This window comes from Leptodactylus fuscus, chromosome 9, assembly GCF_031893055.1.
Source record: "Leptodactylus fuscus isolate aLepFus1 chromosome 9, aLepFus1.hap2, whole genome shotgun sequence".
NCBI lineage: Eukaryota > Metazoa > Chordata > Amphibia > Anura > Leptodactylidae > Leptodactylus > Leptodactylus fuscus.
In genome coordinates, this window is record NC_134273.1 from 69125763 (window position 1) to 69269941 (window position 144179).

Consider the following 144179-nt stretch of genomic DNA (forward strand, 5'->3'; position numbering starts at 1 on the left):
AACTCTATACTTGTTCAACTGCATGTATTCTGGATATCTGTCCTGTAAGGATTGATATCTTGTCACAGTCTCCAACAAGCCAGTGGAAATCTCATTTGCATGCTATGTTATTTATAGTATATCACACAATATAAATGGATGAAATTGGGTTTAATCAACACAACATATTGGACTGACCTTGAGCCTTTTCGAGGCCACAGAAAGGCAAGGTTTTTAACTTATCTCCATAGGAGTCCAATTTGCAACTCTAAATCATGTAATTTTCTCTATTACCAAAGGGGATACTTTATCAGAAAATTAAAAGTAATATTTAGTTTCCATGTGGCATCCTCTATCTCACGGTAATGTTTCATGAACTGTAAATTGCGATTCTAATGCTGGTGTAGAAGAATGGTTTGTCAGTAGGATGTCAATTCCTGATAAATATATTCCATTTGCTCTTAATTCTCTATATGTTGGCCTCTGAAAAGATAAAAATGAACCTGTTAAAAGGAAATGATCAGAAATGATTACATGTATTTAATAGAAATGCAACAATGTGTGACATTGACGATATAAGGATTGTGCCTGTTTTTTTCCCCAAAAAAAATGTAGATTAGACTTTGTTTTTTCTGGTGTGAAATATTTCTTTTACTCATTTAGTAGCTGTTGTATGATAATAAAAGCTACAGAACTTAATACATGAAGGTGTCTACCCTTCCCTTTCTCTAGATTTCATTGAAAACTCAAATTTCTCACAAATACAAATTCAATACATTATCTTGATATTCTAGCAAAATCATTGACATCTGCAATACACATCATGAGCACTAGGTGGCCACATAGAGACCACCAGGAGAAACAACTCCCAACAGAATATCGCAAAATCATGTTTTTTATTATTATTGTTTATTTATATAGCACCATTAATTCCATGGTGCTTTACATTTGGGGGTTACATATAGAGATGAGCAAGTAGTACTTGATCGAGTAGGTATTCGATCGAATACTACGGTATTCAAAATACTCGTACTCGATCGAGTACCACTCGCTATTCAAATGGAAAAGTTCGATGCAGAACCAGCATTGATTGGCCGAATGCTATACAGTCGGCCAATCAACGCTGGTTCTTCTCCTACCTTTAGAAGTCTTCTCCGTGCAGCTTCCCCACGGCGTCTTCCGGCTCTGAATTCACTCTGCCAGGCATCGGACCTGGGCAGAGCCGACTGCGCATGTCCGCTTGTAGTGCGGGCATACACAGTCAGCTCTGCCCAGGCCCGATGCCTGACAGAGTGAATTCAGAGCCGGAAGATGCCGCGGGTACGCTGCACGGAGAAGACTTCTTGGAGGATCCAGCCCGACCCTCACTCGTGGACTTGGTAAGTATAATTTGATCGAACGTTGCCTACCCCTGAAATGAGAATTTTCCCCCCATAGACTATAATAGGGTTCGATATTCGATTTGAGCAGTCGAATATTGAGGGGCTACTCGAAACGAATATCGAACCTCGAACATTTTACTGTTTGCTCATCTCTAGTTACATACAATACACAAATTATAGAGGTAGATATAATGCTAACAATGACCGACTGGCACAGTGAGGTCGAGGGCCCTGCCCCCGAGGACTTACAATGTTTTCTTCAAAACTGGTTATGATGCACCACTCATCGTAGAATATGTCAAACCGAGAAGAAAGATGAGGAAGGTCACATCTGTATATTAGGAATCTGTATGATGCGCAATTCTCTAGTATATCATTACTTACTGGTTCTGCAACCACCATGTTAAGTATAAGTGGAGAAAACAAATAGAGCTTTATAGTACAGTAGGGCTCATTAATAGTAATAGATATGGCAGAAGCCAGGTGAAAGGTAATGTGCTCACCTAGTTGGGTTTTGTTAGAGAGTGACAGCTTCTGCTTCTTTCTTGTGCCAAAGGCAGGATAGGCAAATGGAGAAACAATGGTAGCTGCTGACCAGGACCAAGAGAATGCCAGGAGTCACAAAAAGATTGATCTATGAAGGAGTCATTAAGAGTTTTCCAAACATCTTAGGTTTGGTTGAATCCAACATTTTTGGGGTTCACCATCCACAAATCACCATTATACCCCAGAGTCTCTTTAGACCATGGAGTATAACAAGGAAAGGTTGATGTGGTAAAAAATAAACACCTATACTTACCTTCCCCCACCTATACTGGGCACAATTGTGGTATCCGGTGTGTGTTCCCAAGTCTTTAGTCACTGATGGCCTCTTCTGTGATGTTATGGGCCTTGCATCATGTAGGGAATGTCAGTGTCATGACTTGTGGTCCCCGGGGGCTTGTACTATCAGGCTAGGAGAAGCTCAAGAAAAAAATATCATAGGACTCTCACTGGACACTGCAAGGGAGCCCAGAAGAGGTGAAGGAAAGTGAAAAGTCATGTTTAAAGGGATTCTATGATTAGAATCCCTTTTTTAAGTAATACCACGTAGGAATGTCCTTAAGAAAGGCTATTCTCCTCCTACCTTTAGAATCCTTTTCTACACCACCATTACGTAGATATTCCGGTATGTCTGAGTATGAGTCTCCAGACAGCACAGGGGACATTCCACCATCCTGTAACAGCACTATGGGTGTATCCATGCTGCTTGAAAACTCTCGAGTGCTGCCTCCATCTTCTACAGCCACACCTTTCCGCAGAATCCTCTGCATTGTCTTCTTCTGGTGATCCTGTCTTCAGGATGTAAATATGGCACCGGACTTTGGGCAGAGTCGACTGTGCATGTCTGTTCAGCAATTTTACTGTGGCCAAGTGTACTGTTCCTGTAAGCAGCCACGGGAAAAGGGGTCTGCACGAAGCCTGATGGCAGAGCCGATTTACATCTCGAAGACAGGATAGCAAGAAGAAGACTAGACAGTTGTAGAAGATGGAGGCACTCTAGAGAGTTTTCAAGCAGCACAGAGGACACCCATAGTGCTGTTTGAGCGAGGGGAATGCCCCCCTGTGCTTTCTCAAGACTCAATAGCAAATCAAGAAAAAACGGGATATCTACGGAACGGCGGTGCGGAGAAGAATTTTAAAGTTAGGGGAAGAATAGCCTTTCTTAAGGCTATTCCTACATGGTATTAGTTAAAAAAGGGATTCTAGTAATAGACTGCGTTTGGCTCCTCCTCAATATTGTATACAATCAGGTACACATAAACATGTACTATGTATGGTTTTATTTCCTATGTTATTTCATTATTATATGCTATATACAAATTTTTGATATGCTACAACATCTTTGAATTCCAAATAGATTTCACCCACTTCACCCACTTGTTGCACCATGTCTCTTCCTAACCCAGCCCAGCCCTTGGACTATAGAGCATTTCAGCCATTTCTCCCTTGTAAAAATGTCTTGTATAATCATTGCGAAAGCTTGTACAATACCCGGAGCATTTCTAATGCTGCTTGTTAGTGCTTATTTTGGACGGTGTTAACATCATTTCAAATATTCAGGCTGAATGAGACCTGATTTAAGTCCTTAGGAGAAGCTAAAAAGACTATTAACAAGCCTGGTCCATGGAAAACATCTGTTCAAGTCACACTGCTGTTTTTTTTATTAGTTCTCCAAATCTGTAACAAAGACGTTCTCCCGAGAGTTGGGAAAATAACCCCACAATGATGCACTGCGGTCCAATTTCCTATATCTTGGTTAACCTGCAGATACGCAGTCATACATATTTATGAAAAGAGCACTGACTCGGAATACCACAAAATACAACCCATATTATATATTTGCTTCATTTAAGTTTTCTTGTAATGTAATTTGGTGTAAAAGCCCTAAAACCTAACTGCTTAATAACATATGAAATACACTGCCTTTTTCTTTCCCAGTCCCCCTTGTGCGATTATTCCCAGCATGTGAAAGACTGAATTGTAAACAATTTGTGTTCTCCGCACTTAATAAGTGATTTGACTTTAAGAAATGTTTTCCTGGAGATTATGTTGTAGAATATTCAATTTTTCATGCACTGATTGTGCTATCTGCTTGTTATAGAAACATTTTCTCTAGTGCCTTCCTGAAATGCCTCGCAATACAACATGTAAAAAAAAATATATTGTGCACTAGGACTTTATTCCATATAAAGTCTCCTATGGAGATGGCTTTGAAAATGTACACTTAAATTACCATATTTACCCATTACTTACTCTTGTTTTTTTGCATTCTTGAACATCCATTAGTAGAATGGGTTGTTATTTTGAAGTCCTATTAGTCATGACTTTGGTAGAGAACTGCACAGATAGTAATAGCCTAAAATAATGTTCATGGCAGAATAACTTCCTCAAAAAGAGTTGGTTCGTTTTAAAGAAATATTGCAATTTCAGAACATAACCTTTAGAAAATATTCTTAATAATGGCAATGCATATAAATCTTTCAGTGAACACTAAAAATAAGGGGCCAGGGCTTGTTTGTCTTTGGGGTTGTTGGTCTTATGATCACTGTTACTGTATCATTAACTGCCTCAGACAAGCCCAGACCCTTCACATGTAGAGGGTGTGATATGGTCAAGAAGCTTTTACAAATATACTGGCTACTTTGCTTTCCTACTGATGCCCTTTCAAGAGTGATGTCTAAAGTAACACTACTTGATTTGCTTATTTTGGCTGGATTATCTTCTTAAGAATACAGTGTCCCTGCCTGATTTTAGTGTTCAACATGTATAGTTCTATGCCAATAAATTTAGCAAGGCTCTGTTATATATGTATACCATTTGAGTACAGTACAGCTTCTGCTGTGTTCTCAGTAAAATAAGAAAACTTGAAACTAAGGTTACTTCTACCACTTTATAACCTCCAAGAACTCACTAATCCATCCTGCTCCATCCTAAGCAATTGTTCTTATCTCTAAGGTTGAACCTAGGGTTCCTTCTCTAACTTTAAAATCTCAATCCTGAACAATCGCTCCTATCTCTGTCCATGAAGAAGGAGAACAACATGGATTTTTGAGGGGGTTATCTAATAGTTGCTCCCCTCACTGCTTGCAGTCTATAAGCAATAGGAAACCTTCATTGTCTTCAACATGTCATATTTTTTGGAATTGAGAATACAGCAGAAGCTGTGCTGTATTCTAATGCTCATGCATATCTAACAGCCTCACCAGAATGTGGTGCAGAGACCTGTATGTTTTTGACCACCAGTGGGCTGTTGAAAGCAGTTAATTGAGATAATTTTGAATCTTTTTAAAATAACAGTAGTGCAAAGTTATTTTTTATTTTATTTTATGCTTACTTGTATAGCGCCATCATATTCCGCAGCACTTCACAGACATTGACAGTCACTGTCCCACATAGGGCTCACCTTTGCCGCACCTCAGGCGGCGCTATGCCAGGGCCCCGGGGAGGGCGGCATTTTTCCTCCTAAGCCAGTCCAGGACAAGCTGTCCTGGACTGGCTTAGCGTCACCGAGCAATGGATTGGGGAGGCCGCTGGAGCAGCGCTGCTCCAGCGGCCTCTCCTCACACTCAGACAGAGAGCAGATCCTCTCCGTGCCTGCTTTCTGCCTGCTAACGCCGCTCTGCCACGCCCCCCTTTGCCCTGCCCCCTCCTCCCGGGGGGGGGGGGGGCGGCTTTCTGTCGTCCACCTAGGGCGGCAAAACAGGCAGGTTCACCCGTGGGGCTCACAATCTACATTCCCTATCGGTATGTCTTTGGGATGAATCCCACAGAAACACTGGGAGAATATACAAACTCCTAGCAGATGTTGTCCTTGGCTGGATTTGAACACAGGACTTCAGCACCGCAAGGCAACAGTGCTAACCACTGAGCCACCCTTACTTTAACATACATTTTGAATGTACTTATTCCCTTTTGAATTGATGGAAGAACCCCTGTCATTTCTTCCATACCTTACTAAAATCAGAAAACTACACGTTAATAAAGGGTTAAAGGATTTAAAGAAATTCTTCATCTTTCCAAAAACAGAGCCATTTGATGATCATAGGATTTTTCTGGTACTGCAGCTCAGCTGTATTCAGGTGAACGGGGCTGAGCTACTATCAAAGAAGAAAAAAAAAAAGAAATGACAATTGTTTTTTCTTATCTTAGACTCTCCGTGTAAATCTGGAAACTTTCTTAAAAATTTGCATAACAGCAGCAAATTAGTACAATTATTTTGGACCCTTCCAAGTCAAACGCTACCTATATAAAGAAAAAGTTTCCCAACTTTTCCACAAACTTCGTCACTGTCAAAAACAGAAGATTGAACTCTGCGAAAATAAATATTTTTAACACGTGGTACAAGTTGTGAAGTAAATATGTCCCGCTGCTCTGATCCTACATCCTGTCACATTAATGTTTCAGAGCACTCAATATAAATATTAAAACTAATAGCTTCACTCTTCAGCTATTACTCCATCATTCCCTGAAATCATCATAAAACATTCAAAACCTTTTAGAACATTTACACACTTGAATCTGATGGCGGAGAAAGGAGACTAACAGTGCTCGGCTCGCGAGCTTAAATAATAGTGGAAAGCTGTTTATGGAGGAGGCTTTATTTATTCATCATTTCAAGTAAGTTTCCGTTTTGATTGAGGGGAAAAAAAATCAAAGTCTAGTTGTCAGGGGAGAAGTCCAAAGTATTGCTTCTCTAAGATGTGCCAAGGAAGAGAGAAAGAGAGAGAAAAAAAAACTAAGTCCACGAGAATCTCAGTCCAAGGTCAATCAATCCTAGGACTCTAGGTACGTAAACAGCTAATGGATTGTAAAGACACATACTGGCGTTATGAATTTTTAAAGAGCAACTCTCCTGCACCATCCCCTATAAATCAATGATGACTTATTAGACGGATCAATTATGCAAACTTTCAAACATTTAATGACAGGTAATGAACAAGCCTCGGGAGTCCCCCACTCAACCCTTCTCCACTTGAAGAGGTAACTATTTGACTGGAAGTCTTTAAGAAGATATTTCGCAGATGTAATTAAAAGCTGCGGTTTTCCTTCTATGCAAAAAGTGGAAACCTGTGATTATATTTCTTAGAAGGTTTGCTTTGATTGATGGTTAGTCTAAAGAATGGGAATTATTTAATTGGTTTGTAATCCCTTTAAAGCTTTAGATGCTTTCACGAGTGCAATACAAGAGTAAGAATTGATACCTTTATTACATACATTTGTCGCAAGCTAGGGGGTGTTCGCACTACCGCCACTGTCCGCCCGCGATGTCTGTCGATATTGGGTCATCCGTCATATTCGTAACCATTAATAAAATATTTTCTACTAAAATTTAAGGGGGCATTCACACTACTGCCACTGTCTGCTCCGGGGGGTTACATCCTAAACCCCGGGGAAACTGGACAGGGGATGGGTAGCTTTAAAACTCATTAATTTGAATGGGTTTTTAAAGGTAACCGCCAGTGTTGGTATGCAGCCTCTCTGTCTGGAAACCATTTTTTTTGGCACAGACACAAAGTCATTCCAGGCAGAGAGGTTGCATATGAACACTGGCGGTTACCTTTAAAAACCCATTCAAATGAATGGCTTTTAAAGCTGACCGCCCACAAGCCATCCCCTGTCCAGTTTGTCTTGGGTATAGGACGGACACACTGGATCGGACAGCGGTGGTATTGTGAATGCCCCCTTAAATTTTAGTAGAAATATTCTATTAACGGTTACAAAAATTATGGATGACCCAATATCGATAGATAATTGATTAAAAAACTTTTTACGCCAAAGTAAAGGCAAGTAGTTTTGTTATTATGCACATTTGATAAGTTGGTCAGAATATGATCACAATAGGAACGCACAATGTTCATAATAGTTTTGCTAGTTTTTAGTTTGTACTAATCTACTTCTTCATTTCTGAAGTCCATGATATAGTTCTATGATCTTTATTGTGGTGAATGTACACTGTGTTCAGCTTCTTCTTCTTTGGAAGAAGGCCACATGAACTGGTTATTGGGTTCCACTAGGGTTGAGTCGATCTTGAGATTTCAGGATTGTTTTTAAAATCCGATTTCTGATCATTTTCCATTCGAACCCGATCCCAATTCCGATCCCAATGCAAGTCAATAGGATTTTTTAAATAATCAAAGATTGGATTTTAAAAACAATCCTATTCACTACACAGCGTAGAGTCAAAAAATGGAACGCTTTAATTGTTAGACTTCACGCTGTGTAGTGATTAAAAAAAAAATCCTCTGGCTACTTAGTCCCCCCTGGTGTCAACTTACATGCACAGAAGCGCTGTCGCTGGTTCGGTCCCTGCTGTTCTCGCTCCTGTTCTCACCTCGCTGCCCCCGCCTCCCAGGTTAGTGTTACAAACCTAGGAAGAAGACGGGGCTTGTGGCTTAGGAGAGTGTGAGTGGGTGCAGGGCGGGGAGACGTGAGTGCTCCCGTCCCAGTACCCACCCACACTCTCCTAAGCCACAAGCCCCGCCTTCTTCCTAGGTCTGTAACACTAACCTGGGAGGCGGGGGCAGTGAGGTGAGAACAGGAGCAAGAACAGTGGGGACTGGACCAGCGGCAGCACTTCTGTGCAGGTAAGTGTTATGCCCGGTTCACACATGCTGATGTGTTCCATCTGTAAGGGTAAATATTCACAGGGGATGCGTGTTACAATTAGAAGATCATCAGATAGGCATAACAGTTTATTAGGTAGATCCCTCCTGCTCAACTTTTAATTTTTATAGATTCCAGACGAAGGCTCTAATGGTAGTGAACAGCGTGTTATGGCTTACTTGTGGCAAATGCAATGGACACTATGTCAGCTGTTTGGACCTTCTAATATCAATATCTATGTCCAGTTCTATCATTTGATTTTTTTTATCACTATTCAGCACCCTCATATATGTACACATTGGATTTAATATTATGTCATTTATACTCCTGGGTAGAACTATATTTTTTTGACCAGTAACTTTCCTTGCCATAACTGTGATAGTACGCAACACTTATACTCTGTCTACTAATAAGTAATAATAAGTAGTAATAAGTAATAAGTAGAATAGAAAAACAATATTTCTTCATATCCAATAGTTGGTAGACCCCAGCAGATGCTTCTTTATAGATGGTATTGATCGATACGATACTCCCGGATGCCTGGTGAATCTCCTGGTGTATGTCAGCCATCGGTTGGGGGCGGTTTCTCTGGACAGCACTCGTCGGTCTCTATCTCCCAGTTTCGGGGGTCTGCCGACTTGGGGCACATTCTGACAATCACTGTTCACCTTCCACTTTGTAATCACATAGGCCACTGTCGGTTTTGGGTAATCGAGTTTGCTTGCTATGTCCCTTAAGGATCTACTATTTCTGTGGTTCCCCTCAATTACCCCTTTCTCGAAATCAGACAACTCTGCACTTCATAGCCTCTTGCAGGTGACTAATGCCAATGCTGTTTCCTATTTAACGGTGGAAGGCGTCACATACATACGACCGCAGATATCTTCATTTGCATGAGTGTCCAAATACTTATTGGTAGACAGTGTACATATATATATAATTTTATATATTAATTTATATTATTCATACAAATTTAATTTAATTCAGATTTACTTATCCAGTTTCTGCCCATAGGTTGCTTTTTTAGCCTATTCTGTATTATCTATCACTGTTTCTGTTTAAAATGTAAATAAGGAGCTTTTGCTCATTAAGGGCCCCTTCACACGGAGTAAACACGCGTGTATTTTAGCAAAATACACGTGTAAAAATAAGACTCCCATTGACTTCAACGACATTTTACACGTGTATTTTAACATGTATTTTGACGTGTATTTTTACACGTGTAAAAAAATGCCATTGAAGTCAATGGGAGTCTGATTTTTACAGATTTTTACAGATATTAACTCATATTTTTTAGTAAACAATAATGAAATTTTATATTGATTTATTTTAGCGCAGTCGGATGCCTTCATTCTTTAATTGTAGATTTCCAGTTTAGTTTCAGGTGTTTACATGGAATATTTGAAGGATTTTTGTTGGTTTTGAATCAATTTGAAAAACAAACAAACCTGTCATTGTTACTCTAAATAATGACATAGTTCCTTCATCTTGAAAAGAATCAATTACGATATGAATTACCCATTGAACACAGTGAAACACGAGCATAAGTAAAATATATTTTTCCATGTCTTTGCTTTTGGTATTATTTCAGTGGTGCTTTTCCCCAGTCTTGGCTCTTTTCTCGTGATGCACTGCTAGGTAATGGCATTAATTGGCTTCAAATCTTTTGGGCAAAGCAAATCAAATGACTAAACTCTGTCCAGATGTTTTATTTTGCCTTCAGGTTCTTTTCCGCATCCGACTGTACTCGTTTACCGTACATCTTATGCTCACAAAGTATCTCGACATGATTAATTCAAGATTTATATTTATTCCCTTGCATTAGATTTATATTTATAAACAATTTGCAAACACAACACATGGAGTGAATTCTAAAAGCTTAAAATTATGGTACAAATAAGCTGGCAAATGAGTTTAATATCACAACCCAACAGCTTGGCGAGCCTTCTCCTACAACAGGCAACACTAAACAAAAACATATTTTTACACATCACGACATGTGAACCAAATATTTCATTCTTTTTTTCAATCGATGTCTTCATTTGCCATCTTTACATCCAATGCAACTGCATGTCTATCTTACAGTATGGCATCTTCTCCTTGCATATTAATAGTAGGCATTCTGTTCATTCATTACTGTATTAACTCAAGATTACATTGATTCCTATTAATACTGCGGAATGAGGAGATGTGCTGTTGTTCTACAAGAGACTTCCACACTTGGGAGTCAATGAATATCTATTGGCAGAGGGTAAAGTGGTCTTGTATAAGATGTTATATGTCATCTCACCTAACAACTCAACGATGGACTGACCATTTGGATGTAGGGCAATGCCACATGGGATTACTGCCTCTTATTGTTGCAATTTAACTTAAAATGTAATTGCAAGGCTTCCAAAGCATAGAGATAAGAGTCAGCAAACTGCAGACCAAGATTCTGTAAACCCATACCAGTCTTGATTCTCCATAAGGGTTTACTTATGGTCCATTACTGCCATCCATCATAGGCCATCAATAGATATTAAATGTAGTAGAGTAATGGACACTGACGGATCCCCCTGTATCTGTGTTTGTACTTGTGTCTTTTAATGCCCATTACTCTCATCCTGCAATAGATGGAAGCAATAGACATTAACAGTAGTGTAAACCCAACATGACGGAAACAAATATGATGGAAGAAAGCTTCCGCCATGTTTTTCTCATGAAGTAAATGCAGATGGCTGCCTACAGAGGGGCCCCATCTATATCTGTCTTTTAATAACCCTTACCCTCATCCTGCTATGGATGAAAGCAACAGACACTAACTGTAGTGTAAAGAAAAGTGAACAAATATTACAGAAGAAAGTTTCTGCCATGTTTTTACATTAGAGAGAATGGGAAGGAACGTGTATGCAGGGTGCTCAGTCTGCAACAGACTATACCCTTGCTATAGTACTATACTATACAATACTATACTACCCATACTGCAGTACTATACTATACAATACTATACTACCCTTACTGCAGTACTATACTATACTATACAATACTATACTACCCTTACTGCAGTACTATACTATACAATACTATACTACCCTTACTGCAGTACTATACTATACAATACTATACTACCCTTACTGCAGTACTATACTATACAATACTATACTACCCATACTGCAGTACTATACTATACAATACTATACTACCCTTACTGCAGTACTATACTATACAATACTATACTACCCTTACTGCAGTACTATACTATACAATACTATACTACCCTTACTGTAGTACTATACTATACAATACTATACTACCCTTACTGTAGTACTATACTATAGTCTCGGCATCCCGCTCCTGATTAGACCCGAATGAATGGAGATTGCCTTGAGCTGCGGATGCCATGGCTGACTCAACCGCGGAACCCGCGGCAAGATAGGGCATCTCACTTCTTTTTTCCGTTACTATCTAGTGGAAAAAAAAGCGAGCGGCTCACATTGAAGTCAATAGGAGCCATTTTTACAAGTGGATTTCTGAGGCAGATTCCGTGTCAAAATCCGCCTGCAAAAAAACTCTGTGTGAACTAGCCCTTAGGTTTCATATATGTATTGTGGTACATTACACTTGGATATAATCTTCTTACAACATCCTTGGCTATTCTGCAATTCTAACAAAATAAAGAGGTTGTAGTATTGTATAATTGCATGAATGCATTATTTGGCTTTACTTTTCCATTTAACTATCAATGTTCTTTCACATATAAGCATTTTTTCAAGTAGCTTGTGAGCTCTATATACACTATGTGACACCTGGCTGAAAATGACTTACAAGTTAGTGGCGCCCTCCATCGGTAATGCTGGATACAATATGGTGTTGGCCCACCCTTAGCCTTGATGACAGCCTCCACTCTCGCAGGCATACGTTCAATCAGGTGCTGGAAGGTTTCTTGGGGAATGGCCTCCCATTCTTCACAGAGTGCTGCACTGAGGAGAGGTATCGCTGTAGGTCGGTGAGGCCTGGCACCAAGTCGGCGTTCCAAAACATCCCAAAGGTGTTCTATAGGATTCAAGTCAGGACTCTGTGCAGGCCAGTCCATTACAGAGATGTGATTGTGGTGTAACCACTCCGCCATAGGCTGTGCGGTATGAACAGGTGCTCGATCATGTTGTAAGATGCAATCGCCATCCCCAAATTGCTCTTCAACAGTGGGAAGCAAGAAGGTGTTTAAAACATCAATGTAGGCCTGTGTTGTGATAGTGCCACGCAAAACCACAAGGGGTGCAAGCCCCCTCCATGAAAAACACAACCACACCATAACACTACCGCCTCCGAATTTTACTTTTGGCACTACACACGCTGGCAGATGATGTTCACCGGGCATTCACCATACCCACCCCCTGCCATCGGATCGCCACATTGTGTACCGTGATTCGTCACTCCACACAACGTTTTTCCACTGTTCAGTCGTCCAATGTTTATGCCTCTTACACCAAGCGAGGCGTTGTTTGGCGTTGACCTGTGTGATGTGTGGCACCCAATCACCTGACCACGTTCGAAGTCCTTGAGTTCCACGGAGCGCCCCATTCTGCTCTCTCACGATGTTTAATGTCTACTGAGGTCGCTGATATGGAGTACCTGGCAGTAGGTGCCAGCACAATGCACCTAATATGAAAAACGTATATTTTTGGGGGTGTCTGGATACTTTTCATCACATAGTGTAGGTCTCACAATTTACATTTTTCCCCTATCAGTATGTTTTTGGCATATGGGAGGAATTCCACACAAACACAGAGAGAACATACATACTCCTTGCAGATGTTGTCCTTGTCAGGACTCGAACCCAGAACTCCAGTTCTGCATGGCTGCAGTGCTAACCACTGAGGCACTATGCACCCCATATATAAGCATAGTTTGTACTTTCTTACTTCATCTTTAGGGTATCTTGGTATTTTTTAGATTACACATAGTATTTTATTGCCTATCTTGTATATATAGAGTACATGCAACATTTTTGAATCTATTGTCTCATACCATTGTGATAGGTGTGGATCCTGCCATGACTTGTTTGCTGCAATGTGTATTTTGCTGCCGTGTTACATGACTTTTTTAGAACTACAGTTTTACTGTAAAAACCGTCACCATATACATATACTATGTATATCCTTTTAATAGATTATTCTTTTGCCGAGCAATTTATAAAACAATTCATAATTGTGGACAATAGAAAAAAATGACATGTTATATTACCTTACTGATCTGTTTTGGTCCTGATGATTCTTGGGTTCCCCTCCGGTCTTGTCTTCTTAGACGTTCCGACACACAGACGTGATCGCTACGCAGGTAACCACATCAACTATCGGACTATCAGTCTGGATCACCTGTTGGCTAGAAAAGTTATATTGATATTGAAGGATATGCTTGAGATGAGTGTATTGTATGTACTGTATGACTCGTTGACTATACAGTACTATACCTATGTAAAGGACTCAATAAGTGACTGCATATGTATAAATATAAGTTCTGAAGCCACAAAAGTGTAGGGTTAATAGGAATGTCTACTACTGGGCTTGATATCTGGGTGTCAGGGGAGTGCTTCAGTGAGAATAGAGCTGTAAATTATGCATTGCTAGGATTATCTGCCCAGAGGTAGCGTACCATCTGTTATATAAAGCCTGGATACAATTAGATTATATCTCCTAGTAGTAGTGCGGCAACTACAAGTGATCCAAGAGTAGCAAACCAAACATCCCCACCAGCCGCCATTGCTACTTAGATATCAAACCTATTAATGCTCTTTTCACCCTTTTAGTCAGTGCCATCATTTTCCCACCAGTCCAGTTGTATGAGCAATTTTTTTGGTTGGAAAAGTTCTAGAGTTTAAGGGTACCATTTTGGGGTAGATGATGAACTTTTATGAACTGTATCTGGAAAAAAAAATGAATAAAACCAGCAATTCCACCATTATCTTTCTATGCTGTTCATTTGGTGCAGAATCAATAACTTGATACATTTATTGATTGGATGTCTAGGTCTAGGTATGTTTTATTGCATTACTTTTATTTAGCATAATAAAAACACTTTTTGCAATACATAATACTTGTTTTTGCATTGGCACTTTGCAAGTTTTTTTTTTTTCATGTTATTGCAAACAAACTTTTTGGGCAGTAAGACCTGACCTTTTCATTTGTGCCATTTTGGGAAATACAAGACTTTTTCATCACTTTATGTAATTTTGCTCGGTAGGAGATGGACAAAAGACAGCAGGTCTGGCATTGCAGGTTTATCCCTTATCGGATATTATGTGAATGTTAAAAACCTTCTCATTGGTTTTAATATACAAAATATTTTGGAAGAAATCTTTTTTTTTAAATAATACATGCTTTTTTTTTTTTTTTTTTTTTTTTTTTTTTTAAACTATTCTATGTTCTCATAGGAGCTTTAATATTCAATGATTTAATCACATCTCAGGTTATTTTATAGCTAATAATGCAGTCTTGGGAATCTCAGCTATTGTGATAACAGAAACATTTTTCTAGGTGGCAGAAACCAAAGATTCAACCATTTGAATTGACTATCCTCCCAAATGCTCTACATACTGCATAGAGTATAGAGGTACTGTTAGGATATTGCTAGGACAGCAATTCCCCAGTAGCTGTTGAACCCTGGGACGGGACACAAGAGACAGTGAGCCCTAAGCTGAAGCACCAAACTGTCCCTTCCTATTGCCAGGCCCTATCCTACATAATAGGTGGCAACCACGAAGGCGGACCCTTCCTGTATATGTGAAACACAAAACGCAGACAAGACAGACAACAACAAAGGGAGATCAGCTAGCCAAGGGTCAGTAACAGTCAAGCGATGCAGTGCCAAATCAGATTCCAAAGAATAGTCAGTAGGGAAAGCCAAAGGTCAAGGATAGAATGCAAGCAAAACTAGTGACAGCGAGGAGCAAGTATGCACAAGGCAATAGCAAGCACTGGTGTGAATGAGAGCCAAGACTAAATAGGGAGGTAAAACCCGCCCCTGGAGTTGACAGGAAGGCAGGATGTCAATCACATGAATTAACACTTCATGAACAGAGGCAAACAAGGGCAGAAGATGGGTGTGGTGGAAATTCAATCACAGAACTAGAGCCGTGTTCACATAGTGCGACCAAAAGCTTTAAGCCAAGAACCAAACTGCACACATCGCATGCGAGCAGTGGGTTGTGCAGTGACTCGAACAGGCAGAGATGTTACAAGTACGAGATAGACTCTCCTTGGCAATTCTTAGAGCATTGCTAATGGTAACTTTACAGCCTGTTTTCAATTAATGGAAAGTTAGATAGGTTATGAAGTATATTACTGCAATGTTTGCCAACTTAAAAAAAAAAAAAGAAAAGAAAATGGGAGTTACATTTTAATTATCCAAGTAACTTGGTTTTCTGGTAGCAATCGACTCCTGTAATTTTCCTCCACAATCAAACCCTTCATCGTACCACCGGCGGTAGATTATGAGATCTTAGAAGTTTTCCTTCCTTAAATGTCATCCACAGACTAAAGCAATAAGACGGCCCTAGCATATCCACATTAATTAGCTGCCCTAAGTCATAGTGCCATGTGAAATATGTTGTGCTTCTCATCAACATGAAATGTGGGAAACAAGCAGAATGCAGTTTGCCTTGCCAGTGACCAAAAGGAGATAGTAATTTATCTCCATTCAAAGGGGAAAGATATACGCGCTCGGCAGTAGGCTAAAGGCATTCTTGTCGGGCCGTAGATTATATTTGGGCAGTAAGTGATGCAAACTGGTTTTCATATCTGCACAGTACCTGTTCATCGGGGAGCAATTGTGTCTTCATGGTCTGGACGTTCTTTCATTGTATGTACAAGACGATATAATGACATAAATTTATGGTTTCAAATTCAACATGGACATGAAAAATCTCAGCTGCTCCAAGCTTTTTAGGAAGTGAGGCTATAAATCACACTGCACTTCCACTTTGAAACAGAATATAGATCAGTAATGCTGTGCCTGGTGATGTTCTTCACCCTCCATAGAGTTCTTAGTATTATACAATACTTCCTTGATGGACAACTGACTGCAGTGGTAGCCAAAGGCAGAAAATAAGAATGTCCGGGGAATTTATTGATTTGTGAAGTCTTGAATTGCAAACAATATTCAAGTCGGGATGACTTAATAATAATTGCAACATAACTAAAAAGGAGATGATATACAACTATATATTATAGAACTGTATGAGTGATTTATATCTTCATTTAGACATAATGTGATACATTGGTTGCTTATGTTAGGCCCAGGATTGGATTTGATGTTGCTTGATGATAGCAATGCATCCTAGCATGTGGAGTATGTCACTATATAGCAGAACCTTAGCCTAAGTGTTACCAATTTCTATATCTAAAAAGCTAAATATATTAAGATTTTTTTTGTAGTTTGTAAATTAAATTTTATTTTTCGTAAGTTGCATAATATTTTTTTGCGTTTTAACACCAAAATATAGGTGAGATTTTGCAGAATGTGGGATAGTCCAAATAGTAGAATTTTGTGCATGAACATAGTTACATAGTTACATAGTAGATGAGGTTGGATAAAGACATTAGTCCATCAAGTCCAACCTATAACCCTACAGTCCCCTACAGTGTTGAACATATGATATAATATGTGGTGACATACACTTGATAGCTTAGGGCGGGTTCACACCTGTACCCGATCTCCACTTTCCAGGTTACCGTCTTCTGCTCCAGAAACTGGACAGGAGACGGAAACCCGGCAGTCAGTTTTCAAACCCGTTCACTTGAATGGATTTTCAAAGTCTCCGCCCGTGAGCGTTTTTTGGCCGCCGCAGCGAAATCATTTTTTTTTTAACTAGACACAAAGTCGGACAAAGTCTATTTTTATGATAGGTCATGAATTGAAGAACAATTTCCTGGACAACCCCTTTAAATTCAGCACATCTCATTTCTGTGTACATTATATTAAGACTGGCTTAGACAATGTTCTTAATAAATTTCACCCTACGTGTTAACCCAAACTTTGTGGTTTCCCTCTTTTGACCCTGTATTGGTTCATATCCCTGTGACATCACTCCCCCCCTACACTTGAAACTGGACTAAAACTGAGCAAATAATATTTTCATAAAGTTAGCTCAATTCAGTTCAGTTTGCTTTATACTAGTGATATCTGTAGACTTTATATATATAGGCAGTCATTGCTGGATGCAGGCCATATGGCCAGTTTTGAGTTACAGGCTAAGAACATTGGATGTGAGCCATGACCCTGGGTGTCCTCATAAGGCATCAGAGAAATATATCACTTGGAATGGCGAAGCAAATATGTTGATTAGAGATGAGCGAGTAGTATTCGATTGAGTAGGTATTTTGCAACACGCTCATCCTTGCTAGTCGGGAGAGCTGGCAGCTTGCTGTTACAAGCGAGCTTACTTTATCTCATAGGAATGCATTGACCAGCATTGATTGGCCAGTGTACAGCATTCGGCCTATCAACTCTGGTTCTGCCGGACACTCGTCTGTGAGGAGGCGGAGTCTAAGATCGGACCACAGCAGTCTCCATTGTGGTCCGAACTTAGACTCCGACTCCTTACAGACGAGCCTCCGGCGGAACCAGCGTTGATTGGCCAAATGCTGTACACTGGCCAATCAACGCTGGTCAATGCATTCCTATGAGATAAAGTAAGCTCCCTCGTAACAACAAGCTGCCAGCTCTCCCGATTAGCAAGGACGAGCCTGCTGCAGAACCAGCATAGATTTGCCACAGGCTCGTCTTTGTTAGTCGGGAGAGCAGCTTGCGGTTACGAGGGAGCTTACTTTTTATCAGCGCAACTGCAAGCGCTGTGCAGTTAAAGCGCATGGACCCCATAGACTATAATGGGGTCCTTGTGCTTTAACTGCACAGTGCTCCTCCTAAACACTCTCCTCCTGCTACTTGTGGACTTGATGACTCTCCATTAGTTGAATAGTGGTTTCCCTGAAATGAGCATTTTTTCCCCATAGACTATAATGGAATTTGATATTCGATCGAGTAGTTGAATATTGAGGCTCTACTCGAAACGAATCTCGAATCTTGAATATTTCACTACTCGCTCATCTCTAATGTTGATGTATGTGATGTAAGATGTTTCCAATGAAGTAGCCAATATGCTAATAATATTTAATAACAAACATAATCATATCCATTATATTACAGGTCAACAACTAAGTCCTGGTTCACATCTGCATTTGGTATTCCATTCGGAGAGTCCGCTTGAGGACCCCCGAACAGAATATCAAGTGCTTTAAAAAGCGGTTAGCAAAGAAAGCACATGGACCCCCATAGACTATAATGAGGTCTGTGTGTTTTCCGCGCGCTGTCCTAGAGAAAAGTGCTGCTTGAAGTATTTTTCTCTCTGCATGAGTCATGCGGAGAGGAAAGTACTTCATGAACTACTTTTCTCCCTGCATGACGGAGGCCTCGCGGAAAACACACAGACCCCATTATAGTCTATGGGGTCTGTGTGCTTTCATAAGCTCACTGCTTGTCAATCTATTCGGTATTCCATGTGGGGGCTTCCTAAACAGAATACTGAACGCAGATATGAACCATGACATGTGCCAGTGGGTGCCCATGGGTAAGCACTTTTTTAAAGGATAGGCTCTCCGTCTTTGGGGCCCCATGTGAACCCCAACATGAACGATACTGTGAACTTAGCATAAGTCAGGAGGTTTATGCCTAGAAAAGTTACTATCATGACAATTCCAGAGCAAGAAGCAAAGTAAACATTAATCCAGGGGAAACATTCTAGATCTTCGGCACAGATACATTTTCAGTGTATTCCTCTGCAGCTTTCTACAAGAAGTATGCCGAGTTCACACAAGCTTATAACAAACTGTACAAATCATAAAAAAACAAGCAGAGCACGATCCATTCAAGAACCTCTGTAAAAATGTAATGGACTGTAGAGAAATTCTAAGTTTGACTGATGTGAGATGTGGGACTTTATCCAGGTAAGAATTCATGCTGCACTGAGCACAGATAAGGCAGATGACCCGGACCAGGGCCAAACTGTTTACCAGCAGATGTGTTTTGGAAAATCTTTCTTAACTGGTCATGGCAGCGGAAAATACCCTGCTGTTAAACGCATCTGCAATCCACTGCTCTCCCAATCCACCAACAAAAATTCTGACCTTTAAAAAAATGATGGAGTAGCTGGTGCTTTATTTTTTTTTTTTTTTTTTTTCCAAAGCACTGAATCTATTTTAGGCTTCAAGGCAATTGCAGCCCTTTTGCTCCCTATTTCTCGTCACTTTTAAGTCTCGTTCTGGCCACTCTGAACCCTTCAGCACTTCTTTGTGTGCAATCACTCGAGTCAAGATCTGTGATTTCTGATTTGCAAATGACATGTACATTTCTTGGCTGATGGCTGTTAAGGCAGTTTGCAAACCCAAGGCGATAAACTGCAGGGATGCAGTCAGTCAGACGGCTGTTACCATAACATTATCATGCAAATGAACAACATATTTGCTATTGTTTTGAGTACTGTCAAAATCACTGGATGCATGTCTGATAGGAGAGCGCCTTGTTAGCTCTATCACAATGTTCTATTTTCATTGGGCATAAACTTGTGCACTCATATAGAAAATTTATTTGACAATATATACCGCGGATTTATGTTAGAGGAGACTATGCTTAGAAATAATTGATAAACATAAACAGGCGATAAAGTAGCCTATGCCAAGTAAAGCGTTGGTCATTCCCCATGGTTTTCTTACGTGTACCCCACTCTTACCTATTTTGGTAATTATGCCATAAACAACCATGGTGATAAACTCAAGACAATCGTCATGTTTTATCCCGAGACACAGCGTTAGTAATGCAAAGCTTCTGTATGGTTTAGAGATGAATGAGACGAAGCAGAAGAACTGGATTCGTCTCGAATTTTCCAAAAGTTTCAGGTTCAGCCCATACCCAACACTTCTGTGGTTTTCCACCTATGAACTATTATTATATTGTGAGGTTTCAGGAGGGATGATAAAAACTTACCCCTCGTTCACATCTGTGTTTGTATTCCATTTGGGGGAGTCCACATGGGGACCCCCAAATGGACTATCAAATGCATCTGCAAGCAGTGTGCAGTGAAAGCTCATGGACCCCATAGACTATAATGGGGTCCGTGTGCTTGCCGCCAGATCTATGCAGGGAACATGCGGACAGGAAAGTAGTTCACTACCTACTTTCCTGTCTGCATGATTCGTGCGGGCAGCGAGCGGCCAGCACACAGACCCCATTATAGTCTATGGCAGGGGTCTCAAACTCGCGGCCCGCGGGCCGCATGCGGCCCCCCGAACAATTTTGTGTGGCCCGCACAAGCCTAGGGACGCCGGATACAAGTTGAATCCGGACGTTTCACCATTTTGCCCACAGGCAGTGTTATATACTGCCGGAAAGCTGACAGTGCGCTGAGTTCAGCGCACTGTCGGCTTTCCCGATGTGGGCCCAGTGTGAAGAGCTTACGGTCCGGTACCGTAGCTCTTCTATGGTCAGAAGAGCGTCTCTGACACTCAGTCAGAGACGTCCTTCTTCACAGCACAGCCAATCGCGCTGTGCTGTGAGAGCCGGGAGGAAATCCCCCTCCCTCCCTGATAATGCTCGTCTATGGACGAGTACTGCGAGCAGAGGGAGGGGGCGTTCCTCCCGGCTCTCACAGCACAGCGCGATTGGCTGTGCTGTGAAGAAGGACGTCTCTGACTGAGTGTCAGAGACGCTCTTCTGACCATAGAAGAGCTACAGTACCGGACCGTAAGCTCTTCACACTGGGCCCACATCGGGAAAGCCGACAGTGCGCTGAACTCAGCGCACTGTCAGCTTTCCGGCAGTATATAGAACTGCCTGTGGGCAAAATGGTGGAAGGTCCTCTTTAAACATTGAGGTGGAATGAAGGGGCTCATGACACTGGGGGCAGACGAAGGGAGGGGGGAGAACGGCATGACACTGGGGCAGAAATGGAGGGACATGAATCTGGGGGCAGAGATGGGGGGGACATGAAACTGGGGGCAGAAATGGAGGGACATGAATCTGGGGGCAGAGATGGGGGGACATGAATCTGGGGACAGAGATGGAGGGACATGAATCTGAGGGCAGAGATGGGGGGACATGAATCTGGGGGCAGATGAAGGGTGTATATGTAACTGGGGGAAAGATGGAGGGGGGACATATAGTTTACGGGTGACTGTAGGAGGATTATACAGTGTGGGGGCACATGAAAAATGAATGGGCGGAGTCAACATAAAAGTGGGTGGAGCTAAATTTGCCGCGGTGCGGCCCGCCGACTGGCTGGGATCTTGCTCTGCGGCCCACATGCTGAGTTGAGTTTGAGACCCCTGGTCTATGGGGTTGTTAAATATTATATATTTACAATATTCTCTAGCAGACACTCTACTGACATCATAGTCTTATATTCTTGGAACATGGGTGCGGTTAGTGTACACTATTTTAAAAATCTCCTTACATAGCTACAAGATGGAAGGTAACACCCACTCTCATGAATATAAATGAGTAAGAAATACACATGTCTGGGTCTGTCTTTGGGAAGACCAGGGGAAGACCAGGAGGTCTGTCTTTGGGAACACCAGGGTGGGTGGTCCAGGCAGATGGACATCCATGGACGTCGTAACCAGCCCAAGTCCACCAACCAGATGACAAGCATGAACCAAGCTGTAACTACAAGATATCCAGATGATTTAACTTCTCTGAAGATGTAAGCTATTGACAATTGACTGATATTTGTGTTATTTGGACATTTTCCCTGTTCCTGTGTTTTCCTTCAAGATATTAATAAACCTCTACACTGATTTATAACAAGCTGACTTCTTCCTATCGTGGACAAGGCCAGGTCCGGATATTTAACAGTGGACACAAGTCTCACCGGCAAATACAAGATATTTAACAGTGGCGAGCCCAGCACGGTCGTTTTTTTTCCTGTTTTTCTCGTTCCGTTCACTTGCAATTAAGGGGGAAGAGAGGAGTATTTTGCAAGTTGTATGAATTGCAAGATTCAGGAAGACTTCGAAAAAGAACTTATATTGGTGAGATACAGATGACTGTTGTACGTGTTATATGATACGGAAGCCTGTGTGAGGAAAGCCTGTGAGGAAATACAGAAGGACCACAAGTGCCAGACGTACTGAGACGTTCTGATGACAGGGACCAACTGTTCCAAGGACAAGCTAAAGGTGAAGCTTTCTACAGTGGTGAGTAAAGATTTTACTTTTAAAGTATGGAAAAATTAGAGTCATTGTCTAAGAAATGTAACGTTGAGTTTAAAATTGTGTTTAGTGACAGTATAGCGAGTATATGGCAAGATTTGTATACACAATGTGAGCAGGCAAATTCTAAGATTGAAAATAGAATTTGTTCTACAAAAGAGAAGCAGGTATTTAGGAATATAGCTTCTTTGGTAAAGATTTTTAATGACATGGTAACAGAAAAGAAATTAAGTAATAGTATGCATAAATCTGTTCAGACAGATGAGAAATCTCAATATGTTGATAAAGAGCACCATGTGGCAGTAATGGCCATAGATGGTGAGGAACAAATGATACAAGAAACTAAATTGAAATTAAAATCTCAGGAATATTTGATCAATCTGAGTAAAGCCATTCCCACATATGATGTAAAGATCCATGTGTGTAGAAACTCAGAAATTTTTGAAAGCCATGCAGAGAAATTTGATCTAAATATTGAACAGAGAAATAAACTGTTTAAATTATGGCTTCCTATTGATTTTACAGAACGTTTGTCTGCAAAAATGTCTTATGATAATGAGTCAAATGAATGGTTAAAAGACAGTGATGTGGAGAGATTAAAGAAACTAATCTGGTGCACTAGAGGTGACAGCATGCCAACACCTGATATACTGAATGAGATAAAGATTGGCAGAAAAGAATGTACATATGCATTCATGTCTAAATTTGAGAGAACATACAAAACTGTCATTCAAAAGGTGAACTCTTCATCTATGGTGAAAAGTTTTGTTAAAAAGTTCAAATTCTTGGATGCAGTCACCCTTGCCAGTGCGTCAGATAAGAAGACTTTATTTGAAGCTGCTAGTTTATTGGACATGGCCAGAAGACATCAGAAACATATGTCAAATGTAAATCGAGTATGTCCAAAGCAAAAAGCAAAGCCTATTAAGAGACATCTGTCAAATCATGTTAAAGTGTCCCCTATTTATAGGAGGGAAAGTGACAAAATCTATGAGAAACGTAGGAAATTACATGTTGCATATAAACCATATGCCATGCAAGAAAATCCACAAATTGAAATTCCATTATTAACTGAAATTAAAGAATTGCAGCCAGCCAAATCTATTGAGTATCTGCAAAAGAATGTATCTGGGAATGTACCAGTTGTCTCCAAAATGTCAGATCTTCCCAGTAACCAAGAGGAATTTGAGCTACCTAATATTTTTAGGAAAAGGGCAAGCTTGGCATTCTCTAATGACCTGGTGGAGTTATTGTGGGATGTGATTGACAGGAAGGTCAGGGGTCGAGTTTAAAAGTATCTCTGAAGGAATGACTGTCTATTGAGTATTTACTTATGTACTATCTGGCTATGTAAAGAGAAATCCCTTTTACATGAGGAGAAGTCCAATGATCAGGTATAACCCACATGATTATGTGATAATGTTTGTAAAATAATCCTAATTATGCTATTGTGAATAATACTATGGATCATATTATTATATATATACACACACATATAGGAGGAGAGCCTGATGTGTGGTGACAGATTTTTGTCATAGTCCACTCTCTGGATGCAGAGAGAGGAGGAACATGTTATGTACATTATATGAATATGATCAAATAGTACTAGGGATCCATAAAGTTATTAAATTTTCCATTGGTTAAAATCATTATTGTATTAATTTGGTTTTTGCTAAAGTTTATCTATTTTTTCTCATCAGATATAGATATATGGAAAAATGGATCAGTTCAATCAGTGATGTCCATTCATTCATCATTCTTTCCTTATAGCCAAAAGAATACATGGAGTGTCTAACTATTAATGAGTAAACTAATTTCACATGGTGTGACTAATAACAATGCATGATAAAGTGATAGAAGTTCTAACTTACCTCAAGCATGTTTTTCAATAGTTTCATGTAAAGTCCATGTTTTTAGGATTTTCAAGTTATAATCCATTATGTATGAAGGCATGCAACTAGGCATGGAGCTCTTACTTACTGTGAGAATAAGTGTTCGTTCATGTGGTCAGTTGATTGACAGCAACACATTGTGACCTGTGACCCTGATGGGCTGGTCAGTATAAGTGTTATGTGTGTTATGTGTCCACTGGTGTATACAACAGATCTGTGACATCACAAATAGGCCTAAAAAAATCAGGATGCATCCAACAAGGAAAAAAGGAAAATATATCCAACAAAGAGACGTCTATTTTCTTTCTATTTTCTATTTCTTTCTATTTTCTATTTCTATTTTCTTTTTCTATTTCTTTCTATTTTTTATCTTATGTGATACTCTATATTAAACTGGGAAATTAGCAAATATATTTGAAATCCATTGAAAGGAACCTCATATGTTTATACCTACAGGAAAACCAAGTGTTTAAGTCACATGAGCTGAGGAAAGGTGACAGATGCAGTAGGGTGAAGGTTATTTTAGTTTGTGAATAGTTTGTTGCAAAAGAAGAAGCTTTTGACTAAGATATAGATAGCTCTTCAATATATTTGTTCAAACCTGACAAACAATAAAGGCTTATTGGGGTAATTGGATCATGGGATAATAAATATATTAGTTATGGCAGAAAATCTAGTTAGTTATAGCCAGTATTGATTTATTGTATTATTGTTTTATTGATTATGTATTCTTACATGTACGCACACACTTGCATACACTTACACACATCAACATCTACAAACATTGGGAAAAATATGTCTTATATGCAAATGAGATAAGCTAATCATCTTCATGAAAGGAAAAGTATAATATCATCAAAGAATATGGGATATCAAGAGTGATAGTCTCTGGTTTATTCTTTAAACTTCTGATTATAGGATGTGACATTTTGAAATGCTTATGTTTTATATACTTATTTAATATATATGGTGTTCATATACAACCAGTACACAAGAATATATACAGTTAAGTGTAAGACAGAGTCAAGTGTCTTAAGTCTTGTCTCTATTCTTGGTATTGGAGGTATCTGAAAGGTTAAGAAGGTCACAGGAATCTGTGAAGAGACGAGGTGTTAAGAGGAAACTTTAGGCACATACGTTTTTATGAATAAAGGTTAATATTGTGTCTCAGATAAAGAACACAATGATATTTAATAAATGAATGTTTAAAATAAAATTATTTCTTATTAAAAAGGAAAATAAAGTGACTAAAATGTATGATTAAGTATGATAACACATTCATATAGGAACATATGTTTAGTATAATTGGTGAAAAGTTCTAACTAAAGAATAAATATTGTGATTGTCTATAGAATGGTAATTAATAATCACATTATATTTCAGAGTTATGTTGCAATTTGTCATCACAAGTAAATTACACATATATATTCATACATATAGATATAAAGATATATATGTTGATATATGATGTTTATATAGATTATTGTATCCAAAGTACTATTATCAGATAGTTTGATAAATGTATTGAATATCAATATTTTATAAGTCAAATATAAATATTGATACAATATAAAGAGAAGTATGATATATAAATGAGTGGTATGGTACACTGTGATATTATAGTTTAGTTAATTGCCTAGTTTGGCTTAGCTATTAGGGAAAGAAAACTTTTCTTCAATCAAGTCCAAGATTATGAGAAAGTTTGATATCAAATGTTAATAAAAAGACTTTAACAGTTACAAGAAGAAGATGTGCGGGAAAAGATAACCTGAAGGTATGATGCTATATGCTTAAGCTTATGCCAAGGACTGTGTTTAAAAATTATTGCTGGAGTTTGGAACCTTTGATCAGCGGATGATTGGACAGATATAAGGACGTCCTCATCAATGTTTGGTGGAATCCTCTCTATTTCAAGACTTCAAGTTGTTTGGTGAGCAAAAGGGTTGTGAATGATAAAACCCGAACACAGATATTGTGTATCCATGAGACTGAGATTCCAGGACTGAACCTTACTGACAAGCAGCAGGGATGATGTCAGAATTCACACTTGCCTTGCTTTTGCAGTATTGCTCCAGAAGTGTCACATTGTTGTTCTACAGTGACAGGTGGTCAAGGGAATTACAGAAGGAAAAACTCCACTACAGTCTATGTTTTGGTAAAGTGAAACATAACATATGGACTTTGTTGATAATATGAACTTTAATGGACAATGTTATAATATCTGCACAACACGGAGGAAATCTAAAGGACTTTAAGTCAAGAACTACATTTGTGGTAATAAGCCTTCTATTATGATGGAAGAAGAGATGACCAGAAGACCAGACGATGAAAGAAGAGCCTTCATCAGGTGTAGGTTAGATAGTGGATCAAATTGGTTTCATCTTTGATCACAGTTTACCATAACATAACATAACATTTATTAATGACAAAATGTATCGCAAATTGATGAAATTATTGTTATATGGACAATTAATGAAAATTAAGTTCCAGTATTCAGCAAAGAAGAAAGAAGATATAATCTAATTGTATGAATATTGTTGTATAGTATATCTTGAGAGTTCAAACAGATATTTCACTCTCAAAAGGGGGAAATGTTAAATATTATATATTTACAATATTCTCTAGCAGACACTCTACTGACATCATAGTCTTATATTCTTGGAACATGGGTGCGGTTAGTGTACACTATTTTAAAAATCTCCTTACATAGCTACAAGATGGAAGGTAACACCCACTCTCATGAATATAAATGAGTAAGAAATACACATGTCTGGGTCTGTCTTTGGGAAGACCAGGGGAAGACCAGGAGGTCTGTCTTTGGGAACACCAGGGTGGGTGGTCCAGGCAGATGGACATCCATGGACGTCGTAACCAGCCCAAGTCCACCAACCAGATGACAAGCATGAACCAAGCTGTAACTACAAGATATCCAGATGATTTAACTTCTCTGAAGATGTAAGCTATTGACAATTGACTGATATTTGTGTTATTTGGACATTTTCCCTGTTCCTGTGTTTTCCTTCAAGATATTAATAAACCTCTACACTGATTTATAACAAGCTGACTTCTTCCTATCGTGGACAAGGCCAGGTCCGGATATTTAACAGTGGACACAAGTCTCACCGGCAAATACAAGATATTTAACAGGGGTCCATGTGCTTTCACTGCACACTGCTTGCAAATGCGTTCGATAGTCCATTTGGGAAGGGGTCCCCATGCGGACTCCCCAAATGGATTACCAAATGCAGATGTGAACAAGGGGTTATACTCACGTTGCCTCATTTATTTTGGGAACACTCACGGCATCTGGAGATCCCTTGGCATCCTCTTCCAGCCTCCTTGGAGACATCACAAGCTCTGGGGACTGTTGCCTCTGGTTGGACCTCAACAGTCACATTGCGCTGTAATGCAACAGGCAGACAAACAAGCAGACGACCCTCACTAGTATTCCCAAAATGAATCTCGCAAGGTGTGCCCATCTCTAGCATTATTCCAAACAAGGGCAACCAAGGAAGAGTGCCAGAACAAGAATTAAAAATATGGAGATGCCCACTCCATAGCATTGTGCCCACAGTACTGAATTAACCTGACACAGTGGTAATATTATAGTTCTTGCCACATAACAGTGTACACTAAATAGTAAATATTACAGTGGGTCCAAATAAATGTGCCAGCTTGAGCAGAAGCTGATGATTTAGAAGTGTACCCACTACTGGCATGTGCCAATGTAATGTTTATGAAAATATGCCAGTCACAAATCCCTTATGATACAACACTAAATCTACCTCTAGGTCTTGCAGAGTAATCCACCCCAATGCACCATTATGTGGTATGTGAGTCCAGATGGGCAAAAAGCATCACAGTTCTGCAGCAATTGGAAAACGTACTGGGAACCCCTGTTTTTTCACTAAATACTTCCCTGCTATTCAGTATTTGGTATCCATATGGTACATCCATGAGCCACATGCATGTAGAACTACTGTATGACCCTAGTGGCTACTTTGTTAGGTACAAGTATGCACATTCCAATGTCATGGACTGCAACAAGTATACAAGCAAAGAAAGGTTCCCTATGTCATCATATTGGTTTCCCACAACAATTTAGTGGCCAGCGGCCTTGCAAAGGATGCCAGGGCTTCCTTTACATCGAGGGAGTAATGTCCTACATGATGTCCTACAGTGTTACTATGTGCTTAGACTATGGGCATAACTAACAGGATAACAAACATAGCAGCTGCTATGGGACCCAACAACTAAGGGCACCCATTGCCACTGAGACTTGGGTGCAAATAGTGGTAATTGTATATGAAAAAAGGGGAAATCTGAAAGAGGACCTTTCACATCCTCGGGGCACATGCGGTGTAATAAACAGCTAGAAAGCTGACAGTGCGCTGAATTCAGCACACTATCGGTTTTCCCGTTCTCTGCCCCTGCTGAAGAGCTATCAGTGCCGTTACCATAGATCTGTCAGTCTGTCATGTCTGTCAGGAAAGCCCTTCCTCATAGTAGTGTCTATTGCGCTGTACTGTGAGAGGGGGCGTTCCTTACTGTCCAGTGATGACGCTAAGCGGTGAGGAACGCACCCCCAGTACTTGTCGATGGGCGAGTACTATCAGGAGTAGGGGAAGCATTCCTCACTGCTTAGCGTCATGGCCAGGCGGTAAGGAACCTCTCACAGTACAGTGCAATAGACACTACTGTGAGGAAGGGCTTTCCTGACTGACATGATAGAAACGCCCTTCTGACAGTGAAGAGCTATGGTAACGGCATTGCTAGCTCTTCACTGGGGGCACAGAACAGGAAAGCCAATAGTGTGCGGAATTCAGCGCACTGTCAGCTTTCTAGAGGTGTATTACACCGCATGTGCCCGAGGAAATGAAAGGTCCTCTTTAAAGGGCCTCCACTACTCTACTGGGACATACTAATGTCTACATGTGATATCATTGTAATTAATTTCTTCACATGCTCTTGTGTCTCTAGTAACATAGAAATATTCTTGTATATGCATTATTCCTGTGCGACCATAGATAAAAAAACAAAGAGCAGTACATCAAAGAATGAAGAAACTAAATAGATAACTCCAAGAAACTAAACGTATACCAGTCACTGCAAAGGAACTACACAATGGCCACCTACCTAGAGAAAATACCTCACCCCAAACAGAGACAGACCCTGAGCCGGTACAGACTGAGAACCCACAATCTAGAAATTGAAACGGGGCAGCACAGGCATAGGAAAACAGACTATGCCAACATTCCGACCAAGGGGCCCTAGAAGACTAGGCCCATTTCCTACTACACTGCACCAACTACTCAGCAATGAGGGCCATCAACTTTGAAAGACTCCCTGCCCACGTCCCAGAGTTCACATCTGCAGACAAGAAGAGGAAACTCTACATCCTAATGGGGGAAAAGGAGTCCACTGTGGAGATCGCTGCCCAATACGTGTCCAACTGCCACCAAACAAGAGGAAGATGAGACCCCAAAGACTATTAAACCCCCCACCCCACCTATCAATCACACACCCAACCTATGCCCAGCCATACTCACACACCCTAAACAAGAACAACGAGACCCCAAGGACACATGTACCCCCACACCACACACCCCACCCCCACCATTCTTTGCTTTGCCAATACCAATTGTGTTTGTTCGGTTATGCTAATAAAGTCCCTTTGTATTGTATTGTATTGTATTGTTAGGGACCACTGACCTATAATATGTATATACTTTAATAAAGAGGAATTGACAGGATGTATTTCAAATGTATGTCTTTATACCTAAATAGTATAGAGTGGGTGATAAAGACAGCGTCTCCACTGGGTAGGATGATATCTAACATTAGCCTAGATTCACACAACCAAATGTCACCCCAGAACCTTGGTCTGGGTGTTTGATGGAATTCCCGGAATGAATAGTGAGCAGAGAGGGGCTCCTAACATTATAGTTATCTATTATACTAATAGTCTCTACCTCCCAGTCACATACTGGCTTCAACTACACTCACCGGCCACTTTATTAGGTACACCTGTCCAACTGCTCGTTAACACTTAATTTCTAATCAGCCAATCACATGGCGGCAACTCAGTGCATTTAGGCATGTAGACATGGTCAAGACAATCTCCTGCAGTTCAAACCGAGCATCAGTATGGGGAAGAAAGGTGATTTGAGTGCCTTTGAATGTGGCATGGTTGTTGGTGCCAGAAGGGCTGGTCTGAGTATTTCAGAAACTGCTGATCTACTGGGATTTTCACGCACAACCATCTCTAGGGTTTACAGAGAATGGTCCGAAAAAGAAAAAACATCCAGTGAGCGGCAGTTCTGTGGGTGGAAATGCGTTGTTAATGCCAGAGGTCAAAGGAGAATGGCCAGACTGGTTCGAGCTGATAGAAAGGCAACAGTGACTCAAATAGCCACCCGTTACAACCAAGGTAGCCAGAAGAGCATCTCTGAACGCACAGTACGTCGAACTTTGAGGCAGATGGGCTACAGCAGCAGAAGACCACACCGGGTGCCTCTCCTTTCAGCTAAGAACAGGAAACTGAGGCTACAATTTGCACAAGCTCATCGAAATTGGACAATTGAAGATTGGAAAAACGTTGCCTTGTCTGATGAGTCTGGATTTCTGCTGCGACATTCAGATGGTAGGGTCAGAATTTGGCGTCAACAACATGAAAGCATGGATCCATCCTGCCTTGTATCAACGGTTCAGGCTGGTGGTGGTGGTGTCATGGTGTGGGGAATATTTTCTTGGCACTCTTTGGGCCCCTTGGTACCAATTGAGCATCGTTGCAACGCCAAAGCCTACCTGAGTATTGTTGCTGACCATGTCCATCCCTTTATGACCACAATGTACCCAACATCTGATGGCTACTTTCAGCAGGATAATGCGCCATGTCATAAAGCTGGAATCATCTCAGACTGGATGATTCCAGTCTACAGTTTCGAATACCTCACTCCATAGGAATGAATGGAAGCTAACACCGGCTGCCGGCGCTTAACCCCTTGCTCTTCACCAGCTCCCATTCATTCCTATGGGAGCAAGGTATTCGAAACAATGTTGAAAGTTCTGACGCCGGCGGCCATTTTTGGGAGGCCGCTCTTGCTCTTGTAGTTCAATACAGGAGCGTACTGCGCAGGCATCAGAAGTTGGACCGAGATGGAAGACAGAAGAGGCGGGGTTGCAGCTGAAGATGGAGACGTCGCTGGAGTGAGCTCTCAGGCAGCAGTATGTCGTTTGAGTGCTTGGGCCCGCCCTCATTGCTGCAGAGAACTCATTTGCATACTGGTTAAAACCGGTATTTCTAAGGAATGACCACATCTAAAGGTAAGAGATGAATATCCTTTTTTAAGGCTATTCCGACGTGGTAATTAGAAAAAATCTTGGTTTTAGTGGTAGAATCCCTTTAAAAAACATCTAAAATATATCTGTGGCTGAACACCAAGATATACGACAATCTGTTCCAATGTGAGAAAAATAATAACTGGTTGGTTTGGTCGATTTATGCCTGATCCCCTATGTTCTTCTATGTGGCAACTCCACGTTTGACTCACATCCAGTGATGTTTTGCCTTCCATTCCCTTCTTCCAGAACACTTTTACATTTCTACTGCAATACAGCAAAAAAGAACAAAAATGAATGTGAAGTCCTACATACCTTCAACGCTAGTAATAAGAATTTAGTGTCAGGTTCGAGTAGGTCATGGAAATTTAATTTAGATCTTCCTTAACATGCAGAGAAATTTCCATAAAGAGAATTTGTAGTCTAGTGTTTTTTGAAGAAAAATTGCTTTCACCGTTAAGTTTCTAAGGAGTAAAAAGAACCAATAATTTAGAAACTTCTATTGTATTCCTACCGCGCGGCTACAGGATGGTATTTGATGTTCTAATCACATCAATATGGGGATGACAGGTCCACTTTAAGACTGCCAATAGACAACACTTAAAGGAAATGATCATCATGTATGAAGACCGTACAGTTCTTTCAAGCCAAGACATTAAAATGTACAGTGAACAAGTGAACATATTTAATCTGAAAGTATCTGAGGATTTTAAAGTTTTTTTTCCTATTTCTTGAAAGATATTCGAAATGACTTTTTGTTATAAATGGATTAATTAGATTTCCTTCTGCCTGATGAAATAGCATCCACCACGATGAAAAATGCATTTCCGACACATTTCATCTTTTCCTGCACCATCAGGAAGTGTTATGAGGTATTGGTGTTTTAGTGATATGCAAATTTCATAAACTTCTTCTCCAAATTCTCTTTAAATGTAACGTTGAAGTGTTTCATCTACGTGATTTTTTTTAAAAAAAACAGCATGCGGAGATCAATGGGTAAAAGGCAAAGAAATAATTGATGTGGGAGCATCTGAATAGAGCACCCATTCCTTTATAACATTACTGTATGCATCAACAATCCATCGACAGACGTATCACTCAGCGCCGAGCCAAGAATTCTATATTATGATGCTTAAGAAAGACTTTTAGGCGGTTACATCAATGTTAAAAGAGGCATTTTAAATGTGCAACTTTTCATCGCATATTAGCGTATAGCTTCCAGCTTGCTCTGAGGGTTTTTGAGAGTAGATAACTACGGCATTTGAAGGTATGGAAATTCCAGGGAGACTTCTAAAAAACAGTACTGAGACTGGCTGAATACGGAAAAACATCAATGTAATATTTGGTAAGCAAGAAAATTGCACACAAAGGACTAAAGTTATAAAAAGCAAATCAAGGAAAAGTGATAATACTTCTTATATACATATATAATATTTCAAATTCTCATCTTCCACCCTTAATAGGGTATTTACTGAATCGGGTCCTAAGAATTGGCCTATTTACCAGGTCCCCTTAGTAAAAGATGCCAATAAGCCCCTTAAAATTTTTGTCCAAAGGCACAGAACGTTAAAAAATAAACTAAGTAGAGCTTTTAGGCCCCCCAGCGTAACTATCTGTGACTAAAATCCCATCAGTAATATCACGTCTATTCAGAAATAAACATACTAACTTTGACTTGTGAGAAACTTCTTTGCAATATTGAAGCTAGGAATACTGCATGGAATCCTCCCACTTCATTCATTGTGTGAAGAAAGTTCAGCCCCTCCCTCTTGCAATCATTGTGAAGTAGTCTTGCTTTTTAATGGTATCTATGGACAAACATTCTCTAGTAGCAGGGAGAGAACACTAAATCAAAGGGAGATATCTAGTGGGAGAAACTTTCAAGAGGTTTTTCAGGCAGAAAACAGCAACATTTGTAATTAAAGTGCATTACATTTTGGTCCAGAATCACCTGCTCTATTAAATGAGACTAAGTTGTCTGAAACATTAGTGGCCATTACACTCACCGGCCACTTTATTAGGTACACCATGCTAGTAACGGGTTGGACCCCCTTTTGCCTTCAGAACTGCCTCAATTCTTCGTGGCATAGATTCAACAAGGTGCTGGAAGCATTCCTCAGAGATTTTGGTCCATATTGACATGATGGCATCACACAGTTGCCGCAGATTTGTCGGCTGCACATCCATGGTGCGAATCTCCCGTTCCACCACATCCCAAAGATGCTCTATTGGATTGAGATCTGGTGACTGTGGAGGCCATTGGAGTACAGTGAACTCATTGTCATGTTCAAGAAACCAGTCTGAGATGATTCCAGCTTTATGACATGGCGCATTATCCTGCTGAAAGTAGCCATCAGATGTTGGGTACATTGTGGTCATAAAGGGATGGACATGGTCAGCAACAATACTCAGGTAGGCTTTGGCGTTGCAACGATGCTCAATTGGTACCAAGGGGCCCAAAGAGTGCCAAGAAAATATTCCCCACACCATGACACCACCACCACCAGCCTGAACCGTTGATACAAGAGCTTGTGCAAATTGTAGCCTCAGTTTCCTGTTCTTAGCTGAAAGGAGAGGCACCCAGTGTGGTCTTCTGCTGCTGTAGCCCATCTGCCTCAAAGTTCGACATACTGTGCGTTCAGAGATGCTCTTCTGGCTACCTTGGTTGTAACGGGTGGCTATTTGAGTCACTGTTGCCTTTCTATCAGCTCGAACCAGTCTGGCCATTCTCCTCTGACCTCTGGCATCAACAATGCATTTCCGCCCACAGAACTGCCGCTCTCTGGATGTTTTTTCTTTTACGGACCATTCTCTGTAAACCCTAGAGATGGTTGTGCGTGAAAATCCCAGTAGATCAGCAGTTTCTGAAATACTCAGACCAGCCCTTCTGGCACCAACAACCATGCCACGTTCAAAGGCACTCAAATCACCTTTCTTCCCCATACTGATGCTCGGTTTGAACTGCAGGAGATTGTCTTGACCATGTCTACATGCCTAAATGCACTGAGTTGCCACCATGTGATTGGCTGATTAGAAATTAAGTGTTAACGAGCAGTTGGACAGGTGTACCTAATAAAGTGGCCGGTGAGTGTATATTATGGTCACCACATCGAGACCACACTATGGTGTTGCTGGACTGGACTTACATCCCCATAGACAACTATCTTTATAGTAATAGTTCTAACACTTAGAATGCCAAATCGCATATAATGAAGTCAAACTCACAAGTTCACACACTATTTTCTACTCTTGCAGACCTGGACGGTACACCTACAGCCAGCTCTAACTTTACTCCAACAGGAGATGTAACATATAATGGTCACAGTGCAAAGATCCAGTCACACAGTGTGGGAACTCAGCATGATGGACAGAGCTTCTCACAGTCTTACAAAAGTAGCCCATGCTGTTTATGGTAGTAGGCATTTTACCCAAACCATACCCATATAAACCTACCTATGTTGGCCTCATCTTCTGACAATTTAACCCACCTATACCATAGGGCCACCTTTAGTTTTGCCCAGGGCCATTTTAAAGGGACTCTATCAGCAAAATTTTGCTGTATGAGCCCCACATTTGCGTGAATAACCTTTAAAAAGGCTATTCAGGCACCGCTAATCTTATTTTAAGCCCCTGTCCAGTTTTAATATAAAACTATAAAAACATATAGGTAAATCGTACCTGAAAGTGGACCCTGGGTGGTGATGCACGATCCGACGTCATCTTCTGGCACGCCTACCTCTTCTTTCTTCTTCTTCCATTGAGAAAAATGGCGCAGTAGCTCCGGAGGGAGCGCTAATGCGCATGCGCCGGATTTTCAACCAATTGGACTTGAACCACTGGAAGAAGATGAAGTTAATGAGTTAACTTCATTCCATAAATTCTCTGTAGTCATGAGCTATACCATTATACCAGATCCGCAGAAAATGTAATATATATCAAAAATAAATATTTGAAAGTTTTTGGATATTTTTGAAGATTTTTACCTAAGAACATATCACAGCAGCTTTCTTGTTCTTTGTATGTTTAATAAGCATAAATTCAGGCGGCCAACATAGCACAAAGTCAACAGGCAATAGCAAAAAAAAAAGAGACTAAGCCAAGTAAAAAGATACAATGATCAGCAGGTAAACCGAATAGTCAAAAAGGAATATTGTCTCAAAAACTGTAAACTATGGTTCCTCTGATTCCAAGTCCTATCTTCATCTCTATGTCTACACGTACATTTTATAGTCTAAAATATACCCCTTCCCATTATGCGGTCCTTCAAAGATGGTGGGGTAGGGGTGTCTCAGACTTCAAAAGTACAGTGCATAAAGTCTGAGAAGCTGGTGGCCATTTCACAGAAGTGAAGGACAGAAATCCCTTGTGGATCCCATATGATTAGCATGATAATACCAGTTTTTGGGTGCTAGATGCACCGCCATGTGCTGTAGCCTAAACAATCATATTTATATTTCAAAATAATGTTTTCCTTGTTTTATGTTTTATGGTTTAACAAAAAGTTCCTTCAGCCTTAAAACAGTGGAACACTTTTGTTTATCCGAAAGCTATTCTTCCCTCTCTCCACCCCCTATACAGAAGCGCATGAAACTTGGCCAAGCTGGAAGAGTTTTCAATGGGTTTTCAATATGTTACTGCCAGACACAACTGGATATGGCTTATCTACCCTAAGAAAAAATGGATTGCATGTTAAAATTTAAGATGTCCACTTAAAATATAACATATACAGAAGCACTTCTGCCCATTCCGACACAACTAGGTTGTTTGTCTGGCATTGTCATGAAAGGTTGGTGCATTAGTGGTTCTTCAGTTCTCTCATTCCATCCAGCTTGGCCAAAGTGCAGAGGCTCGGGTGAGCACTGGGGTCAATCATTGGCCTTAGCAAGTCACATGTTGGGTACCAGGACAGGAGGAAAATAGAACCGCACTCCAAATATGGTTATGCTTTTTAATTTCATTTATTGATGTATATAATACAATGTTTTGGGTATACAACCCTTCATTGGGCAGTTGGGAAAAAAATAGAACAAATTGTATGTGGATGCTCAATTGGTCAATCTGTGGACCTTAGTGGAGACGTGTGGAAGAAACAAGTCATGTGGAAAAGTTCATTTATACTGAATCTAAAGTGGTCAGGCCTTTTGGAAACTTTACCGCAGGGTCAATTAGGACACTTGTTGGAGTCCCCTTGTTGTGTTTGACAGGATAACCAGACCTACTGCTTTGGATTCAATATAAATGGACTATACCACTTGACTTCTTTCTTCCACACCTCTCCACTATGAATACCACATACGAATTGTTCCATGGGGTAGTTTCACAACTGCTTGATGAAGGGTTGTATACCTGAAATGTTGTATTATATACATCAATAAATGAAATTAAGAAGCATAACCACATTTGGAGTGGGTTCTACTTTTTTTCTGTCCTACATTGTCTAGTGGGCAGGTGGTCAGCCCCTCACAGAATGAGCACCCAGCACCCAGCACCCATTTACTACCTGTATGAGGCCTATACACACCCTGTGACATGTTGGGTACTAATGATGTGTCATGAGATACATCAATGGTACCCAACATGTGACCTCTGTGACCACTGAATAGCCAGTGCTGGCACCAGATGGAATTGAGGAAGCAATATGAGAATTGCAGTCTGGGATTCACTTCCAGCCAGGCCAGTCCATATACAAGAGGAAACTAAATGAATTGCCCAAGCAGAAGACCAGGGGTAGGTATCACTTAAATTGTATGCCACCATTGGATCCCAGAAAGTATTCCTTTGATCACAAAAAAAAAAAAAAAAAACACTTTAATGCGTAAATTTAAAACGTCTAAGAAAATAATTACTTTTTTGCCAAATTTTTGCAATTTTTGTAACCCCAAACCAAACGAACACCTCTACCAAAAACAAAGACAAAACGTACACATGGTGAAAGAATTAGAACCCAAACATAAGTGTCTATGGACATTTCTAATAATGATTAAAAAAAAACAAAAAAAAAACCCCATCATTTTTTGATATAACAAACAAAATAAACTTTGATCCTTCTCATTGCAATGCAACTTTTCAGTTGTTTTCTCCTGGAGAAACCTAACACTGTTCATTTCTCATAATCAGCACACGGAGATTTGTCTTGCTTCTCACAAATGTAGTCTATTTAATCTCCTGTAGTGTGGGAAATTATGTTCAAGCTCTCCGCGCAATGGTGTCCATAGTAAGTTATGCATGTAGTGACAAGTACATGCCATAAGGTCTCGGGATTATATCTGCAATGTGTTGCTGCTGACTGTTGATCAAAATAGGCTTGAAGAAAAACATTATTTCAGGTGTGAAAAACTGTCACCTTTATCAAATAATTTTCTTGCATTTCCCCTAAGCCATAGAAGCCTATTTAAACTCAGAAGGTTAAGTTTATAACATTCATTATGCCTGAAAATTCCGTTCACACTCGCATGATGCTCTCTTTATAACGTGTTACATTAAAACTACATTACGACTAGCCTTTTGCAAAATTGCATTGTGCGTAACCATTGATTATGCTTTATATTGTAGTTTAATTATACATGTTCCCGATTTAATTTCTGGCTTGTTAAATGAATTATATGTGCGTCATTATTGGCACGTTACTCGGAGCTCAGCGGCTTCTGTCAAACACGCTCGGCTGCATCAATATGTTTCCCGAATAGCGGCGTAATGAAATAAGTATAGTTAGTGTCTTGCTCAAAAAACATAAGATTTATTCACAAAGAGAGCCGAAAGACCTCCTGGCCATTTACTATGTATAGAGATAAAAGATCGTTATTAAAGTCTTCAGCATCGCTCCCAGAAAGTCACTTAACGAAAATCTCTTAGAGAGGATTGGTTACTTCCAAGCTGGATGTGACCCAAGGAGATGATAGAAATAAGCCAAGCTTCACTTCATTCCCTAACAGTGGCCCATAACAGTAAGTGCCTTAGTGGCATAGGGGAATAGATGCAAAGTATAGTAAAAAAAATACAGCTAATATCTCTTACAAATGCTTTTATGAATCGGGATAAGAGAGTAAAACACAGTAAATGTCACATAAGATGGTGCGGAGAGATGGTAGGGAGGGAATTTAGCGTATTTTATCCTTTAGTTTGTATCATCTGCAAGAAACTTGTGGGGAGAAATCCCCACTTTGATGAAATGCAACTTTTTTTTGTTGCAGATTTTACTGCTTTTTTGAGTCAAAGCCAGTATAGGAAGCTCTTTGGTGCAATCCACTCTTGGCTTTGGCTTCAAAAACCGCAACAAAAAAAAAGCTGCGTTTCCGCAACATGGGGCCATAGCCTTAATGGGATCCGATCATTAAAAGTCAATTTTTTGTCCCTAACATGTAGGAATAGCCTTAAGAAAGGCTACTCTTCTCCTACCTTTAGATGTCTTCTCCGCGTTGCCGTTCGGTATATAATCCGGTTTTCGTTGGTATGCAAATGAGTTCTCTTGCAGCACTGGGAGTGGGTCTCAGCACTCAAACAGCACTGGGGGAGTCCCCAATGCTGTGAGAGAACTCTCCAGAGATGCCTCCACCTTCTTCAGGACTGAGCTCTTCATGCTTCTTCTTCCAGCGGTGGTTTCAAACTTCTCAGCCTCGGGCCTAGGGCAAAGCCGACTGCACATGCCTACAAGCCACAAGAAAATGTCCACTTACAATACTGTTTAAGAGGCCAATTTCTTGTGGCCGGCGGGCATGCACAGTTGGCTTTGCTCTAGGCTCGAGGCCTAGAAGTTTGAAGCCACCACCGGAAGAAGACATAGGGAGAGGCTGTTCTTGAAGAAGATGGAGGCGGTGTTGGAGAGTTCTCTTGCAGCATTGGGGACACCCCCAGTGCTGTTTGAGTGCTGGGTAGCGCCCCCAATGCTGCGAGAGAACTCATTTGCATACCGACTAAAACCGGATTATATACCGAACAGTGGTGTGGAGAAGACATCTAAAGGTAGGAGAACAATAGCCTTTCTTAAGGCTATTCCTATGTGTTAATAGTGACTTTTAATTATAGGATCCCTTTAAGCCATAGCAGCAGAATAGCTTTCTCTTCTGCTACCTGGTGGAGGCGGCTGGGAGTTTTCTGAAGACTGGAATTTTATGACAAGGCACACACTCCGTCACTAACTCCTAGCTGACATACATTTCAGGTATCATTTATCCCAGCGCATCCTTGCTGTAAACTTTTTGGAAAGTGGTGAAAGCGGCATAAAAACACCTGATGCGAGGGGCCACGCAGTAGCTCAGTGGTTAGCACTGCAGCCTTGCAGCGCTGGGTCCTGGTGTTCAAATCCCACCAAGGGCATAAAACCATCTGCAAGGAGTTTGTATGTTCTCCCCGTGTTTGCATGGATTTCCATCCCATATTCCAAAAAAAAGACATACTGATATGGAAAAATGTACATTGTGAGCTCTATGTGGGGCTCACAATCTACATTTAAAAAAAAAACACCTGATACAATTTTTGTTGAAAGTGACCGTCTCCCAGTTTCCCAGAAACCTATCATAGACAGATAATTCATCTTCCCCAGGATTTAGATGAGGCTTTCTGAGTCTACTTGGTCAGTTAGAAGTGCTGAGGGGCATTCTTGTCACCAATATACACTGTTACTTTATACCTTCTCTTAGTTGGCTTACCATAGTGCAGTTTGTTGTGCCAAAATGTTGGCACATCCCAAGTGACACTCTATTTTTATGAATTTGCACCTAAATTTCAAGCCAAGATCCCCAGAAAAACTGCATAGGGGACGACTTGCCGGGGGTCAGTTTTAAAACCCACACCATCGCTATCCATATGCAGCCTCTCTGCAAATTCCAGCATGTCCGATTTTGTGTCCATGCAAAAAAAAAAAAACGGTTTCACCGTGCAGAGGCTGCAAATGGACATATGAATATGAATATTAATATGAATGGGTTTTAAAACTGACCACCAGCAAGCCGTCCCCTATTCAGTTTTTCCAGTGAGTAGAACAGAAACTCAAAGGGCGGACAGGGGCACAAGTGTGAATGCTGCATTACAGGGGAATCTGTTTGCTGTCCTACTCAGCGCCGCACCTCAGGTGGCGCACGGGAGGGGGGCGGCAGCCTGGGCGATTTTTATAAATTTTTTTCTTTTTTTACATTTTTTTCTTTGAACCAGCGCAGAAGAGCTGCCACTCTCTTTGCACTGGTTCCGACGTCTACGTATCAGCGTAGGTGGCATCATCTGTTGCCGAAACATTGTCATACTTTTCAACATGCAAATGAATTATTTGGCATAACGAGGGGATTGGTACTTACCTCCTTGGAGCAATAGCAACACCTTCATTGCTCCAAAGAGCTCGATTGCATATTGAGAAAAGCAACAATATCTTCACAACCAAAGCACCAATTCCTAAGGGCAAAATGTCATCTGATTCCGGTGACCCTAATCTACCTATCTATCTGCAGGGCTAAGTTGATATTCTGGATTCTGGTGACAAAAATTATTGGTTGAACCTAGACTATGGTTTAGTCTCAGTCCATTAGCCTGTAAATGTAATCTAAGCATGCACAATGCGAGGCTCTCTTATAACAGGGATCATTAAAGGGATTCTAGCATTAGAAATCCAATTTTTAACTAAGCCCACATTGGAACAGCCTTAAGAAAGTCTATTCTTCTCCTAACTTTAGAATTCTTCACCGCACCGGCATTCGACAGATATCCGGGTTTTCGTTGTTATACTAATGAGTCTCCAGACAGCACAGCGGACATTCCCCTGTGCTCAAACTGCACTGGGGGCGTCCCCTGTGTTGCTTGAAAACTCTCTAGCACCGCCTCCATCTTATTTTCCATCTCCGCCTCTTCTCCCGTGTCACATCTTTATCTAAAAGCGCCAACTGCACATGTCCGTCGTCCATTCTCCTGTGCCCAAACGAAAGAGGCCACAAGAAAATGGCCGATGGACATGCGCAGTTCACGCTTTTGGATGAACACCTGACGGTGACGCGGTATAAAAGGTGGAGGCAGTGCTGGAGAGTTTTCAAGCAGCACAGAGGACACCCCCTTTGCTGTTTGAGCATGGGGGAATGTCCTCTTCTCTGTTTGGAGACTCATTAGCATAAACACAAAAACCGGGATATCTACCGAACGGCGGCATGGAGAAGAATTCTAAAGGTAGGGGAAGAATAGGCTTTCTTAAGGCTATTCAAATGTGGGCTTAGTTAAAAATGGGATTCTAATGATAGAATCCCTTTAAGTATTCACTGCTTAGAAATATCTATGACTTAAGAAAAAGCTACAAACTCAAAATATTTGTAATTACTAAAGCAAAGTTACTGAACATTTTAGCGGTGGAATATTGATAAGTATTTTAAGTCTCACTTTAAGTAATGATCATATGCTTATCCATGACCACAGTAATATCACTTCAGTCTCATATCGAAACCCAGAGATCTTCCGAACAGATCTTAACACAGATTTTTAGCCAGATGAAAGGGAAACAGTATTAATATTAAAGATCCTATTTTGTCTCCAATAGTATTATTAACCATTGTAAGAGAATGCACATTACTCCAGCATATATCACTGTGAAATTCCATCTCTTAATCACCGAGCGGAAGCCGAGAACAAAAGTGGCATGTCTGCTCCCTACCATGCTCTTTAACAAAGCAAATGACATATGTTCAAATTGTATATGATGTGAATTTTTTCTCAGAACCGTGTGTTAACAATGAACTTGAGAAGGTTAGCTACTTCTTTTAATCTCATCTTACAGATTACTTTCTTAAGTTAAGATTTCAATAATGCGTCCGCCTTTTAATGTGAAGAGGGTGACCTTTTATGCTTTAATATTAATGGCACTTAGGCTTAAATGATCATCTGAATGTGTAGTAACTACTATGTTATGTGCATAGAAGCACTGCTTGAAATAACCGGTACAGACAGATAACTTCATCTAGTATTTAAGTAGGGGAAACACAGAACACTTCTCTGAAGATCCTTGTAACTAGAGGCATTGTGTATAATACCTGAAGGGACATTTGTGTAGCTACACAACCCCTCTTCTAGAAACAGAGAAGGAATTCTTTAACCGTTTTGAATTGTGCATCATCACATAGATTTAATAGGGAAAGATAATTCAATCTGTTGCTATCTCTTCAATGGTGCGCTCTTTACAGCACTTTTTTTATTTCCACTCTATTGCACTGATGGTGGAAAAGCTTTTTTTCATGGTTTATTTAGCAGAAAGTCATTCTGATTAGCACAATGAGTAATATTTTACAGCTGTTTGCTGTTTCTGCATCTGTTCTATCAACGGGTGAAACCGCTGGAATACTATACCGGCAGGAATGGCAAAAACCATTGGATAAGGGTGCATGGATAAGGGTGCACCCATTGGATAAGGGTGCATGGATAAGGGTGCACCCATTGGATAAGGGTGCATGGATAAGGGTGCACCCATTGGATAAGGGTGCATGGATAAGGGTGCACCCATTGGATAAGGGTGCATGGATAAGGTTGCACCCATTGGATAAGGGTGCATGGATAAGGGTGCACCCATTGGATAAGGGTGCATGGATAAAGGTGCACCCATTGGATAAGGGTGCATGGATAAGGTTGCACCCATTGGATAAGGGTGCATGGATAAGGGTGCACCCATTGGATAAGGGTGCATTTATAAGGGTGCACCCATTGGATAAGGGTGCATGGATAAGGTTGCACCCATTGGATAAGGGTGCATGGATAAGGGTGCTCCCATTGAATAAGGGTGCATGGTATTTACCTTAATCTTTATGTTACTGTGACGCCTTTCCAAGTATGTCTCATATGGGGACCAAAATAAATAACTAATATGTGGTGTAAAGTTTACATTACTATGTTCTTGGCACTCAGTGGAACATCCAGATGGCTTTCGAAATATGTGACGTGAAAAAAAAATCAGGATTTTTGTTTATTGCTCATATTTAAAATTGTTACAAATCATATTCCCCCATCCAAAGCTGTCAAAATACACTCCTTGTAGACTCTAAATGTATAGAATTTATTAAGTCAACACATTGTCAAGTCCTATAATGTCAAATAAAGATTGGTCTACTGGGTATTGCTTTCAGACTGCTGTGATGTTACTTTTACATGGACATAGTTTTTAATTTCATAATAGTAGTAAAACCTTTTTATAATGGTGAATAAAATCTAACTCCCATTGTATTATTCCCAGGTGGTGGGAGTAGTATACATTTTGGTAAAATCCTAACCTATATAACTTCCTTTTAATAAAAAACAGGGTCTAAAATTAATTTTATTATTCCCAGGTGGTGGGGTAATGAACATTTTTGTAAAATCTTAACCTATCTAACTTCCTTTTAATAGAAAACAGGGTGTAAAATTAATTTTATTATTCCTGGATGGTGGTGTAAAGTACATTTTTTTGTAAAATTATAATCTATCTAACTTCCTTTTAATAAAAAACAGGGTCTAAAATAAATTTTATTATTCCCAGGTGGTGGTGTAATGGACATTTTTGTAAATTCCTAACCTATCTAACTTCCTTTTAATAGAAAACAGGGTCTAAAATCCATTTTATTATTCCCAAGTGGTGGTGTAATGAACATTTTTGTAAAATCCTAATCTATCTAACTTCGTTTTAATAGAAAACAGGGTCTAAAATCCATTTTATTTCCAAGTGGTGGTGTGATGAACATTTTTGTGAATTCCTAACCTAACTTCCTTTTGGTAGAAAACAGGGTCTAAAATTAATTTTATTATTCCCAGGTGGTGGGAGTAGTGTACATTTTTATAAAATCCTAACCTATCTAACTTCCTTTTAATAGAAAACAGGGTCTAAAATTTTCCCTAGCAATTCTCTAACTGGGCTGTTACCAGTGAAATCATGTAGAGCATTTGCCAAATGGCTGTATTGCTATCTCTACAACCTAAAAAAATGGTTCTGGTATCACATAAAAGCTGAATGCTTAGAGCATTGCTAGTGGGAGCTTTACAGCCTGTTTCTATTAATAGGAAGTTAGATAGGTTAAGTATATTGCAGAAATTTTCTATGACACAGATGAAGACCAGAAAGGAATGGATGAATAGATAACTCATAAATACAGCCTCCTTTATGTAGATAACCTCGCTATAATATACATCATGTAGATCAAAATTTTTGACTAGTTCTACTTTAACATACACTGAGTGGCCACAGGGTCTGAAGAGTTTGGATGCTTTAATATTTGTGACATTTTGAATATCAACACATGTTGCCAATGCAAGGTGGCTATCGCAGTCATATGTATGTAGATCTTGGAGATATATTTCCTATTGATGGACATGTTGATACACGTGGTGTAAAAAAAATTACAATGTTTCCAATGAAATATTTTCTCTTCTGCGTTAGGTAGTTTTGATGTATACATAGAGTAGTAGAGAGCCTTGGTAGTGGTTCCATCTGTCAATTATTAATTTCTTCATTATGTTGTAATGTACAACCTGTCAATAGTAAATTCCCAAACAGGAAGGATGTATGATATTACATTGGAAAATGTATACAACATTAATGTATGTGGTTGAAACATAGTAACGTGTTGTCTTTTTTATCCCTTACAGGGGGAACTTGTCTTAGCTTGCCACCTCCAAAATTGTAAGGAGGCCAATATTTACTGTTCATAGCCACCTTTCAGTCTCACCATGTGTATAGGAACCCATATGGATGGGTAAATAGATAGATATGCACGTATAAATATCATATACTAAAACGGAAATGGAAATGAAATAGAGATAGATATCTATAATGGCCACAGCCATACATAGAGCAATACCATTGCATCACTCTTCTTAGTATAGAACTACTACTGTAGACTGACTATGCTTTGAAGATAGGACATGCCATAGGTTAAGGTTACAGATTAGGAAAATTCAACTTTTTCGGTATTTCATTATTTTTTTTAATAACAGTGTTGTATTTTAAGGATATAAGAAAAAAAATTAAAAAATACACAATGAGGATCTATATTGTAGTCTCTTTTGTCTTACATGGAGGAAGTAGAGCTTCATTATTGGAATAATGAAGCAAATTTTCTCATCTCTAGCTCAGATAGCCAAGTTGTATAAAGTAAAATTCAACCAATATGTAACCAAAGCGTAGGAATAATTGATTATAATGCACCAGGAATAAACTCCGTCAAAGTAAAAAAAGAAAACTTGTGCACAGAAGAAAAAAAAGTAGCAAGAGATCAAAAATTGTAATATAAGAGGTTTACTTAAAGAAAAAAGTGTACCATTTAGAGGTCAAACTTTGGCCTACCCCATACGGTATACTGGTCCAGACATAGCACATAAGTGGCCACTTTTGAATTTCTTCACCGCAGGGGGAATGCATTTTCACAAAGGGCAAAGATGAATGTAAAGAGCGAGTCTCAACCTTTTTAATAGCATAATGGTGATGGCATAATGGTGATGGCGTACAAAACAGTCAAAAAATACAAACGAGAAAAAAACCCCGTCGTTTATGGTCTTGCAGGAAATTGTGAATTAAAAGCCTAATGTCCACGTAAAATGTTAGAACTCAAGAAGATAAAACTAAATTTATACTGTTACTTTTGTTGTGGGTTTGAAGACCGGTCTTCAATGCAGAAACTCATGTTCTGTTTGTCTGCACGACACTACACACTGGACTACAGATATCAGGAAACTCATGTTAAATTAATGATGTCTACTTTAAAAAAAAATTAAAAATTCAGAAAGTGTCTCTGAAGCAAATACTAATTTCTGCTGAATTTGTACCTGTTTCATCCAGACCTAGCCAGAAAGTGCAGTACATTGAATATTGATCAGAAGGATGAGTGGGAGTTTCAGAGTTCACAGGTTTTTCTCCAGTGGAAATTAAACATTTTATTGCAAAACAAGCTAAATGTGTGTAAAAGACTGAATATCTGGACTGCAGAGCGAACATGTGAAGGTATATTGCATACCGCTCCTTGGATGACATAATGGGTTATAGCTAGTCCTTTGTAAGGTAAAAATAAGTCTAATACCTAAAATGTAACTTTTAATTGAAATGTAAATAAAAAGGATACAAACAATATATTAAAGACTCAAACCACCTTATATACAATGTCACAATAAGAGCCCATTGCTCAAAATATGTGTAAGTAGGTGGCATTAATAAAGGCAATAAGAACAATATATACCAAGTGTGGGGGAGATAGCTCGGTAGAAGCAGTGGTGCGGACATAAACAGTCAAGACTGGGACACAAAATGTGCAGCAAACTGGTTTATTTAGAAAAAACAGGAAAATAAATAAACACAAAATAAAAATAAACAAAACAAAATACAGCCTTAACTTCAAAAAACAAAATTAAAACCTGCTCGTCTGAGCAACTAACAAAACAGAACGATAACCTAACTATACGTGTGGCTTACTACTAATCACATGAACACAACAGGCGCAATATAGTCTCACCGGACTCAGGGTTACAGGACAGAACCATACACCTTCTTTCACCTCATGGAACTACACTGGAGTGCAGGATCTGCAGCCTTTTCTGGCCCAGTAATGAGCCCAGGATCTACACCTGGGCTGAGGCCTACTTCAGATCCGCCCTGGATCACACATAGGTCAGAAACCTGGGGCTGTTATATCTGGACTCCAGCATTCTGCCTGTCACCATCTCACAAAGGGTAGTTATAGTCTTGCCAGACATGGTACATTTATTTAGAACCCAAAAGAGAGACAACACACCTGTATATGGCTCATGTGTGGAGACTGGCTCTTATACCGAAGGGGTCTTAATTGGGGTTGGGGAAACAACATCTTTATGGTTTCGCCCAACCATAGTTATATATAACCACGTCTGTCAAGACTATGACTTCTCTGGTATATACTGTTGTCATTGCCCTCATTAATGGAACCTACTTAATATTTAACACCAAACATCAATATTATATTTCTTTTGTTATATCATTCTTCGTTACACTAGCCTTGTTACTAAATATGATGGCCAAAATAGAATGGCTTGTCAATGTTTTCTGGCACCAAGTACATGGTACATGTCCACCAGTGTCATTTTTTAAGAACAGCATGTTATATAACAATGCATCGTTAGGATCCTAAACATCAGTTCTCACCAGTGGCGTAACTAGGAATGGTGGGGCCCCGTGGCGAACTTTTGACATGCCCCCCCGACACCGACACTGAAGATCTTGACCGAGCCCCTCCTACGCATTCCTGCGCGCTCTATTATGCCCCATAGTGGCCCCTGCACACAGTATTATGCCCATAGTGGCCCCTGCACACAATATTATGCCCCATAGTGGCCCCTGCACACACTATTATTTCCCATAATGGCCCCAGCACACAGTATTATCCCCCATAGTGGCCACTGCACACAGTATTATCCGCCATAGTGGCCCCTGCACACAGTATTATCCCCCATAGTGGCCACTGCACACGGTATTATCCCCCATAGTAGCCCCTGCACACAGTATTATGTCCCATAGTGGCCCCTACAGGACTAAATACTGTCACGTCACCCGCTGACCTCTATACCAGGACAATTGTGGATAAAAAGTTTGGTCATGTGCATTACAATTTAGTAACTCCATGTGCCTCATATTAATAGCAGTTAACCCCATCATGTCCCTCACATTAACCCTTGTGTACCTCACATAAGAGTTACTGATATGTGAGAGACATGGAGGTAATAATAAAGTATCTTCATTATTATTACCCCCATATGTTTCACATATTAGTAACTCTTATGGTGAGGCACACAGGAGTTAATATGAGGGACATGATGGGGTTAACTGCTATTAATATGAGGCTCATGGAGTTACTAAAACAAAATTAATCACCTCAAATGCCTGATATTAATAAGCATAGTCACCCCAGTATGTCCTGTGTACCTGTGTTTTCTTTTTTTAGTTTCACTTTCCTGGAGCTTCTTCTGCTCTTTCTGTTGTGTGCATCTCAGCAGGGGACCATTTTCTGTATAGGGATAAGCTCCGCCTCCTGGGCTCTTCTCAGCCCTCTCATTGGTGGGCAGAGGACAGCCAGAGAAAGGGAGGGGGGGGGGGGGGAGAGAAAGCATCCTGAGAGTGCTGAGTGGAGCCAGACTTGCAGCTCCTGCATCCGCTCCTGTGTATCAGCCTTTGCTGCAGCTTCAGACATATACTTTCCTTATATTAATAATGAAAGTATTCCACCAACAGGGGGCCCCTGCAAGTGCTGGGTCCCTGGGCAATAGCCAAGTTTGCCCCCCCCCCCCCCCAACGCCAGCCCTGCTTACCTCTCCTGGGCCACCGATCATTATACTCGTGGGTCCAAAAAGACTTCCTTCCACTGATTCCACTGGTTGTTCAAAATCTTTGCTGTTTTATTTGTGCTGAAAACAATAGTCTTGTCTTATCTTACTGCAGTTTCAGAACTTAAAAACAGCACTTAAGGCCGGATATACAATTTATATGGACATTGGGTGACACTATAAGGATACTGGTATGTCATTATCAAGATATGTATGTAAGGGCGCATCTATAGGGATGCGGAAGTAGCAGTCGCCACTGGGCCCCAGACGCTAAGGGAGCTACCTAGCTCATAATATATACCAATATTCTAAATGGCCTTCAGGCTACACCTCTGTGTGTGTGTATATATATATATATGTTATTTTCTACCTGTGTATGGTAATTTTATCAAGACATTGTATGATGAACAGGATTGCCAACGATTTGTAGATTTCTGGACAGTTTGTAAAAATAGCATCGGTAAAAAAGAAGAATTAAGGTGTCTTTGATTTTCCGAATCTGAGATCGTACAGATTATTATCCTTCTTTGACAGTTCACTGTGAATTCTGCTAAAGTGTTCACATCCGTGGTCTAGGCTGTAGACACAAACTGCTTAGAATCTTTAGAATTGATATTAGGTTTCCAATTTGTTCTGAAAAAATATTATCTGTCTGCAATTTTTATGTTATGAAGTTAAAATAATCAGGTTGGCCACCACGAAAGACATTGTCCAGGCAATGTATATACTAGTTACATGCGAATGGGGATTGTTATATATCTGGACATTGTATGTATGTATTATGTCAGTTCTGTATGGAATTATTATATGTTACTAAATGTATTGCTGTTTTGTCACATTTCCTGGGTGCTGTACGGTATTTTTTCCCGTCACTGTGTGGCAATATCTGGTTAATCTTTAGCAATATTAACTTGGGCAAAGTATGAAAATATTTAAGCTGGTACTACTGTGCTGTATATAACTATGTGGTATACATACACATAGTACACATAGTGGGGGGAGATTTATGACGACTGGCGTTATTGTTTTAAAGTTTTTATGTAGATTGTGAGTCCCATATAGGGATCACAATGTACATTTTTTTATTTCTCTCCTATCAGTATGTCTTTGTAGAATGGGAGGAAATCTATGCAAACATTGGGAAAACATACAAACTCCTTGCAGATGTTGTTCCTGGCAGGATTCAAACCCTGGACTCCAGCACTGTAAGGCTGCAGGGCTAACCACTGAGCCACCGTGTTGCCCCCACAACTGGTGTTATTAACAGCAGTCCACATAACCTATTCGCTGGTTGACTGCACACCTCATATATGACAATAATCCTGTGTTATTTTAGATACAATGTACATATTACTTGACCAGATGTCAATGTCTGGAACTTGTGTATTAACTTCAGCAATAATGTGTTTTCTTCATTTTTCATATGGCAAATAATACATGATGGGAAGGGTTGATAGACAGGTAGATAGATAAATAAATAAATACATATAATTTCAATACATATTAATATATAATAATCTTAATGTATTTGTACGTATATAATATTGTTATATGGTGCACCATGAAAACGTTCCTAAATAGTTCATATCTAGCTCATTTTATATTATTATATCTCTCTAAAAAAGCAGAGCCATGTAAACAAGTCACATATATTTTCTGTCTCTTTTTTTCTGTTTTCAAACAGAATTGTAAAATACGGCGGATTATCTATATTGAATACATGTCAGTGCCTGCTCCGAGCAAGATGAGCAATATTAACTTGGAGGGCATAAAAAGTTGAATACTAAAAATGATGGCGGCAATTGAGCAACTTTCAATATTAATATGGAATTTCTCATATCTTCTTACAAGTACTGCCCTTTAATATTATAGGTTTGCCATCATTCATATATGGAATGAGTCTAATAGTAGAAACTACTGCAAGTGTAATATGTAATATATACGTGTAAGTTCACCTTTGGTTAACCAGTTAAACCTTGGGCATTTTTTATAGTTGTTATTGGGAAGATTTCAAAGGAACTTCCTATACATTGCACCCAGGATCATAGAGTCTTAAGGCATGGTTCACATTTTGTCTTAGGGGGCATTCACACGGAGTAATCCCGGGCGTGTATCACAGCCATACACGCCGGCGTTACGGCAGACTGCCGAACACTTCCCATTCACTTCAATGGGAGCGCTTGTAAACGCCGCTGTTACGAGCGCTCCCATTGAAGTGAATGGGAAGTGTTCGGCAGTCTGCCGTAACGCCAGCGTGTACGGCTGTGATACACGCCCGGGATTACTCCGTGTGAATGCCCCCTTATTTGACAAGATGGGTAGAGCTTTAGAATTCTGTAGAAAATCCTACAAAGAGTGAGGGCAACTCTATTTCTTTGTTAGTTTTACTAAGCATCGTGTTCAGTAGCGTAACTAAAGTCTTGTGGGCCCGGTGCAATCTTTTGTCTGGGGCCCCCTAGCTCATCCCTACAGTGAATACTTGATAGTGATAGTTATGGGTACTAAGGAACTTAATCAACCTTAGCGTGGTTAGGGCAATCTATGGGTCTCCTTGGTTTATGGACTGGATGGAAGCTGCAATCTCAATACTGGTGCCAGTTCTTATGGGCCCCGGTGCAACTGCACCCTCAAGTTACGCCCCTGTTCGTGTTCCTTTAAAAGGATTATTTCATGATATCTGTTACAGCAGCTCCTGTTCTGATAGACTTGGCCCATCCTTTTGTTGCACGTAATGCTATATGTATAGTGCAGCTGTAGATATGGCCATGGGGTGAAGAGACGCTGGTCTTCAGAAGACAACCCCTTCCCTATATCAGGTTGGAAAAACACTTGTTAACATTAATCACTTCCTGTAAAAGATTATGATTGAATTTAACCTTAAGTTGCAGTCATTTTCACAGGGGTGTCGATACTAACAAATACTAAGAACGTAACTTATTAATGGAAACGAGATAAGGGATAATATTGGAGATTTATGGGAAAGGGGGAAAATACGGTAGTTTCCTTTGATGGAATCAATGCGTTCACTTCTCACAGTCAACAAAGAGCCATTAAAAGGTCTTACCAGATGATTTATCCTGCGGTATTGACCGGTTTTCAGTAAAAATATCAATAACTTTGTATAGATCTGAAAAGCAAAAGTTCCTTAATTATTGATCGGGAAGCGGTTTCTCAGAGCAGGTGGATGTAAAGACGTGAAGGACACGGGCGGCATTTCAGGTTCATCTAAAACACGTTAACACGATTTGATATCTGCGAGCAGACAATTCCTAGAGTTGTCACCTGTCACTCTGTAGCAGCAACTTCTCAATATCTTTATCCTGCGAATTGCTGGTTTTATCATGGTCATCTGTGTAATGTACATCTGAAAACAAAGGAAGGCATTTTGAGGACAGAACATTGGCCTGTCCTCGTCTTTAGTCAGACGGCTAATGGAGGGGAGACAGAAAAATTGAAAATTTTAAGAAAAACAAATTTGTATGCTAATGGAGAGGAACCAGAAAAATGGAAAATTTTAAGAAAATCAAATTTCTATACAAATTTCCTCGAACCAATAACCTGTATTGATATAGCAGTGTCAAAAGGACTATTTAACTGTATATTTTGCATATCATTTTATATCACTGTGTCCTATTGGTTCGAATTATCATCCTTTTATTACATTATGACGCTAGTAATAGCAAATCCATCACAAATATAAGACTAAGATAATATCTTAAGTACTATTGGCAGAAACATTATAATCTATTGTGGAAGAGCCAATATATTGTTGATTTTACTTTTCCCGTGGAGAGCCAAATCAATTAATGAGTCTAGGCAGATAATTACTCACTATATTTTTAGACCGTAAAAGGATCGATAAAGCCAAATGTCTTATTCTATATTTCAATTTTCAACCATGTAAGCTTATTGTAGGGATTTTATTGACTTTTAGGGTTAATAAAAGGCCTTATTAAAGTACTGTATTTAGAAAAATCCCACAAAATTTGAATTTGTTTTGTTTTGATTCTATGAAGAATTTTTAATTCGATTGATACTTTGTTGCTATCCGAGTTGATGTAGTTCTCAAAGTTAGGAAGACGGAAATAAAACTGAACAATAGATGGGTGTAAATGACTTAATAGAAAAGTTTGAGATTTTAAAAGTTTACGTCTTGTCAGAGTTGATGCATATTTAGTGAGTCCAGCTCCGGAGACTCAGAGAGTCAATTAGCAATGGTCAGCCTAACGAACTGCATAAAAGGCTCCCTCTCCATTAAATGCCTCTTCGCAATCGTCAATATTCTTAAAAAGTGTAATGATTTCTTATCAGTGCTTGAATGAACCGTAAAACTACCTTTTGGAATATTGACATTTCCACAATTTTGAACACAATAAATTCGGCTGTTTATATACAATCTGACGGGTCATTACGTTTTACAGTTCATTCACAATTGACAGACAGCCTGACTTTTACATGTGAAGAAAGTACCCTGTAAATAGAAACTTCTTAGACAAAGGTTAGTAGTAACTGTGACGGAACATAATCCTAGAATAAAGGATGAAATTAGGGTTAGGAGTGCTAAAATTATTGCACGTTTTAACGAAAATGTAACTGCATATAGCTGTTTATATCCATTAGGTAAAAAGTGACAAATTGGCCAAATTCGTCAACATTGATAGTTGTGAGAAAATATTATAAGAGCTATTCTCAACCAATAAGCGGAAGGTACAGACATCATAGTGCTCTTGTACAAGAATAGTGTAAGGGAATTGCTAGAAGAGAAATTCCAAGTAGCTGCTGGTGAACCCCGGGGGAAGGGGCACAATAGACAGTGAGCCTTAATCTGAACCCAGCCCCTGTCCCTGCCTACTTGTCTGAACTACCCTACCTGGCAGAGGACAACTGGTTGACAAAACCCATCCTAGAAAAAAGGGTCACACAGAACAAGACAAGAAAAACAACACAGAAGTGAAGTCAGCAAGCCAAGGGTCAAAGCCAGAGAGACAAAGCAGTACAAAATCGTAATCCAAAAGAGTAGTCACAAGGGAAACCAAAGGTCAGAGGTCAGTAATACACTAGTAGCAGAAAGAAGAATTTAGCAGGGACAAAGTCACAAGACAGAGGCAAGATAGCCAGCAAACCTTTGTGGTCTGATGACCTGTATATAGGAAGTCCAGGACCTGTCCCAGACTTGACTGGTAGACAGGTTGTCAATCACATAGGCAAGGCTAAGATTAACTATTTAATGCTAAATGGAAAAATGGCTCTACAACTCACACCCGGCCAAAGCCAAACAAGGATACCCAGATGTAAAAAGACAGGCCAGAAAGAATTTTTTTAACACACTCATAAAAATAATCAGATTTTTATTAGAAAGTAAATATAAAATCAATATAAATATTATTACAGCAGGGCTACAGTTGGAATATAGCCAAAGAATAGCAAGACACAAAAGATACAGAAAATAAACTCACGGGTCAAATGTGATAATACTACATAGTGGTAAGAGAGCAGCAGGTAAATGAAGTGAATAGGAGAATCCAAAATATACAAACAGTCTCACACAAATCTTAATTATCCCTCAATACAATGAATGCAGCAATGTAGAGTCCAAATAAACAGTGTGAGATCTGACGATAATGTTACACTCCCACATCCAGTATTAGCAGTATTCACATTAATATTGATTACCTGCAGCCATGCTAGAAATGGTTAACAGACCCGTATTGATGACAAGGACAACAGAGCGAAACCACCCCACGCGAGACCAAGCCTTCTGCGCCACAGCGTGTGAGCGGAGGGTGGCGCAGAGACCCAAACAGGCAAAGACATTACAGTGTATGGGTTCTTAAAGGGGTATTCTAAGACTAAGATATTGATGATCTATCCTAGAAAAATTTATAATGAACCTGGTTTACTATGAACCGGTCATCTCACTGCTCATCTCTAGCTATGTCTCAGAGTTGAGAGGAGCACCTAAAGGCAGAGAGCTCTGGGCACTGCACATGAAGGGGTCATCTTCTGCACACTTGTTAATGCAGTGCTGAGGTATTAGAATGTGGATTTTTTTGTTCATACAGCCTCCCTTACCATAATCTCAGATGCCCTTCCTTTCTTCTATATAGCACTGTTAGCTGTTTTGAGCAGTCAAGACTGCCGACAGACTCCCTTTAATTTGTTCTATCCATTACATGCCATCTAATAGGGAGCAAGAAGCTGTCATTGTTACCTACTAGACACTTGTCCAACTTCATAGGTATTAATAGTGGCGTAACTTGAGGGGGTGCAGAGGGTGCAGTTGCAACTGGGCCCAGGAGTCTTAGGGGGCCCATAAGAACTGGCATAAGTATTGAGATTGCAGCTTCCATCTGGCCCATATGCCAAGGAGACCCACAGATTACCCGAACCACACTAAGGTGGATTAAACTCTTTAGCCCCCGTAACCATCACTATCAAGAATTAGCTGTAGGGATGAGGTAGGGGACAAAAGATTCCACCGGTGCCCACAATAATTTAGATAAGCCACTGATAGTAAACTTAATACATGACCCTCAAAAATTTTTAAAAAAATTCAAAAGGATATAAAGAGAAAATACAGCCTGTGATTTTGGATTTTTGGCATTTCCACACTTGCAATGGTTTGTATGCTATTGTTAAGAATTGTCTGAAAAGTCACTACACGTATTGGATATGACATTCTTTTAGGAGAATCATTTTTATTGTCAAGCAGAGCAGGTTAGCATCTCCGAATGACATATAATAAGTACACTGTTTGTTATATACCTTCGTTTTATACATAACCCCGATTGTTTTTTTTACTCTGACATTCCACCCATCATACAAATGCCAGTGTACACGTTGCATACAATGATATGCTCATTACCATTATTATAGAAGTTTAACGCTCGCTGCCTCACATATTATCAGCACAGTGGCATATGATCTTCTAGACTAGCCCTGGAAATCTGATGCACACAGAGAGTAGGAGGTGATGATAGAACTAATGACATGCACAAACCTCAACGCCACAGGTATCATTTCAATTTGTATTAAGGGGTAATGCACGGAGAAATCCAAGGAGAGACTCTCTTACATGCAGTAATAATACAAGTCATATATTCCTGGATTTTGCTGATTTTCGCATATTTGTCACATTTTTTTGTGTACGAATAATGTACTCTTGGATTATTACTGTAATAAGAACGGCTTCTTTAAAACTTACAGATGAAATACAGTTTTTTTTCTTAGAATTTGTTCTATTTTTGTTTGCATCTGTTTTTTTGTTTTTATCCTTGTTTCTACCAATTTTTTGCTATAGAATTATTCATTTTTTTCGGACATGAAATGCACTTTTAAAAAAAATGCAATCCATTGATTTTTAGGAGATAAAAATGGCAGCTAGTTTTTTTTTCCACTAGTGGAATTTTCTGGTGGCTAGCGATACCCATTGAAGTCAATGGGAGGCTTTTTTGTCAGCGTGGAAAATTCATCACCAAATCAAGCGCCATTTTCCTCCATGTGCATAGACCCTAATGTTGGCTGATAACTGACCAATCGAATGATGCCACATATTTTTTACCGACCACTGGTCAAAAATGTCCAGTACTACTTCTTCTGCAGTTGGTTGATCGCCAACAACAGTTCCCAGCGTTTACATAGCTGATAGTCGGTGAAAATGGCTGAAATCAACCATTTTGGCAAACAAAAATGTAATGTTTATGTCTGGTTTAAGGCTCTATTGAGTGGGGGAGACATAGCTGAAGTCTGAGAGCTGAGAATATGAAAAGGTGATTAGAGGAGACAAGAAGGTAATGTGAAGAGTATGGGGGTGGTATGTAGAGACTAGTAGTGAAGGAACATAAGAATGTGCTTTTCTAGAGAGCGTTATAGGCTAGGTACAAATTAATTAATTAAGCCCTTTAGGGGTGGTTCACATCTGCGCCCGGTCTCCGTTCTGCAGGTTTCCGTTTCCTGCACAAAACAGAGGCAGGAGACGGAAACCTGCAGGACTCTTTCTTACCCATTCATTTGAATGGGTTTGAAAGTTGTCTGGCCGTGAGCGGCAGCAAGCGTTTTATGCTCTCCGCCACAAAACCGTTTTTTTTAAATCCGGACACAGAGTCGGACATGCAGTACTCTGTGTCCGGTTTAAAAAAAAACGGTTTCGCGGCGGAGAGCATAAAACGCTCACCGCCGCTCACGGCTGGACCCGGTCTGTGGTTTCCGTCTTCTTGCATGCAGAAGACAGAAATCACAGAACGGACTGCTGAATGCAGGTGTGAACCTAGCGTAACAGTGATGAAAGAGGAAGATGTGGAATGAATTAGATTGCACTATGTAACAAATTTTTATTTTGGTTTTGTCTTTGTCTCAATAATGTTATTTTCTGATTATTTAGATCTGAAAAGAATATTGAACACTAATTTCAACTCATACACTTTGCTTTTCGTACTAGGACATTGATATTTTAAAATCCTATATTTTGATTAACAAGAATATCATATATCTAAATGTTGGTGAAATATTCTAGACTGTCCTGAAAAATGTTTTCATCTTTTCATCCTTCAATGTTAGATGTTAACGTCTACATTATTCTAGCCATGTCTAGGCATCGGTAGAATATTCTAGACGTCTGCCTGTTTACTATATAAGTACGTCTGCTGGACAGTAGTACTTATTGTAATTGCAGTTATAGTGTGATAGTGGATAGCGATATAGTGTGAGAGCAAGGGCAGCAACTGAATAGGACTGAGAAATATAGTGCGTAGTTAGATGCAGAGATGGCATCAAGAGGCTGTAAGCATTCTGCTGAATTGTTTTGCTACATATGTGGCGAATTCATCAAGACGTGAGCCAAGAAATATTCAATGAGAACATCGGTCAGGATGTGTGAAGCCTATAAGGTACAGGTTGGGGACAAACCGTGGGCACCTCACTACAGTTGTGAACACTGCAAAAGAACATTTGAGGGATAGTTCCGAGGGGAAAAAAGAGCCATTAAGTTTGCTATTCCAAGAATTTGGCGAGAGCCTACCGACCACTCAACCAACTGCTACTTTTGCATGGTCGATCCTTTCAAACATCAAAGTGACAAGAATGCTCCTCCAGTGGCGTATCCTGATATCCCATCATCAATTGCTCCAGTACCACACGGCACTGAGCCCCTCATACCTGCACCTCCTGAAAGAAATCAGCCATCATCACAAGAAAGTGGGACATCAGACTGTGCACAAGAAGATATAACTGATCCAGTCTATAGTGTCAGTAGGGGAGAAATGGAGAGATACTACCCCAATCAAAAGGATCTCAACTACTTGATACGAGATATGGGACTCACAAGGTCAAATGCTGAGATACTGACATCTAGGCTGAAGCAGTGGAACATTCTGGACGTAAGTGTTCAAGTTGCGGACCAGTAGAAACGTCGCTGGGAGACTTGGGGACTTGTTCGAGAAAAGTGACTTACAGTATAATCATAAATCTAGAAAGTAAACACACTATTAAGTTTAATATCTCGACTCTTACAGTCCTGTATAATGACATTATTTTTCTATGACATTTTATTGTATATGAAGCTAGACAGCTGAATATAGTCGTTATATTTACTAATATCCAACATTTATATTGTTTTCAATGCCCTGGTGATAAAAACAAAGTTGATTAATAATAATTTGTATTTTCTGTAATGCCAACCTATGCACTGTTAGGAAATAACATCTGATGATCAGGGACAAAAACTCCTTCACATAGTGTTATTTTAATTAAAGGGGATATCCAAATTATTTTACTTAAAGGGGCTGTTTGAAGCCTCCATAAATATCAAATGTTCTATCTGGGGAAAGCAGAGCGCCGACATTTTTTCCATTGCAAACACCTTCGCTATTAAAAAAGGTAGCATTATATTCAGCCCAATAAAATGAAATGTGCTGAAGTACAAGGACTTGATTTTTACGGTAGTTTTTTTTTTAACTCTAGCTCATAAGAGGGTCTGAAATGAAAGAACTCATCGATGACCTCCATATGCCCTAGAAGTCCCAACCTTTCGCTTCAGTGATATGAATAAGTCAATGAGTAAATGAAAGGGCCATAGTTAGAGATGAGTGAGTAGTATTCGATCGAGTAGGTATTCGATCGTATACTACGGTATTCGAAATACTCGTACTCGATCGAATACTACTCACTATTCGAATGGAAAAATTTGATGCAGAACCAGCGTTGATTGGCCGAATGCTATACAGTTGGCCAATCAACGCTGGTTCTTCTCCTACCTTTAGAAGTCTTCTCCACGCAGCATCCCTGCGGCGTCTTCCGGGTCTGAATTCACTCTGCCAGGCATCGGGCTTGGGCAGAGCCGACTGCGCATGGCTGCGCTACAGGAAAATGGCTGCTTTGACTGTAAGCGGCCATTTTCTTGTAGTGCGAGCATGCGCAGTCGGCACTGCCCAAGCCCGATGCCTGGCAGAGTGAATTCAGAGCCAGAAGACGCCGCAGGAACGCTGCACAGAGAAGGCTTCTCGGAGAATCCAGCCCGACCCTCACCCGTGGACTTGGTAACTTCAATTTGATCAAATGTTACCTACCCCTGAAACGAGCATTTTTCCCCCATAGGGTATAATAGGATTCGATATTCGATTCGAGTAGTCGAATACTAAGGGGCTACTCGAAACGAATATCAAATAACGAACATTTTACTGTTCGCTCATCTCTAGTCATAGTGTATCACTAAGATATATCACCACACTACTGAGAAAGTCATGGCATATCCCAGTGATACACTAACACTTTATAAGCTGGGAATAACCCTTTACTTGGGTCCCCTTTGTCTAATTTTAGCTTATTTACAGATCAGGTACCATACAGTATGAAAAATATAGAATATTATGGATGAAATTTGGAATTATATATATTTTATATCACTGTAATTTGTATATTGATATGTCCTGGTATTGTCTTCCCTCTTGTCCAGATACGTGTGAACAGCTTTTCAAAAGAACACGCTTTTGCAATACCCTATCACAAGATGTCCATCCTATACATGTCTATGAGTGGTTGTGTTGTGTATTGCAGTCTGTTAAGGGTTTTGCTAGCATTTTAAGATTTTATATTGAACGGTTTTGATGAGATATTGGAGTTCTTAAAAAATAATTCAGATACAGGAATGGCGTACACATCTACAGTAATGGTGGACACATCTACAGGAATGGTGGACACTTCTACAGGAATGGTGTACACATCTACAGTAATGGTGGACACGTCTACAGTAATGGTGGACACTCTACAATAATGGTGAGCACGTCTACAGTAATGGTGGACACGTCTACAATAATGGTGAGCACGTCTACAGTAATGGTGGACACTCTACAATAATGGTGGGCACGTCTACAGTAATGGTGGACACTCTACAATAATGGTGGGCACGTCTATAGTAATGGTGGACACATCTACAATAATGGTGGACACGTCTACAGGAATGGTGGACACATCTACAGTAATGGTGGACACCTCTACAGGAATGGTAGACACATCTACAGTAATGGTGGACACTCTACAATAATGGTGGGCATGTCTACAGTAATGGTGGACACGTCTACAGTAATGGTGGACACGTCTACAATAATGGTGGGCATGTCTACAGTAAAGGGGAACACTCTACAATAATGGTGGGCACGTCTACAGTAATGGTGGGCACATCTACAGTAATGGTGGACATGTCTACAATAATGGTGGACACATCTCAAGATAAAATTGCATTGCTCTAATTATTAGAGATGAGCGAACAGTGTTCTATCGAACACATGTTCGATCGGATATCAGGGTGTTCGCTATGTTCGAATCGAATCGAACACCGCGTGGTAAAGTGCGCCAAAATTCGATTCCCCTCCCACCTTCCCTGGCGCCTTTTTTGCACCAATAACAGCGCAGGGGAGGTGGGACAGGAACTACGACACCGGGGGCATTGAAAAAAATTGGAAAAAGTCATTGGCTGCCGAAATCAGGTGACCTCCATTTTAGACGAATAGTGGATTTGAAATCCGGGTCATATGAGAATGTGAACTTTGTGACTATGAGACAGGGATAGCTGTACAGGCAGGGATAGCTAGGGATAACCTTTATTTAGGGGGGAATGTTATTAAAAATAACTTTTTGGGGCTCTATCGGGTGTGTAATTGTGATTTTTGTGAGATAAACTTTTTCCCATAGGGATGCATTGGCCAGCGCTGATTGGCCGAATTCCGTACTCTGGCCAATCAGTGCTGGCCAATGCATTCTATTAGCTTGATGAAGCAGAGTGTGCACAAGGGTTCAAGCGCACCCTCGGCTCTGATGTAGCAGAGCCGAGGCTGCACAAGGGTTCAAGCGCACCCTCGGCTCTGATGTAGGAGAGCCGAGGGTGCACTTGAACCCTTGTGCACCCTCAGCTCTGCTACATCAGAGCCGAGGGTGCGCTTGAACCCTTGTGCACACTCTGCTTCATCAAGCTAATAGAATGCATTGGCCAGCGCTGATTGGCCAATGTATTCTATTAGCCTGATGAAGTAGAGCTGAATGTGTGTGCTAAGCACACACATTCAGCTCTACTTCATCGGGCTAATAGAATGCATTGGCCAGCGCTGATTGGCCAGAGTACGGAACTCGACCAATCAGCGCTGGCTCTGCTGGAGGAGGCGGAGTCTAAGATCGCTCCACACCAGTCTCCATTCAGGTCCGACCTTAGACTCCGCCTCCTCCGGCAGAGCCAGCGCTGATTGGCCGAAGGCTGGCCAATGCATTCCTATGCGAATGCAGAGACTTAGCAGTGCTGAGTCAGTTTTGCTCAACTACACATCTGATGCACACTCGGCACTGCTACATCAGATGTAGCAATCTGATGTAGCAGAGCCGAGGGTGCACTAGAACCCCTGTGCAAACTCAGTTCACGCTAATAGAATGCATTGGCCAGCGCTGATTGGCCAATGCATTCTATTAGCCCGATGAAGTAGAGCTGAATGTGTGTGCTAAGCACACACATTCAGCACTGCTTCAACACGCCAATACAATGCATTAGCCAGTGCTGATTGGCCAGAGTCCGGAATTCGGCCAATCAGTGCTGGCCAATGCATTCTATTAGCCCGATGAAGTAGAGCTGAATGTGTGTGCTAAGCACACACATTCAGCACTGCTTCATCACGCCAATACAATGCATTAGCCAGTGCTGATTGGCCAGAGTACGGAATTCGGCCAATCAGCGCTGGCTCTGCTGGAGGAGGCGGAGTCTAAGATCGCTCCACACCAGTCTCCATTCAGGTCCGACCTTAGACTCCGCCTCCTCCAGCAGAGCCAGCGCTGATTGGCCGAATTCCGTACTCTGGCCAATCAGCACTGGCTAATGCATTGTATTGGCGTGATGAAGCAGTGCTGAATGTGTGTGCTTAGCACACACATTCAGCTCTACTTCATCGGGCTAATAGAATGCATTGGCCAGCGCTGATTGGCCAGAGTACGGAATTCGGCCAATCAGCGCTGGCTCTGCTGGAGGAGGCGGAGTCTAAGATCGCTCCACACCAGTCTCCATTCAGGTCCGACCTTAGACTCCGCCTCCTCCAGCAGAGCCAGCGCTGATTGGCCAGAGTACGGAATTCGGCCAATCAGCACTGGCTAATGCATTGTATTGGCGTGATGAAGCAGTGCTGAATGTGTGTGCTTAGCACACACATTCAGCTCTACTTCATCGGGCTAATAGAATGCATTGGCCAGCGCTGATTGGCCGAATTCCGTACTCTGGCCAATCAGCACTGGCTAATGCATTGTATTGGCGTGATGAAGCAGTGCTGAATGTGTGTGCTTAGCACACACATTCAGCTCTACTTCATCGGGCTAATAGAATGCATTGGCCAGCGCTGATTGGCCGAATTCCGTACTCTGGCCAATCAGCACTGGCTAATGCATTGTATTGGCGTGATGAAGCAGTGCTGAATGTGTGTGCTTAGCACACACATTCAGCTCTACTTCATCGGGCTAATAGAATGCATTGGCCAGCGCTGATTGGCCGAATTCCGTACTCTGGCCAATCAGCACTGGCTAATGCATTGTATTGGCTTGATGAAGCAGTGCTGAATGTGTGTGCTTAGCACACACATTCAGCTCTACTTCATCGGGCTAATAGAATGCATTGGCCAATCAGCGCTGGCCAATGCATTCTATTAGCGTGAACTGAGTTTGCACAGGGGTTCTAGTGCACCCTCGGCTCTGATACATCAGATTGCTACATCTGATGTAGCAGTGCCGAGTGTGCATCAGATGTGTAGTTGAGCAAAACTGACTCAGCACTGCTAAGTCTCTGCATTCGCATAGGAATGCATTGGCCAGCCTTCGGCCAATCAGCACTGGCTCTGCCGGAGGAGGCGGAGTCTAAGGTCGGACCTGAATGGAGACTGGTGTGGAGCGATCTTAGACTCCGCCTCCTCCAGCAGAGCCAGCGCTGATTGGTCGAGTTCCGTACTCTGGCCAATCAGCACTGGCCAATGCATTTCTATGGGGAAAAGTTAGCTTGCGAAAATCGCAAACTGACAGGGATTTCCATGAAATAAAGTGACTTTTATGCCCCCAGACATGCTTCCCCTGCTGTCCCAGTGTCATTCCAGGGTGTTGGTATCATTTCCTGGGGTGTCATAGTGGACTTGGTGACCCTCCAGACACGAATTTGGGTTTCCCCCTTAACGAGTTTATGTTCCCCATAGACTATAATGGGGTTCGAAACCCATTCGAACACTCGAACAGTGAGCGGCTGTTCTAATCGAATTTCGAACCTCGAACATTTTAGTGTTCGCTCATCTCTACTAATTATCATTATATAAAATAGAAATCATCCATACAAGGCTCTATAACCTGACACTTGATAGAAGACCATTTTCCTGTTGTATTTTGCTCACTCCTCGGCAAACTACCTATAAAGAGATTTAATGAAAGACATGACCATAGGCAGGAGGTCCGGAGTCTTGGAAGGTTGAGTGCTCATTATGTGTAGCCTCCGCCATGGCCAGACTATTCCCTCGAGTTCCCTTGAAGTGTGTAGGTGAGAAATCTCTCTCCCAGGTGAACAGGGTTTGTTTTTTCCTATATAATACACCTAGTACTCTATGGTCCAGCCCAAAAAACGAATTAGGAACTTGACAATAAGAACAGAAACAAACCCAAGCGTTCGATTAGAATTTCCATCTCGACATGATTATTCATTTTGGAAACAAGGTACCGTATGGCTTAAACTGCAATGATATCACAAATGGGAAAGGAATACTATACATTTCCTGCATTTTCCACATATAAGCTATTTTGTGCTTTGGGGAGTTTACATGAAAAATTTAATGTAATTTATTTTTGAAGTAAAAGTTAATAATTCTCTTTGCATGAAAAATAAATGCTCCCATTAGAATTGCAGATTTCTTAGTGATATATCTGTACAAAATGATTTATTCTAATTTAATAATGGCATAGATTTTTACAGCCGGAGTGTACACTGCTTCTCGTTAAAGCCGTAAAATATTTGTTGCCACTCAGGAATTCTCCAGATCATTATTTTACAAAAGGAAAACCCATTTTGACAGATGAACTCCAGTCATACTGAACAAATCACTGATACTCTATATAATAAGGCCTCCAAAGAGGTGAGCGTGAACTTATTACTATGGCAACCCAAATCAAAACACTGTTTTAGTGAAGATTTCCCTGTTTTACAATGCAATGATGATTGTTTATGATACCGCTGGAACCGTATTCCACAAAGGTTCAAGAAATGAGCTGACAGGAGAAACTCTTTATAGACATTCTTCAATGGCGTATCCTCAAATTATCTATTATTGGACAAACATAGGAAATAGGTTGCGCAAAAAGGCTCCATGACTGACAAGCCGAGGAGATGAATAATAGAAAATAAGTTTCATATTATTGTAGCCAGTTTATCAGGTCGATAAATGTTCAAGTGTCTTTTTTGCAAATCCATTTCGCAACAGGAGCCAAAGTGCTAACATAGTTTATGCAGGAATAGATTTCTAAATGAAGCATTTGAGGGTTTTAACAAGGGCCGGGGCTGCCGTAGACGAAAACAAGACTATTGACTTATTAGCCGAGACTTTTGTAAAAATCTATCAGCATTTTGTTGTGTGAAGCAAATTTTAGGAAAGAGATAAGAGATGAGAAAGGAATTAGAAAATTTTTGGAGTTCTTCAGAAATTTTGCAAATTGGTGCTCAATTTCTCTGTTGTGTCAGGAAATTCAATGGATCTTTCATGTCCTTGGGAACATGAGGTTTTATATACCGCTAGAAAGCCAATAGTGTGCTGAATTCGTGTATTATGTACCCCGGGAGAAGAGATATTGGTGCATTTACTGATAGCTCTTTACCATCAGAAGGGTATTCCTTGCAGTCTAGCTGGGAACGCCCCTCCTAACAGTACTGTCCATGCACATGTCAGTTTGGCCATTTTCCTGTGGCCGATCGAATCCTTGTGTAAGAGGCCAGAGGAGAATAGCCAAACAGACATGCATAGTCACCTCTGCTGGCTGATGGTGCGACTGATGACTCTGTGGAGAGGCATTGACAGAAGAAGAAAGAAGCATCACTGGAGAGTCTTCGCTAAGCCTAGGGAACGCCCCACTGTGCTTTCTAAAGACTCATTTACATAAGGAATAAAAAAAAGGAACGGCGGCACAGATCAGAAAAAGAAATGTAGGAGAAAAACAACCTTTCTAAAGGCTATTCCAAGATGGTCTTTGTAGAGAAAGGGATTTTCATGATAGAATCCCTTTAAAGAGGACCCTTCACCATCTCCACCAACTCCAGCACTTTGCATCCTTTAATAGGCACTGCTTCGCTGATTCTGGTGGAGTTGGATTTTTTTCCAGCCCCCACCATTCTTGAGCAATTATTTCTAATAATTTCATCATCCAATATGCTAATTAGGCTGTCTATTGTCAGGTGGGCAACCTCAAACAGTTGGTTTTAGCCCTGGAACTACCATCTGACAATAAAGAGCAAAAATTCCAACCTGGAATCAGTATAGTGTCATTTATAGAAGAATCCAGGTGGAGTTAGAGTTGGTGGAGGTGGTGAAATGGTCTCCTATTAAACACGATCTAGATTCCTTAATGCAAAAAAAAAAAAAAAACAAGAAGAAACTAAATGCAGCAAAATTCAGCCTAAATTTGCATAGTTAAAAAACAACGTATATGCTTTCTTACACTATTTTTTAAATGTAGATTGTGAACATATAGGGATCCCAATGTGCATTTTTTTCCCCTATCAGTATGTCTTTTGTAGAATGAGAGGAAATCCACGCAAACACAGGGAGAACATACAAACTCCTTGCAGATGTTGTTCCTGGCAGGATTCGAACCCAGGACTCCAGCACTGCAAGGCTGCAGTGCTATCCACTGAGCCACCGTGTTGCCCCTTTGCTCCACAATTTTATGCATTTTACATATTTCTTTTTGCCTTGTCTGAACGGGGGCTTGGCTTGGTGGGAACAGGAGCACTGCTATAATGTGACAATGTGGAGCAAAATTTGTGTAAATTTCTGGCCCAAACTAAGCCATCTAATAGGTTGTATAAGCTTAGACTAGACAATCTAGAACTGCACCAGATCTGTCATCCTACACCAGCCGGTATGATAAATCTGACACATTGTTAAGACTGTCTAGTTTAAGTCTGCAATATCTAAAATTAGACAGGATTAGTAAATCTGCCCCGATGTGTCACAATATAATACTGTCCTAAGAAAATTTGTATTCGATTGTTCTTTTTTTTTCTTTTTGTAAAAGAAAAAGAAGTTCAAGTGATGACAGATCTCTTATAAACTTGGTATTTCCTTTTGATATTTGTCTAAGCTGCAGTTTACTTGTTCAAATTCTGACAAGGTCAATTTATATACTTATCCTCTGGAGAAAATGAGAACCAATTCCAATAGTGTAGTAAGGAAAATGTGTAACTTGTCAAGGAGTCACTGAGATCTTTAGATACAAAGTGCTACAAGTCATTATTAAGTGTGATGCATTCCTATTAGATAATGTCAGTGACCCTGCTTTATGTTACTACTCTACTAAGTGCTATGTGCAGACCACTGAGATATGACAGAGGCGGCCAAGAATGGCTCGCCACCAATTCTCCAATATAACCCATGTAAACAAGCACACAAGTCTATGGCTTTGTCGAAGGCCAGGAGATGTCATTTTATTTCAGCCGTACACAATTGTCGAGATCTCTGTCATTAATTATAAAAGTATTTTGTCCTTATTGTTTATGGAGTTATTATTTTGTGACCATGCGGGGAAAAATATCATAGTTTCACACCATAAAAGATTGTGTGAGCTAGGTTACAGCAGGCATTATCTCTCTATTCCCTTTTGACTTATCCAGCGGTTAGACAGTAAATGTAACCAGACCTTATGAGCTCAGCAAATACTCATGATAGTATTGTATAAAGACGCTAAAAATTAGATGTAATACATAAAAACGGAATAATAATTTTTGTTTTTCATCAGATATACATTTGTATTTTTTTATGCAATTTATTTACCATACTGTTGATTCGCAATGTCATATCTGTTATGTATATACAGTATACATGGATATAATAAATAATGTAAGGCTTAGGAATTATTCACGTGGCAGAAAAAAATGGCCATATGATGGACTTTCTATCCTATGCATGAGTCCTGTTAAAGGGGTTGTCCAGGATGAATCAAAAATTAACCCCTAAACTAAACCCCCTCTACAGCCTAACTTCTAATTTAATTATAGTAAAAAAAATCTATATTTACTCGTATATCTGGTACGGTCATCCTTAGTCCTGTTCCGAAACGGAATGTCCAATACTCCCACGCCCAACCACATCATGCTTATATTTCTTCTTCTCCGGGAAAGGCTCTTCCCCTTTCCTCTCCGTAAGCGCTTGTGCAGTCTGGAGGTGCCTGGGACACATGCACAGTAGAGGTGGCATTCCATCTCTACTGCGCAGGCATCAGAGGAACTCCAGGTCTTGCATGCAATGGCAGATAGGAAGAGAGACAACACCAGCCTGTGCACTGTGAAGGAGAAAGGAGGAGCCGTCTTCCCAGAGAGGAAGATTGGTAAGTATAATGTTGTGGTGGTGGTGGTGGTGGTGATGGTGGGTAGTTAGTTAGTTAGTTAGGTAGTTGGGAAGTGGTAGTAGTGGGTGGGATAGATAGGGAGGGGTTGTAATAGAGTGAGAGAGAAGGGGGGTAGTAAAAGGGATTTGTGTGGAAAGCTACATAGGAAGCTACACCAAGTAAACAAATGCAGGAGCTCCCAGGAGCTCCCAGAGTGAACCTAGAAATCACTCAAAAGACTGCTAAAGGTATATGAGGGCACTTATTAAGCCATTACTAGCACTAACAAACCTTTTTATAAAAATTTAAAAAAATATTTTTTTTTTTCACCCATAGACCCCTTTAGTTCAGGATGAGCCTATGCTTGATGATAAGGTAAGTGCAAACTCAAAGAATTCTTTTTTTAAAATGCAGATTGTGAGCCCAACTGCATTATAAGGAGGTGGGCAATAGGGGATGGAAAGTTTATGGAAGAGGAAACAAACACCCTAGAGCAGGCTTGACATTCTGTTAGACAAGATCACAGTTATTTATTTATTTATTTTTTTACATTACTGTTATATTTACAGTGCACTGTTTGGACTGTATACCATTTCCATTTAGGGTGAAATTATTCCATCCATTGTTTTCACATATTTGTGAAGGCACCTAGCCTGTTATCTGATCCAGGATGTATGAGATGACTCACTGCTCTCTGGAGGGGAGGGGGTCTGAGTTCTCTGGATTACTTTCAGAGCTGATAAGTGGTCTGGACAATTAGTTCAGCTAACTGCAGTTTGCTAATAAAGACTTGGACAGTTTTTGTTTGTTTTTTTTAACTAAAAAACCATTGTTAGTCTTAGCAGTATGTAAGGATTCTCCAAACCTGTGAAATGTAATATACATTTACTGTGCATATCATTTGATCTGCAATGCTATAGATTTCTAGTAATCATAATAATCTCTCATGATTAAGGCAAAGTCTATATCTACTAAGGTACTTCATAGTGTCCTGTCATCAGACAGTCAAAGCCTACCCACCATATTGTTGAAGAATACAGGAAGTCAGAAGAAGAGACAGCTTGCAAAGCTGGTAAGAGAGGAAGATTGGAAGCCCATTTAAGTTATCATGTTTCCTCTTGAACACTGTGAACAAAAGTGAACACTGTGCCAAGTGTTTTTATACTATAAACTGATGGCCTGGCTCTATAAATTCAGATTTACTGTGTGTTTTATTAAATACCTGGAGAGAAGCATTCAGTCTATTTCTAGTAAATTTGTGGTCATAACACTGAGCATATAGCTGTATGTTAGACTAAAATTGCTACTGGAACAATTTTGTTTGCTGAATTGCTTGAAGCACTGCCACTATAACTCAAAATACCAACACATATAAGACAATGGAGCCTGCTAGCATCCTTCTTCGCTGTCGTACTAAACTTGTTCTTTAAAAAGTTACCTGTCGTTTGGGGATTTATTAAGGGCTATGTCTAAATGCTGCAAAATGACAAACCAGTCCAAAACATTTTGATTTGCCTTTACTGGACAGTTAACTGTGGCGATGTAGCTGGCAATAATAGTGTGTTGTTCATCTCTATACAGGAGAAGAAATGTGCAGTTATATCTGGAAGCCCAGCTTTTACATTACTAAAATATGAACATTAACCAAAATAAAGACAAATATAAATATAATGTAGGTATGATGTCATCGCATTCCCAGTGATGTCACAGAAAAATGCAGCGATGAAAGTTGGGTTAGATTATTTATTTGAAGGCTTTCAGCTTCAATATATGAAAGCTGATTGTATTTTAAAGGGGGTTCCAACTATTACAATGCCTATCTGGGATAAATTTGTTAACTTACATACTTACATAATTCTTGGCCAATTTTGGTCATTTGGATTGATATTTTTTTGCCATTTTTAACAGTGTGTTACAGTCCTACAGTTCAGTTATTCAGTTTTGATATAGTTTTTAGAGATGAGCGAGTAGTATTCGATCGAGTAGGTATTTGATCGAATACTACGGTATTCGAAATACTCATACTCGATCGAGTACCACTCGCTATTCGAATGGAAAAGTTTGATGCAGAACCAACATTGATTGGCCGAATGCTATAGAGTCGGCCAATCAACGCTGGTTCTTCTCCTACCTTTAGAAGTCTTCTCCGTGCAGCTTCCCCGCGGCGTCTTCCGGCTCTGAATTCACTCTGCCAGGCTTGTAGTGCGGGCATGCACAGTCGGCTCTGCCCAGGCCCGATGCCTGGCAGAGTGAATTCAGAGCCGGAAGATGCCACGGGGATGCTGCACGGAGAAGACTGCTCGGAGGATCCAGCCCGACCCTCACTCGTGGACTTGGTAAGTATAATTTGATCGAATGTTGCCTACCCCTGAAATGAGCATTTTCCCCCCATAGACTATAATAGGATTCGATATTCGATTCGAGTAGTTGAATATTGAGGGACTACTCGAAACGAATATCGAATATCGAACATTTTACTGTTCGCTCATCTCTAATAGTTTTCAACTAGGTAAATGCAGATGTCTATATTCTGTGATCTTGCACTGCAGTGATGTTTTTCCTAGGCGCCCAAAATTATACACAAATTCCCATAAGGGGTCAAAAAAGTGATTTCCATTGAGAGAAAACCATAAACTGCATAGAAATCTGTTTTGCTGCCTCCTATGATTTGTATTGTCTTAGCAGAGGTTTCCTGGCATTGGTTGCTCACACTGTCACTGTCTTTTTCGGTGATACTTTTGCCCATTCTTTACTATTAAATACAAAGTTAAAGAATTTGTCAAATTTCATTTGCCATTAATGAAATCCCTCTGTGATATGATGTTATCCCTTTATGTGTTAATTACTTTACACAGCTTAGTATAATCTGTGAATATTGAAATTCTTCTCTGTAAGGTTGTGTTCACACACATTGGGTGATCTGGTGTAGTTTCTCTCTTGAGTGGTACAGAAATGCCAGAGAGAAACTGATGCAAGGACTGATCCTCTGTTATCCTATGGGAGCAGCTTTGGCTTCCGTTAAATCAATTGTAACACTGAATGTCTTTCTGCAGTGGATGTCATGTGTTTTTTTTCTGTTTATCTATTTCATGCTATGGACCCCAGACTCGTGTAGGAAGCGAGCAAAATGTCAACAGTTATGTCCGGTTCAGCTATAAAACAACTGGCTGGGTGTAATTGATACCGTATGTGTGAGCCCAGTCTTAGCCCTCTAACGGGACATTTCTAAAAGTCCTTAAAAGGACAGAGCCCAAGACCAGTGTTGGGAAAGCCTTGCAGGATTTGTTTTGCAAATATTTGCAAACTTTGGCCACCTAATATTTTTGGAAAAAATTACCAATCCAAAGTACCCTCCAATATTCCACTATATCGGCCTGCCTCCAGTACCAGAAGATACAAAGAGGATGGAGCAGAGCTGTAGGACTCCACTGCTGTTGGATGGTTTCTTCTATAGAGCCCTTGGCTTGGAGTCTCAGCTGTTTTTTGATGGAGATTTTACTGCATTTTTTTTCATCCAATAAAAGTATAACAGTTATACTTTTCCCTTCTGCTAAATCCACTCCTGGCTTTGGCTCAAAAAATGTTATCAATATATCCCCAGCCTTAAAGAGTAATTGTCTTAGCAAACATCTGACATGTCACAGTAACCATACTGGAAGTTTTAGATCAATGTAGTGGATGGTAAGACTAAAATCAAGCTGCAGAAGCTCTGACCTGAGCATTGAGCCCTTTCAGCTGTCATTGGCTTTCACTGCTCTCATTGACCTCTATCACCAAAAGAGAGGTCATGTGAATAGCACCATGTCCATATATTGAATTTGATGCAGCTGTGTAATAGTCGGTTAAAAAAGGCCTGTTACATGGCTATTATTGGTGTGAATAAAGTTTAAGGTTAGGACTACATTGAGACATTTTTTGTAGTTCTATTAGTTAATTTTAACTATTAGGTGACTGCTATTACATTAGATTACCTGAATCTCTAAGTACTCATATGGACTGTAGCTGTACTTTACCTTGATAGTTAAATAAAATAGCTACAGAAAATCCATCACTAAAGCAGGTAAATTTAGGATTTTAGTGTGTTCAGATCAGCACTTTTGGGGAACCGGTCAGGTCGATTTGGGACATCAAACCACCCACTGGACCTTACAGACCCAAACTGCTCTGTCTTAAATCCATCTGTACCCGCAGTTAAAAAATAAACTTTATACTTACCTTGAGATGAGTCAATGATTTTCATAAGTTCATGCACGCTAAAGCTGAGGTGTACTCCTGCGAGGAGTACAGTGCTGTGAGTAAAAAAACATTTTTAGTTTTATTGTGGGCACTCATGGCTTTACATCAGGGCCATATGGGACAATAAACCAAATGTAAGATCTCTGACTATTCAGGTCTCTGCGCCATCCTTCCCTCGCACGCTGCAGCGCAGGAGATGTGTTCAGTTTGATTCTTTGCTTAGAGTTTTTTGTTGCTCTGTGTGAACACTATTCTATTACCACTCCTCTGTAATTGAATGTCCACCATACACATCTCCTGCACCTTGTTTCCCTCTGTTCATCAAATAGTTATCTTAGCCTTGCCTGTGTGATTGAGAGCCTGTCTACCAATCAAGTCTGGGGTAGGTTCCGGACTTTCTATATATAGGTCATCAGTCCACACAGGTTTGTTGACTGTTTTGACTCTGTCCTGTGATTTTTTTCCGTGCTAGCTTTCTTTTTGCTCTTACCATTGTATTACTGACCTGGGACCTTTGACTTCTCTTGTGACTACTCTTTTGGATTACAATTTTGTACTGCTTTGTCTCTCTGGCTTTCATCCTTGCTTGCTGACTTTGCTTTGGTGTTGTTTTGACCTATCTTGTACTGTGTGTCACTTATATCAGAGAAGGGATTGCCGCCCAGTTGTCCCTGTCATTAGGACAGTTGTGACAATTAGGTAGGGACAGGGGCTATGTCGAGTTTAGGGATCACTGTCTTTCTTCCCCTTCTTCCATTGTTCAAGCAGCAGCACTAGGGAATTGAACTAGCAATTTAGTGTCCCAAATCACCCTGACAGGTTCCCTTTAACATTTTATTTGATCACAATATAGTAAAATAATAGAGGAGTAATTGCCATGTCGCATTTTGCTATGGACGCTAGGTACCACTCTGTTTTTCTGTCTTGTTTGGTGACTCTTCATTACTTTTTTACACAAGACAGTTTATTTAGCCCCTTATCTATTATACATTCCATTGTACTGTATTGTAAAAGTTGATAATGCGTGATGCTCTGGTGACGCTGAAGTCTCAGCAGCTTGATATATTGGAGGATGTTCAGTGGCCCTGGCTTAATTAAACATGCATGTGTATTTTCAGATGCAATCTTTTCTGCTTGTTGGGTTTTTGACAAACCTCCAAACAGGTCCAGGTGGAACTAGGCTTGTAAACATGCTTGTTAATGCAATCTTAAAACACTCAAATTAGCACCTCTTGACAGTTAATATGCAAGCCATGGGACTGCTGTTATTGGTAAGGACACTTAACCCATCTCTGTCCAACTCCAGCCACCAATCTGCGACTAAGATTAGGTAAGATATAACGAATGGCTCTATGACATGTCAAGTTAGGCGAAGGATACCCAATAAAAGGCCTCCTAAGTTTTGAATAAAAAGTAAATAGGACAACGTTGTAATACCAGGGGCGTCTGCAGCCAAAAGTACAGCATATAGGCCAATGTGGACAATGAAGTGGAAGCAGAGCTTGCAAGACTACCAAGGTCCCTTCAAATAGATGATCGGGGGAATGTCAAGTGTTGGATCCCCCCTCATATAATTTTGATTACCAGTCACTTTTATGGGGCTGCTTCCTTTCAGCACCAAAGAAGTGAATGAAATATTGACAGGCATTCAGGGAAATTTTTCTGTGTTGATTCTCCCAATGGTTGGACCCCTTATGATCTCACACTTATCTCCTATCAGGTGGATACACATATAATGTCTCTGGGAAGATTTAGAACCATTTGAATTATTTTTCTGCTCTACTGGCAGGTTTTTTGTAATGCTACACGAGATCACAAGTTCTGGACATAGAATACAGGATATGTCATATTTCCATTTATAGTGTGCTGAAGAATATTTCTATGAAGAAATATACAAGTAAATTAAGATAGAAGTTTAACTGCAATTTACTAATAAATCACTATTTCTGTATTTTGGCCCTGTAGTCACTATGAGTTTCACTGTACGCTGCCTACACAAGGTACTCTAATATCCCTTTAAGTCAATGCTTCTGAGGGAGAATCCCTTTGTCATATGACATGTTGTTTCCATGTAAAAACCTGAGAATAGAGGGCACACATTTATAAGACCCTGGTCCCAAATTGATTTTTCACATTGATGACTAGGGTTGAGCGATCTTTTTATGTGGGATCGAGATTGGTGATTTTTCCCACAATGCATTGCTTAGCCTTCACACTGAGTATACGATGTATATTCAGTGTGAAGGCTCCGCCGCAGTTCCATAGGAATGAATGGAAGCAGCCGACACACAGCATTAACTCCCTGCACGCCGGCTGCCTCCATTCATTCGAATGGAAGGCTAAACTAAATCTCTAGCAGCTACTTACCTCTAGAGATGGCTGCTCCGGTGCCCTCCTTCTTCTTGCCTCGCTGCCCCGCCTCCCAAGTTAGTGTTTAACCGGTTAAGGACCAGGCCCAAAAGTATGTTAAAGACCAGGCCTTTTTTTTCAAAACTGACATGTGTCACTTTAAATGGCAATAACTTTGAGACGGTTTAACTTACACAAGTGGTTTTGAGACTGTTTTTTTCGTAACACATTATACTTCATGTTAGTGGTAAATATTAATCAATATTTGTGTATTTATTTAGAAAAAAAACTAGGAAATTTGATGGAAATTTTGAAAAAATTGCAATTTTCAAAATGTGAAATTCTCTGCTTTTCAGGCAGATAGTCATACCACCCAAATACATGAATAAATATTATCTCCCATATCTCTGCTTTATATCGGCATCATCTTTTGATTGTCTTTTAATTTATTTTGGACGTTACAAGGCTTACAAGTGTAACAGCGATTTTCTAGATTTGCAAGAAAATTCCCCAAACCAATTTTTTAGGGACCGCTTCAGTTCTGTAAGGAATTATAAAGGCCTGTATAATAGAAACCCCCATAAATCACCCCATTTTCAAAACTACACCCCTCAAATTATTCAAAACAGCATTTGGGATGTTTGTTAACCCTTTAAGTTTTTCATAAGAATAAAAATAATATGGCAGTGAAATTTAGACATTTTATTTTTTTTCATTAATACATTCATTTAGACCTAAAATTAACACATTCACAAAGGGTTAAAGGAGAAAATGCATCTCACATTTTGTTATACAATTTCTCCCGTACACAGAAATACCCCACATGTGGGCGTAAACTGATTTTTGGGTACACAGCAGTGCATGGAAGGGAAGGAGCGACACTGGGTGTGTGAACAGCAGATTTTGCTGGAATAATTTTCAGGCACCATGCCTCATTTGCAGAGCCCCTAGAGTACCAAAACAATGGAACCCCCCCAAAAGTGACCCCATTTTAGAATCTACACCCCTCACAGAATTCATCAAGGGGTATAGTCAGCATTTTGACCATACAATTGTTTCACAGATTTTACTAACATTGGGATGTGTAAATGAAAAATTACTAAAATGTCACTTTATCCCCAAAGTTTTAATTTTCACAAGGGGATAAAGGACTAAAAGCCCCCCACAGTTTGTTACACAATTTCTCCTGAACACGGCAATACCCCATGTGTGGCCATATTCTGCTGTATGGGTACATGGCGGGGCTTGGAATGGAAAGAGCGCTATTTGGCTTTTGGATGGCAGATTTTGCTGGAATAATTTTAGGTGCCATGTCTCATTTGCAGAGCCCCTAGAGTACCAATACAGTGGAAACCCCCTAAAAGTGACCCCATTTTGGAAACTACACCCCCCACAGAACATATTAAAGGGTAGAGTGAGCATTTTGACCCTACAGCTGTTTCACAGATTTTATTAACATTGGGGCATGAAAATGAAAAATTACTTTTTTTCCAATAAACTGTCAATTTAGCCCCAAATTTTTCATTTTCACAAGAGGATAAAGGGGAAAAAGCTCCATAAAGTTTGTTAAACAATTTCTCCTGAACACAGAAATGCCCCATATGTGGTAATAATCTGCTGTATGGGAACATGGTGGGGCTCATAATGGAAAGAGAGCTATTTGGCTTTTGAAGGACAGATTTTGCTGGAATATTTTTCAAGTCGCATGTCACATTTGCAGAGCCCCTAAAGTACCAATACAGTGGAAACCCCCTAAAAGTGACCCCATTTTGGAAACTACACCACTCATAGAATTTATCTAGGGGTATACTGAGCATTTTGGCCTCACAGCTGTTTCACAGATTTTATTAACATTGGGATGTAAAAATGAAAAATTACTTTTTTCCCCAATGAATCGTCCATTTAGCGCCATATTTTTAATTTTGCAAGTAGTTAAAGAATTAAAAGCCCCCCACAGTTTGTTAAAAAATTTCTCCTGAACATGGCAATACCCCATATGTGGCCATAATCTGCTGTATGGGTACATGGTGGGGCTCAGAATGGAAAGAGAGCTATTTGGATTTTGGAGGGCAGATGTGGCTGGAATCGTTTTCAGGTGCCATGTCGCATTTGCTGAGCCCCTAAAGTATCAATACAATGGAAACCCCCCATTGTGACCCCATTTTAGAAACTACACCTGTCAAGGAATGAATCAAGGGGTATTATCATTTTGTGCCTAAAATGCTTCCAAAAAATGAATGTCCAAAATGAAAATTTAAATTTTGAAAGAAATATGCCATTTCGGTGCCCCATACATTGCACCCACTTTGTGTTGTCAGAGACCTGCACTCCTAAAACTATTAAGGGGCCATCCCGAGGGGCAAAAAATATATATATGTGGGTGTAAACTGCTGCTTGGGCACACAGGAGGGCTCAGAAGGGAAGGAGCACTGCGCTTTTTAGCTTTTGGGGTACAGATTTAGAGGGACTTTCTGGGGGCCATGTTCCTTTTGGAGAGACCTGGAGGTAACTGTAAACCCCATTTTGTAGGGGCAAGTTTAGGGTCTCTGCAAAAGTGTCATGGCATCCAAAAACCAAACCGTCTGCGCTCCAAAAACCCAATAACCCTTCTTCCCTTCTGTGTCCGGCTGTGCCCTAATATCAGTTTATACCCACATATGACATTACGTCCGTTATCCCGGGTACACCAGTGTCATACATGTGTCATACATGTGGCATAAACTGCAGTTTGGGCGCACAGCAGGGCGCAGAAGGGAAGGAGCGCGATGAGGCTTTTGGAGTACAGATTCAGATGTTTGGTATCTGGACGCCATGCCATGTTTGTAGAGCCTGTAAGGTACCAGAAAAGTGGATTCCCCAAAGGAGTGACCCCATTTTGAAAACTGCACCCCTCAAAGAATTTCTCAGGGGGTGTAGTGAGTATTAGTATCCCGGACATGACTGCACAGCGGATGGCGAAGAGGGAATGTGTAAGCGGTGCGGAGTACATTGCAGACACCAAATTCCCTACTATGTCCCAGTAGCTCCTATGATTGGGGGAGTCACTCTGGGGCTCATTTTGGGGGTCACTTCTGGTGTCTTTCCCTTGTAAGCTGTAAATCTGGGGTGTCTCCTGAAGTACACTGACACAGCTTATACATTCCCTTCCTGACGCCGCCAGTTGTATTCTAATAATTTGGCGATTTTGGGTTTTTTTGTCTTCACATTGGTAGATGCTATATTTTCTTTATTCTTTTGGTGACGCGGCCATATAAGGGCTTGTTGTTTGCGGGATGTGATATATTTTGTAATGACACCATTTTTGGGTGCCTACAACATACTGAATACATTTTATTAACTCTTTCTTGCTGGATTTAAAAAAAAATAAAATCCTGGCATTGAGTTGTACCCTTTAAATTTTTCGCCATGCAGCGCACAGTAAAAGTAACATGTTCCCTTTATTCTGCGGGTCGGTACGGTTACGGCGATACCTCATTTATACTATTTTTTTATGCGATACTAATTCTGCAGAACAAAAACACATTTGGGGACATAAATCAGTGATTTTTGCATCGCCATCTTATGAGAGGCGTAACATTTTTATTTTTCGGTTGACAGTGTTGTTTGAGGGCTTATTTTTTGCGGGACAACCTGCGCTTTTTATTGGTACTGTTGTGGGGTGCATATGATTTTTTGATCACTTTTTATAGCATATTTTGTAAGGTGATATGGTGAAAAATCACTACTTCTGGCGGGTTTTTTCCGGTTTTTTTTTCAGATGTACACCGTATACATTAAATATTATTTCAGTTTTATTGTACAGGTTGTTACGGACGCGGCGATACCAAATATGCATTGTTTTTATTAATTTTTAGTACTTTTTTATATAGTTCATTTTGTATAGAGAAAAAGGGATTTTTGGGCTTTATAACTTTATTACTTTTTTCATACACTTTACTTTTTTTTAACTTTTTTTTTTTTTAACTTTTTCATGTGTCCCTTTAGGACACTTGAATCAGTTGATGCTTTCATGAAAGCATCAACTGATTTTGTATAGTAGCTTGCAGGACACGAGCAGGACATGAGCCTGCTCGTGTCCTGCAAGCAGCAGAGGAAGTGAGACACATCGCTCACTTCCTCCATCGGTCGGCAGGATCAACCAGGTATGTTGGGGATCCGGTAGTCTGGGGTCACTGGCCAGACCCCAGACTACCTTTTACTGACATCGGCACCCCCCGATCTCGCCGCGGGGGGTGCCGATCAGCTTCAATCTGCGGCGGATCCCTTTCGATCGCGCCGTGATGTTTCACGGCACGATCGAAAGGGTTAAAACGTTCAGTCGGAACTGAGTCCGACTGAATGTTGTTGAGGGGGTGGTTAGGTGTTAGTAACACCTAATATCTGCCCTCCCCCCGCCCCACCCCCTGCCTAGTGAGTCTCTGAAGACCGGCCGTAAATTTACAATCGGCTGGTCTTAGAGACCAGGACTGCTGGCCGTAAATTTACGGCCAGCGGTCCTTAACCGGTTAAAGAGCTAGGTAGGCGGGGATTATGGCTTAGAGTGTGGGCGGGTACAAGGTGGGGAGACGTGACGTCTCCCCTCCCAGTACCCGCCCACACTCTCCTAACCCACCCACGCTCTCCTAACCTGGCAGGGAGGGGGCAGCGAAGGAAGAAAAGCAGTGTGGAGCAGCAGCGAGGCGAAGAATGAAGGCACAGGACCAGCCATCTCTGGAGGTAAGTGGACACCAGGGGGTAGGATTGCTTTTAAAATCCAATCTCCGATTAAAAAAAAAATACCATTGACTTGCATTGGGATCGGAATTGGGGTTCGAATGAAAAATGATCGGAAATCGGATTTTAAAATCGATCCTAAAAAGTCAAGATCGGCTCAACCCTATTGATGACCTATCCATAGAATAGGTTTTTAGTATCTGTATCTGTTGGGGCCAACATTTGAAACCCACAAACATATTAGCTGTAATAACGGCCTTCTTCAACTGGAAGCTACTGAGCTGAATGGGGAGCTAAGAAGCTCTGCTCCCATTCAAGTAAGCCCCCTTGACTATATATAGCGGTACTGCCAAGGAACTGCAGCTCTGCTCCTATTACATGAGTAGGATCAGACTGCTTATCCTCCCTATCCATTGCATTGGCTTCCAGTGCCTGGAGGATTCCAGAATAGCAGATATGGCGGGCTCTTTCAGATGCTTCCAGATCTGTCCTGTGGATTATTAGTATAAAACGCGTTTGAACTTTATGGGAATTACCCAATATTAAGATGAAATATTCTTCACAATTCCAAATATGACGCTCAGAATAAATCCACTGGGATACATGTGAATAAATGAAACTCTGCCCAATTAGAGGTGTTGCACCGAGTGTTTAAGTTATTCACTATTGATAGCATAGTAGATAACGTCATAATCAGTGAAGATCCTTCAACTTGGACTCCCACCGGACCCAAGAACGGTGGTCCGGTTCTCCCATTCTGATGGTGCAGCAGCTGGACATTGTGCCGTACCAACCCTCCCAGAGAGAATGGAGCTGGAGGGAGCATGCTTGGTCTGCCACTTCTTTGGAAATGGAAAACTCCCATTTTCAGAATGAGTGGAGGTCCCAGCAGTCGGACCCCACTGACCATGAATAGAGATGAGCGAACACTAAAATGTTCGAGGTTCGAAATTCGATTCGAACAGCCGCTCACTGTTCGAGTGGGTTTCGAACCCCATTATAGTCTATGGGGAACATAAACTCGTTAAGGGGGAAACCCAAATTCGTGTCTGGAGGGTCACCAAGTCCACTATGACACCCCAGGAAATGATACCAACACCCTGGAATGACACTGGGACAGCAGGGGAAGCATGTCTGGGGGCATAAAAGTCACTTTATTTCATGGAAATCCCTGTCAGTTTGCGATTTTCGCAAGCTAACTTTTCCCCATAGAAATGCATTGGCCAGTGCTGATTGGCCAGAGTACGGAACTCGACCAATCAGCGCTGGCTCTGCTGGAGGAGGCGGAGTCTAAGATAGCTCCACACCAGTCTCCATTCAGGTCCGACCTTAGACTCCGCCTCCTCCGGCAGAGCCAGCGCTGATTGGCCGAAGGCTGGCCAATGCATTCCTATGCGAATGCAGACTTAGCAGTGCTGAGTCAGTTTTGCTCAACTACACATCTGATGCACACTCGGCACTGCTACATCAGATGTAGCAATCTGATGTAGCAGAGCCGAGGGTGCACTAGAACCCCTGTGCAAACTCAGTTCACGCTAATAGAATGCATTGGCCAGCGCTGATTGGCCAATGCATTCTATTAGCCCGATGAAGTAGAGCTGAATGTGTGTGCTAAGCACACACATTCAGCACTGCTTCATCAAGCCAATACAATGCATTAGCCAGTGCTGATTGGCCAGAGTACGGAATTCGGCCAATCAGCGCTGGCCAATGCATTCTATTAGCCCGATGAAGTAGAGCTGAATGTGTGTGCTAAGCACACACATTCAGCACTGCTTCATCAAGCCAATACAATGCATTAGCCAGTGCTGATTGGCCAGAGTACGGAATTCGGCCAATCAGCGCTGGCTCTGCTGGAGGAGGCGGAGTCTAAGATCGCTCCACACCAGTCTCCATTCAGGTCCGACCTTAGACTCCGCCTCCTCCGGCAGAGCCAGCGCTGATTGGCCGAAGGCTGGCCAATGCATTCCTATGCGAATGCAGACTTAGCAGTGCTGAGTCAGTTTTGCTCAACTACACATCTGATGCACACTCGGCACTGCTACATCAGATGTAGCAATCTGATGTAGCAGAGCCGAGGGTGCACTAGAACCCCTGTGCAAACTCAGTTCACGCTAATAGAATGCATTGGCCAGCGCTGATTGGCCAATGCATTCTATTAGCCCGATGAAGTAGAGCTGAATGTGTGTGCTAAGCACACACATTCAGCACTGCTTCATCAAGCCAATACAATGCATTAGCCAGTGCTGATTGGCCAGAGTACGGAATTCGGCCAATCAGCGCTGGCTCTGCTGGAGGAGGCGGAGTCTAAGGTCGGACCTGAATGGAGACTGGTGTGGAGCGATCTTAGACTCCGCCTCCTCCAGCAGAGCCAGCGCTGATTGGCCGAATTCCGTACTCTGGCCAATCAGCACTGGCTAATGCATTGTATTGGCGTGATGAAGCAGTGCTGAATGTGTGTGCTTAGCACACACATTCAGCTCTACTTCATCGGGCTAATAGAATGCATTGGCCAGCGCTGATTGGCCGAATTCCGTACTCTGGCCAATCAGTGCTGGCCAATGCATTCTATTAGCTTGATGAAGCAGAGTGTGCACAAGGGTTCAAGCGCACCCTCGGCTCTGATGTAGCAGAGCCGAGGCTGCACAAGGGTTCAAGCGCACCCTCGGCTCTGATGTAGGAGAGCCGAGGGTGCACTTGAACCCTTGTGCAGCCTCGGCTCTGCTACATCAGAGCCGAGGGTGCGCTTGAACCCTTGTGCACACTCTGCTTCATCAAGCTAATAGAATGCATTGGCCAGCGCTGATTGGCCAATGTATTCTATTAGCCTGATGAAGTAGAGCTGAATGTGTGTGCTAAGCACACACATTCAGCTCTACTTCATCGGGCTAATAGAATGCATTGGCCAGCGCTGATTGGCCAGAGTACGGAACTCGACCAATCAGCGCTGGCTCTGCTGGAGGAGGCGGAGTCTAAGATCGCTCCACACCAGTCTCCATTCAGGTCCGACCTTAGACTCCGCCTCCTCCAGCAGAGCCAGCGCTGATTGGCCGAATTCCGTACTCTGGCCAATCAGCACTGGCTAATGCATTGTATTGGCGTGATGAAGCAGTGCTGAATGTGTGTGCTTAGCACACACATTCAGCTCTACTTCATCGGGCTAATAGAATGCATTGGCCAATCAGCGCTGGCCAATGCATTCTATTAGCGTGAACTGAGTTTGCACAGGGGTTCTAGTGCACCCTCGGCTCTGCTACATCAGATTGCTACATCTGATGTAGCAGTGCCGAGTGTGCATCAGATGTGTAGTTGAGCAAAACTGACTCAGCACTGCTAAGTCTCTGCATTCGCATAGGAATGCATTGGCCAGCCTTCGGCCAATCAGCGCTGGCTTTGCCGGAGGAGGCGGAGTCTAAGGTCGGACCTGAATGGAGACTGGTGTGGAGCGATCTTAGACTCCGCCTCCTCCAGCAGAGCCAGCGCTGATTGGTCGAGTTCCGTACTCTGGCCAATCAGCGCTGGCCAATGCATTCTATTAGCCCGATGAAGTAGAGCTGAATGTGTGTGCTTAGCACACACATTCAGCTCTACTTCATCAGGCTAATAGAATACATTGGCCAATCAGCGCTGGCCAATGCATTCTATTAGCTTGATGAAGCAGAGTGTGCACAAGGGTTCAAGCGCACCCTCGGCTCTGATGTAGCAGAGCTGAGGGTGCACAAGGGTTCAAGTGCACCCTCGGCTCTCCTACATCAGAGCCGAGGGTGCGCTTGAACCCTTGTGCAGCCTCGGCTCTGCTACATCAGAGCCGAGGGTGCGCTTGAACCCTTGTGCACACTCTGCTTCATCAAGCTAATAGAATGCATTGGCCAGCACTGATTGGCCAGAGTACGGAATTCGGCCAATCAGCGCTGGCCAATGCATCCCTATGGGAAAAAGTTTATCTCACAAAAATCACAATTACACACCCGATAGAGCCCCAAAAAGTTATTTTTAATAACATTCCCCCCTAAATAAAGGTTATCCCTAGCTATCCCTGCCTGTACAGCTATCCCTGTCTCATAGTCACAAAGTTCACATTCTCATATGACCCGGATTTGAAATCCACTATTCGTCTAAAATGGAGGTCACCTGATTTCGGCAGCCAATGACTTTTTCCAATTTTTTTCAATGCCCCCAGTGTCGTAGTTCCTGTCCCACCTCCCCTGCGCTGTTATTGGTGCAAAAAAGGCGCCAGGGAAGGTGGGAGGGGAATCGAATTTTGGCGCACTTTACCACGTGGTGTTCGATTCGATTCGAACATGGCGAACACCCTGATATCCGATCGAACATGTGTTCGATAGAACACTGTTCGCTCATCTCTAACCATGAACTTATTTCTTTTTACTCTTACGCCAGTGACAGTGACAAGGGGACATCCTCTATGTCTGGAGGAGAAAAAGTTTCACCAGCAACATAGAAGGGGATTCTTTACAGTAAGAACAGTGAGGCTATGGAAGTCTCTGCCCCAGGAAGTGGTGATGGCGGATTCATTGAGCAAGTTCAAAGAGGGCCTGGATGCCTTTCTTGAAGAGAACAACATTACGGGTTATGGTCTCTAGATTATAAGGACACATTGATCCAGGGTTTTTATACTGACTGCCAGATTGGAGTCAGGAAGGATTTTTTCCCCTGAAATGGGTCAATTTGCATGAGCCTCATGGTTTTTTATGTCTTCCTCTGGATCAACACTGTAGGGGATTGTAGGATTATAGGTTGGACATGATGGACTGATGTCTTCATCCAACCTCATCTACTACGTAACTATGTAACTATTTATATAGTATAGTATATAGTCATTTGTGCCCTTACAAACCGAACATTACTTATTACAACCATATAAACATTAATATATGCATCTATGTAACCATAAAACATAGGCAGCGAAATGTTCCTCACGAGCGAAGGTTTCCCATTTCTTACTGATATTTCCATTTGTGTGTATGGCAGGCAGTAAGCTGTGTTTCTTAGCCTTGCTCTATTTTTATCATATAGAAATAGACGTTATTCCTAAACACAAAGTCGCTGATTTAGGATGATTTGGAATGAACTAAAATATTTTCTTACAGGTCAGAACATCGTGCTGAAGTCATGACATATCACATTAAGCTGCTAAATCAAGCCTAATACACTCTGCTATCTTGAGGTGCACAAACACTTTGAAATCAAACCTTGTAGAAGCTGTCTTACTGATCTTTAATGGATTTTTAAAGATGACAAGGAAGGAAATGGGAAACTAAAGCAAAGAAAGACAAAAAAATCCCTTAAGGAGCATTCTGAAGTAAATCAAGAGCAACTGAAAAGTGAACTGTTTGAGCCCAGGGATATCTTGGGTTTTATCAGCCGGACACTTTCTGCATATTGCGTCCCTGGACACCTTTCCTTTGGGCATGCTTTGACACAGCCAGGCACAGTAAGATGAACTACATCACCTGAAGAGCTGTTTGAGGGCCAGAGAATTGCTCCCAATGCAGCTAAACTCATGCCTTATTACCACTTTTCCCAACCATTTGTATACGCTAACTCTAACTCTTCCAGACGGAACAGCTATGGCGACTTAAGTGGAACACTGTAAAACGAGGGAAATACTGATATTTTTATTTAATAAATGAAAATTTTACTCTGCAGGAAAATGTACGGTACAATGAAAAAGAAAAATCTTTGAATGCGATTATTTACATAACCAGGAATTATTAACACATTAAGACCTGTCAGAAATCGTCCCATATTTCCCATAATATAACAATTCTGAAGCATTATTTTTTAGAACTCTACATCACGTTTCCCTATTTTATGCCTGTTACAAATATGTGAATAAATCCAATAAGTGCGGAGCATATAAGACTATGTGGAGACATTCCATTTTGGCAAGGTGAATGGGAACACGCTGTCGACATTGTAGCTAGAGATGAACAAGTAGTATTTGATCGAGTAGGTATTCGATCGAATACTACGGTATTCAAAATACTTGTACTCGATCGAGTACTACTCGCTATTCGAATGGAAAGATTCGATGCAGAACCAGCGTTGATTGGCCGAATGCTATACAGTCGGCCAATCAACGCTGGTTCTTCTCCTACCTTTAGAAGTCTTCTCTGTGCAGCGTCCCCACGGCGTCTTCCAGCTCTGAATTCACTCTGCCAGGCATTGGGCCTGGGCAAAGCCGACTGTGCATGCCCGCGCTACAAGAAAATGGCCGCTTTGACTGTAAGTAATAAGAATTAATAATAATCATTATAATTTTATAATTATTCATTGTAAATACATTTGCAGATTTTTTAAAGAGTTTCTCTAGTCGTGTTAGTGGTGACTGTTTCTTGTCTTGATGGTTTGCCAATCGGTATAACCAGGAGTGCGGGATCTTTGCCGGATCTTGTATAACCTTATTGTGGCAAATTTATCTTCTTATCCTTGCAATATCCTTGCCTGATAACCTGTCCACAATAAGGAAATCTTGACTGGGTTTCTTACAAGTCTCAGGCCATAAAAAGGTCCTACATTCATGGTTGTATTCATTGGCAATTGATTACGACAAAAGATGTCACCACGGAAAATGTTGCAATGGTATGTTAGTGAAAACCCCCAAATGGAAATCATGGAATCCCAGATGGTATAGCAAATACACTACCATGAACAGACCTAGTGTTGACACAGATGTTTGTCATTTCCTCTTCCGTTTCCCTAAAATGTATATCATTGATGCCATACTATCTTCAACAACACTGAGAAGCAGGAGAGATAGAGCCAAGAGAGTTGATATATCCAGGAGCAGTGTGCTGTCCATTTTACATCCATAGCATCAGGACTACCAGCTACAGTAAGTAGTTGCACAGCCTCTACAACATCACAATGGTAGGAGCTTTGTAATGAGGAATATTTAGAAAGTGGTATAATTTTACATTAAGGACACAAGCAAACAATAAAATAAAAAATCAGTGCAAAGGTGTCTATAACTTGAAATGAAACAAAATGGAATGAATTGTTTCATAAAATAACAAAAATTCCAACTACAAATTGAAACAATAATCATTATTTTATAGTTTACATATAGCATTTAATTTCATCACTGGGTTTTCCGTGAATGGCTGTGCAGCTATAGAATATAATAGTTGAATAATACCATTTATTTCTGCATGCAAAATCCATTTCTCTCTAATTAGAGAATTGTAGAGAACCGAGATCATTTGCATTTTAGAGACTTTGGCTGTAATGGTGTTTATGTACATTACAAAGTACAAGGACAAACTATGCGCATACAAAATCAATACATGTACAATAGCTGCATACATGGATACCGCAAGGAAAAGCATAGCTCCCCCCAAGCAATGGTCTTCAGGATCAGCTCTAGGGATGGATTCAGACAGCAGTTGTATTGCATAGTCTGACGACTACAAGTGATCAGTTTATTAACCTATACATCGCATAGTAGTATTCCTTTTTCAATGTAAATGACTTTCTTACTTTTATTCCGTGGAGTGATTTATTTTTAAAGCTATAGTTCATAATGCATAATACATGTATGGCCATTTAGTGCATACTATAATGTATGGTATTCTCTGTGCTTCTAAGATAGAATACCTCTGTAATAAGACATGAGTGTCAGGAAGCCAGATTTATTCATATCTGTATATGGTGTGTCCTCTTAGATTCCCTACTATGAATTGGTACAACATGGGCCAGTCATCTGGCAAGTATCTGCGCCATCACTGATACAGTACGATAGAACAATGGTAGTAAATTAGAGTTTTACAGGAGATTATTCTGACGAAATATCTTAAAAGATAGGCTCGTCATGTGTGATTGAAGGGGACCCCTACTGATCAGTAGAAAGAGGGGTCACAGCTGTATTACTATAGAGCCCAAAACAGCATTCAGTCAAGTGCGTGCAGCGAAGTCTGGGGCTATATGCACGCAACTATAGTGGATGGATCTGCATTGAACCAAATGCATGTCCGTATTGCATCTACGTGTGCAAAAAGACTTGCATGATCACATACACTTGTAAGGTGGAGTCTGTGTAGCAAATTCAGATGGAAACAGAACCAGCCCCATATTTTGCAGATGGCTTCTATATCTCAGACTCTGATCTGAAAACACTATGGACGCAGATAAGCATACTGCTCAGTCAGTATTGCAGTGAAGGGGTTGCAACGGTCCAGACCCCCATTATGCACGGATCACATTAACAAAAGTAAATATTAGGAGTATCTCTCATTATCTGAGTCATGGTCTTCCATAACACCACCAGATGTGTGCAGTGTAGGATAGCATGTGAACATTTGTGTATAAAAATCTATTGGTACTTTGGTAAAAATGTACTCTGTTTAGCTGATCTGTACACACATTCCAGCACACATGTATATATATTTATGGCATTTGTGATTATCTATAAATTGATGGACTCAAGAAATTCACTTCTATGTGATGTGATGACTAGATAATATAGCGCCTTGGCTGGTACTAAATACACAGGTGTTTTTTCTTGCCTTGGCTGGACATGTTCAGTTATGTGTGTCACAAGATGAGCAGCTTTTCAAAACAACATGATTTTGTGATATTTTGTCACAAGCTGTCTTTCTTAGAAGTGTCTATGTGTGGCCAAAATGTGATTATGTTGTGTACTGTAGTCTATGAAGAATATTTGAATATTGTAATGAAATGGTCTAATGAGTAATTGGAGTGCCATAAAAAATATTTATCCCCTATCTATACCAAGAATGGGGACGCCATCCTACTCATCCTGAGATTGGGGATGTTTTACTCTTGTTATGGATTTGTGGTGGATTCAGAATGTGCTTCAATTAGAATGCAAGAGGTAGCAAAGCGGTGAACTTCAGCTATTGTCAGCCCCTCTACTGAAGTGAATGGAGGTGTGTATTCTGGGTCCACCGCAATGTTCAGAACTGGCGTACAACACCCCTGTTCTCAGGATCAGTGAGGGTCTGAGTGGTCATATTCCCTCCAGATAGGGGTTAAATAATTCGGTGATATAACCCCTTTAACCAAATTTAAGCTAAAGTAATGGTGAACGCCTTGATTGTCAAGCAATGAAAAATAAAATGCTCCGTTTTCACTTTTACAGCATTTGCAATCTCGACAGTGTACATAGTGCTCATGTAGACTTTTAGATGAACAGGATTGTTAGTTTTAGTTCTTTACTCCGTGATTCTTTTCCCTGAAAAATTGCTGATTGACACATATAAAGCAACGTGATTGAAAACATATATATTGATCGGTATATAGCAAAGAGGCACTGGTGGCAGGCGTAGTGGAAAGTAGCGTTCCATATAACAAGCTAAGAGGTGTTTGCTGCCAATCTGTATTGAATGATGGAAGAGGGTAATGACAACATGACTGATCACTCAATAGGAGTAGAAAAGTTGACTTATAATGGTCTAAAACAGTTTTCTTTGGCATAGCCCAAGCAAGAAAAATAAGAGAAAAACTCATCACAGACTTTCCATATTGTAGTGAAATAAAATCATTCATTAATCACAAAACTTTTTGCATATTTTCATCACTCATTTCTTTGCAGATAGATGATTTATATATTAAATATGTCGTATATTTGGAGATTTTATAGGATCTCCTTGTAGATTCACATCAGAATCTTATAGACCAGTAGAGAAAGAAGTACACATTAGTTCTACCAGGAGAGAGAAAGTTATCCGGTGGAGATATCTACTTTATAAGTGTCTTTTTACTGACCTTGAAATGTTACTGTGTATCAACCAAACCAAAGTCCGATGGGAAAATTGATCTATCACAGACATTTTTTTTTGGGGGGGGAGGGGTTTACCTCTTACCATTACAAAGCATGGTGCTTGGTTGACCAGGTGAGATGCCTTTGGTGTTGGTCTAGGTCCTTTGCTTCCTGGAGAAAAGATATTTTCTTCCTTTTGTGTCTCCAACAAACATGGGGAGAACATACAAACTCCTCACAGATGTTGTCTTTGGCAGGATTTGAACCCAGGACTCCAGTGCTGTGAGGCTACAGCGCTAACCACTGAGTCGCCGTATGGCCCCAACCACTCAATTTTTATGGACATGTTCAGTGCCTTCGGTTGTGCGTGTGAAGCCTAAGTCACTGTCCGACCCCTTTAACTGGCCTTGCAATATGATGATAAAATGATGCTTAAAAGAAACCCGTTGAGTTGTTTTTCAAAAACATTTACTTAGAAGCGGACGAGACTAAGGAATCTGTCAATCATAAATGAGTTTAAAGTTTGGGGCTTCACCAGTGACTCTGCCCAATCTGTTTTCATGGTCATATGGTTATTTGTTTGTAAAGACTGCTAAAAAGGGTGTCCTACATGGTGAACGCCTTATAATTTATGGGCAGTGATTTTGATTGAGGGAAGCAGATACATCTCAAGAGCCTCGCAGTGCCGAGACAATAATCTTCTGAAAGCGCAAGCTGTTTTAGAACAATATAATCCTACTAATATTATAAATGTGAAAGTTTGTATGTTTGTGTGTTTGAATGTTTGGTCCTCAATCACCCAAAAACGGCTGAACGGAATTGGCTGACATTTGCCACATACATAGATTGTGACCTGGAATGAAACATAGGCTACTTACTATGAAGGTAAATGCCCAGACTTGACGACCGCAAGCACTGAATGTATGTGCAGGCTAGGCTAAAGGACCCTAGATGACATCATCACAGGTCCTTGAACCGTTCTCAGATAGGTTAGCGCTATTGTGTGGTTGGAGCTACATCGGAGTAAACCGAACACTGTGCAAACTCAATGGTGAGGGGCAAACGGGGGGAGTGAGGGGGCAGGGCACACCTGGGTATACAAAGATGTAGCCGAGTCGAGACGCAGGCGTAGGCGGCTCATTGCCAGCAACACTTGCATGCGTAGATGCCGCTCATTGCCAACAACAAAGCGTGGACGAAGTCGCGGGCAGATGCTAGTCTAATATAAATTGCTCAAAAACATAAAAAATTTAAATTTCATGACAAAAACTCGTCAAAGCCCATTTTACTAATTATTTTTATTTATTTTTTTTAATACACATTGGTAACAGTGTTTGACACAAGTTTCTTTCTATCCCTTACATAAAACTTATACAACATAGTCATATAAAATAAAAATCAGTTGTTGATTTTTGGTTTTCTGTAAACAGAAAAAAATAAAAATAAAAAATATTTATTTTTTGCAAAAAAAACCCAAACCTATTTAACGTTGTCAGAATAAATGTTTCTCCCATTTAATACATAAGCTCGAACTCAATTACTCGTCACCTAAAAATCCATGAGTCGGGGCCTTGTAAATATTACATTCCCGTCAGTTGTTATTGGCACTTTTCTGCCATTTGCAGAAGTGACCGGTTTACTTAGGTATATTGACAGCTCTACTGTAAAATTTGCAAGCATTAAAGGTCAAAAACAGGCAGTTTCTCTTCTGTCTACTTGAGCCCAAAAGAGAATAAATCTCAGAACAGAATCACTTCTCTGACAATAATTGATGAATTATGCACCGACCCTGTTTGAATTGAGAAAGGCTTTCATATACTTTCCATTAGCTCAGATTAAGTTTTCATATAGATGCTGGGAAACATGCTAGCAATATCCTTAACTCATTTTTATGAAAATTTTATCAGTGCTTTTTTTTCTGTTCTACACTCCAATTGGGATGTCTCCGAATCTAAGGCTCGGCTCTGGACATGAACTCCTCTCAACCTAGCTGGCTGTTGCTCTAAAGGCTTCAATATTTTATAGGCTCCGGCTAACTCAGCCGTGAGATTCTAGCTGCCGAGATTTAACTCTAATGTAAAATCATGAACGGATGAAATCTGGGATGTCATAAGTAATACATCTACAAGGACAGGATGCGGTTACCATTTTAAAAGGGTTTTTAAAATGAAAACAGAATTCTCTGCTACCCTCTTTGTATCCCAAAATGAAAAGCCTTGGAGCTATTGAACCAATGTATAACCAGCTTTTTGAGGCTGTTTCTGTTTCAATGGACGCCTAATTGTTACGTGTTTTTTTCCTATTTTCCTTCCGCATCTATTGTTCATGCTTTTTTTGGAGGAGTGGGTGTTGCATGACTTAATTTTCATAAGGCAACTCCATTTCGTAGCGTCTTGACTTTTTTTTTTCAGAAAAACTGATTTTAAACATTTGGAAAATGTGTCCATTCAGCTGGAGTGTTGTTCCCCGGCAAACAGTGGGGTCATCTATGATCGGGCTGATGGACATCTTAACTGCAAGCTATCGCTATTTCCCTTGAGTCATATGGGGACTACTAAAGCAGAACAGCTTTATAATGGCCCGAGTAACAATATGGCTTTGTGTAAAAGAATCCAGGGGGAAGTGCTGTAAGGTGCAGTGGTCAGTGAAAAATAAGGCTTAGAGCGTGTTTTCCTATTTCATTACGGACATTTCTTCCACCTGAAGGGTTTTCATGACAAAAGGCAAGCTTTTCCATTAGACGTTTACAGGTCGTGGATTGAATGAGTATATTTCTTTAGAAAATGAATGCAGGTTATTAGCACATTTTATATACGATGTAGCAATTGGGATTTGATAGTCTAGATAAAGGACGCCTCAATGACTATAAGCTTTCGCACAAGTTAATGAAATGTAATGTCGAAAGAATTGAAATAAAAATAGGGACCTTGTTACAGATCCGTTCAGAATAAAAAGCAGGGGAAATTGATTTTAATGTATAAAATGTTACATAATGTATAAATGGATAGGAATGTATAAAAGTTGCACGAAGAATATGAAAAGGGAATATATTTGTAAAGTAAACGGTGTAGCCCGGTTCTTTATGGACTAATATTCGGAATTAGAGATGAGCCAATTTCTCAAAATTCATTTTGGATCCAATTCAATCGAATTGGCTGTCAGATTTGATTTTTTTTTTTTAAAGGTTACCGTATTTTTCGGACTATAAGGCGCACTTTTTTCCCCAAAAATTTTGGGGGAAAAGAAGGGTGCGTCTTATAGTCCGAATGTGGCCGAAATACAGACCCGGCTGTAATAGAGAGGCGGATGCCGGGGAGGGTTAAACGCCGGCACATGTGCCGGGGCCTGAGACATCGCTATGTTCCTGCCCTGCATGAAGCCAGCAGCGGCAGGAGTGATGCTGCTATTCTGCTCCTCCGTCCCTCCCCGCAATAGCAGCATCGCTCCTGCTGCTGCTGCTGGCTTCATGCAGGGCAGGAGCAGAGCGATGTCTCAGGCCCCGGCACATGTGCCGGCGTCTAACCCTCCCTGGCATCCGCCTATTACAGTGGATGCTGGGTCTGTATTGACGGCCCCTTCCCCCCCACCCAAAGTGTAAACTACCCCCCCGGGCCGGTCCCCACCAGCCCCATACCTGTAAAGTTGCAGGCCGGCTCCTGCGTGGCAATGTCACAGGAGCCGACCTGTTCGGGTGACAGCTGGGAGCCTAATGAAGGCTCCCAGGCCTGTCATTGCTATATTACCATTGCGGCTAGTCTATGACCAGCCGTAATAGTAATATACAGAATGTGCCATAGACGGCAATACAGTTGTATTGCCGTCTATGGGACTTGCAATCAAATGACCGCAGTTTCAAGCCCCCTAGGAACTAATAAAATAGTTAAAAAAAAAAAAAAGTTTTAAAATTATATAATAAAAAAATGAAATATATAAGAGTTCTAAATCACCTCCTTTCCATAGAATACAATGTGGCCTTGAAGCTGTTGCAAAACTACAACTCCCATATATTAAATATTTTTACCATTTTTTGCTTCAAAATTTTTTCCCCCTATTTTCCTCCTCTAAAACCTAGGTGCATCTTATAGTCCAGTGCGTCTTATAGTCCAAAAAATACGGTACTTAAATTAATATCTTCAGACCCCATAGTATAATAGGTGGAGGCTCAGAAAAATTAAAAAAATATTCATATTCAGCTTCTGTTACCACTTTTGGACCGCCTTGCGGCATCTGGCGCTCTTGGTTGGCTTGTAATTGGGCCATTAGTGGTCACATAGGTATGTCAAGCATTATACAGCAGATTGGGGCACAGAAGGATTATCTTGTGTGGTAGATTACATGTATGGGATTGAATATTGTGTTACTTGGTAATGTCACTTTAAATGGTGTAGATCCTCAGGGGACCACTGTTCTAGTGTTTTTTGGAAGCTGTATAGTGCACTGACTTTTTAATAAGGAGGAATTGTTTGTGGTCTCTCGTGGTGTGACATAATGACGTCAGATGCCGACCAGGTTACAAATGGTGTGAATGGTTCTGTATGTAAGGGGCCATGCTCAGAGGGAGTGGGATGGCCTACAGGAGTGGAGATCATCTTGAGAGTTTGGATATTTTGGGGAGCGAAGCAGCCCTAGCCAAAAAGATGTCATTCAGTTCAGCAAATTGATGCACCTTCGAGACCCCAAATGCCCTTTTAGATGGCTGTGAGCAAATTCAATGTGCTATCCGGATAGCACACTGACCCATTCATTTCTGTCGGCCCACAGTTCGTTGTGCAGGCCAATAGTCTGAGATGCAAAAGCCAGGACAGATCCTATCCCTGAGTGGTGGGGGAGGGTTTGTTATGTTTTCACTCAGTGAGTGCAGATAGGAGGGACTGATTCTCCTCTCACACTAAACACACATCAGCAAACTGCTTTCTTTTGCACTGGGCTGAACATTCTGCACAACTCACGGCTTTCAATGTTAGAAAAGTCTTCTATATACTCTTCAGATTCCTACAAATTTGAGCTGCTCTGGCAGATGCGGGTGGAGCTCCAGGAGTCTTCTGGGTTTTCTGACTTTTTTTCTTGATCTCTCCTTTTGTAAGTTAGCCCTGCGGCTCCTCTCACTCGCCTGCCCTTACCTCTCCCCCACGGCAGAGGGCAGGTCCTCTCGGGGCCTGCTCTCTGCCTGCTAGCGCCGCTGTGCCCCACCCCCTTCGCTCTGCCCCACCCCCTTCACTCCGCCCCCTCCTCTCGGGGGGGGGGCGCCTTTCTTTAGTCCGCTTCGGGCGGCAAAACATGCAGGTTCACCCCTGCCTTTGCCACATTACCATGAAGCCACAACCCATTTTCAAGCAAGTCAAGTCCTATACTACATGCATAAAATGCAGTAAAATGTTCCAAAATTTGGCACAATTTCACAAGGTGAAATTGCAACCAGAATAGTAACTCTGCCCTAAAGTGTATTACAAAATAGTATGGCCTTATTTTATTGGCTATTAGAGATGAGCGAACAGTGTTCTATCGAACACATGTTCGATCGGATATCAGGGTGTTCGCCATGTTCGAATCGAATCGAACACCACGTGGTAAAGTGCGCCAAAATTCGATTCCCCTCCCACCTTCCCTGGCGCCTTTTTTGCACCAATAACAGCGCAGGGGAGGTGGGACAGGAACTACGACACTGGGGGCATTGAAAAAAATTGGAAAAAGTCATTGGCTGCCGAAATCAGGTGACCTCCATTTTAGACGAATAGTGGATTTCAAATCCGGGTCATATGAGAATGTGAACTTTGTGACTATGAGACAGGGATAGCTGTACAGGCAGGGATAGCTAGGGATAACCTTTATTTAGGGGGGAATGTTATTAAAAATAACTTTTTGGGGCTCTATCGGGTGTGTAATTGTGATTTTTGTGAGATAAACTTTTTCCCATAGGGATGCATTGGCCAGCGCTGATTGGCCGAATTCCGTACTCTGGCCAATCAGTGCTGGCCAATGCATTCTATTAGCTTGATGAAGCAGAGTGTGCACAAGGGTTCAAGCGCACCCTCGGCTCTGATGTAGCAGAGCCGAGGCTGCACAAGGGTTCAAGCGCACCCTCGGCTCTGATGTAGGAGAGCCGAGGGTGCACTTGAACCCTTGTGCACCCTCAGCTCTGCTACATCAGAGCCGAGGGTGCGCTTGAACCCTTGTGCACACTCTGCTTCATCAAGCTAATAGAATGCATTGGCCAGCGCTGATTGGCCAATGTATTCTGTTAGCCTGATGAAGTAGAGCTGAATGTGTGTGCTAAGCACACACATTCAGCTCTACTTCATCGGGCTAATAGAATGCATTGGCCAGCGCTGATTGGCCAGAGTACGGAACTCGACCAATCAGCGCTGGCTCTGCTGGAGGAGGCGGAGTCTAAGATCGCTCCACACCAGTCTCCATTCAGGTCCGACCTTAGACTCCGCCTCCTCCGGCAGAGCCAGCGCTGATTGGCCGAAGGCTGGCCAATGCATTCCTATGCGAATGCAGAGACTTAGCAGTGCTGAGTCAGTTTTGCTCAACTACACATCTGATGCACACTCGGCACTGCTACATCAGATGTAGCAATCTGATGTAGCAGAGCCGAGGGTGCACTAGAACCCCTGTGCAAACTCAGTTCACGCTAATAGAATGCATTGGCCAGCGCTGATTGGCCAATGCATTCTATTAGCCCGATGAAGTAGAGCTGAATGTGTGTGCTAAGCACACACATTCAGCACTGCTTCATCACGCCAATACAATGCATTAGCCAGTGCTGATTGGCCAGAGTACGGAATTCGGCTAATCAGCGCTGGCTCTGCTGGAGGAGGCGGAGTCTAAGGTCGGACCTGAATGGAGACTGGTGTGGAGCGATCTTAGACTCCGCCTCCTCCAGCAGAGCCAGCGCTGATTGGTCGAGTTCCGTACTCTGGCCAATCAGCACTGGCCAATGCATTCTATTAGCCCGATGAAGTAGAGCTGAATGTGTGTGCTTAGCACACACATTCAGCTCTACTTCATCAGGCTAATAGAATACATTGGCCAATCAGCGCTGGCCAATGCATTCTATTAGCTTGATGAAGCAGAGTGTGCACAAGGGTTCAAGCGCACCCTCGGCTCTGATGTAGCAGAGCCGAGGCTGCACAAGGGTTCAAGTGCACCCTCGGCTCTCCTACATCAGAGCCGAGGGTGCGCTTGAACCCTTGTGCAGCCTCGGCTCTGCTACATCAGAGCTGAGGGTGCGCTTGAACCCTTGTGCACACTCTGCTTCATCAAGCTAATAGAATGCATTGGCCAGCACTGATTGGCCAGAGTACGGAATTCGGCCAATCAGCGCTGGCCAATGCATTCTATTAGCCCGATGAAGTAGAGCTGAATGTGTGTGCTAAGCACACACATTCAGCACTGCTTCATCACGCCAATACAATGCATTAGCCAGTGCTGATTGGCCAGAGTACGGAATTCGGCCAATCAGCGCTGGCTCTGCTGGAGGAGGCGGAGTCTAAGATCGCTCCACACCAGTCTCCATTCAGGTCCGACCTTAGACTCCGCCTCCTCCAGCAGAGCCAGCGCTGATTGGCCGAATTCCGTACTCTGGCCAATCAGCACTGGCTAATGCATTGTATTGGCTTGATGAAGCAGTGCTGAATGTGTGTGCTTAGCACACACATTCAGCTCTACTTCATCGGGCTAATAGAATGCATTGGCCAATCAGCGCTGGCCAATGCATTCTATTAGCGTGAACTGAGTTTGCACAGGGGTTCTAGTGCACCCTCGGCTCTGCTACATCAGATTGCTACATCTGATGTAGCAGTGCCGAGTGTGCATCAGATGTGTAGTTGAGCAAAACTGACTCAGCACTGCTAAGTCTGCATTCGCATAGGAATGCATTGGCCAGCCTTCGGCCAATCAGCGCTGGCTCTGCCGGAGGAGGCGGAGTCTAAGGTCGGACCTGAATGGAGACTGGTGTGGAGCGATCTTAGACTCCGCCTCCTCCAGCAGAGCCAGCGCTGATTGGCCGAATTCCGTACTCTGGCCAATCAGCACTGGCTAATGCATTGTATTGGCTTGATGAAGCAGTGCTGAATGTGTGTGCTTAGCACACACATTCAGCTCTACTTCATCGGGCTAATAGAATGCATTGGCCAATCAGCGCTGGCCAATGCATTCTATTAGCGTGAACTGAGTTTGCACAGGGGTTCTAGTGCACCCTCGGCTCTGCTACATCAGATTGCTACATCTGATGTAGCAGTGCCGAGTGTGCATCAGATGTGTAGTTGAGCAAAACTGACTCAGCACTGCTAAGTCTGCATTCGCATAGGAATGCATTGGCCAGCCTTCGGCCAATCAGCGCTGGCTCTGCCGGAGGAGGCGGAGTCTAAGGTCGGACCTGAATGGAGACTGGTGTGGAGCTATCTTAGACTCCGCCTCCTCCAGCAGAGCCAGCGCTGATTGGTCGAGTTCCGTACTCTGGCCAATCAGCACTGGCCAATGCATTTCTATGGGGAAAAGTTAGCTTGCGAAAATCGCAAACTGACAGGGATTTCCATGAAATAAAGTGACTTTTATGCCCCCAGACATGCTTCCCCTGCTGTCCCAGTGTCATTCCAGGGTGTTGGTATCATTTCCTGGGGTGTCATAGTGGACTTGGTGACCCTCCAGACACGAATTTGGGTTTCCCCCTTAACGAGTTTATGTTCCCCATAGACTATAATGGGGTTCGAAACCCATTCGAACACTCGAACAGTGAGCGGCTGTTCGAATCGAATTTCGAACCTCGAACATTTTAGTGTTCGCTCATCTCTATTGGCTATCAATGTCTGTGCAGGGTTTGGAATTCTTAACTTGTTTCCAGGGCTCACATCTTAAAAGGAAACGTAATGTAAGACGGGTTTCATGCAACACCTCAAGTATTACATTTGGTTTAGCATGTTAGCCTATCAAGTTGTTAAACTGAACTATAGTACTTACTTCTAGGAACTTAGATTGCAACAAAATAGTAAGATCTATTACCGAGCGGAGACAAAAGTACGCAGACCGTCTATTAGTCATAATCACAATGTAAGCATTTAATTTATTTTGGGAAGAAATAATGCACCTGGCTCTGTGAAATGGTATTTAACATTGTTAAAGATGCTTGCAGTGCATTTTAAGTAGATGGATGTTTTCTCCGAGGATTCAGAAATAGGTACTTATTTTCCTAGTGTTTTTGCATTTTACCCACAGAGACAAAAATGCAAATTTTTTGGCAGCATTTGTATGTATAAATAAAACACACATCTCAATTAACATGAATATAATCACCAGACATAATAATGCTGACTTAATGCTGTTTATTCCAACACAGTTTTTGCTATAGCAGTCGCATAGTAAGTCATAATCACAACCAGTAAGAAAGGTGTTGTACTTTATGTTTATCTGACCCTAGGGGTTCTTGGTAATTAGAGAAATTTTACACATGATATAGCTACTTTATGGCCTAAGAGACTGATATTACGCAGGCTAAACATATTCATTAGGAAAAAAAAAAGGTTTTCGCTAAGGCAGCAAGAATACTGGTCCTTGACCTTTTCATTTACACTGCTTGACAAGGCGCCACTGGGCAAAAAGGCAATAATAACTAGGGCATTACAAGACAACTAGGGCATTACAAGTGCATAAAAACTATTGCACAAAAAAAAAAACTGTTGAAACATTGTATTATAGATAGACAACATAGTCCCCATGAAACCCAGCTCCATAGATTTCCCTGGTATGAAGCATTATCTGGTAATAGATAATAATTACCTGCTTAATATAAGTCCTGCTCATTATAATGGGTTCTATCCATTTGGGATAAATGGAAATCCCTACACTAATCCCTCCTACTTTCTTAATAACATTATCAAAAATCTATATTTATCCATATCACTAGGGCAGTCATGTGACTGCCCCGGGACATTTGCTGGTTATCCAATGATGATCCGTTTCCCCTTTTCTGGAAATGGAATATCACTACTATTCCCCCCCTCCATCCATGCCATCATACTTACCTATCTTCTTCCTACGGGATGGCTCCTCTCCTTCTGTGATGTCTGCCCGCACTATAGACCCAGAGCCGCTCTGTGCAGCCGATAATCTACTTCTATGTTGCAACCATGGGAGCAGCATCAAAGACCTGCACAGTAGAGGATTGTTGACTACAGAGCAGTGCTGGGTCTATAAGCCAGAAAAGAAGGATGAGCGTCCCATAGGAGGAAGACTGGAAGAAAGAGGGTAAGTATATAATGGGGTCGGGGGTTGAGCTGAGAAGGTAAGGAACGGCTAATAGTTGTGAGCAGGGAAGCTAGAGAGACAGGAAGGGAGGGAAAGAAAAATGGGGGTAGTGAGGTGAGAGGGAGCTAGTGTGGAAGTTACATAGCAGGAAGCTCAACCATATAAACAAATGTGGAAGATACCAGGAGATCCCATAGACACCCAGAAATCACTCAAAACTCTGCTAAAGGTATACAGTATGGGTGCATTCATTAACGAATTAGTAGACATAACAGACAAAAAAAAAAAAATACACATTTTTTACCAAGAAAACCCCTTTAAGGTTAATCTGTCATGTGTCTACATGAGGAATACCAGTAATACATAACTTGAATAATTCATTCTTCAGCAATTTTACTTCTCTACAAGATCCATAAACAGCAGAAATGGGGAATCGTATCTCTTTCTCACACACCAAAGCAGCAACAGCATGGAGGACATTATACAGCAGTACCAGCATTGAATAGAGCACTAGTAGAAGCAGCATTAGATCCTCTGTGTGCTGAAAACATGTGACCTCCCTTTCATAAGACCGGCCGCCGCCATATTCATCAGATTTGCGGTCAGAGATAGGGAGAGAAACATATCTGCTGAGGGCTAGATAGGCATGGTAAGAGGCTGAAGTCACCTAAAGGACTAATCTCTGCTGGTAGCTCAGCTTAAGGGCCTCTAATTTAATTTGGAAGGGCTCACGTTAAGGGCCAGAAAAGTGAATTTTGGAAGGCCTTACCACATCACACACACACACATCCACAATGACAGTTCAGGGTGGATACTGTTGTATTTCCCATTGCCTATTCCATCTGTGGTTGTCTTGGGCAACGTGATTTAAAGGGGTGCTTGTTAATGTTTCTTTAGTTTAAATTTGGGTTTCTCTCCATCCATTTGGGGAAGAAAGAAGGTTTTTCAGGTATTTTCCCCCTTTAATAGTTTTTTTGAGTGTGGAAAGTGTGTGGTTGTTAGGCTGTGATAGTGGGGTAAAACTGTGACTTGGGCATGTTAGATGCCCCCAGGCATGCTTCCCCTGCTGTCCCAGTTGCATTCCAGAGGTGTTGTCATCATTTCCTGGGATGTCATAGTGGACTTGGTGACCCTCCTGAGTCGAATGGTGGGTTCCCCTGAAACGAAGCATTTTTCCCCATAGACTATAATGGGGTTCGATATTCGTTCGAATAGTCAAATATTGAGCGGCAATTCGAAACGAATAATGAATATCGAATATTTTACTGTTCGCTCATCTCTACACATGATCCATTTAGTCTGCCTTTATATTCTTACCATCTTATTATAGAATAGACATGCTATACTCCGGCGTGCTTAAATTCACTTAAATTCACTTACTGTAGATTTCTCTACTATGGAAGTTTGTTTCATTCCTCCACTACTCTTAACTAAGTGGAGAATGAGGGATTTTCCTGTAATAAGATATGTTACAAAGTTACTGTATAAATCTTTGCTTTTACTATTAACAGTTATACTTCAAATTCTAAGACTTTTCTGGACTTCCTGCCCTTAGACTTTCCTCTGCAGCTTTTGTTGGAGTTTTAGGCTTAGATGAATTAGTCACAGAACCCGATGCAAGATCAAGCAGGTAGTTTATTTTTTCAGCAACCTTCTTCAGTCTAGGCCTATGTCCTGGTTCATATCTATGTTCGGTATTCTGTTCAGGGACTACGCAAACAGAAACCTATACACATTAAAAAGTGGTTAGTAGAGATGAGCGAACAGTAAAATGTTCGAGGTTCGATATTCGTTTTGAGTAGCCCCTCAATATTCAACTACTCGAATCGAATATCGAACCCCATTATAGTCTATGGGGGGAAATGCTCATTTCTGGGGTAGGCAACGTTCGATCAAATTACACTTACCAAGTCCACAAGTGAGGGTCGGGCTGGATCCTCCAAGAAGTCTTCTCTGTGCAGCGTCTCCGCGGCATCTTCCAGCTCTGAATTCACTCTGCCAGGCATCGAGCCTGGGCAGAGTCGACTGCGCATGCCCGCACTACAAGTGAATGAAGAGTGAATGAAGAGCCGGAAGACGCCGCGGGGAAGCTGCATGGAGAAGACTTCTAAAGGTAGGAGAAGAACCAGCGTTGATTGGCCGACTGTATAGCTTTCGGCCAATCAATGCTGGTTCTGCATCGAACTTTTCCATTAGCGAGTGGTAACCATCGAGTACGAGTATTTCGAATACTGTAGTATTCGATTGAATACCTACTCGATCGAATACTACTCGCTCATCTCTAGTGGTTAGCTTAGAAACCACATGGACCCTATAGACTATAACGGGTCTGTGTGGTTTCCACATGAAACATTTAGAGATAAAAGTGGTGCTTGCACTACTTTTCTCTCCGCATGATTTGTTTGAAAATCAGATGGACCCCATTATAGTCTATAGGGTCCATGTGGTTTCTTAGCTAACCGCTTTTTAATGTGTATAGGTTTCCATTCTGGGGGTCCCAAAGCAGACTTCCCGAATGAAGATGTGAAATGGGCCTCACACTGAGTGGGAGACAGAATCAAGACTTTGTTGCTAATTTGGAGTTGGGATCAGCCTCAATATTAGCACCAAATTCCTCAATGTGAATTTACCCTGAAAGTCACATAGGTCAGCAAACACCAGTTTCTAAAACATATAACACAACTCATCCGATGTGATGGTATATAGCAGCCAGCTTCTTAAAGGCAAAAAATTGGAAAATTGGACATATTGTAATGAGAACAGAAGTTGAGTCATCAATGGATTGAACTTTAGTTATAGTTCAATTGTCCAAATTTTTATTTTTTTTATTTTTTTTTTATTTTATTTATTGATATCACATAAATGTAGACAATGCTCACAAACTTCTCTTCAAATCTTCTGTAGAATTTTCCAGCCATCCTCAATAATCTACTGACTCCAGGAAGGCAGATTATTTTTTATGTCTTATGGCGCTGTACATTTCAGAACATGGGCAGTATGTGTCTACTTACTACAAACATGAGAGCTGTTTATTTCTTTTCCCTTATCAAAGACAAAATGCATATTGAGGCTTTGAGCGGTGTGGTAAGCAGGGGGTGGGCACAATGCAGTCTGGAGGCAATATTTTACTTGTGTTTGAACTACTGTCAACAATAATGAAAAGTACAAAAAGAAATATCAAGCAAGACTTGGGTTTCAAACTGATTCGGTAGTTAATATATACAGTAGAAAGTTTGTTAGAATAAGAGGAGACATTGTAGTTATTGAAACACTAGGCATTCTTATCACACTGTGTGAATGGATGATTATTTACACAGCTTATAGACGCCAACCACAAGCTTCTTGTTACAGGGCTGCACGACTACTTACTCCAATACGCCACGTCAACATATGACCGAAATAGGAAGTTAGCAAAATTATGTATTTATCCAAAAATAAACCTTCAAATCTCATTAATCATTTATTTTATCATATGGATATAATTGCATATTTTCTTTTTACTTTTTAACTGAGCTGACATAAAGGATTTCTTTCCAAATGTTTCAATTTTGGAGCAATACTAGGAAAAGGAAAAGACAGGGTAGCCTTAAGGAAGGGGTGCAATATATGCTCTGTCTTCAAATCTCTTTAAGGGGGTGTTCACACTACCGTTAGTGTCGGATCTGCAGTGTCCGTAGCTATTGTTCATTAAGATTTTAGCAAGTAGTTGGTCCGTTTGCAATTTCCATTCGTTTCAATGGGATTTTATCCTGTGTCCTTTAGTGTCCGTTTGCAACCATGTCCGTTTTTTCAAGCGGACAAAAAAACCTACATGCAGGACTTTTCTGTCCATTTGAAAAAACGAACAGTAAGTGTACATTTTTTTTTAACATTGAGTTCTATGGGCAACAGATATATAACGGACAGTAACTGATAGCCATTAGAGATGAGCGAACACTAAAATGTCCGAGGTTCGAAATCCGATTCGAACAGTCGTACACTGTTCGGCTGTTCGAATCGGGGGTAGGCAAAATTCGATAAAATTATACTTACCAAGTCCACGAGTGACGGTCGGGCTGGATTCCCCTTGAAGTCTTCTCCCGGCGCAGTGCCCTCGCGGCGTCTTCCGGCTGGAATTCACTCTGCCTAGGCATCGGGGCCTAGGCAGAGCCGACTGCGCATGCATAGTCGGCTCTGCCTGGCCCGACGCCTGAGCAGAGCCGACTGCGCATGCGAGGGCATGCCCACGCAGGCGCAGTCAGCTCTGCCTAGGCCAGATGCCTAGGCAGAGTGAATTCCAGCCGCAAGACGCCGCGGGGACGCTGCATGGAGAAGACTTCTAAAGGTAAGAGAAGAAGCAGCGTTGATTGGCAGAATGTATAGCATTCTGCCAATCAACGCTGGTTCGGCATCGAACCTTAAACTTCGAACAGCTAGTAGTGTTCGATCGAGTACGAGTATTTCAAATACCGTAGTATTCGATCCAACACCTACTCGATTGAACACTACTCGCTCATCTCTAATAGCCATCAGTTACTGTCTGTTTGTGTCTATTATGATAGGTGTCCGTTTTTTTTGTTTTTTTTTAAATGGACACCTTCAGAGCGGACACCAATGGTAGTGTGAACCTGAAACATTTTACTAATAATATGATATTGGCATCCTGGTATTTAAAGGGAAGTTGTCGCCAGGAAATAACCTTTTTTTTTTTTTTTTTTAAATCAAATCTCCGTTAAACATAATTTTTAAGACTTTTTGGTCATTTAAAAAAAGTTTCCATTTTATCTGTATGTAAAAAAAATCCTAAAAATTCAGAAGTTTTGACCGTGCTGATACTTCCTGTTTTGTATAGATTTTGTGCACCAACGACCCCACTTATCAGTACTTGATCACAGTTATAATGTATTAGTAGATAAGACACAAAATCACCCTTCACAAAAGGGTTCTTTTAATAATTTATCTACTCCCCTCACTGCACAGAGCATGCCTAGAACTCTCAATTGTAGAAGCAGGAAGTGAGAGACTAGTGGCAAGAGCTGGAACTGCAAGATTTCACCTATACAGTGATGACAGTGCACTAGGTTATGTTATAATTTGTGAGAGGTTATCAATGATGATACTGAAGGGACCAAAGCACTGATTTATCGATGTGCCCCCTTTCTCTTCACACTAATACCCCCAATTCCCCCCCCCCATTGTACAAGGAACTGTAGAATAGTCCAACTGACTTCAGATTGAACATACTGCCATCAGGTGTTCCTGAGGTTAAATCCCCATCAATCAAAGAATAATGGCATGTCTAACATCATAAGAATATACCACTACTTTAGAAGTTGGGACTTACCTTTTAACTTAGACTAACCATGCACAAACAGATCCAGGTGGAGTGATGGTCCACATACAGAGACGTGAACCAGGTTATTTCATCCAATGTGATTACTATTAAGGGACACTCCAACATTTTTTATGCAAAGCATTGAAGTAGATTCAGAATTTGCTATTGCTAACACTGTCCCTAACGTCTAGTTGCTGCACCCATGTCTAGTAACTGTATCCAAGTCTAGCACCCATACCTATGTCTTCTTGTTTCTGCAGGACACTGCAGAGCTCATACTAAATGGACCTTCCAAGACCTTAGACTGTGAGGATGATGTTACCAAAGGTCCTGAAACCTGCACCAACTGCTGCGGATAACACTGGGGAAAGTAATAAGGACACGATGACCTTACTGTGAGAGAGGGGGGAACAATGGGGGGCTATTGGGAGCAGATTTGGAAGGCATTGTGACAGATGAGATAGAGCAAGAGAACAGGATGTGGGACAATGATGAATCTGAGGTCACCATGTAGTTCTCATGATGATGTGAGATGTCTACTGGTTACACAGCAATCAATGCTGAAAAAAGAGGTCACACTGTGATCATGTGACTTATGGAAGAAAGTGAAAAGTGGGATAAGGAAAGACACTGTGAGTAGACAACTATTATTATTGAAGGGACGGTCTTTCAGACAATACATGGGGCCACTTTTTTCATTCCTCATAGGTACAATGAACATCTCACTTTCAGTTGTGTTGGTGAAGCATCTGGCAGTTTAAGGCCAGCTTAATGGATTGCAATTAGGCATCCGTCCAAACACATGCCGCTTGTCAATAGAGAAGGTCTACAACAAGCTTTCTCTTGCTAATCTTCACATGTATTACCATGCAAAGTTGTTTCTGTACTGAAAGTTTTCGATGACTTCCCACCTGCTGTAAAAGCTATGACAAGTGCCCACAAATACTGAATGTAGGCAATGGCAAATATCAGGAGGGGTGGGATTTTTCAGGAATTCAGCTTCATTTACAAACATAGAACAGGTTAATTCTTCTTTCAGCTTTTTAGCATAGATTAATATGTCTGAGGCATACTGGGCTTACTGTATGTAAGTGCCTTAGGCTACATATACACAGTCATGGTCATATGTTACTTCCAGTGGTGTAACTAGTGGGGTAGCAGTGGTAGTAGCTGCCACAGGGCCCGGGACATTAGGGTCTCGGCAACAGCCGCAACCGCTGCGTTTTTTTTTTTTTTTTTTTAGTAGGCCGTTACTGGCTGGAATTACTCCAGACGGTAATGGACCCTATTTACTTACCAATCCTGACAGGGGCGGGGATCGGTAAGTGATGCTGCAGACCCCACAAACACTATTATTATACTCAGGGGTCTTTTCAGACTCCTGAGTATAATGATCGGAGGCCCGGGAGAGGTAAGAGAACATAAAAAACACAGTTACTTACCTCTCCGGGCTCCAGACAGGCTTCGGGCCTACTTGTGTGACATCCATGATATCACATGACCGGGGCCTACATCCCGGGTCATGTGGCATCCTGGACCTCATTGAAGATGACTGACATCACCGAGGAGTATAGTGGAGCCAGGGATAGGTAAGTAACAGTGTTATTTATATTGGTATTCCCTCTTGGTCTCCAATTATTATACTGTGGGGTATGAAAAGACCACACAGTATAATAATTGTTCATGGATGTCCACAGTGGGGCATAATACTGTGTGCAGGGGCCGCAATGGGGCATAATACTGTGTGCAGGGGCCGCAATGGGGCATAATACTGTGTGCAGGGGCCACTATGGAGCATAATACTGCATGCAGGGACCATTATGGGGCATAATAGTGCGCGCAGGAATGCGGGGGGTGGGGTCGGTCAGTCGAGGTCTTCAGCTTCAGTCGGGAGGAGGGGTCATGTCAAAAGTTTGCCACGGGGCCCTAGTTATGCCACTGGTTACTTCATACACTCGAGTACTATGGGTATGAAAAGGACGACATACTGTTCCAACAGGACAACGACCTGAAGAATACATTGAGGTTAGAGGTGCTGGATAGGCCTCCATAGTCCACAGACCTCAACCCAATCGAACACTTGTGTGTAGAGTTGAAGAAAAAGCTGCATTTATACCAAGGTGTGTCATCCAGTATATACCAACATTTGGAACGTGTAGAAGAGACCTGGGATCAGAGTTTGGTTGAGACATGCTTGAATCTCATCAAGAGCATGCCTAGGAGGATTCAAGCAGAGTTGCAAGCCAAAGGTGGATTTTCAAAATACTATCAAAATAATAAAAATCAAAATTTAGATTTTTTAGGAGCAAAACAGTGAAAATGCAGTCACATGACAAGAATCTGCATAACTAATCATATGCTAAATAGTTCTAAGTCAAATATATGTATGAGATAGCCAAGATGATTTTCTCTAAAATTATGGTAGTCTCATGTTCATAGCTGTAGTGGATGGTGAGATATGGAGCCTGGAAGTCACACGTTCTATACATTGTTACCCTTTTGCGTGTCAGTGCGTTTATGAAATGTATTTCATACGGTTCGCTCATCTCTATTGAAAACAACCAAAATTAATATAGGTCCTATTTTTTGATAGACTGTCAAAAAAATCGTTCATGTGAATGGCCCCTTCCGTGAACACCATTTGTGTGACTATAGCGTTAACGAAAGATCTCTTAATCAAATTAATCTAAAAATTATAATAAACCCAGGAATATTAGTCTGCAGTTAAAAATAAATGTGCAATACTCCCTTATGTCAGCACGAGAAAAAAATAAATAAAATCCCTCTCCGAATTTAGAACATCCATTTCCTAGTTGTTTTTCATAGAAATAATAAGACATCTCTGAGCAATAAAAAGCTGCCACTAGTCATTAAGTTGGACGTCTGTACCTTGTGTAGTGGAAGTGATCTGATTAACAGTTTATCGTATGCACAGAGTTTAATTAATCCTGATGATCTGCTGATGCACCGAAACTGTTTGTTTCAATAATAAGTATTAGACTCGGCCGGGGCGGCCGCTCAGACAGCTGTCATGCGGTATGATCATTCGAAAACACTTGAGATAATGACAGCCAAACTGCAATTGCTGTGATTCGGGCTTAATATTCCCATGACTGTGTCACATGCGTTGCTTTTACGGTGTGATTCTCGGTGACGCTCTTGTGCTAGATGGTGAATAGGAGGAATAGCTTTCCTTGCGAGAGAGTGCTACTTCGCATCATATGCAAAAGCTAAACATGAAACATGATGTCTTTTAATAGTGTAGTGTATTTTGCAACAGTCCATTGAACAATTTAGGTCAGTTGCTTGCAATGTTTAATTAGACTAGTATATATGTTTGTAATTAACAGCAGATGTGACAAGCTAATGTGTCCGTGTACATATAAATTAACCTTTGCCCATCAGCTGCTTGAGTCTGTGAGAAAACTGCCATGTTTGCTTGTGTTCCAGTGAACCAAAATCAAATTAAAAAGGTAATTACAAAAATAAATGCTAATGGAATTTGCTTTTCATTTGAAGCATGAACCTCAGGACACTCTTTCAACCACACAAAGATACTTTGCACAATTAATACAAACAGATATTTTCAATCTTAGGGAGAATTTGCATGATGTTAATTCTTTGGGGAAAATTAATTTGTAAATTATATTTCCCCCTGGAAAGCTGAGTCATCCGAGTCTCACTTAGCAACAGTATTTAGGATTTACATATTTTGCTTAAATAATGCAGATCAGATTGGAATTTTGCCACATGATCTAAACGAAAATATGTTTCGCTCGTGCTTGGATTTATTTTTCTGTGATATTTAATTCATAGTAATAGAATGCGCGGTGAATCAAAACTAAAATAGTAACGGCTTGGTAAGATCGTTAAACTTAAAGGGGTTCTCTAGGAATTGGTTAAAAAAAAAAAAAGTAAATAAAGTCAGGGTTCCTATCCTGATAGCTCCCTGCGTCCTCTTGGTTGCTTTGTCTCTAGGGGTATGATTGTGATAAAATGTCCGCCCTTGCTCTACTCTATGTAAAACCGGGATAGGTTCTCATTTGTTAAGGGGAGGTGCAGGGGCAGGCTGGGTTGGGAAGGGACTTAACACCATGACTTCTGTTCAGGCTGTGTATCAACCTGTTGGGAAGTCTTGGCACCTGTTGGGAAGCCACGGTACCTGGTCGGAAGTCATGGCACCTATTTGGAAATCATGACACCTGTTCGGAAGTCACGACACCTGCTCGGAAGTCATGGTACCTGCTCGGAAGTCACGGCATCTGTTTAGAAGTCACAGCACCAGCTCAGAAGTCATGGAACCTGCTCGGAAGTCATGGCACCTGTTCAGAAGCCACGGTACCTGGTCGGAAGTCATGGCACCTGTTCGGAAGTCAGGCACCTGTTCGGAAGTCAGGCACCTGTTCGGAAGTCACAGTACCTGTTCAGAAGTCAGGCACCTGTTCGGAAGTCATGACACCAGCTTGGAAGTCATGGCACCTGTTCAGAAGTCACAGCACCTGTTTGGAAGTCACAGCACCTATTTGGAAGTCAGGCACCTGTTCAGAAGTCACAGCACCTGTTCGGAAGTCAGGCACTTTTTCGGAAGTCACGGTATCTGTTTGAAAGTCACGGCACCAGCTTGGAAGTCATGGCACCAGTTCCGAAGTCACAGCACCTGTTCGGAAGTCACAGCACCTGTTCGGAAGTCATGGCATCTGTTTGGAAGTCACAGCACTAGCTCAGAAGTCATACCTTTTGTAATACCAGATAATAGCGGAATAGCTGAGAAGAGAAGTTGTGTTGCTCCACCATCTCAGGACAGCCATAGTCAGTAAATCTGTCAGACTGGTATACAGCCATGATGTTAAGTCCCTGACTTGGCCCCCTTGCCAACAGGAAAGCCATCCAGGACAGATTTTATTTAGAGGAGACCTGTGGCAGACATTTTTTTTCACAATCATCCCCATAGAGGCAACACAAGTGCCTTCATCTTACTAAGAGGATGTCGGTAGATAGCAGCGGAAGTACCCTAAATGTTAATTTTTGCTTTTATTTTTTTGCCCTATTCTCAAAAAATCCCTTTCAAGATAGCCCTCCTTCTCTCCTGACTGGTGTATTTTAGTAAATTATTATTTTCTTCATGAAATTTCTGGAACAATTTCTACTTAGACCTCTGTTTCAGCCTAGCCAGTCTCCAGATCTCAATCCCATAGAAAACTTATGGAGGGAGTTGAAGCTCCGAGTTGCCAAGAAACAGCCTCACCATCTTAAAGAGGAATGGCCCAAAATTCCTCCTGACGTGTGCGCAAACCTCATCATCAACTACAAAAAACCTCTGACTGCTGTGTGCGCCAACAAGGTTTTGGCCACCAAGTATTAAGTCTTGTCTGCCAATGGGATCACATACTTATTTCTCTATGCAAAATGCAAATAAATTTATAAATTTATACAATGTGATTTTCTGGATTTTATTTTTGATACTCTATCTCTCACTGTTAAAATTAACCTACCCTTAAAATTATAATACTACTACAACTAATAATAATGTATGTTATATCATATAATATCGATAGCAAAACTATAATAGTAATAAAAAATTAAATGTATCTGTAATCTATTCTCATAATATATTATAACAGTGTATAAAATAGTATAACAAATAGAATGGCTTCCAAACATTGTGAGGCTTCACGCACTGGCATATTTTTCATTTCCTTTTTCCTGTGCATTTCAAGTTGAAATAAAGAGAATGTATAAATATATTTTAACCATAGGAATTTCCGGAGCTTCTAGAGTAGGTCTGGTAACCTATTGCTATATATATTTATAATTTCCAAAATGTGGAGCACAATGCTGCAATATTCATGCTGCGGCACAGCCATTGCATACACATGGGATTCCCCATTCCCAATTAATTTGTGTTGTCAAGCTTACATTATATATGATGATCTCAAATTTTTCCATCCTATGGATTGCCATTGCTACAGGTGGGCTCTTTTTGTTTCCTCTTTACTGTAGAGTAAAATATGTTCCAGACATTCCTAAACTATGTTAAGTTTATACATGGTCGAACAGAAACAGACTGAAAATTCATAGATAAAGCCAGAATATGCTTATTACACTGTATAACAGATCACAGATAAGCTATGCTTCCACAATGGTACCATTCTTTAATACAGAATATTTTTCAGATGGAATTCTTGACCAAAAAGATCAGTGTACCTCCTTTTGAAAGCAAAAGCGTACAGAAGTAGGCCGGGTTTCCACGATGTATTTTGGCACGTAATGTGGCACGTAGATGCCGCGGGAGCTTTTGCGGGCCGTATACGCTCCCATTGTTTTCAATGGGAGCCGGTACCGTATACGCGGCGCTATTTTGTGGCCGCTGCAAAATCACGGCTGCAAAATGGGAGCGTATACGGCCCGCAAAAGCTCCCGCGGCATCTACGTGCCACATTACGTGCCAAAATACATCATGTGAACACGCCTGTACACTCCTTACAAAGAATGAAGGGAATACTTAAATCAAAACTTGGATGTCAAAGAACAAAATACTCAGGTTGAAAATCTTTATTCCTCCCGGCTCCACAGCACAGCGCGATTGGCGCCGCGAGGCAGAAGGACGTCTCTGGCTAATGGTCAGAAACGCCCTTCTGACTGTAAAGCGCTACCGTACCGGGACCGATAGCGCTTTACACCGGGCACGGATCGGGAAAGCCGACAGTGTGCTGAATTCAGCGCACTGTCAGCTTTCTGGCAGTATATAACACTGCATGTGCCCAGATATGGTGAAAGGTCCTCTTTAAGTGATAAATTTCAAAGGTAAAAAAGATCCAGCAAAAGCCAAGGTGGATGGTTCAATGTAGAAAAAATTCCTTCTTTATTGTAAATCACAAATTCTCAATAAAACCGCAACGGTACAAACATTACTAGCAAAAAATAGCGTCAGACTGACGCGTTTCGGATCCTATGTCCTTCCTCAAAGTCTGAACTACCACCATTGAGATCACCACGCTATTTGAACTGTTGCTGATGAAACTATAAAGAACACCTGTTGTTGTTATAATCAGGTGCCAAATGTCCTGCATCAGTTACGTGAAAAGCGTCATGATCCCAATCCGCCATGTATGTACTAGACAAAAACACATTTATAATTTTAATATACCCAAAACCCACAATAATGAACAGTCAATTATTTAAAAACAAACAAGAATCCATGTGAAATAAACCCAAGGATCTCATACTAAAAAATATAAAAATTAAAAACAAGAAAATAGAGACAAAATCAAGGAGGTTTTTCTTTTGCAGAAGAGTATCATCAACTTGTTTGTCCAAACAATATGTATCATCTTATTTCATTGGTCTATATCCATTACAATAAACCTATATAAGAAATAAAGATTTCGATGCACTATGTCTATACAGGTAAGAAAAAGTCCACATTCACTATAAGTTATTGCGCATACACCTACTGCGATCTCATAGTCTCTATACGTAGGCATCATCATTTGGATGGTTGACAGGCCAGAGCTACATAGATGAAAACCCCACTCGTCAACCCCCACGACACCATCCGGTGTTCCACTGCCCACTCCTTCATACCTATACTAGAGGCAGAAGTTGTAATGCACCATGCCAATATCAAAGATGGAAGATTCATGTTCTCTATGGATTAATGCGCATGCTCCTGTTAATATCCCATAATGCGCTATGCCAATATCAAAGATGGAGACTTCATGTCCTCTGTATGTTAATGCGCATGTCCTTATTGGGATCCCATAATCTCCATATAACAGTGTCATCGGCTATATGTTTAGCAAACCGGACATGCGATCTCATGGTCTCTAGCTCTATTTTTTCTTTAGTGTCCGGTTTGTCAAACACATAGCCGATGACACTGGTATATGGAGATCACGGGATCCCAATAAGAACATGCGCAGTAACCTACAGAGTATATGAAGTCTCCATCTTTGATATTGGCATAGCGCATTATGGAATACTAATAGGAACATGCGCATTAATCCATAGAGAATATGAATCTTCCATCTTTGATATTGGCACAGTGTATTACAACTTCTGCTTCCAGTATGGGCATGAAGGAGTAAATAATAGAATACCGGACAACATCATGAAGGTTGACGAGCGAAGTTTTCATCCATACAACTCTAGCCTGTCAACCATCTAAATGATGATGCCTACGCATAGAGACCATGAGATCGCATGTCCGGTTTGCTAAACATATAGCCGATGACACTGTTATATGGAGATTATGGGATCCCAATAAGGACATGCGCATTAACATACAGAGGACATGAAGTCTCCATCTTTGATATTGGCATAGCGCATTATGGGATATTAACAGGAGCATGCGCATTAATCCATAGAGAACATGAATCTTCCATCTTTGATATTGGCATGGTGCATTACAACTTCTGCCTCTAGTATAGGTATGAAGGAGTGGGCAGTGGAACACCGGATGGTGTCGTGGGGGTTGACGAGTGGGGTTTTCATCTATGTAGCTCTGGCCTGTCAACCATCCAAATGATGATGCCTACGTATAGAGACTATGAGATCGCAGTAGGTGTATGCGCAATAACTTATAGTGAATGTGGACTTTTTCTTACCTGTATAGACATAGTGCATCGAAATCTTTATTTCTTATATAGGTTTATTGTAATGGATATAGACCAATGAAATAAGATGATACATATTGTTTGGACAAACAAGTTGATGATACTCTTCTGCAAAAGAAAAACCTCCTTGATTTTGTCTCTATTTTCTTGTTTTTAATTTTTATATTTTTTAGTATGAGATCCTTGGGTTTATTTCACATGGATTCTTGTTTGTTTTTAAATAATTGACTGTTCATTATTGTGGGTTTTGGGTATATTAAAATTATAAATGTGTTTTTGTCTAGTACATACATGGCGGATTGGGATCATGACGCTTTTCACATAACTGATGCAGGACATTTGGCACCTGATTATAACAACAACAGGTGTTCTTTATAGTTTCATCAGCAACAGTTCAAATAGCGTGGTGATCTCAATGGTGGTAGTTCAGACTTTGAGGAAGGACATAGGATCCGAAACGCGTCAGTCTGACGCTATTTTTTGCTAGTAATGTTTGTACCGTTGCGGTTTTATTGAGAATTTGTGATTTACAATAAAGAAGGAATTTTTTCTACATTGAACCATCCACCTTGGCTTTTGCTGGATCTTTTTTACCTTTGAAATTTGTGCCTACTACTCCGAGTCGAGGGAGTCCAACCTTCCGGGCATAGCCTTACCGAGGATATATCGGTGAAAAGGAACTTTATACATGAAAACCGAGATTCGACAACATTTGGGCTGAGTATCAAATCCTTTTTCTTGCTCAATTTTTTCACTGATTGTACTCTTTAAGTGATCCTGCTTCCCAAAAAAACAAAGTCTTTATTTCCCAATTTGTGAATAGTAATGATTCTGACTTTGTATCAAACTCCTTGTTCTTTCTCTCTAATTTTATTCACTCAGCAGTGACTATTTTGCAATCCATATCATATTGTCTTCTTTAATGCAACCTCCTACCAAACGTTTGTTCTTTAAACCACCTCCATTTACTAAAGATGTTTCTCTCAATAAAGTACTATCAAAGGGACAAAACCCTAAAATTACAGGAGCTCGGTCCTATTACACTTGGATTACATGATTCGCTTGGGATAAATTAGAGATTGCAGAAAATCAGTAGATGAAAGGTCTGAGCATTAGGATGACTTCCTCTGCCACTTGTCTAAATAACCTATGATAACATTCATCAGGAGTAGAATTTGGTAACTAACAACTGAAGAAGATTAGATTGTGTTTGTCTTTCTGAATATTATAGGTCCATATTTATTTCTCATGAATTTGAGTAATTTTATAATAATAATGTTAGATCCTTGGAATATTCCATAAATGGAACTAGAGTGCCCGGCAAGACCAACATTTCCAGCAATAGGAAATTAGAACTCTATCAATGTGTTCACTCCCCTATCTATGGTCACATTTGATGCAAAACTGATGAAACTTCTAAGTGAAATTGTATTATTTGATCTTCACAGCAACAGAATAACATTGGCCTAAAGCTACAGTTTGTGTAAACTTGTTTTGCACAAGCAGCTTAGCTACTGTGAATGTATCGACATATTGTGCCCATGAATGACATTAGGGCTACTTAGAATGATACAAAATAACAGCAAAAGAATACAGCAAGTGGTTCTGAAAATTACCTTTTTCTAGCGAAATGCTCTGAAAAAAAAATTACCTATTTTTTTTTCCGCAGACTCTCACTCAAAAATTACCTTTGCCAACTGAAGCTATCACAAAGTGCCTTGATGTTAAGCAATATAGTTTTAAGTTGAAAATGTCAGAAGGCCATGAAAAGAAATTGATGGAAAATTTCAGGGTTCCTTGTTGATATTTGAAGCAGCCTGTGGATTTTTCTCCTTTAACATAGATAGTTTCTGCTGTGCTTCCACTTTGATTTCTGTATTGCCAAAAACAGCATGTTTCTAGGCTTAATGGCTTCACAGAGAAAGAGTATGAAAGTGATTTAGTTATTGCTGTAGAGGTACTGTTACCAGTAGGAAATTGGTAAACAGATGCTTTCAAAATTCTGTCCCGCTCGCTTTATTGTCGAGCTTTAAAAATTAGGTAAATATACTTGGGAAGTTTTTCAGACGGTGCCCGGATCTCGAAAACTAGCACTCAACCTGATCGGCCAACTATTTTCTATAATGAATGGCAACAATAATAGTAGAATGAAACGACCCGTGGAATAAATACTATATATCAATGTGTGACCCATACATAACATCATTCAATGATTTTTTTTTTTGTATTTTAATGCCAATATTTTTTTACATAAATTGCAGGTTCTTAAGAGATATTAACAAATATATAATTTACGTTATATAGTTATCCAATAAATATAAAGTTTTGCATACATCTGTATCAAATTGATTTGACCCATACAGTGAATTCCTTCACTGATTATGTAAGTTCTAGTTGGTTTGAGATATCCCATAGCAATTAGAGATACCTTTTCAAAGGATGAAAGCTTTTTATTGTCCAGTCATGCAGGCATAGGAGCACACCATATCACTCTTTAAATGGCAATTCCACTCTTAAAGGGGTTTTCCTATCTCCTTTGCTCACCAATTTGCCTACGTGTTTTTTTTCTGTTCCTGCATTCTTCAATAAGCTGGTGGGTGGACTGTGACTGAATAGGACATTATGAAGTATCTCACTAGATATAGACATTGCCTTTACCATCATAGATTATTATGACTACTAGAAATTTTATATAAATGCAGATGAAATAATATGCACAGTAAATGTATATTACATTACACAGGTTTGTAGAGAACATTTACATGGTCCATGCTGACAACAGACTTGCAGTTAAATTAATTTTATCTTTTTTGTTTACATAGAGAGATAACCAGGGGCATAACTTTCTATGACTGGTCCCCATATTTTTTTTACTTGGGGCCTTTCACAGCCTCCTCCATAATGCCTTTTTTCCTGGCCCCACACAGTGTAACACCCCATTTACACACACTATTTCACTTAGTGTCCCCTCCTCACAGTACAATATCACATAGTGGTCCCTCCACACTATATAATGTCATATAGCAGATACTCCACACACTATTATTCCCCATAGTGGCCCATGCACACAGTATTATGCCCTATAGCAGCCCCTGCACACAATGTTATGTTCCATAGTGGTCCCTGCACACAGTATAATGTTCCATAGTGGCCCCTCCACATAGTATTATGTCCCATTATGCCCCATTGAAGCCCCAATGGTGTTCATTGCAAATGTTGCAAACATTTCAGGTAAAATTTTTGGGGTACACCACCCGCAAAGTATTATTATACTTTGAGGTCTTTTTAGACCCATAGTATAATGATTGGAAGCCCAGGGGAGATATAAAACTGTGGTACTTTCCTTGCCTGGCAGGCCCCAGCGATGTGATATGAGACAGACAGGGACCCCTGTGTAGGAGGGGAAGCGTAGGTGGCCGTGAGCAGGAACAAGGATCAATAAGTAAAGAAAAAATTGCAGGGGCCCACCCGGCCTATGGCAACCACTACAGCCGCTAAGAAAGTAATTAGACCACTGAAAATAAAACTGCAATTAGCTGACCTGATTGTCCTGATCGTAGAGCACTCAGTCCCCCACACTCAGTCCCCCACACTCAGTCCCCACACACTCAGTCCCCCACAGAGAGCAGTGACTCATCCCTCTGACTTGTTATCTCAGGACCGGACGGGGACCAAGGAAATGCTGTGTGAACAATGGGAGAAAAATTTTCACATAGCAGGCAAATGAAGCAACATTGCTAAAGCAATACTTTTATACTGGTATGCTTTACAAAAACTTGAGTGACTTCTTAAATGTTGCCTAAATTAGATATATTTGTTGTCTTGCACTTTCTGCCAAAGAACATTTTTATGGAGCTTTTACTAAAATAAAATTTTAATAATAAAAATAAATTTTTGTTTTGTTTTTTTTCCTTCTTCTGGATCAACATTGCTGAATAATAGTATAACTGGATGGATAGATGTGTTCAGCCTTACAAATTACGTTATAATGTTATTAGGTATTCAAAATTTATAAAGCATTCTTTTGCCACTAGGGGGCGCTTTGATCAGCATAGCAGTCACAGCATTAGTAGGTACTTGTGTAAATAGTGGTTAGCCAACTCGATAACAGGGCTAGTAGTAACAACATACACAGGGGTAACATAGCAATAAAGGGAGACACAATAGAAAGATGCAGCATATGATGTACAAGGGGAAAGAAAACATAATAAATGAGGGCACAACCAGCAGGGTACAAAGAGTCACAATAAAAGATAAACAGCAGAAGCAGCCAGAAGGCTTAATGTTTGAGTACACATCCAGTATAGTACAGGGGAGCACAATACAAGATGCACAGCAGGCACAGTATGAGGAGGCCCAAGGAGCCACTGGAAGTAGCTGGAAGGATCCTTGATGAATGTCTGGGTTAGAGGTAGAAAAAAAACATACATCAATCTATAGTGTAGCCAGAAAAGGCCATAAAAGTGTTTATTGTGTAACTCTTTGGGATAGTGGGGGATCTTGGGATTTTGGAATTTTTTATGAGACCCTGTGATTTCTATGTATGTCTCTAACGGTAAATGTTAAAAACATTGCATCACAATGGAATGATCTGGAATAATCTAAAATGCCTCTCACTACATTCAAAAAGTATTTTAGACCCTTATACGTAAAAGAGGCTTGGCTTTACTGATAGCAGGGATGGCTTAAAGGGAGTCTGTAAAAAATGGATATAAAGATAGACACAGTACTACATAGTAATACACAGGATAAAGGATGGCTCTCTGTTCTCTCCCAGCATGTAGCCTGGGGCTTATAGGTAAAGTGTGATGTCATCGGGCGTGCACAGTATTTGCACAACTGCATTTGCCCTTTAGAAAGACAACGAGCCGTCCTTCACCCTGTAGTGGTCAGACCTCAGAGGGAATTAGGGGCAGTAATTTGTAAAACTAGCCAAAGCGCAAAATGCAGATTACACTCCCCTAAAGCCATTTTCGGTTAAGTTACATATTTATAAAACTCCGAACAGCTCTGCAATGTAACAGCGGTCTGCAATATCAAAGGCAGTTTTGAAATCCTTATCACAAGTCCTACAAGGATACTGTGTTCATCATTCTATCCAATTTTGGATTTGGATTATGGAGTTTCCATGGATCTCCTACATTATGTTTACTTGGACTGTTCTTGGCTATTAGTCTTTTAGCCTTGGTCGTTATTTTACAGTTACTTCTGGAAGAATTACACATAAAGAAAACAATGGTAGCTACCTACTGATCAGAGGTTTCTTCTTAGGAGTCAAGGATATTACCAATAATCTGTTCCTACAGGAAGTCATTTTTGACCTTCTCATCCACCTACTTATCTCCCGCCAAGGCACTTGGGTAAGAGATCTTCTAAACTCTTTCTCTACCTCTGCACGGCAGCTATATCCTTAATAGCTCTTCAGTGGAAGTCCACTAACCACTTCCCCCTCCCCCATCCAGTAATGATCTCCATTACATTCTTAATTTGGAATACATGACCGCCAGTATGAACAATACAGTAGCTGCTTCTGACTCTGGTCCTCATGGGATTCTTACTGTACTTAACAAGGTCTCTGATCTCTGTCTCCCCCTGTCCTTTCCCTTATTTTCCTTTCTGTGCTTTCCCCTTGTTCTTATCCCAAATGTTTCTTCTTCTATTATTTTTTTCCTTGCACATTTTTTTTGTTGTATCTTATCTTTGTACTGCCATATACTGGTTGGTACTATTATTGTATTCTGTTTACATTGAAAATGTCTTAATAAAAATTACAGTTGAAAAAGAAACCAGTAGTAGTTGTAATGGATGGGATGGCAGAATGCTCTGTATTGTACGTGCCCACTGCTTCAGTCATAATGGGGACATTAGCAGCAGAAAAATGGATAGTACTCCACATATGAAGGTTCATACAGCAAGACCATAAAGATATTTCAACTTTTGACAAAAACTCAGGTCCCCTTTAATTGTTGTTTTGTATAATGAGAATCCTCCCTCATAAAAACACATTCTTGTTGCACGTCTTCTGTTCTCTCCCTTTCTGTGGAATGTTTTCCATGTGAGCAATCTGACATTAAAAAGGTGCTTGAAATTCCTATCCCTAATATTCCATCATACATTGCACATGTACTGGCCAATTAACACAATGCCATTAAAAGTTAACCCTTTCAGGTCTTCCATTAAAAGCCAGCCCAAATACTTGCTGTCTTCAGCCACAACTATTCTGTGTGTCCTAGCGCACTGTATTGCAATTACTATTACTACTATCTACAACAGGGATCGGCAACCTTCAACACTCCAGCTGTTACGAACCTACAACATGTTCCAAACTCCTGCTATGGGAGTTTCAAGAGTAGCAGAGCAAGTATATATACAGTTTCACGACAGCTGGAATGCAAAAGTTTGCTGACTCGGGTCTATAACATGAGTGAAGAGGGTGTGAAATAAACTGCATACTACAGTGTCTCTACAAGTGCCCCTAATCTATTAGATAAAGTAGCAGGGCCATTACAAGATTTTCTTTCACTCAATACTAATACTTCAATGTTTGACTCTTTTGAAGTACTGGTCATGTTTCGGGCTTCCTGACTTCAGCAATGGCTTTGAGCACTTAACGCCTAGTACTTTGGGAGATTACAGGTATTACAGACTGCACTTCTAGAAAATGGTAGCATTGGAAGATGAAGGTTTCGTAGAGGGTTTTTGTTTATTTCTTTGCAAGTCATTTGCAGTTCATTTGCACCTTCTCAAAACATTTTGTACAACCCATCTATCTATTATTAAACAAACATTTAATTTGTGGGGTGATCACACCTCCATCGTCTGGCAATTTTAGGAGTGTTGCATTTGTCTCATAAATATCTTATGTGTAATAAAAAAATTCTGCTTAAAAATAATCATCTTCCCTTTAATACATTTTCATTTTCAAGATACATTGTTTCTTGTGAAGCAATAATATTGCAGGAAAGTCAAGTTTGAAAATGTGTTTGGCAATATTTTGGATTAAGGGGGGTCTTATACTGTTGCAGCATCCCAGAGTGCTGCTGCTTTAAGAATGTGTGTACTGTGCCTCTGGGTTATGTTGGTATGTCCCGTCCTTTATATTCTGTGTTATATGTCACTGTTTTGCAGCTTTTCTTTGTTATTTCCCCCTCATTGATCAAACGTTAGCCTTGGATGGTCTTCAGTTCAGTTCAATCTAGAGTTTAGTGTCAGTTGAGTACAGTACAGTATGCAGATGATTCCTGCACCCAGCTTCTGGACTGAGATCTAACGGCTAGCCTGACGACCTCAAGGAGGATATCTTCTGCCACAGGCTCAAGGAACATGTTCAGGAGGAACAAGTTCAGGCCTAGCATCCAGGTAACCAGATACCTGTTAGGTCTGCCTGATCCACTATCCCCAGCACCCTCATCTGGAAGAGGCACAAGAGGAGGAGTAGTGGTGGACTATATCCTAGAGCCTGTAACATCCCTAGGCACCCTCCTATAACCAAGGCTGGGGGATTGGACAGTGTACTACTACACCCATTTAGAAGTTGCCACTTACTTCTGTTCCAGTTGCATAATAAAATGTTACTTGTTTCACTGGACTCCTGAGTCGAACCTGCATAACCATCAGGGCCCTTCTGACCAACATTACACCAGCTCAGAGAAGAGAGGTCCCCTTTCCAACTGGAAGCGCCCCGGGAAAAATACTACCACCACCATCAGGTAGTGCTTCAAGACCCCCCTTAATGGTGACTGGCTCAGTAGCGGTCTAGAGTGTTAGGTGGAGTGTACTCGGACTAGCAGGTGCCACTACAACTCCCATCCTCCAGTTTCCTCCATCTGGGTTGCAGAACTGTTTGGAGGAAAAAGCGACATTATATTGTGTGTAGCACATAAGGGAGCATTATACCTTATGTGTGAGCATTATATTGTGGAGGGCCATAAGTGAGCATTGTAACGTGTGGGGGGTATGAAGGGGATATTATACTGTGTGGAGACCACATGGGGCAATATACAGTGTGCAGGACACTAAATAGGAAATACTAAAGGGGCATCATCCAGATAAGCAGCAATGTGGATGAGACTTTTATATATCTTGTCCACATGCTTCAAGCGAAACCTCAATATGTCAAATGTAAATTATTGCTGATGGTCCAGAGTTATCAACTTTTATAACGGAAACATTTAAGGTTATCCAGAAAGAGCTCCATGTCCTTTTCTCGGGTAGTGACAACACCTCCATTGGTCACACGGCCATGCTACAGGTAAATCCTATTTTAATGAATGGTATCGAGATGTAGCATGGCCACATGACCTCCAGATGTGATGTCACTTCCTAAGAATGGTGTCTCCTTCTAAAAGAAAGCAAGTATGTTTTTTAATCTTAGATAATATCTTTAAAGATGTGAATATTTACATCAATTCCAGCAGATTTGACTCAGTATATTCCACCCAATTTTGGACTGATTATATTGATTATATATATTGTGGTGGCTGTTACACTTCCCCCATATGAGCTGTGTTATGTAGTAACCCACTAAGTTTTTTAGCCCAAGGGCCCATGCAAATTTGAAGCTAGTTCAGTATGCAGTATAAGAATAGTAGTACTGTGCTGTGCCCATATGTGCAGTATAAGGGTAGTAGTACTAGGCTATGCCTATATGTGCAGGACACACACTGAGGTGCATACAAATATTTAAATATTATTATTATAAAATATTAATGGCAATAAAGGGGTATCCTGGTAATTTTTTAAAATGTATATTGTGAGCCCCATCTAGGACTCACAATGTACATTTTCCCTATCAGTATGTATTTGAAGTATGGAAGGAATCCACGCAAACATGGGAAAAATATACAAACTCCTTGCAGATGTTGTCTTTGGCAGCATTTGAACCCAGGACTCCAGCACTGCAAGGCTGTAGTCAGTGGCGTAACTAGGAATGGCGGGGCCCCGTGGCAAACTTTTGACATGGGCCCCCCCAACCGACACCAACACCGAAGACCTCGACCAACCCTCTCCTCCGCACTCTATTATGTCCCTTGGTAAGCCCTGCACACAGTATTATGTCCATTAGTGGCCCCTACACACAGTATTATCCCCCATAGTGGCCCTTCACACAGTATTATACCCCATAGTGGCCCCTGCATACAGTATTATGTCCCTTAGTGGCCCTGCACACAGTATTATGTCCCATAGTGGCTCCTGCACACAGTATTATACCCAATAGTGGCCCCTGCACACAGTATTATGTCCCCATAGTGGCCCCTGCACACAGTATTATGTCCAGGATCGGCAAGTAAATAAGGCCCGTAACGGCCAATTTAAAAAACAAAACAAACCCCCCCTAATGGCCCGGGCCCTGTGGCAGCTGCCTCAGCTGCCTCTATGGTAGTTACGCCCCTGGCTGCAGTGCTAACCAATGAGCCACCATGTTGCCCCCTGGGTATCCTGGTAATTGACAGTTCTCTATTCACAGTATAGGAAAAGGTTGTCTGATCTATGGGGTTCCAACTGGTAGGAATATCATTCACCGCAATGGGGTCCATGAACCCTATATGAATGCAATGGCAGTTTGTGCTTGTGTGTTGCTACTCCCCTCTTTAAGAGTTTTCTGAAGATCATAATTGACATCTTTTTGACACTGAATTTTACATTATTCTTAATAATAGCCTTATGTAGGCAAAAAATGGTGCAGTGCTCTTGATGGACCAAGATCTTAGTTTCAGTAATTTAAGGGGTTATTATTGGCTTATTGCATGGACCCACGGTGCATTTAACTCCACTAAAGAGGAGGCATATGGTAACTGAAGATGGTAACCGTCACGTCGTTCCCCATCTCTTTTCAGCAAATGCAAAAGAATAAGCGGAAGCAGAATATTCCGAAAGGTCAGAATGCAAATTTTCCATAAGCCTGCACTACCTTGAGACTGTTGACATCGTAGGAAAAAAAAAAGATTATTTTACATGACATATTTGTTAAACTATTTAAACGTGACGGTATTTTAGTGGAATTTCTCGAATCCGAACTGTAACTCTGTCATTTCCAAATGGATCCATTTTTAATTTTATTTTCATTCTCCGAAAAGAGGAAAAAGAAAACAAAATGTAACCTGTAATATATTTTTAATGAGATGTTCTACATTTCTACTTCTAGATCTTGAAGTTTTTTTTTGTCTCGTGTTATTAAATATTTCATAAATCATTCCCAGGTTTGTGACAGATTTTTACCATAACATAAACAGCAGGAGGTGTAAACTCAACTCAATTCATATAGGCATATAATATCAGTGTCAACACTATCGTACCCTGCAGGTATATTGGCAAAACAACCAATGGATGCAAAGCTTTTTCCGACAAAGCTTCGAAAATAAAGTTCTCTCCTTTTATCCTACTAGAAATCAATTGGAGCCCTTACAGCAAAATCCTATAAAATAACTTCAAACACAACTTCTTAGTCTAAAAATTTGTATTATGGCTATACCTCTTTGAAGATTTATGACTGAAGTTTGGAGAAAAATGATTTAAGTGCTATCTACTAGACATCAGAGTGTCAAATTTTTCTCTCAGTTTTTCTTGACACATAAATTGCTGGCCTCACTATCTTTTTTTTTTATTTTTATAGATTTTGATTCCTTTTCAGCACCCCATCTGGTTTTAGTTTATAGACGTCATTCAACTGCTGTTTGGCCCACTGTCTTATTAAGTCAGACAATTACGGTGAGGGCGACTAACGGTCTTTGAAAGACCAGAAGAGTCTCTTCTTTCCGTGCTCTGCGGGTATTTGGCTGGTCAATTAATGCAGAGATGAAATAAGTTGTAAAATGCTCAAAATAATCAATTATTTCACAGCTGAGAATTAAATGGAATTATTAGCAACATTTTTTAACTGCTTTTTACATAAAGGTGATGGGATATATTATCAGAATTAAAAATAGAGTCTGAGAAATTTCCAACACAATGGATGACTCGTTGTGAGTATTCTAAATAAATATATTATATATATATATATATATATATATATATATATATATATATATATTTTTTTTTTTTTTTTAATTTTATAATATTTCATATATAAATAAATATATATTTTATATATTTTTAAAAAAAAATACATACAGTCCTATGAAAAAGTTTGGGCACCCCTATTAATCTTAATCATTTTTTGTTCTAAATATTTTGGTGTTTGCAACAGCCATTTCAGTTTGATATATCTAATAACTGATGGACACAGTAATATTTCAGGATTGAAATGAGGTTTATTGTACTAACAGAAAATGTGCAATATGCATTAAACCAAAATTTGACCGGTGCAAAAGTATGGGCACCCTTATCATTTTATTGATTTGAATTCCCCTAACTACTTTTTACTGACTTACTGAAGCACAAAATTGGTTTTGTAACCTCAGTGAGCTTTGAACTTCATAGCCAGATGTATCCAATCATAAGAAAAGGTATTTAAGGTGGCCAATTGCAAGTTGATCTCCTATTTGAATCTCCTCTGAAGAGTGGCATCATGGGCTACTCAAAACAACTCTCAAATGATCTGAAAACAAAGATTGTTCAACATAGTTGTTCAGGGGAAGGATACAAAAAGTTGTCTCAGAGATTTAACCTGTCAGTTTCCACTGTGAGGAACATAGTAAGGAAATGGAAGACCACAGGGACAGTTCTTGTTAAGCCCAGAAGTGGCAGGCCAAGAAAAATATCAGAAAGGCAGAGAAGAAGAATGGTGAGAACAGTCAAGGACAATCCACAGACCACCTCCAAAGAGCTGCAGCATCATCTTGCTGAAGATGGTGTCACTGTGCATCGGTCAACTATACAGCGCACTTTGCACAAATAGAAGCTGTATGGGAGAGTGACGAGAAAGAAGCCGTTTCTGCACGTACGCCACAAATAGAGTTGCCTGAGGTATGAAAAAGCACATTTGGACAAGGCAGCTTCATTTTGGAAACAAAAATTGAGTTGTTTGGTTATAAAAAAAAGGCGTTATGCATGGCGTCCAAAAAGAAACAGCATTCCAAGAAAAACACATGCTACCCATTGTAAAATTTGGTGGAGGTTCCATCATGCTTTGGGGCTGTGTGGCCAATGCCGGCATCGGGAATCTTGTTAAAGTTGAGAGTCGCATGGATTCCACTCAGTATCAGCAGATTCTTGAGAATAATGTTCAAGAATCAGTGACGAAGTTGAAGTTACGCCGGGGATGGATATTTCAGCAAGACAATGATCCAAAACACCGCTCCAAATCAACTCAGGCATTCATGCAGAGGAACAATTACAATGTTCTGGAATGGCCATCCCAGTCCCCAGACCTGAATATCATTGAACATCTGTGGGATGATTTGAAGCGGGCTGTCCATGCTCGGCGACCATCTAACTTAACTGAACTTGAATTGTTTGTCCAAAATACCTTTATCCAGGATCCAGGAACTGATTAAAAGCTACAGGAAGCGACTAGAGGCTGTTATCTTTGCAAAAGGAGGATCTACTAAATATTAATGTCACTTTTCTGTTGAGGTGCCCATACTTTTGCACCGGTCAAATTTTGGTTTAATGCATATTGCACATTTTCTGTTAGTACAATAAACCTCATTTCAATCCTGAAATATTACTGTGTCCATCAGTTATTAGATATATCAAACTGAAATGGCTGCTGCAAACACCAAAATATTTAGAACTAAAAATGATTAAGATTAATAGGGGTGCCCAAACTTTTTCATAGGACTGTATATTAAAATATATATAGAAATATATATGGACAAAATTGTTGGTACCCCTCGTTTAATGAACAAAAAAACCCACAATGGTCCCAGAAAAATTTGAATGTCACAAAAATAATAATAACCAAACTTCACGTTGACAAGCCACAAAGCTTCTGGGAGAATGTCCTATGGATAGAAGAGACAAAAAAAATCACACTTTTTGGCAAGGCACATCAGTTCTATGTTCACAGACTGAAAAATAAAGCATATCTTGAAAAGAATACTGTCCCTACTGTGAAACATGTTGTACCTTACATTACATTATGTACCTACCGGGAGCAAATAAACTGCCTATCCCCTATTAGGTGCTGCTACAACTTGTCACGATCTCATACAGGAATGAGAGTTACTCTTCAGCATGGAGATCACCACAGACAGTATCCTTCTGTCACAACCACCTGTACTGGGTCCAAGGGGCTCCCCAGGACAGACCTGGCCCTTCAAACCAACTTGTCAAGTCTATTTCTTTCCCTGGCTGGTATACTACTCCTCCAGCAGGCCACTCCGAAGTAGATGGCTGATGTTACCATAGAGTTGAAAAGGTCCTAAGAAGTGGCCCCTGGACTCCAAAAGGCCCTCAGTCTCCTGAGCAGGTAGAGTCGGCTGTGACCCTTTCTGTGCAGCGCCTCCAGGTGATCAGCCCAGTCCAGCTTATTATTCAGGAGCACACCCAGATACTTCTAGGTGTAGACTATCTCAATGACTGTTCCTTGGATCTCCACCAGATTCAGAGCACGTCTCCATGTGTGTTTTATTTGTATTGTGGCATATTTCAATTCGGTATCATTTTCACATTTATTTTGATTTAGTATTTTCATTATATACTGAATTATATATTTTAAGAGAAAGTAAATAAAGAAATGATGCTTATACAATAAATGAGAGTAAATTATCCTGCATTATTCTGTATAACCTGAGAGTTCCTAAAGGAATAGTTTGTGTTATTTCAGTTGTGCAATAGAGGTTTGATGTATTGACCGTCACATCACTTTCGAGTCCTATTTTATTTATTGTAATGTAGGTGAACAACCCAAACCAATTTTATAAAATCATTTTAAAAATATCATATAAAACATGTTTTAATCCCCTAGTTTTTCCTTCTGTTGTTTCCTGTCCTTTCCATTCTCCTCCCCCTTCCCACTTGACCGGATGTTTCAGCAACAGTTGTAGCTTGTGTTGTATTGTTCCTTTACTGAAAAACATAATAAAAACTTTCTAATGGAAAAAAACCCCACATTTAATAAAACACAGAATGGATTAATAACAGATAATTAATATGTTTTTTGTACCTGAAAATAGCCATTGAAAAATACAAATCATCTTGCGAAAAGAGAAAAAAAAAGTGATAGCTCTTAAAACACAGTGATTTAAAAAAAAAAAAACACCAAAGAAAACTAGAAATGAGCAAACCACTCAAGATTTGTTTAATTTCAGGTGGCTTGGGGTCCAGATTTGTTTCAGGTTGGACAAATTTGGTACAAATCACAACTTAAGTTGGCTTAAAGCATAGTGTATAACCCTGTCAGGGTTCCTAGGAACCTATCTATAAAACACAGTGTAGAACACTGTCAGGGCTCCTTGGAAACTTTCTATAATACATATTGTAGAACGCTGTCAGGGCTCCTAGGAACCTATATATAAAACATAGTGTAGGACACTGTCAGGGCTCCTAGGAACCTATCTATAAAACATAGTGTATAACGCTGTCAGGGCTCCTAGGAACCTATCTATAAAACATAGTGTATAACACTGTTAGGGCTCCTAGGAACCTATCTATAAAACATAGTGTATAACACTGTCAGGGCTCCTAGGAACCTATCCATAAAACATAGTGTAGAACACTGTCAGGGCTCCTAGGAACCTATCTATATAACATAGTGTATAACAATGTCAGGGCTCCTAGGAACCTATCTATAAAACATAGTGTATAACACTGTCAGGGCTCCTAGGAACCTATCTATAAAACATAGTGTAGAACACTGTCAGGGCTCCTAGGAACCTATCTATATAACATAGTGTATAACACTGTCAGGGCTGCTAGGAACCTATCCATAAAACATAGTGTATAACACTGTCAGGACTCCTATGAACCTATCTATAAAACATAGTGTGTAACACTGTCAAGGCTCCTAGGAACCTATCCATAAAACATAGTGTATAACACTGTCAGGACTCCTATGAACCTATCCATAAAACATAGTGTATGACACTGTCAGGGCTCCTAGGAACCTATCCATAAAACATAGTGTAGAACACTGTCAGGGCTCCTAGGAACCTATCCATAAAACATAGTGTATAACACTGTCAGGGCTCCTATGAACCTTTCTATAAAACATAGTGTATAACACTGTCAGGACTCCTATGAACCTATCCATAAAACATAGTGTATAACACTGTCAGGACTCCTATGAACCTATCTATAAAACATAGTGTAGAAAACTCAGGGTTCCTAGGAACCTATCCATAAAACATAGCGCAGAGAGCATCTTATATAGTGTATATGACACCTACCACTGTTTATTGGCTGAGAGGCAGTCAGCTGATGTCTGGTGGAACTAGAACGTGATTTACAAGATTCACAGTGTCTTAGACAAGACTATCTCTTTTCTATTTCTCCTGCAAAATACATATGGCAGAGGCTATTTTAGTTTGTCCAAGATGACTCACCATTTGATTGGTTTTGTTAAAAGGTGAACAATTTGGAATATTAGACTTGAACCCAGCTCGTGACAAATCGGTTCATACCACACTTAAATACACAGTGCAAGGTTTCAGAAGAGAAGGAAATTATCAGCTCATTGGACACTTTAACCGGTTAAGGACCGCTGGCCGTAAAATTACGGCCAGTGATCCTGGTACCTAAAGACCGGCCGATTGTAAAAATACGGCCGGTCTTTAGACTCCATTTTAGAGGGGATCGCGCGTCCCCCCGGCGACAGTCCCGCCCCCACTACCGACGCGGGACTTGGTGAACATGCCGGGGACCGATCTGATTGGTCCCCGGTCATGTGATCGCTGTGACAGCAAGTCACAGCGATCCGTTCTATTTACTGTAGTGACGGCTGCTTCTAAGTCTCCTCCTTCTCCTCTTCTTCTTACACTTAGTTTCTTTTGTGAGGAGAAGAGAAGAAGAAGCGATATTTTAGAGCAGCAGCTGTCACAAAGCACTATACTTTGTTTCCACTGCCCAAAAACCCATCGATCACCCCATCCACTGCCCAAAAACCCCTAATTCCCACCCCATATCACCTTATACATAGATCATATATATATATATATATATATATATATATATATATATATATATATATATAAATAAATATATATATATATCTCTGTATATCAGATCTAGATAGGGAGATATATCTATATATATATACCCGCCATATAGGTATATATATATATATATATATATATATATATATATATATATATATATATATATCTGTCCCCTTTATAGCGCTAACATATTCTGCGGCGCTTTACAGCCACTGTGCCAAAGAGGGCTCGCAGTAATCAGCTCTCTAGCTAAATACATATATATATATATATCTACCGTATAAAATATAGATATATATATATATATATATATATATATATACCCGCCATATAGGTATATATATATCTGTCCCCTGTATAGCGCTAACATATTCTGTGGCGCTTTACAGACATTGTCAGCCAAAGTGTCAAAGAGGGCTCGCAGTAATCAGCTCTCTAGCTAAATACATATATATATATCTACCGTATAAAATATATATATATATATATATATATATATATATATACCCGCCATATAGGTATATATATATATCTGTCCCCTGTATAGTGCTAACATATTCTGTGGCGCTTTACAGACATTGTCAGCCAAAGTGTCAAAGAGGGCTCGCAGTAATCAGCTCTCTAGCTAAATACATATATATATATCTACCGTATAAAATATATATATATATACCCGCCATATAGGTATATATATATATCTGTCCCCTGTATAGCGATTATGGCGAGGAGGTTTTATACTAGTGAGGAGGCATACGCCATTCTTTGGTCAGATGCATCAGATGCGTCTGACACTGAAACATTTGCAGACAATGAAAATGACAATATAAGTGTCAATTCCGATATGTCTTCAGGGGACGTTCTCCCTGATGACATTGACTCTTCAGATGGTGAAGGTGCAGGAACTAGCAGTGCGGCAGCACACAGTGACACTTTCCCACTAATTGATGTGCGTTCCCTCCAGTGGGCACCTGCTCCATCTTTTGCCCCTAGAGTGCACCCATTTACTGCATCTCCTGGCATAACAGTGGATGATTCCCAGTTTACCCACATGAATTATTTTAGTTTATTCATAAGCGACGACCTCCTCAATGAAATTGTCCTTCAAACGAATTTATATGCCACCCAGTACATAACCCAAAAACCTTCCTCTGCCCATGCCAAAGATTGGACACCCACAGATCTAGTGGAAATGAAAAAATTTTGGGGCCTCACCCTAAATATGGGTATTGTAAAAAAGCCCTCAATCAGATCATATTGGTCAAAAAGTCCCGCACAGTCAACCCCAATATATTCGGCAGTCATGTCCAGGCTTCGCTATGAGCGAATAATGAGGTTCCTTCACTTCAGTGATAATTCACAGGCCCCCCCAAGTGATGATCCAAACCGTGATCGGTTATTCAAACTGAGACCCCTCATAAATTATTTGAACCACTCCTTTTTACAACATTACACCCCAGAGCAAAACGTCAGTGTGGACGAATCCCTCCTTAGTTTTCACGGCAGACTGAGCTTTCGCCAATATCTACCTTCCAAACGGGCAAGATATGGCATAAAGCTATATAAGCTTTGCGAAAGCAGTTCTGGCTACACCGCCGCCTTCAGAATATATGAGGGACGAGATAAAAAAATTAATTCCCCAGGATGCCCCCCAAATTTTCCCATCAGTAGTAAAATAGTGGTGGAGATAATGCAGCCCCTGCTACACAAAGGGTACCACTTGTATTGTGACAACTTCTATTCAGGTGTGGCCCTATTTAGACACTTGCATTGTGCAAACACAGGAGCATGTGGAACCATGCGCAAAAACCGAATTGGTTTTCCGCAGCAGCTAGTGGGGAAGGGCATACAAAAGGGGGAGTCCTGTTCTTATTCTTGTGAGGAGCTGTTGGCGGTGAAATACAGAGATAGGAGAGATGTATATGTGTTGAGCACAATACACCCCACAGGAACAGTGGCAGTGAGGGAAAGAGGGGCAACAGCAGACAAGCATAAGCCAATAAGTGTGTCCGAGTATAACAAACACATGGGGGGGTGGATTTAAGTGATCAAATCTTACAGCCCTATTTGATAAAAAGGAAAACCAAAACCTGGTACAAAAAAGTGGCCATCTACCTAATACAAATTGGAATTCACAATGCCTTTTTACTTTATAAAAAGAAGGGAGGCACCGACAAATATCTGGATTTCCAGGAAAAAATAATTCACAACCTCCTTTTTGACCCTCAGGACCCCATAGAGAACCCCCAGTCTGAAAATGTCAAACGACTAACTGAAAGGCATTTTATCAGTCTAATTCCCTCCACAACAACACGAGCTAACGTGCAAAAAAAATGCCGTGTCTGCGCCAAAAATGGGCGACGCAGAGATACCCGTTACTTTTGTCCCTCATGCCCCTCACAACCAGGCCTGTGTATTTCTTGTTTTGAGAGATACCACACTGTTGTTCATTATTAGAGCTCTTCCCCAGAAAATATTCCACTTCTAATTTTGTGGTTGCCACCAAGCCCCATTTTTTGCATAAACCTGCAAATTCCTATTGTTATAAACTCTAAATTCCCTAAATTATACCCCTAGATGAATACATTGGGGAACAAAAATACTAATTACATTTTTTGCATCTTTTTCAACATTTCACAAAAAATCTGGATACTCTAAGAAGATGCTAAAGCACTTATTGAATGCCTGCAAACTATTCTAGCAAAATCTGGCCTACAAAATCCAATTAGCGCTCCATCCGTTCTGAGAGCGACCGTGTGCCCGTACATTCGGGTACCAGCACATATGGGGTATTGTCACGTTCGGGAGAAATTGGGTAACAAAATGTGGGGTGCAATTTCTCCTTTAACCCCTTGTGGAAATGCAAAATTTGGGGTAAAGCAACATTTTATAGCAAAAAATGTCATTTTCCCATTTGCTGGGCCAATTCTGTGAAACAACTGTAGGGTCAAAGTGCTCAATATACCCCTTGATAAATTCCTTGAAGGGTCTAGTTTCCAAAATGGGGTGATATTTTGGGGGTTTCCACTGTTTTGGCACTTTGGGGGCTCTGCAAAAGGGACATGATGCCTGCAAACTATTCTAGCAAAATCTGGCCTACAAAATCCAATTAGCGCTCCATCCGTTCGTACATTAGATTACCAGCACATATGGGGTATTGTCACGTTCGGGATGAATTGGGTAACAAAATGTGGGGTGCAATTTCTCCTTTAACCCCTTGTGGAAATGCAAAATTTGGGGTTAAAACAACATTTTATAGCAAAAAATGTCATTTTCCAATTTGCTGGGCCAATTCTGTGAAACTCCTGTAGGGTCAAAGTGCTCACTATACCCCTTGATAAATTCCTTGAGGGGTCTAGTTTCCAAAATGGGGTCATTTTGGGGATGTTTCTACTGTTCTGGCACTTCAAGGGCTCTCCAAATGCAACATGGTGCCTGAAAGATATTCCAGCTAAATTTGCCCGCCAAAATCCCAACAGCGCTCTTTCTGCTCTGGACCTTACAGTGTACCCATACATCACTTTACAGCCACATGTGGGGCATTTCTGTAGTTGGGGGAAAATGCGTAACAAATTGTGGGGTGCATTTTCTCCTTTAACCCCTTGTGGAAATGCAAAATTTTGGGTTAAAGCAACATTTTATAGCAAAAAATGTAATTTTCCAATTTGCTGGGCCAATTCTGTGAAACTCCTGTAGGGTCAAAGTGCTCACTATACCCCTTGATAAATTCCTTGAAGGGTCTAGTTTCCAAAATGGGGTCACATTTTGGGGGTTTCCACTATTTTGGCACCTTGGGAGCTCTGCAAATGGGACATGGTGCCTGCAAACTATTTTATCAAAATCTGGCCTACAAAATCCAATTAGCGCTCCATCTGTTCTGAGAGCGACCGTGTGCCCGTACATTAGGGTAACAGCACATATGTGTTATTGTCGTGTTCGGGAGAAATTGTGTAACAAAATATGGGGTGCAGTTTCTCCTTTAACCCCTTGTAAAGATGAAAAATTTGGGGCTACAGTAACATTTTATTACGAAAAAAGTAATTTTTCATTTTCACGTCTCAATGGTAAAAAAATCTGTGAGACACCTGTAGGGTCAAAGAGCTCACTATACCCCTTGATAAATTCCTTGAAGGGTCTAGTTTCCAAAATGGGGTCACATTTTGGGGGTTTCCACTATTTTGGCACCTTGGGAGCTCTGCAAATGGGACATGGTGCCTGCAAACTATTTTATCAAAATCTGGCCTACAAAATCCAATTAGCGCTCCATCTGTTCTGAGAGCGACCGTGTGCCCGTACATTAGGGTAACAGCACATATGTGGTATTGTCGTGTTCGGAAGAAATTGTGCAACAAAATGTGGGGTGCATTTCCACTTTTAAACCTTAGTAAATGTGTAAATTCTAGGGCTAAATGAATATATTAGTGATAGAAATTGAAAAATGTAAATTTGACCTCCATTTTGTTTTAATTGCTGTGAAATGCTGAAAGGGTTAAAAAACTTTCTACCTGCTGTTTTGGATTCTTTCAGGAGTGCAGTTTTTAGAATGGGGTGACTTATGGGGGGTTTTATTACAGAGGCCTTTCAAGTTCCCTTCTGAACTGAACTGGTCCCTTGAAAATTGTGTTTTGGAAATATTCTTGAAAATTTGGAAAATTACTGCTTGACTTGTAAGCCTTATAATATCTGAAAAAATTTAAAGAGTGATTAAAATTTGATTGCAACATAAATGAAAGACATGGTTAATTAGATTTATGAAAAAATTTGGTTGGTATGACTTTCTATTTGGAAGACTTGCAATTTCAAAGTTTGAAAACTGCATTTTTTTCGAAATTTTCGCCAAATTTCATATTTTTTAATAATCAAAGACATAACATACCGACCAAAATTTACTATTGACATGAAGTACAATGTGTTACGAAAAAACAATCTCAGAATCACTTGTCTATGTTAAAGCGTCTCAAAGTTATTGCCATTTAAAGTGACACATGTCAGTTTTGAAAAAAAAGGCCTGGTCTTTAACATACTTTTGGGCCTGGTCCTTAACCGGTTAAATTAATCTGGGGTGACAAAGTGAAGCAGTTCAGATTCCGCAACCATGTGCGCCTTTCCCCAGAAGCATGTGGCCATGGAACTTCCTGGATTTTCCAGGTTGCTGATGCTAGTCCTAGGCCTGAAGATGCTCAGAAGGCCTGAAGACCACAGGGCCGCCCAGGAGAGTTGAGAGAAGCTGTGTATGAATGTTTATTTTTGCATGCTTCCTCTGGGCTTTTGATTATTATACTCTCAGGCTCAAGCATAAAACAAGAGACTGTGGGGCCACACAGTGGCTCAGTGGTTAGCACTGCAGCCTTGCAGCACCGGAGTCCTGGTGTTCAAAGCCTGTCAAGAGCAAAAAAACATCCGCAAGGAGTTTGTACGTTCTCCTCCGTGTTTGCATGGATTTCCATCCCATGTTCCAAAAAGACATACTGATAGGGAAAAATGTATGTTGTGAGCTCTTTGTAGGGCTCACAATCTACATTTAAAAAAAAATAAAAAAATAAGAGACTGTCAAACTCCAAAAAATTTGGTTTTGGCCAAACTCCAATTTTTTGGAAAATTGATAACAAACCCAGCTCTTTACTAACGGGTTTACTCTTCTTTGCTGAGTATAATACTTATCTGAACTTATGTAGATTTATAAGTTTGTAAAGCCGTATGTTCCTCTTTTAATGAACAGGTCCCCTTGTCACTCATTTGGATAAGGCCAATATTTTGGAATCCAGTGACAATATTTCAGCAGGAAACCATTTTGCCGATATGACGTTTCTTTGCATCCTTCTACTGCTCCTTCTTTCACATCTTCTAGAGATCAGGCATGGAGTGGCTTAACTCAGTTCAGTCGGTGCAGCAGATGTTACTGAGCACAGGCCTAAGATGTTTCTTTAAAATTGATGTTCTTTTTTTACTTCAAAACAGGCATTGATAAGGGCATACAAAGGCTCTGCATTGTGAGAACAGACCAAAATAATTTTCACTACAGCTAGCCTATTTTAGAAGCATTAATGAACAATTAACCAACACTGGCACTCTTTCCATCCCTAATCCTATCGCAGAACCACTAATCTCCACCACTAGCAGCTAATGATGAAGGTCTCAGAAGCTTTGCTTCTTATCTCAGTCAGTTTTTAATGCTTGCGTAAGTATGATTTCTGAGAAGGGGGCCCCCTACTGCTTTGCAACCTGAATACAAAGGAGTACTGCATTTTCTGAAGGGCTTTCTGTTCAAAAACACTTTCAGACTTATGTTTGCCTTCCTTCTACAACACACACAAGTGATCAGCGGAGGACTATTGAGGTCGCCAAGAGCTCTTTTTGGCCTTACTTGTTATAATGCTTTAAAGAATGTATTCATTCCACATTAGCTGCATTTTTTTGCATTTTTGTAGGGCTTCCCAATAATTTACATCAAAGAAAAAATTTGAGGGCATGAAATAGTATCAAAGAAAAGAATGGCTGGTTTCAAATATACTATTTCCACAAAATATGCCACTCTCGCAGAGAGAGGGGAAGAACTATGATCTCGGCAAATTAACTTCTATTGTTAATTTCTACATGGCTTGCTTGGGTTAGAGCAGATAAGTGCATTAGGTGACTTCTATGCGTTATGCTGAAGGTGCCCGCTATTGAAGTTAGTCGGAACGCACAGAAATTAGAAAAGAGCAGTATAGACATAAATGACTGACTGAGCGGTTTTTACACATGGACGATGTACGTCATATGATCTTCAATCGCAACGCAGCAGAATTATAGGCAAAGCAAAAAAAAAAAATGAATAAACTATCTGGAATATCTGATCTCCTAAAGGGAAGTGTGAATGGCATGAAACTGAAAAAAAGTTGTAATATTTTTGGAAAAGCAAAGCCACGAGCCACAAAGCCATTGAGTGGTCCATCCAGTGGACACTACGCCTGGCTCTTCCCCAAATTATGGGGTGAACTTATCAAGTCTTTTTGAATTCTGGTGTAAAAAAAACAAAACAAAAAAACAAAATAGGGTTCTATTTTGTTTTTTTGTTTTCTTACACCAGACTTGATAAGTTCACCCCATAATTTGGGGAAGAGCCAGGCCTAGTATCTACTGGGAGGTACCCCTCAATCAACTAGGCTTGACAAGCCTCTGTCAACCAATTTTAATAGATGAAGAGACCTGTCAAACAAGCAAAGCCAGACAGGGAGAAGCCACAGGGAAGTTGTCTAAGAAACACATCTCCATATTCTGGTCTCTCCATGTGGCAGGGTAAAACATAGGCCCACTTTAGTAATAGTCAGTGTAAACTTAGTTACGAGTCTAAAAATGTTCTATATTCATCACAGTGGCTGATGCTCAGTGATAAATCTGGTGAATCTTTAGACTATTTAGGCTAGGTTTATACCACCTATTAGCTTACTTTATGTTAGATTTTACCCCCAAATCTTTGTGCAATTGGGGTGCACATTGTTGCATCATAAGTCAAACCCTCATTTCATTCAAGCCACTTCCTATATTGAGCTTGTAAAAAAAATCACCTAAATCTAAATGCAACACTTATTTTAGGCCAAGATTTAGGTACAGCCACCATGGTAAATTTTCAACATAATTCTTAATTGTCTTTTTAAACCCCTTACTACTGCAGCCATTTTTTATTTTTGTTTTTACTCTAAAGACCGTAACTTTTTTAATGTTTCCATTCACAGAGTTGTGTAGGGCTTAATTTTTGTGGGATAAATTGCATTCCGTAATGGTGTCATTCTGTATGATGTACTGGGAAGCTAGAAAACAAAATAGAATGGGGTGGAAATAAAGAAAGCTGCATTTGTGCAACTTTGTGCTTAGTTTTTACTGCATTCAATGTGCAGCCAAAATTACATGTCATCTGTATTTTCTGGGTTAGTACGATTATGGCAATACCAAATTTATATAATTTTGTTACTACTTAATCCCTTTAAAAAAAATTCCAAAAACCTCACCATTTTTTTTTATTTCCATGTATGGGGATGCATAATGCGTCTTTTTTAAGGGCCCAGATGTACTTTTTATTTATATAATTTGGGGAAATGTCTGTTCTTTTGTTTGCTTTTTATTTATTTTTATATGTAAGGTGAAATGGCAAAAAACAGCAATTTTTCCATTTTGCTTTTACACGTTTGTAGGCCAGTGCACCAGCAAAGAGAAAGAACCAAAGTAGATCAACACCAGAGAAGTATCAGAGTGCAAGTTGTTATCATTTCCAGGAGGTCACAGAAATGGCCAAACTAGAAGCAAAAGGGTCATACACAAGAACAAGACAAAAATCAACACCAGTCAGCAATGCCAGGTAGTACATACAAGAAAAGCAAGGAGCTGCAAAAAAAACAATCACAGGCAAAAGATTGTGGAAAAGCCTAAAATACCCGCTCAACCCAGGTTTGGAGGGTGATGCATGATTGTGTCTGCAAAGATTCTTATAAGATGAGCAGACCCAGGCAGAACTTAACCAATGGTCATGGTAACCCTAAGATGGTGGCTGCAAGCAGGAACTTGAACATTGAGATTCCTTGAAGAAAGTTAATTTAAAATTGCTGATTTTATTTTATTTTGTACTTCATTATCTATTTATCATCTGTTTCTTTACCTGTCCTGTAACGTTGCAGTTGTCACATGGCCACTTATTTCTCAAAGTATCTAGACACTACTTCCTGTTTTGTAGAGACAACTTGAAACCAATTGAAAACTATCTGCCCCATTATTAGCAGATTTCAGAATTATAGTGACCTAGTTTTATTACATCCAGGGATCTATTGTAAAGGAAGTCTCTACAACTGATGTTTCACCAATTTAAGCAAGAAAAATATGGCCCTCATTTATCAAAACTGTATTTGTTGCCCGTAGCAGCCAATCACAGAGCAGCTTTCATTTCTTAAACTGTTTAGGGTAACAACAACAGGTTTTTGAAAAACAGTGTAGGTGTATTCGAAATACTCGTACTCGATCAAGTACTACTATCTTTTCGAAGTTAAGATTCGATGTAGAGCCAGCGTTGATTGGCAGAATGCTATACATTGCCAATCAACGCTGGTTCTTCTCCTACCTTTAGAAGTCTTCTCCCTGCGCAGCGTCCCGCGTCCTCTTCCGGCTCTTCATTCACTCTGCCAGGCATCGAGCCTGGGCAGATCCGACTGAGCATGTCCGCTTGTAGTGCGGGCATGCGCAGTCGGCTCTGCCCAGGCCCAATTGCCTAGCAGAGTGAATTCAAGGCCGGAAGACACCGCAGGGACGCTGCGCAGGGAGAAGAATTCAGCCCGACCCTCACTCATGGACTTGGTAAGTAGAATTTGATCGAATGTTGCGTACCCCTGAAACGCGCATTTCCCCCCATAGACTATAATGTGGTTCGAAACTCGTTCGAACAGTCAGTGTGCGGCTGTTCGAATCGGATTTCGAACCCTGAACATTTTAGTGTTCACTCATCTCTATTCTTTATGTCTAGATAAGTTTGTGTAAAATAAATGACTCAAGACATTTTTGTAACCAACATATTTAAAAATTTCTGCTCAAAATTATTTATATTTTAGTTTATTAAGAGCCTTAGTTGTTTTTTTTTTCAACAAGTTCACTAAAAAATACTTTCTGTTCCAAAATATATTTTACATGTACAATACCCCTTCTTGCTAAAATTTTTAAGCAGTTCTGACTAGCCTTTAGGATACTTAGGTAACTAGACTCAGTTTATAAAGAAAATTTAAATTTAAATTTTTTTTTTTGGAACAATAGGAAAAAGTTTAAGGTTATGTCGTCTATCCAAAATGAGATGTTACATATTTATTTATATATTTTATATATTTTTATCCAGCACATAACTGCTCCATTCCTTTGTTCACTGAAAGGCGATTAAAATGATGTATAAAATCGCAGTGTTACATATGAGGTCATGAAACTCAATTTTCTCCTTGATGTAAGCATTTTCCCTGTTATTAAGCCGGCAAGGTCGCGCAGACAAAGTTGTGGGTCTGTGATGCATTTAATGCTAAATACTGTTTTTCACCCGCTAATAACTTTGTAGAGAAATGTCACATTCGGAAATGACTTGGTGAATCTTTTGTCCGTTTAGACTTTTCCACATTTTAACAATTTATCAGAGGATGAAAGGACGAAAATGGAAACGTAACATTTGTAAGTTGTACGGAATGACCGTTTGTAAGAGACACATTTCTAGAAGCTTTTCTCAGTACAGTCTCTTTTTTTTTTCCAAATTTATAAAATACGTTTACCTGAAATACAATCTACAGTTTAAGGTGGTGTTGTGTTTTTGGGTTGTGTTTAGTGATGTTTTTGCTTAAATTTTTGCTCAATCTCAGTGCCTCTGTAGTGTTATTCTGAAAAACATGACAAGAGGATGATACAACCATGGCAAAATTCTAACATGTGAACAGAGTCTTATAAATAAAAAGTTTGATGTTAAGTAGAGATGAGCGAGTAGTATTCTATCGGTAGGTATTCGATCGAATACTACAGTATTTAAAATACTCGTACTCGGCAGAGTGAATTCAGAGCAGGAAGATGCCGTGGGGACGCTTCACAGAGAAAACTGCTCGGAGGATCCAGCCCGACCCTCACTCGTGGACTTGGTAAGTATAATTTCATCGAATGTTGCCTACCCCTGAAACGAGCATTTTCCCCCCATAGACTATAATAGTGTTCGATATTCGATTCGAGTAGTCGAATATTGAGGGGCTACTCGAAACGAATATCGAATCTCAAACATTTTACTGTTCACTCATCTCTAATGTTAAGGTAACAAAGACAATATCAAGAAAATTCATTTTAATCCAAAAACACTGTAGCTGCACATCACTCCGACACAAGGCAAGTCGGCATGGGATTTAGTTTAGAACTCTTAATACCATAAGAGTGAAATATTTCTCCCAGGAGAATTCTGTAGTTGATAAACAAACAACTATAAGAATAGTTTTAGAAATAAAGGCAAATCCAAAAATTGTCAAAATCTGCTATGTCTAAAGTAAAAATGTACCAAGCAGTGAATTTGTAGATAACTTGCAAAATGGTGTGACAACTAAGGCTTTGTTGAAGCTTCTGTCACAGTCCAGCTGAAAATTGGTGGAGAAGAAAGTCTTGTATGTAGGACTTTTTCTTCCACTGGTTTCAGTTGTAATATGACTGACACTTGATAGACCCTGTTATAGTCAATAAGGTCTGCTGGACTCCGCATATAACTGTTATTTTAGTAGCCCGCCTCTTTGGAGAAGAGCATTAGAGTCTACAGTCTTCATTAATGGCCTCTCGGATTTGTAAGTAACCAGACGTCTTATCTATAAGTCTTCCCAGCCGTTAACAACTAATGTGAAAACTGCATCATCTGCCATCATGCTGTCTAGTGTGGTTTTTGCCCACCTGGTTTTCATTCTTTGTGGTCTTATATTAAGTTGCACCCAGCTTCTTTACTGTAGATTTCCCAACCACAAAGCTGGAAGTTTGTTCCAAGGCTCAAGTATTCCTTCAGTGTAAAAGTATTTCCTGACATTGCTTCTGATCTTCTCCCCAACTATCTAGATTATGTCTCCTTGTTCTTGTATTTATTTATTTTTATTAACTACAAAAATATTAACCACAATAGGACTCAGGATACATCCCTGAGACACAACACTCACAACTCCTCCATCCTCAGAATGCACACCATTAAAGGGGTTGTCCAGAGAGTATTTATTCACCTTTTCCCGCGGAATGCTTTTGATGGACCCAGATCACTCCACCCTCTCCTTGATCTTAATGGTACATAAAGAGGACCCTTCATGTCTTTGGACACATGTGACTTTATATACCACTAGAAAGCCAACAGTCCACTGAATTCAGCACATTGTCGGCTTTCCCGTTACGTGCCCTGGGGCTGGAGATATCAGTGCCGTTACCAATCTCTGCCCACTGTCAGAAGGGTGTTTCTGACAGTCTAGCTGGGCTGTGAGGAATTCCCCCCCCCCCCAACAGTATTTATCCACAGCTCTGTACTGTCAGAGGGGGCGTTCCTTCCCACCCAGCCATGATGTTAAGCTGTGAAGAATGCCCACCAGTACTAGTCTATGGAAAAGTACAGTTGAGGGGGGTTCTTCACAGCTTAGCATCATCGCTGGGCCCTAAGGAACGTCCCCTCTCACATTCCTCAGGAGTGGGAGGAATAACCCCGGGAGCCAAACTCTGCCTTCCATCACACGACTGAGGGGTATTGACATCACCAGAACCCATGGGTCCATCAAATGCACTCTGTTGGACCAGGTAAGTAATTAAATACTTCCTAGATAATCCCTTTAATAACAACATTCTGTAATCTATTTAATAGCCAACTGTAAATCCGCGGAACTATTTGGGAAGTCCAGTTAAGTCCAATCTTTATCTATATGTTCTTTATGTGGCACTGTTTTAAAGGCTATGCTGAAATCTAGGTAGGTGATATCCATAGCATCACCTTTGTCCAACACTTTTGTGGCATAGTCAAAGAAATCAAAAAATTAGTTTGACATGATCTGCCCTCACTAAGGCCATGCTGTTTTGGATCCAGAGCTGGTGACAGTATCTGGCAAACCCATCAGATGCAGGGCCCACTGGGCTTCAGGGGGCCCAGCTAAGAATTGAAAAGATCAGTTTTACTGTCAAAACCGCTACATAGTCAGTCTCGGTCCCTACAAAACTTGCTGTTTATTTTTTTGCAACCCCTTGTCTGTTAGGGTTCCCCTCTTTGACTTCTGACCTCTGCCTGGCTGCTGTCTTGTACAAGTGATATATAATACACTAGCAGGAGGACCCGGCTTCGCACGGGTATATTACATTTTATGTTTGTGTAGTGGCCCCATAAGAATTGTCCAATTTTGCAATGGTGTATTTTGCATGTGGTTTTTGTGTATGTCCATAAGCGTCACGTAATTATGTGTGTCTCATTTTGGATATCAGTGAAAAACCTGTGATCAGTTGTTATGGATACCTGGAGTAAAGCTGTATCTAATCCTTCCCCGTGTAGTACTGTGTTTAGACGCAAGTATCTAATCCTTGTTGGTGAGGTACTGTGTGCAAATGCACATATCTAATCCTCCGGCGTGTGGTACTGTGTGCAGATGTGCATATCTAATCCTCCCCCGTGTGGTACTGTGTGTAGATGCGCGTATCTAATCCTCTGGTGGTGGTACTGTGTGCAGACGCATGTATCTAATCCTCCCCTGTGTAGTATTGTGTGAAGAGGCGTGTATCTAATCCTACAGCATGTGGAACTCTGTGTATACACGCATATCTAATCCTACGGCATGTGGTACTGTGTGCAGACGCACATATCTAATCCTATGGCGTGTGGCACTGTGTGCAGACGTGCTTATCTTATGCTCTGGTGTGTGGAACTGCGTGCAGATGCACGTATTCAATCCTTTGGTATGTGGTACTGGGTGTAGACGCGTGTATCTAATCCTTCGGCATGTGGAACCGTGTGCATATGCACGTATCTAATCCTTCAGTGTGTGGAACTGTGTGCAGAAGCGCATATCTAATACTATGGCATGTGGTACTGTGTGCAGACGTGCATTTCTAATCCTCTGGCGGTGGTACTATGTGAAGACATGCATATCTAATCCTCCGGCGTGTTGAACTGTGTGCAGATGTGTGTATCTAATCCTCCCCTGTGTGGTATTGTGAAGAGGTGCATATCTATTCCTCCCCCATGTGGTACTTTGTGCAGACACACGTATCTAATCCTTCAGCGTGTGGAACTGTGTGCAGACGCGCATATCTAACCCTCGGTCGTGTGGTACTGTGTGCATCTCATCTCTGATGTGTGTATCTCAGTTTGTACATCAGTTGGAATATGAGTGAAACACTTGCAGGTTTTTATTGGCTAAGGGGGGGGGCATTGTGTTTGGAATGCTGTATCTCAGCGGGTACGCAAAATTCGATAACATTATACTTACCAAGTCCACGAGTGACGGTCGGGCTGGATTTCCCTTGAAGTCTTCTCCTGGTGCAGCGCCCCCGCGGCGTCTTCAGGCTGGAATTCACTCTGCCCGGCCCGGCACCTGAGCAGAGCCGACTGCGCATGCGAGGGCATGCCCGCGCATGCGCAGTCGGCTCTGCCTAGGCCGGATGCCTAGGCAGAGTGAATTCCAGCCGGAAGACGCCGCGGGGACGCTGCATGGAGAAGACTTCTAAAGGTAAGAGAAGAACCAGTGTTGATTGGCAGAATGTATAGCATTCTGCCAATCAATGCTGGTTCTGCATCGAACCTTAAACTTCAAACAGCTAATAGAGTTCGATCGAGTATGAGTATCTCGAATACCGTAGTATTCGATCGAACACCTACTCGATCGAATACTACTCGCTCATCTCTACTAAGGATATCTTATCAATAGTATAGTCCCAGATGACCTCTTAAACTTTTTAGCTTGTTCATATAATTCCTAATAGATATGCTTATAGCAAAGTCTTGTTACATTGTTATTCAATGTACAATCAGCAAATTTCAGTGACAGTCTTAAACTGCCTCAAGAGGTCATCAAAATAGCAGGCTGAGGACATGATTTTAAGCCATCTAGAATGAAACAAATTGTAACATT